At 41.1% G+C, this 113219-nt stretch overlaps 5 protein-coding genes across 15 annotated transcripts; 2 read left to right on the top strand and 3 right to left on the bottom strand.

Annotated features, from left to right (window-relative positions):
• Window positions 1-3383: 3383 nt before the first annotated feature.
• lyst (lysosomal trafficking regulator) lies at window positions 3384-54417 on the bottom strand. 10 transcript variants are annotated; one of them, XM_058651226.1, is made up of 55 exons: window positions 54347-54417; window positions 52938-53199; window positions 43403-43494; window positions 40497-40695; window positions 37636-37726; window positions 34626-36738; window positions 31641-32577; window positions 31348-31533; window positions 28681-28837; window positions 26931-27142; window positions 26748-26814; window positions 26306-26415; window positions 25296-25665; window positions 25048-25204; window positions 24780-24953; window positions 24536-24696; window positions 23543-23733; window positions 22748-22993; window positions 22101-22274; window positions 21211-21360; window positions 20713-20850; window positions 20441-20639; window positions 20227-20355; window positions 18528-19152; window positions 17966-18146; window positions 17104-17273; window positions 16585-16815; window positions 16246-16412; window positions 15383-15535; window positions 15081-15242; window positions 14538-14729; window positions 14240-14451; window positions 13930-14139; window positions 13367-13543; window positions 13147-13223; window positions 12829-13017; window positions 12170-12315; window positions 11991-12087; window positions 11683-11744; window positions 11439-11494; window positions 11185-11337; window positions 9621-9865; window positions 9065-9131; window positions 8815-8971; window positions 8156-8296; window positions 7837-8054; window positions 7513-7743; window positions 7210-7399; window positions 6989-7125; window positions 5682-5780; window positions 4805-4944; window positions 4597-4694; window positions 4333-4489; window positions 3868-3939; window positions 3384-3760 (listed from the first exon to the last, which is right to left on the bottom strand). In XM_058651226.1, exons 2-55 carry the CDS (start codon window positions 53025-53027, stop codon window positions 3622-3624), a joined length of 11694 nt encoding a protein of 3897 aa, XP_058507209.1. In that variant the 5' UTR covers window positions 53028-53199; window positions 54347-54417; the 3' UTR covers window positions 3384-3621. The 10 variants fall into 10 exon arrangements, with proteins under 10 accessions (XP_058507209.1, XP_058507208.1, XP_058507211.1 ...); XM_058651225.1 differs by lacking the exon at window positions 54347-54417 and adding an exon at window positions 53288-53418; XM_058651228.1 differs by lacking the exon at window positions 54347-54417 and adding an exon at window positions 53288-53418 and having other exon boundaries at window positions 25048-25201.
• A 1338-nt stretch (window positions 54418-55755) lies between these two features.
• nid1a (nidogen 1a) lies at window positions 55756-71577 on the bottom strand. Its single transcript, XM_058652074.1, has 20 exons — window positions 71272-71577; window positions 69235-69525; window positions 68926-69152; window positions 67764-68068; window positions 67513-67653; window positions 66780-67031; window positions 66284-66484; window positions 65921-66154; window positions 65610-65747; window positions 64605-64733; window positions 64352-64495; window positions 62323-62442; window positions 61202-61429; window positions 60927-61099; window positions 59607-59733; window positions 59306-59477; window positions 58426-58583; window positions 58218-58341; window positions 57450-57562; window positions 55756-56366 (listed from the first exon to the last, which is right to left on the bottom strand). The coding sequence occupies exons 1-20, from the start codon at window positions 71473-71475 to the stop codon at window positions 56236-56238; spliced, it is 3612 nt and encodes a 1203-aa protein (XP_058508057.1). The 5' UTR covers window positions 71476-71577; the 3' UTR covers window positions 55756-56235.
• Window positions 71578-76892: 5315 nt separating this feature from the next.
• On the top strand, window positions 76893-82595 carry gpr137ba (G protein-coupled receptor 137Ba). The gene is made up of 7 exons (XM_058651240.1): window positions 76893-77722; window positions 79944-79993; window positions 80094-80316; window positions 80716-80862; window positions 80992-81120; window positions 81332-81453; window positions 81801-82595. The coding sequence occupies exons 1-7, from the start codon at window positions 77336-77338 to the stop codon at window positions 81913-81915; spliced, it is 1173 nt and encodes a 390-aa protein (XP_058507223.1). The 5' UTR covers window positions 76893-77335; the 3' UTR covers window positions 81916-82595.
• A 497-nt stretch (window positions 82596-83092) lies between these two features.
• Window positions 83093-101327, bottom strand: egln1a (egl-9 family hypoxia-inducible factor 1a). Of its 2 annotated transcripts, XM_058651241.1 has the most exons (5): window positions 100304-101322; window positions 89410-89529; window positions 84516-84652; window positions 83735-83802; window positions 83093-83645 (listed from the first exon to the last, which is right to left on the bottom strand). In XM_058651241.1, the coding sequence occupies exons 1-5, from the start codon at window positions 101006-101008 to the stop codon at window positions 83590-83592; spliced, it is 1086 nt and encodes a 361-aa protein (XP_058507224.1). In that variant the 5' UTR covers window positions 101009-101322; the 3' UTR covers window positions 83093-83589. The 2 variants fall into 2 exon arrangements, with proteins under 2 accessions (XP_058507224.1, XP_058507225.1); XM_058651242.1 differs by lacking the exon at window positions 89410-89529 and having other exon boundaries at window positions 100304-101327.
• A 3256-nt stretch (window positions 101328-104583) lies between these two features.
• Window positions 104584-110446, top strand: tsnax (translin-associated factor X). Its single transcript, XM_058651243.1, has 6 exons — window positions 104584-104898; window positions 105520-105603; window positions 105696-105810; window positions 106228-106358; window positions 108641-108750; window positions 109818-110446. The coding sequence occupies exons 1-6, from the start codon at window positions 104883-104885 to the stop codon at window positions 110187-110189; spliced, it is 828 nt and encodes a 275-aa protein (XP_058507226.1). The 5' UTR covers window positions 104584-104882; the 3' UTR covers window positions 110190-110446.
• Window positions 110447-113219: the final 2773 nt, after the last annotated feature.

Here is a 113219-nt window from a genome sequence, read left to right as displayed (position 1 = left end):
CGCCCCTTATCCCACAACATCTCCTGGTGGTGGGGCAATGTTATTCGCTCCCCAAGGCTGATCATTACTTCTCAACCAGAAACTCGCCTTCTCCACCTCCTCTGATATCACCTTAGTGGCCTTATTGAGTTCTTTTAGGAGACGTAATGTTTAGCCCCCAACAAAGCCTCAAGCTCCCACCTTCAGACCATCTGTCTTCCCTGCCCACTGCCACCAAGTCTGCATACTTCACCTTCTTCCTTTCATGGGCAGCCTCCATCCCGTCTTCCCCTGGCACTGTTGGCTGCATTAGAAAGGCAGATCTTCCAGCTGGAGTCCACAGCACCGTGTCAGGCCGTAACGTGGTGCTGCAGATCTCCCTTGGGACAAGAAATTGTCTTCCCAGATCCGCCTCCATATGCTATTCCGCCTCTGCAGTCTGTTAGATGCTGGTCTCCTGTAGGTGTTTGGAAGAGCATCCCCCCTTTCTATACGAGAAAGGATGACGTAGGAAGGCTGCAGTAGAAACTTGGTGGGACAAGTTGGCTGGTTCAGTCCCAGGATGGGCCAAAGGACTGGGGTGCCCCTTAGCAAGGCACCCAATTCCCCGTGCTCCCCGGGTGCAGATAAGTGCCTGGTTTGTGTGTGTTCCTTTTAAATAATACACAATGATGGGATTGTGATTAATTTTTTTGAAACCTAGAACTTGGAAATGTCTGATTTTACGCATTCAAAATCTTATAAATAGTAGGTGTTAGAGAAGTGGCCTTAAACATGATATATTACGCACAGATGTATAGTTTGACATCTTCAAACACAACGGATAAGAAACAGACACGAGACGAGATGCAGTAATGTTTCTTCAAATATTTATATATATATTTATATATTTATAATATACTCATCACTTGTTTGTCCATACATACACACAAACACACACACACACACATATGTACAAAAAAATATGACCTTTCAGAAGTTACCAAACTGCAAATCTTGCCCAAAGAGGCCAATGAAATGACACAATTCAAGCAACCTAAGACGATGATCTTAAATTATGCATAGCCTAAGGTAACAAAAATATTTCCTTCTTCAGAAAGCACAAAGACATCGCTCATTAATCACGCTTTCCTCTCCGATTTTTTGCCATTTTCTCAAAACAAAACATAAACAAACAACAAAACAAGAACACAGTTTCACCCATGGATGTTAAAGGGAGAGAGAGAGAGAAAAGGTTGTGGTGCTTATAGACAAACACTGAAGGTTTCATGGAGGAAATGTATGTACACATGCAGGCGTGAAACTCGGTAAACAATCTCAGTAACTTCATGTCTCGTTACAGGCCTGACTGAGCCGAAGAGAAAGAGAAAAACAAAACAAACAGCAACACCAAAGGAATGACATCATTACATAAGAAATATTCCCTTTCTTGAAAACAAGTCAAAGACAAAGTGTAAAATGTAAGAAATCATTTCCTAACTGAAGGCTCACTGCAGTCACCATGAAGGTTGAACATTATTTCACAGCTGCTGGAACAAACTCCTGGTTTCTAACATCGATGACCTATTGCATGTTCGTGACAGATATTGCTTTTCTCGGTTAGATTTATTGGTGGATTTAAACCAAAGCACAGTTCATATTAAGACCACAGATCATTGGCTCTGACTGAATTACACGTTTTTTTTTTGTTGTTTTTTAAAAAAAGTGCTTCTGCTACCTTTCGACTCTTTAAAGACTGACAAGCGAAAGTGCAGTGAGTTGAGTGGGAATGTAAAGAATGGTCACATGGATTGGGTTAAGGAGGAGGACGTTTGGTCAACACTGATCAGTGTAGTGTCTATAAATCAGCTGTAAACCTCTTCAGCATATGAGACATCAATGCTCGGACCTCAGCTGGCAGAAAATGATGCAACGTTTATTTTAAAGTATCGTTTTTGTTTTGAAGGTGAGATATTTACGCAGAGTCAGTGTAGACTGTGTTCAGTGTCTGTTTGGAGAGGGCGACAAGAGAACTAGAACATGATCTGTGCATTGTTTGGATGTGAAACAGCAGAAAAAACTGTACAGTGTAAGTGTTTAACGGAGCAGCGCACATATGATGTTACATCATTTCTGAATGAGGGTAAGAAAACCGTTTACTATGTTTTGAATCATTCTTAAAGCTGTGTTATGACGCAGCAGAGCAGCTGTTTGGGTTATACTTCCAAAGACGGCGTCAGACAGCGTTGCAAACCCCGGAAAGTGTTCTAAATGTAGCTAACAGTTGCTTATTTTCTCAGTTGGGTTTTGGGACATTTTCTCTGCCGTCCCCCCCATTAACTTTAAAACAAAGCGTGAAAGCAGTTCCAGTTCTAATGTCTCCTATTAACAGGCCTCCCGCTAAATACAACACATTAACTCTGCATACGTACCTCATGCATCGCCACTTAAACTGAATAAAACTAAACTGTCCCCTAAAAGCTGCACAGGTATGAAGCTTCAGTGAGGATGAGGAGGTTTACAGGATCATCTTCTCTGCATCTTTTCTAGCTTTAGGCAGTCGATGCTGTTTGTTAACTGCTCTCTGGAATTATCGCGGCGAGCTTGATGATGGAGTGAAAGGTTTAGTGCATTTGAGCAGCAGAGAGTAAAACACAAGGGAAGGGAAGATTTTTCTAATAAATAAATCATATCTGGATGTAAAGGGAGAGTTCAGCAAAGACAGGCATTAATAAAAAGGAGTGCCATGACAGTAGAGGTCACAGGGTCAAGGTCAGCATCATCCTAGCATGCAGGAGTAGGACAGAACAACCAAGGCGAGGTACACTTCATTCCCAGGTTCTCCCATTATCTTCCGCTGAGTGCAGATACACAGTCATGCAGGGACGCGACACAAGAACTCAGACGTGAGTAGAGCAGACAGCCCATCACAGCAGCGTCTCACTCCCACAGAGCAGGTCGTCTCCTGGTGACAGACGCGAGGACGGGCTCCCACCTTCCTTCCCTCCCTTCCTACCAACTACTGCAGCGTCAGCAGGACACTCTTACCGAGCTCTGGCACCAATTTGTCAGACGACGCGCTGCGGGAGAGCCGAGCGACGGTGAAATGGGAGACGGGGGCGGACGCAAACACAAACACTTTCGATCTGACTTCAGCCATACCATAGCAGCTTACCAGGACAGAGCAAAAAAAATATACATTGCACAGGCAACAGAAACTCAAGAGTAGGAAACAAACTAACAGAAAAACAAAACACAAAAGACCAAACATACTCGCACAAATGCATTTTGTGTAAAGTGTCTGTTGCAGCCTCAACCAATTATCCATCCTTTCCACCACAATATGTTTATAAATATATACACACATATGTATATGTATATGTATATATATATATATATATATATATATATATATATATATATATATATATATATATATATATATATTTATAAACATATAATACTATTTTATATCATCATTTCTGGATGCTGGGAGTAGTAATCGCTTAGCTGGGGATGGCTTTAGTTAAAAGTCAAGGAGGGTTGAGGGAGGTTGAGGCCATGCTGACAAGTCCTCTCCTGGGGAAGAGGAGGAAGAAAGCGGGGAGGAAGAGGGAGCTCCCCCCGCTGAGAGGTGGACAGTCGTAAATGTCAGACGCACGGTCAACCTGCAGCGTAGCTGCTAAGGAAGGAGTAGAACATGGGCAGCTTCATGCGCTGCTGGTCCCGTCTACACCACGCCATCACCGTACCCTCACTGTTGGCCGTGTAGAGGTGGTGACCGTCACACGAGTACGTCAGGCTGAGGCACACAGTGAGGGAGAAAGTGCAATCATCAGGATTCCCCCACAGGATATATAAATGTTAACGGTGGTGTAATTTAGCATGGCTGTGGCTCTGTTACTGTACCTGATGATAGGTTTGCTTGACTTGGAAAAGGTGATCTCTCTCACTGGTTTCAAATCCCAGGTGCTCCACAACCTGGAAAAAAAGAATATGTATTATGTGCCGTGTCCTTCATCTGAACACTGGCTCTGGCACTGAGCAGAACTATCAGTATATACAGTACATATTCTTGGCCCTGAAGGGACAAGAAGTGTTAATAATAAAATAACAAAATTCAATTCACTTCTACTTGTGTTCTCTGTCATATTCCAACCTGTTTACAACTGGCTCACTTTAATAGAACAAAGTTGCGTGAGCACTCACTAGGAAAGTCTTTTATGGTAAATTTGAAGATGCAGTGAGCAAGTCACAGTGCAGCAGCTTCATTAAACCATTTCATGACTTCAAATAGTGCATTGAAATGAAATCAGTGGTCCCCAAATAGGTGTATTTGTATCTTTGACTTTACAGAGTAAAATTTCTGCTTACCTAACAACACCATTCTCCAGCCCACCGGCGATGACGTTGACAGACACGCCCTCCGGCTGGTTGGAGAAAGCCACAGAGCAGATGATCTCTCTGCAGTGGACGTGACCGATCAGATCGCCGTTCACCGTCCACAGGCGCAGGTCGCTGCCTCCGCCCACTGAATACAAAGAAACATGTGTCATGATAGTGGTGATGATGATGGTCTGGGGATGTAATACACTAATGTAACACTGTGGTCTACAGAACAGGGCGTTCTTCTCCTACCTGAGTCACAAACTGTTGCAATGTCACCTGAGGTCTCACTTGCAGACACAGCAGTCACCGGGCTTTTGTGTCCTGTGAGGCTTTGAACATAACACAGCCTGGAAAAAAAACACAACACAGAACAGCTCACACAGACGCACAGAGAGTGTATGCAGAGATAAAAAAAGGTCATGATGATTTCCTCTTGTTTTCGTACACACACACTGACCTGTTGAGGTCCCAGAGGATACAGGTGCCGTCTTGGCTGACACTGATGAGGATGCTGTATGGTTTGCAGACAAACAGACTGGTGACTTCCCCCGTGTGTCCATACAGGTGAACCTGAGATTCTACCTCCATCTCTGAAGGCTATGAACAGACATGGATCAAATCAAAAACATCCAATAAATTAGAGCCCATAGAGACAGAAAGAACGCAGACGTCCTGCTTAGAGCTGGTAACATCAGTCCTGGGGAATTCTATCACAACTGGACAGTGTTACGTGTGAAAGTAACTCTCGACAACTCTTGACCTAATTTATTTATTTATGTAAAAGAAACACTTGTCATCAAACCACCTCCAAATCTGTTTCTTTTTGTTGTTTTGTTTTTTTAATCAGATCTGAGGATGCAAAACACATTGGATGCATTCAAAATGCATTGAATGATGTTCATACCAGGTCTGAACAGGGTCATCCACACCTGAATACTCACATGTGACTCATTGTTAGCATGGATGTGCCATCTTAATTTTCGCCATTTCCTAAAAAAAACTCCATTAATCAATGTCCTATAGGAGTTTCTCTCAATTGCCATTGAAACGCCCTTCAGCACCAGAGAAATAGGAAATGTAGCTGTTGATGGCGACCAATGAAAGTCTAAAGCCTCTCTGATGGCTGAACTCCCAGACCCCTAATCCCACTTGTGGACTCGGTGGAAATGTGTTTCAAGGGCGACTGTGATGTGACTAATGAAGCTGAGCGTTTGAGCACAGTGAAGCTGCCTAAAGAGGGGGAGAGGAGAGTGGGGGTGACGGGAGGTGGGCGGCGGATTGGGCGTTGATGTGGAGGAGATAGGTTAGAGGGAGAGGTTGCCATGGAAACCCACCGTGGTGCTGGTGAAGCGGTTGCTGTAGGCGGTAATGACTCCACACTTGCTACCTGTAAATAGCTGGCAGCTATCGGGCACCCAGGCACAACTGGTCACCTAGAGGAGAAAAAGGGAGAGAGAGATTTTTGGACACAGTGGAAAAGAGAGAGAAACCTGGAAGCTTATTGGATAAATGGGAGGGAAAGAAACACAATTCTTAGAAGCAATGCAATTATCTCTTGAAGGATTTTTAACTGATGCAGAAAAATCAATCATCAAAATGTAAAGAAAATATCTGCCATCTGTATCTACTTGCCTCTGCTCCTTTGTGCTGATGCCATGGAAAAGTCACAGAGTTAAAGATGCAATATGTAACATATAAACATGAAACAACAAAATAGTGTACTTACATTAACCAAAACATTTTTGAACGTTCTTTAAATGCATAGAAATCCATATTTGTATTCAAGGTAACAGACCATTTCTTTTTGGTCGCCTTTCAGTGAAGTCAACTGTTTGTGCGTCTCAAAAGAATACAAAAACAATTCCCATGATCCCCTGTGCTTTCTGACAACAAACTAGGTCTTTTGTTATTGTTTTCATTGAGACATCCCTCACAGCTAACAAAAGTTACACACTGCGCCTTTAAAAACAGGTTTATCAGAGTGGTAGATATAGTTTAAATCTCATTTGAACAGTGCAGCTCTGAAGTCACAGGTAGGCCTCGTTCAGCCAGTCATGCCATTGTTTTGAATATTTTTCAATAAATGCATGAAAAACAATGGTAAAAATACTGTTTCAGCTGGAAGAGGCACAGAGAAGCTGATGACTGCACTGCTGTTCTCCCTCTTCCTGCTCCGTTTCACATAATGCAGTTCTGAATCACATGTAAATATCAATCAATATTGTAGTTCTTCATATTTTTCCAGATGTGTGAATCTTAAGTAGACAAAAATACATGTATGAGACGTGTGGGGACACCCCTCTAGTGCCAGACTGAATCTGTATGAGTTGCTGTTAGAGGGTCACGGTTTAGTCTTTTCCTGGTTTCACGAATGTGTTGTTATTAATAAAAGACAAGATGCAAGTAAATAACCTAATAATTTAATTATGGATCATTTATACACTATGATTTCAAAGGAAAACCTGTTATTTCTATAATCATATTGTAGCCATGTGAATTGTAATCTAATTGAATGATAGGTTACCAAGAGATTACCACCCCTAATTGATTAATCCTGTGTGTAGATTTGTTTAAAACTAGTAACAAGTATTACAGTTACTTCTTCTCTGACAGGGGCCCTGGGTTTTTCTGAGCTTCTTACCTGGTGTAGTTGTGAGCACTGAATAAAGTTGATAGGTGGTTCGCTCTGTTTGCTCTTCAGCCTCAGTATGTTGTCTGCATAACCCCAGCTCAAGATGGCTGACCACTGGATGTCTGTGCTGTGCATGCTCCGCACACCTACCACAGAAGGAGATGCAGAATAAATGGAGTCAGCAAGCCATTGTGGAAAAACTTCCTGTTGCTGAGTGGCGCACTCCCTACCTTGCTCCTTGCTGTAAATCATCATGAGGCAGAACTTGCGGGACAAGCCGCAGATGGCTCGCGTGGGAAGAGCCAACAGGGATCCGAACCTCTCCCCGTGTGGCTGGCTGAAGCACACCACTGGGTCTGGAGCAGAGGGCGAGCCCACATACTCACCCCACTTCAGACCTTTGATCCATGGTAGCGGGCTCTGTGGGTGAAGGAAGTGGAAATTGCCAGGTGAGCAGCAAATCATCAGACAGTTTCATTCTTCCTCACTGAACAGTGGTGTGCTAGAAACACCACAACTACATAGTGGATTACCGGGCAAACAATTTCTTTGGTCTGTTCTCTGGTTTCTCTAAAGGCCAGCTGGACCAGGAGTCCCATGGCTGCTGGCAGCTCTCCATCAATTGTGAGCTTTGGCCCGGCCCTGCTGATGTGAGAGGCATTGAAGAGCTGCCTGGGCGTCTGTCCGTATGTTTTGATCATTGTCTCCAGGGCCCGTCGCTGTACTGGGTCTTCTACAGACGAAACATCCATGCCAAAATAAGTCTGTGAAAAGCAAAACAAAACTGATGTCAGCAACAACAACTGCAGTATTTTCTCATTAGCGCTAAGCAAATGTGGTGATGCACAGATTCTTACAGCAGGGTGGAAGACGTTGATGGCTTGGACAGCAGCTTTGCCTTTCTGCTTGAGCCCAAACACCAGGTCGATCCACTGACACAGAGTCTGGGAGACCTGTTCAGACTCTAGGGCTTGTCTGTGGATCAGGATGAACAGACGTGGGTCGTTGCGAGCCCAGGGTGGCAAATTCACATGATTCACCCTCTCACCGTTCTGACGAACCCCAAAATCAAAACCTGTTCAGGCACAAAAATATACATTTCATCAGCAGTGAGCAAAAAGAATGAGGGAGCTAAAGGTAGATATGAATGTTGAGGGTATAAATAAAAAATATTACCCTCTCTGTTAACCAAGAATTCTGGCAGGTAGAAAAACTCTGGGATGAGCTCTTTCACATCAGTCATGGACTCATAGGAGGACAGTCGCCACGTCGTGTTCATGGAGTGAAACGTCCGGTCCGGGATATCAAAGCTCTGATCTGATTGAGGCCAAAGACAATCTTATTACAAATTCAACTCACTGATTGAAAAGATCCCCTTTCATGACCAGAGAGAGCACGCTTGGTGAATTCATTTACAATCACACAAAAAAGGTGCTTTAGAGGATCACAGAGGAGGAGTACAGAGAGGATTGAATGGACAAAAATAATTAACATGTATAGAGAAGAGAAGGGGAACACCTGATCAGAGAAAAGTACAGAGGCGTAATAACCTTTAATGCTAACGCATGTGACGCAACACAGGAAACGGCTTGCTTTCAGAATCTTAGCACTAAAAACATGAGCATCAAATGAGATGAAGCAGTCAGGGTAAAGTAGACTGTTGGGACTCGGGGATAAAAGCTATTTGGAGCTGTATGATAATTATCTGCTGTTAAAGAGCCACACATTTCCAGTCAATTAACAGTGCATTTGCTTGTTGAAAGTAAAAAACTATGCAGTTGGACTATCCAGGCGTTTCTCACTTAACTTTCAGGAAACAATAATGTGTGACTCACCCTGGTAGGCAAGGAACATCTTGGTGAAAGGAGGCATCCGGACCAGGAAGTGCAGCACAGTGCCACTGTTGGAGTAGTGTGAGCCGTAATGGTAAGGCTGGACAGGCGGCATGGGATCATCCTCACGAATGCCTTTCTTGTATTCCTCCTCCAAGTACTGCAAATCAAGCACATGTGTAAGGGTGTCTTTTCTTACTGCATCATGGAAAAAACTAAAAGTAACACATGCTACGGTACGACAGGGCCTCACCCTGTAATTGTCCACATATCGATCCTCTTTTTCTTTTGACTGGACTGCAATGGGTTTACTCAAATTCCTGCATGACAAAGTAGAAGGAAAGCATTAACAAACCATGGATTTATACAGTATATCCACTAAAACGTGGCATGCTTAATTGTCCGTTTTCCTCTAAATGAGAACATAAGACCAGAATTTCACGATTGAGACCATTAACTAACCCTAACCCTCAACCAGAAAACCGGAAGACTATGTCCACTTTTTATATCCAGACTATGCTTTGAACGTGGCCTGGTTGTTGGTGTCAGACAGGCTGGTCTCACTATATCAGAAACTGCCGACGACTGGAATTTTCACTCACAACTATATCTAGGGTTTATAGAATTGTCGGCAGGGAAAAAATATGAATTGAGCGGCAGTTCTCTGGGCAAAAATGGTAACAAAACATGCCACTTTAAAAGGAGTCCTGTGTCCCAAATAAAGTTGCCACTGAGTGTACATTACAATGCTCAAGACTAAAACATAGAACTCCTTTCAAAACACAAAGAGAGATTTAACTCTGCAGCACCTGTAGATGTTTGGATCCTGCAGGTCGAGCGTCTCACTGATGTAATCTCGCAGGATAAAGGGGAACACAGGATACTGCATGAGGTCGTTGAAGGAGCGCCCTGCGTGCTTGTTGAGATGAGTGAGGTACTCAAAGTTGGTGATCTGACTAGAGCCCCACAACTGTGTGAGTGCCGTGATGTTGCCGTGCTCCAGCAGGTTGGGCAGATCAGAGGTCAGGATGTTGTGGTAGACGTCGTCACGGAACTAAAGCGAGAACACAGATAATTGAGATTATTTCTAGCTCTAGTGTTAGGAAGGGTCTGAAACTTAGTAAAAGTATACACTCCCAAAAATAATAAAAAATGATGACATTTCTTTAAGTGTACCCAGTTTAATGCACCACTAAAAAATTTAGCTCAGTGCATAGAAGAAGCAACTGATGGTTTAATTTATCAAAACCCAAAAGACAATACATAATAAATGCACAAGATGCCCAACATGATCATAGGGCTGGGTGATATACAGTGACAGGAAGAGAAGGAGGAAAAAAAGAGTTGTTATGAGCGATATTGGAGCTAGAGATCTTTTTGTCACGCTCTGGTCAAAATACTTTGGTGTCATCCTGACAGAGGAGACTCTGCTCTCCTCTTCTCTGAAAAAATGCAAATGTAAGCACAGCTTTACATTTATGATATAAATGGCAGTGTGCAATGCAATACCATGTTTGTAAATATATTGGAATAATATATACCATCCAATTCTGGCTTTCCATCATATGGAGGACAAAGCAGTAGAAAATGGATGGTATACTATCTAACCCTACATGGTGATATTAAATAGATTTAATGGAATACACTTGCTGAATTGTATACAATTAAAAAAAATCACGAGAGGACCAGCAATGTTTGTAATGTTTAACCACAACACATCATCTTAAATTAAAATATCTTATTGTTTGTTGATCTTTGTAAATCCGCAGATTATCTGAGGACACTGGACTGAGGACTTTTCTGCTTAGGAAAACTCTGGTTTGCACAAAAGCAAGTCTCCCAAGCACACAATAGATTTCTTTTCATATTTAAATAAAAAGCGGTGTAAGATAATGATAGTTATCACCTCACAGAGAACAGTGGTTTTGCATCCGATATGATCATGATTGAATCCTGGCACAGAATACCACAGAGCTTGAGAAGCACCAGGGACAGAATAATAAAGAGGCGACAGTAAACCCTCAAAACAAAAGTTATTTTCAAGCTGCATTTTGTCAATTCATACATCTTTTTATTTGAGCATCAGTCGTCTCCTTCTCATTTTTATCACAGTCCATTATGTGAGGCAACATTTTAATATTCAAATGAAACACAGATTTAATTTTGCTCCACTGATCTCCTGGGTAGTCTAGTATTTATGATAAGCCCCGTCAGTTCTTTGTTATAATAAAATGAAATAATTTAAGTAACACTAGAGGATCTGCTGTATGCCTGTCACGACCGATGTTAGCATTCATTTCAGCATTTCATTCTTGCATGAGCAACCTTCCACTGACAACGTGGTGTCCTTCATTTTTATTCTATGTGACTAACCTTGGTATTGTCAAAGGCTAACAGCAGGGTCCTGCCATTGGTGAGGAATATCTCCACAGCATTGTCTCTTAGCTGCCACCAGCGCTTGTGTACCTCCTTGATCTCCTCATAGGTCCAGGAGAAAGAAGGGGCCTCAGTCTCCCCATGAAGGCTCTGTCCAAACACAGGAGCATACGTTAGGTTGAGTTCAGATAACGTAGCAACACCTCTTTTGGTGAAGAAACAAAAGCATGAACAACAGAGTCTGGCATTACCTGGTTGTCATGAGCATCAGCAGCATTGTCTTCTACAAAGTACATCCCAGACTTTCCTGTGAAGAACACAACAAACAAAAGCATCCACCACTGAATTAACACACACTTGTATGTAATGCCAGAGGAATATCCCTCATGCCTCAAAGAGAAAGAGAGAACACATTACTCTTTGTGCATTTTTGACTGCCTGAGTCATTAAGTGTATTATGCATGGAGCAGCTGTGAATGACAGTCAGTGACTTACCCAGAAGTAGCTCTCCCACTGTCTCTCTGGAGGGCGCGACACTAATGCACCGCCTAGTGAACCTAAGGACAAAAAGACATTCTTCAAACAAGAATAATACAACATAGTACTACATAGACTACATACATTCAGTAGTCAGACATTAACACACAAACTAGAAACACGAGACACTTTATACGTAACTCTGACACAGTTGTGGCAAAGTTGTCTTCTTTAGATCCCTCTTCAGATCACACTAAATTCCTGAGATGGACATAATGTTTACTCAGGTTACAGACATGCGGATAGAGTGAGGAACAAAGTTATACCTGATGGCTTCACTGGTGGCTTTGTCTTTGACAGTGGAGGAAAAGGAGGAGTGAGTATTATCCTCAAACAGGAAGGACAGTGGTGGCGTCATGGTGTCTAAACAAAGAAATGAAGGTCAGATTTAGAAAAACAAATACACCGCCACGATACAGAAATTCACCAGAAAGGGGACCTTCACCTTCAGACTTGCGCCTGTCTTTGAGCAGGTATTTGTTGGGGATGGTGAGGTAGCATCTCTGTAATCGCCGGCGCTCCCGGTTTGGCCCTTCAGTGGGGTCCAGCTGCCAGGATGTTGGGTACGATGTCTGGTCGTACCAAACCGCACTGAAACAGACATCATTGCTATCTGTAAAGCTTTGTCTATTAATATGAATGTAGAGTAGAAACTGACAGCATGGCCATACATTTATCACATCTTTAATGTTTTAGGGCATTGGAGAGGTCTATATTCAACAATTTCGCATGAGTTTGTAAGTAAGTGAGTAGTAAAAGGTGAGCACCAAAAATTAAGATACAAAAGACAGATACAGTATTAATAATTTACAATGATTATGATACCATTTAATTTTCATATATATATATATATATATATATATATATATATATATATATATTTATATATATTGCCTTAAAATTAAATAAGGTTGCACCATGCAGTATGGGATGAGCTGCAGTTAAAGCTTTTTAACTTTTTAACTTTTCAACAGTCAACCTGCTTAGAATGGCATCTTCTCAAATGTTTCATGAGAACATTTTCATTTCTCATTTTCTCTATTTCATAGCCACACATGAGAATTAAATAAATGTTCATAGTCAGAAAGGAATTTCAAAGCTCACCGGTCATGCGTCAGTTGTTGCACCAGCTCCTGCCAGTGCCGGCTGGCGCTGAGGTCAGTCTTATAGAGTCCTCTGATGTGCTGGATGACTTTCTTTCTCTCCATGCCTTGCCGCAGAGAAACATTCTGAGTGATATCAGCTGCTATCTTAGAAATGTCCTTGGACTTTCCATCAAGCCTTTGGACAAGACTGCAGAGAAATAAGAAAGTATAGAGTGAACAGAAGAAGAAAAAGGATGCAATGCTCTGACCTATTTTTGTACTAAATGTACTTCGTACTAAATATAAATTCAACATTAATGTAAAAGCCCAGACTTACTTCCTTTGAGTGTTGGTTATTTTCTTTTCCCATGCCACTTTGCTTGTTTTCTCTTCGGCTTCATACTTGTTTTTTTCCTGTGTCCATAAAGATACAAGTAAACATGCATGCATTTTTTCTGGCCAAAAAACATTCACATGTCCACCTGCATAAAAATGGGTATTTTCTCATTTTATTAAAAAAAGCATAGAGGCTGTTTTGCACTCTTTGCAGGACTCACTTCTTTTATGGCCCTGAGCAACTCTTGTTTGTGTGGGGCATTGGGTGGGATGCAGCGATGGCCACAAAGCTTCAGCGAGGTCATGAATACACCCACAGCATTCTGCTCATCTTTGGTGAGGCTGTCCTTGTGATCGTGCAGCATCTCATACAGGTACAGCGACAACTTTGGCCCATGCTGAGTGAAAGGGAGACAGAGAATAAAGGAAAGGACACATTTTTAAAAATAATTTGTGACTGAGGCAAGTCACACAGTGATGGCAGGAAACAAAACCTTGTCTTGCTGACCTTCAGTAAAGCCTGAAGCTGCGGAGTGAAAGAAAAACAAAATAACAATCCAAAGGGCAGATGAAGAGCAAGAAAACAGCCAGTTATTTTCAAATCAATAGCTAACAACACTGGGAAAACAAATGCACTAAACTAACTTAAATCTTTCCCAAACAAAACATACACATATGTGAATCTGCACTTGGTCCGTAGGTTTAGTGCTTGGCTGTGAACAACAGCTAGGTTGATGTTTAAGGTCAGAAATGGATTCCAATTATACATTTCTTTCACACTCACCTCTAGACCTGGACTGAGGCTCTCCTTGAGGATGTCTAAATGTCTGGGATCAAACACAAAATCCAGCGCCTCCTTCCTGTCAGACAGGGGAAGTGCAGGGCTGAATGTGTGCACCAGGAGGCGACCAATTTGAACCCGAAAAGTGTCCCGACAAGACCACAGGATTCTTCGCCACTGCTGATGTGGAGCTCCTCCCCGACCTGTGCTGCCCTGTAAAAACATGACCATCAAGGTACATAGACATGTGGTCTCAGAATATGGCAATCAAATCTGGACAGCTGAAAATGCATTTCAGTGACTTGTGTCCTACCAGGCTAATTTTGATTCCATCCATCATGAGTCTGAGGATGTCTTTCTGAAAGCTCTTCTTGCTGGCAGGTGGTAGGGTAAAGGGAGTGGGAGAGTGTGGGACAGAGGCAGAGCCACTCTCATCATGCGCTTGATCACCTGGATCTGGTGTAAAAAGCTGTTGGTCTGGAGAGTCGGGAATATTTAGCAGGTCAAATAAGTCCTGACTCACATCTGAAATGAGAGAGGTTCAGGTTCAGTTTATTCTCAAGTAAAATGAAGGAGAAAATAGGGAAAATTAGATGAAAGACGTTTTTCACCATGGTAAATGAGTCTGTTGACAGCAAGAACAACAAGTCTCTGCAACCGTTGGACGAACTCAGTCTCGCTGGCACGAATGGGGTTTTCCTGGCTCATCCTCCTCTGCATCATGTGGTTGAGCTCATCGCTGGCTACAGAGCGCATCCGCATCAACAGAGAGTCAGTTTGGGCCAAAGAAAACCGCCGACGACCTAAAAGCAGCAGCATTGGTGTGAGCAAAAACTGGGTGGCGTCCCTGACTGCATGCCATTTGTGAGTAAATAAAATTTTCCCTTTTAAGTTCAGAGTAAAGTTATGCTCATGTCTCATGAATCACTCAACAGAAGAAAGATTAAAAGATGGAAAAAATCTGTGCTGAAATGCTTAACATTGATTTAGTTAAGCATTCAAACATGCACACACAAAGGCTCCAGTAGCACACAAAGGTACTGGGCTAATTAACCCCAAAATTGATTAGGGGTGAGAGCGTGAGTGCACTGCAAACGTCAGAGAAGAGACATGCTCCATGAGAGAGAGGATGTCCTCCACTGAGTCCCAGCTACCTGCGTCACAGTGGAGCATGTAGGATGACGTTCCTGAGGGGGAGGGGAGGGGGGAGTCCTGGGACAGGAAGCTGAAGGGAGGGGACAGGGGGATCTGGCCATAGGAGCAGTAGTGCTGTCTGGGGATGCGGGGGATAATGGAGTCTTTCATGGCAATGGAACCTTTAGATCAGGATGAGGATCAATAAACACAGAGGTGAGAGAGGAGCAGTGAAGTGTTTAAATACACATGGTGGTCATTTGTACCTCAACACTGAGATGGATGGATGAGAAAAACTGCAAAGCAAGTCTCTGGCACTCACCTGCAATGCTCTTGCGCTTCTGATACATGGCGTGATGTGGAGAGCTTGATGCATTAACAGAGCTGCTCAGCCTTTGAGGTTCTTGATTGGCTGTGGTCTTTATAAATTCTATGGCTGACTGAAGGACACGGAACTGCAATGCTACTGCCATCTCTGGGGAAAGAAAAAAAGACAATGAACTTTGTCATGTAACAAGTTATTTTGATGCTCCTCAAGTGTTAGGCTTCATGGATAGGTTTGCTGAAATGTTCTACATGTTCTACAATGATACTGTATATATATATATTTTTTTTTTTCTGGTTTCATAATACAACTACTAACTGCTAAATATTTTTGCTTTAATTGGCCATTTTCTTTATTTTCTTGTCTTGATATGGACATTAAAGGAGACCATATACAGCAATATGGGGTGGAGTGGCTCAAGATGGAATCCCCAGTAGGGACACTTTCCAGTATCCCTCCCAAGGACTACAGAAAGGGTGGGTTCTCTGAACTGCCATTCGGCACATAGGCACAACAGACAGGGCCTGTTCCTCAGTGTAAAGGCGCAGGGAAATAATTCTCGTGTTCACCAAGGTAAACTAAAACACACAGGCAGAAAGCTGGGGATCTATGAGTAAGCGCACACCTCCCCTCCGCCTCTCACCTGGTGCAACTCCAGAGAGATAGTTCTTCAATAATATTTTAAGAATGAATTACTTATATTCATGAACTTCCACTCTGTAGCTGTAGTTAATGAAGTGACAGACTGGTTATGTTCACCAGAGCTCGACAGCATCACAGTATCCAGAAATGCAGAGCAAAGAGAATGACAACAGTGATGTATTCTGCACATGTATTACATTTCTGAAATCCAGCCTCACCCTGTGTGCGACGCATCTTGCTGGTCTGCATGAAACCCAACAAGGTAATGAGGTCTTCGATGATGCGAAAGTACTGGGACCCTGATGAGCTGCAGGAGTGGATGGTCACGGCTACTAACAGCTGCTGGATGTCACACACCAATAGCTTGTAGTCATTTAGAGGGATACTGCAGAGGAAAGACAGAACAGTAAAATACAAAGCATAGGAAGTGTCTACCAGAATAAATGACTGGGATGAAACAGTGAGAGGATTATGATGATGACTCAAGGAGTCAAGACAAAATTCATGAACCAGTGGAGGAGGATAGAATGAATCATCCTCTGTTCTGGCAGCCATACCTGTTCTCCATGCCATTGAGGGTAGAGAGAGTGTTAAAGAGCACGTAGAGCAGCCCATGGTCTAGCAGGATGTCTGCCAGCTTAGGGCAAGCATTGAGAAGCTGCAACAGCATACACAATATGTTGTGCACCAAGGAGTTCTCATAAAGGGAGTTCTCAATAAGACCCAGGACTGGGATGATACAGCGTTTTCTGAATGGTGAGATATTTTCCATTTCCTCCAGGTCAAGACTGGAAGACATTAAGAGATAAAAAGAAAACATAAAAAAGATTGAAAAAAAATGAATGGCAAACATACACTAATACTTGAGCAGTGCATATATATATATATTGGAATAGTACGAGATATACCAATATTGCATAAGACATTATGGCTTAAAGTTGCAGTGCAAAACACGTTGATTTTTTACTGTTGCTGATGATTTCACAGTGCCTCTGTTTGGTCTTTGTAAACAGAAACAATGTGACATAATTTTTATATTGCAGTTTGAAAAACAAGTGTATTGCTTCTTGACTCACTCTTCCTCTAGGCCCACCGGCCGCCCAAATAGCATCTCCAGGAAGCATTCAAGCAGCCCCTGGCTGCCCTGATGGATATATAGCTGGTTGGCCAGAAGTGAGAAGCCATGGTTCTTCAGGAATTTCTCCTTCTGCTCCTTGAGAGCACGGCTAAAATAGGCATCCAACAGCTGGATGGAGGTGGGAGTGAGAACAGCACAGTATTAATGGGCAGCAAAGCTCAAATTTCAAATATACTCTCTTCATCCTATTTTTGTGGTTCACACTCATCCTTGATGTGATCATTAAAAGTTTTGTTTCTTACGATTAAGGTACATTTGAAAAAATATTCAACAAAGACAATTACACCAAATACGTGCTCAAAAACGTGCTAATACCAAGAGTTAAATTAGGTTAATGCAAAAACTGCCATGTCTGTACCACAAGAACTGGTCATTTTAGCATAACGATGGGAAATACAGAGGGTAGAAAAAGCAATCCTGGCTTATTAAGAGTCATTAAACTCTGCCTTCTAGCACTAGCACTTCTAGCTGCATTATAATAAATGTTACCATAAGCAAATGTTATTAATGTTTTACCTAAAGTTGCAACTGAAGTCTGCTTCTTGTTTTTTATTCTGTCTCTGCTTTTCAGAGAGCTTATTGTAACATCCAACTACACATGGAAAACTAGCCTAATTGGCATATTTACAGAAATGCATGATAGTTTCACTTGCTGTCTTCCCTTTGAATAACAAATGTGTGAATATGACTTTTGGGAATGATAATAGGCAAAAACACTGCACACTGGTGAGACCAAATTGAAATGAGTGCAAAAACACAGCTGCCGGAACAATCTGCTTTCAGACAGAATCTGGACCAACCTTCATGACTCCTTGCTGGATAAGAGGTGACGAGTGGTTGACAAGGACAATGAGAGCTTCTGGCTGAATGAGTTTGTCCATCACCTCCTCAAGCATGAGATCAGGCAACAGCAGCAAGACGCCTCTCAGAAGATCATAGAGGCCACAGCAGATCAGCACCAGGCAGTCCTCAGTACTGGACCTAAGCAACACTCACTTTAGATCTGTATCACTGTGTCTCTCAATTTAACATGTTTTAAAACTGTAAAGTACTGAATGTCAAAATAATTTTAAGTTCTACAGAATTTTAAATGATGTATAAATTCAGTGCACAAAATATAAAGCACCTACTATCAATTTACATTAAATACATTTTGTCCTAGACAGTCTGCTCGACTACTTAAAACATATCAACAAATTAAGCAGATCTGTTGAATGAAATGAAAACCCCTAAACAGCACTTCTTAAACAAAGAAAACAAGACCATAGTTTCACTTAGTAGGTCATGTAATTTCACAGTTTGTGAGGATTTTCAGTGTTCAGTTAAAACATTCCGCACATCTCGCTCTCATGGTAAACATACCTGTCACTGGACTCGGTTTTGCTGTGGGCCCTCTCATAGCCAGGAGAGTATGTGTAGCTTTCCCAGTCTTCAGGCATGGAGCCTCTCTCAGCTGCACTGGGCCAGCGGCCGACTGCCAACGAGCCATTTGGCGCTGGGAAAGCCAGGCCCAGGCTAGCAAGGTTACTATGGCTTCTTTGGAAAGACTGGATGCCTTTCAAACTGTCAGGGCGTCGTGGTGCCTCATCACTGGCCCAATCAAATCTGTCGTCAGACTCTGCCACACCCACACTCCCCTCCGCCAGACTATCCAGCTCCGCTGCTTCATCTCGCTCCTCCTCTACACTAATGGAGGGCGGACGTTGGGCTCCTCCCTCACCGATGTCATTAGAGTCACAGATGGTCTTGGCTGACTCACAGCTACTTAGGAGCTGCTCATCACCTCCACCTTTCTTGAGTGTTTCTGTGCTGCCCCGAGCCTGCTGAGTCGCAAGCGAGACCCTGTCACCTTCACTTGCCTCATTTAATTTACCGTGTCCAAGTCGAGGAGTCAGCAGTGGGGACGAGTATGGCGATGGTGCCACACTGGGTGGCCGTAACGACTGATCATCACCTCCATGTTCAGGGGAAGGAGCAGGGACATGGCCTGAAAAACACCAATAGGAACCAGCATAAACTATTAGACTATATCTGATAGACAGGGGGGGATAGGGAGAGAGGGAGAGAGAGAGACAGACCGACAGAGAGAGAGAGAGAGAGAAAGAGTGAGAGAGAGAGAGAGAGAGAGAGAGAGGGATAGATTTTCACCTGACAGTAATAACCTACATAGGGTTTTCCTGTATTTGTAGCCACCACTTTCTCCACGAACAGATAGAGTAGGGTTGGTCAATATGATCAGACAATAAGTAACTGCCTCTTTAAAATTAGTCAGACTTAAAGAAAATCTGTTTATAGTGTTATAATATTAAACTATTAAGAGGGAAAAAAATTAAGAACTTGTAAATGAAGGGTTAGGATATACTTAGGTAGATGAATCTGGGAGAAACATGGTTAGTAAGATAATGTTTATAGGATGTATAAAAATAATTAAGGATAAGGACAAATACCTGTATCACTAGACAAAATCTAATGTTTTTCTTTTTGCCCTAGCAGCTCCATTTGCAATGTCAGACAAACACATAAGATAACAAAGACATAAATACAATACAACTAGACACATTTACCACACAACACAATTAACTACACTGAACAATCACAGTGAAGAGAAAAATCCTTTTACCTCTTGAGCTTTTTTTAAGTTTTTCATTTGGGTAACCCTGCTAACCCTGTTTCAATCTGATCCTATTAAAATGTAGGACCCTCTATCTACTGCACGTGAAGAAGAGGTAGGGTTCAGTTTGAACATCAGGTAGACTAAATCTTAAAAGCTGGGGAAAGACAGAAGGAACCTTCATAAACACACACCTAATGACTTAATGCTCTTGCATCAGGTTTTTCCCCAGAACTAATGGTGTTAACATGAAAATAAGTGATGATGCAGCACTGAACATGTTAAACTATTTTTAGAAGGGTATTCCATGCACTCGTAAAAGCACGGCTGATCCATCCACTTAAAACATCATTCTAAGCAATACACTGGAGCTCGTCATCTAATTATCTTCGCTGTTTTGGATGCAGCCAGAGCTTTAAGGGCAGCATATTGTGGCTGAAGTAGCTGTACCTTCGTGGGGAGTATCAGTGAAGACGGTCGGGGAGAGTGACATCACAGAACTGCTGGCAGACTTTCCTCCACTGTTGGAGTGTCTCAGGGACATAATGGACTGCACCTTCTCCTGGTACAGCTTCCCATCTGACAAACATCAAAGGAACTCAGTGCATTAAATTAATGGCACTTCCATACAGAGATGCTGCTTTCAGCTGCACCACAACCTTACCTATGTGTAGTGAGAAGTAGAAGCTAGATGGAGTGTGGCAGACGTAGGTGTTGGTGGGTGGGTGAACAGCCAGCAGGAAGTTGTAGATCAGTTTGAGCAGGTCAATGTCTGGAGGTGAACCAAGCACCTCCTGGATGATTCTGACAAAAGACAAACAGACTTCCTGCGGGATGGCAGTCAGATGTTCATCCCGATGCTCCTTAAGAGAAACACAATGCTGTCAGTAATAGTTTAGAAAATAGAAAAGGTATTGTGATATTGAGTTGACCTACCTGTAACACCTGGCAGGTGAGTAGGAAGCGGTGCACTATTTCAGCATTGAGAAACTGACGAATGTTAAAAACCTGATGAGGGTGGTGTACCCTGATGAGGATCTCTAAGGCAGCAAGCAGTGTTTCCCACACTCCACACTGAGAGAAATGACCCAAATGGTGAATGAAAGAGAGAAAAACATGGTGGGGTTGAGCACACTAACACATCTCATGGTAACCTGTCCTGCTCAAAAAGCAACGTTGATGACTCATTATTTTAGCTTCTGTGATATATTAAACTTTGTGTGTTGTAAAAATAACATTTATAGTTCAAACTTATTTATTGATGACCTAGCCAGAGTGCATATTAAGCAGTGATCAGCATTCCCTCCTCACACCTGTGGGTTTGGTAAGTGATATTTTTAAGTCAGATGAGTGTGGGACTGAGAATGCCTCCTTATACATATAAATTATTCTATTTCTTTTTACTATGGTGCATAACTGCACTTTCAAGTTTACCTCAGCCTTAGCCCATATCTTCCAGTCCAACAGGATGTCTGAGAGAAGCCTGATGTCCTGCACCACAGCGATGGACTTGGTGTCCAAACGATACTGCCCATCCTCCCCCAGGATGAGTATGGGTCCACTGCAGCACCCATCCAACAGAGTCTACGGAGACAAAGTAAGGTCACCACATCAGAAATATAGCCCCTTCTACAGTCTATAGAATGTCCAGTGTGCTGTTCACATTCAGACACAGAGCATACTGATAGTCACCGTCTCTGTAGAAACAACTCCAGCAACGTGTACAACTAATGAATTCTTTGCAATATTTGTGAGAATGCCTATCAGTGTGTCAAAACCAATGTTATATACTCCGTGGTGGCCATGTTTATAATGAATTGCATTGAAGTCCATAATTTGGGACCAGATTCACTGCAGCAGTCATCAATATTGCAGTCTGAAGTCTAAGGTATGACAGAAACTTGCAGTCTTGGGAACAGCTGGTTGCTTGCCTGACAAGAGAATTAAGTTATGGTACAATAAAAGCTTCACTTTACTGAAATTTAAATGGTAGAAATAAAAAGCAGTGTTCGATAGTACACTGATCGGGCTATACACTTCACCATGTGAAAGGCAATCAGAGGTTCTGTGTGACTCCGCAAGAGCTCAGTGTTTCATCAAGTTAGACAGAACCTATTTCAGTACACAGCCATCACACAGATCAATTACGGACAAAGCCAGAGGGTCAAGTAACAACAGGGTCACCAATACCGGTAAAGAAAGGCACCAGAGTGAGACCGGCTCAGATTCATGGTGAAAACAAGTGCAGGTGAATATGTTTTACCGCACTGATCAGCAGAGTTTCTTGGAACAGAACACAGCACATAGTTCAAGGTGTGACTAACTTTCAGCATATGATATCCCACGATGCATTTGGACTTGATGAGGACTTGGTGGATCATAGAGTAGCCATGATAACAATCCATTTCATGAATGCGGTGTTGGTTAATCTTGGACAGAGACAGTAACACCTGCAGGGCCAGAGCCTGGGTCTTCTCACAGTCACTCAGTTCCACCGTCTGGATGGCAGGGAGCCAGAGATGAGAGATGAAAAAACAAACAGAACTGAGACAAACAAAAAAAAACGCTGCTAAAATCAATTCACACTGTTGCTGCTATAATAACTATGTAATCATAAAAGTACAAAAGGGCATACCATCAACCTTTGTCTTGAAAAGCAATATTTAACCATGGTCTCAACTAACAAATGCAACAGCAAGGTACAAATCAACATAATTATTTAGATCACACTTTTAGGAGATGAAAAGTGTAGCTTATAACACAGTTGTAACACAAAAAGTGCAAATTTATTCAAAACACTGGTGAGAACTTGAGCGTAGTGTTCTGTAAGTGACTTACCAGTATAATTGAGTTTGTACGCAAGATCTTAAATGTATTGTGTTTCAATACATTTCACAAATGCTAACAGACAGACAACTGGGAGTGCTGACCTCTAACTGTACAGCTTCATCAAGGATATGGATCATCCCACCTGTGCAAATAGGAAGACAAAATTCCCTGTTCCTCCAATCTTGTGGAGGACACTCTGGAGGCCTTGGGTTTCAGTGGGAAGCAGAGTCCTGAGAGCGTTGGGCTCCAGGGAAACACTCTGCACCTCTTTGGAGCTGAAGGGACGCTGGGTAACCACCGTCTTGGTTTGGCCTTTCAGCCTGATCACAGGCTCATAGATGGTGTAGACTTTGGGGCTGCCGGGGGCATACACGACTGCCAAGCTCTCCTGTGCAAAAACACAATTAATTGTCATCTTGTGACTTTATATTGTAATTTATATTCTGTATATATAATTGCTTTTTATTTAAACAAAGCCTTAAATAAGCCATACTAGCCCTGAGCATGGATGTATACACAGGCTATACGTGGTTAGAATGTTAGAAAGTATATAAGGATGTAGAGGGGAAATCATTCATTATTCTCACTTCCTTCTTTCTTGTTTCTGTAATTAGCACAGCTATTATCAACAAATCCATTAGCATTTAATGGGAGTAAAACTATTTTCAGTCTCACTGAAATAGCTGCAGCTAAAATGTAACAGCTTTTTCATTGGGAAAATATTACACCCTGCCATGCAGTGTCATTAATGAGAACTAACTGGGAGAGAATATTACACTGTGAAATCACATGATAAATAAGCCATAGGAATGCTTTGCTATGCTTATAGAGCACTTCAGTCTCAAAGAAAAGAAAACAGGGTTTAACAGTAGTGTCACTCTGCATTTTAACAGGAATTGGCTCCGTGTTTGTGTTTTGTGTTGTGTTTGTGACATACCACCAAAGCTGCCGTGTCCACATCCTTGCTCTTCATCAGAATTTCTCGTACATGGTCACACTTAAGCCCTTCCTGAGTGACAAACTTGGAGAATGTCCCACGTGGCTGGCCATATTTGCAGGGCATGATGGAGGTGAGATCAGGCCCATGGGTGTACAGGTAGAAGGCCTCTTCAGACCCTATTCGAGACCCTAAAATACACACCAACAGCATGAGCTTAGAATAAAAAACATTAAATGAACGTAAACATATAATTAAGGTTTGGTGCAGACATCTGGGGAGTTCTGAGCTTTGTTAGGGAATATCTTGGTATTTTATTTATTTTGTTAGGAATCCAGAAGAGTAAACTAAAATTTGATTGGTTCTTCCCTGGCCCTTGTTCAATCTTTTCAACAAATTTGGTGCAAAACACTTTAATATTTTCTGCATATTCCTGTTGACAAATAAACAAACACATATACATGGATGAAAACATCCCTTCCTGCTACAGTGATGCTAAGCGAGACCCCTCAGGCACCAGGGTGCACATTTTGATGTTTTATTTCTTATTTTCATGAATCTCGCAATCTTTTACAAAAAGAAACTGGTACCTATGATGAATTCCAATGAAAGCGCAGATGCTACAGCTTATATAAGGACATCAGCTGGCTTTCACAGGTCGAGGTCGCCTAGAGATGCAAACCATTCACAGCCAATTAGAGGCAACAAGAGAAGTATTCAGAAAGGCCCTAGAGAGAATGCCGAGAATTTACTGTGTGTCACACTAGTTCAGTCTTTTACAGACACTGGAGAGGGCACACTTTTGAAATATGATTGCACTGAAACATTTAGGTGTATTCTGTGTAAAAGGGAAAAGGTAGATGTCTCAGCTGTGAGCAGTACAGAGGAAATATATGATACCTGATGTTTTACAACAAATGTAAAAAATGTGTAAAGTGTTCATTGACAAATAATTACAGCCATAAATAAGGCAGATATTAAAAGGAGACCTACCATTGAAGAGAAGCACAGTGCCCATGTTCCAGCGAGCACCCTGCTTCAATATCTCTTCACAGGATGGCATGCAGTGGCCCAACATGCAGAAGGTTTTGTTGCTGTCAGAAGATAAACTCGACTTTCTAGGTAGGGTGTAGTCCAAAGAAACCTCACAGTTCCTAATTAAAGTAATAAGATGAAGTTAGTGTACACTATTTTACAAGTGCCAGTGTCTTACTGTTACATTACACCTGTTCCTCACCTGACACCACACACCCAAACAACCACACGGCCATGGATGTTCTTCTTGCCCTCTGGTTGCTGGGTATAAGTGAGGCCGAGGTGCTGCCACTGGCCCCGCCCAAGCAGTCCCTCACTAGAGTCTGCCTGAGCTAGCAGTCCTGCTTTTATCTCATCATTTGGGTCAATACAAATTCTGAGGGAACAACAGATCACAATATGTCAAGGTTAATGAGGTTAACTCATTGTTCACTTTCTACTTTGAGGCAACTGGCTACGGTGGAGCTCACCTGAATGTGAGAGAACCTGTTGAGAAGTCTGCCCACACTTGAAGCATCAGTGCCTTGGAGCCCATGGACAGAATGTGCGTGAGTCCTTCTTCTACCAAATTTGTCCCAGCCTGAGAGCAGCCATGGTGCAACTCGGCTGCAGGTAGGTTACTCTCTTCTTGAAAGTAATGAAAGGAACATCTCAAATCCAGCTTCAGTTTATGGTCATTAGGCATAAAAACAGTTTCAGTGAAGTGACTACTTCTTACCCTTGTCTCTGTCCCTGTCCATCTCCTCCTGCTCTGCTACCCTAAGCCACATAGAGGCGCTGAAACCACTAGCCATGTGGGGCCAGCAGTTCTGTCCTACTAAGGGCAAGTGCAGAGGAGCAGTGTGCCAGGGAGAGGAACGGAGGTGGCTTGCTCGGTACTCAGTATCTCCTTCTCTGCGCCCAGCAGAAAGCTTGCCTTTCCAGAGTAAACCAACACTTTTCCCTCCAGCAGCACCATTCTGTCTGAAGCCAGGGGACAGCGCAACTGGTGTTAAAGCCCCAAGGATTATTGGAAAGGTTAGGAAGTGGAGAGGTTCCATATTCATGTTGGCTTCAACAACTTGCAGGATACCGTTCAGTAAAATCTCCTGGTAAATAAAGTACAATAAAGTACAAGGTCAGTGAAAACAATGTGTCAGGATTGTATAATTAACTAGAAAAAACACTTGACAGTTGTGTGTTAATGCAGCATACAGTATATACATTTTGTAATAATCTAAATCCTTTTTCTTTTGACTTTTAAAAGTAGTGTAGCATTACAAGATGATAAAGACTACTAAAACAAGCTGCTTCTAAACCAGAAAACCTGCACAACAGTACAGAAAAGAAGTGACTGCCATCACAGATGTCTCATTTTCATAGACAGAAAACATACAGGTCACATGCCATTACATTCACATGGTTAAAAATAAACTTCTCCTTTTCCTTCTGGAAACATGTTTACTAGAGATTTGATTTGTTGATTAAAGTGTTGGATCTGTTCCCCACATACTGGTGTTAATTGTACATACAAATACAAACAATACAAAGTGGGCTCAGGAGAGCACTGTGTGACTTTGAGTTTTAACAAGAATTGAGAAGTAAGTGTGACAGGAAGGTTTGTCTAACAAATAAGTTCTTGTTTCTGATAAGCATCAGAGCGCAAGATACTGTGAACTTATCCGTGTCAACACCCTGAAAGTAAGCTAACAGTGCATTGCTGAGTGACTGATAGGGTTTGCTATTTACAGTAGGTGGGGTCTTCTCCAGGAAGAGGCGAATCAATAGAGCCAGTTCTTCCGCTGTGATTCGCTGGCTCACCATGGCAACCAACAGCTCCACTAGCACAGTCTGGCAATCTGAGTGAAGACCAATGAATGACATGCTATATCAACAGTATAACACTTGGGAATGCGCCAAAGCAGGACTGACAAAAGCATAAAACATCAGCACTGCCTGCTATCAGTGGAAAACAAAAAAATTTACATTAGATTAATGTTTTTATTGATATACTGTTGTTATAGACATACTGTATTTTGTGTTTTATCTACATAAGCCTGCAAATGTCTGAAATAGTACAACTAATGAACAAAGAAAAATGAGGAGAGCTTCAGGATACTGTTCATGTGTGACATCTAGGGAAAACAGTGAGAACACATAAGCCAAAAATAAGCTAGGAGAAATTACAAACCTGTAAAGGAGGGGTCCGTTTGGCTGAGGATGTTGTGAAAACCAGAGAGAATGGTTTTGACTCCTCCCTGTGCAACCATAACAGGGGGTTAGTCATATTCCTCATATAATATTTGAGGAGAGAAGTAAAACTAATTTCAATAGGGTAAGGACTGAGATGAGGAGAAAAAGTGGAATGTCCAACCTGGTCATAAAGCAAGGCAGCATTACGGTGGTTGGCCTTTACTGCATCCAGCAAACTATGAAACACGTGACTCAGAACATCCAGGTCTGGGGAGCCGCTGGCGAGAAGCTGTAGCTCCATCGTGCAGATCTCGGGGAATAACAGCATGCCATGCTGGGGCCCATCTGCCACTGCCACAAACTCACGCAGCAGGCCTGACTCCAGCTTTACTCCTAAAAGAACAATTAAAGACACCAGGACAAGATCAGAGACACAGCAAAAGACGCACACATAAACATGCTTCACATCACATTCACACATGCTAACACGTCAACACCCACGACTGTGAGGCATCAGCATCTTCATGACACACATGCATTCCCTGCTTCAGCTCCATCCTCCTATCATGGAGGCAGCTCATAAAAATGAGTTAGCCTCAATCCTGTGCTCAGCCTCAGAGCAGCATGGAAGTCCCCTCATAATTTACAGGGGAGCAGCCTCTCATGCGTCTTCTGGGACCTCCTTCTATTACTGAAGCTTGCTCTCCCTCACTCCGCACAAGTACACAGTTGGCATCCATCTACAACATACATATGCCCATATAAAAAAAACTGCTTTATCTTATAACTGCATAGCTCATACCCCATCTGTCGTCCCAGCCTCCCTTAGTGCCATTTGAGGGAAATTTAGATGATTGCATTTGGTCTGAGGTTTCATAGTATTTCACTCAATTAACCTCATTTAATATGCTGTATCAATGAATACAATGAGGCTAGTAAAGTGTTAACAGTTAAAGAGACTAAGAAACACACATCTGACAAAAACAACAGAGGTATTTTATGTCATGCACAGGATTATAAGAAGGTAGTAATTAAAAATCTTAATTTTGGCTGATAAAGAAAGAATAATTAAGAAGAGGTGTAATCATTTGTTTCTGCATTGGTTAGTTGAATATTTTATTTGTCTAGCATATTGTAAGTGTTGTAAGATTCACTTCAAGTCACTTGAAGTCACAAGATCCAGAACATGAGACCACAGTGTAGTTGCCCACAGTTGTAAAACAAAAAACAATGACTCTATTCTGAGGGGATGAAAAAGTAAAAGGGTGTAATCAGGCCACGTTCTTAAACTGTAACTGATGCAAAATGCAGAGGCAGAGCTGACATAAGACGCTGTTGTGGGGGGTGGGGATGGAGGGGAGGAGGCTGACATGTTTCTGCCATGTCATATTTACACAATAAAAGAATAGCCACAATATGGTCCATAGCCCACTAAAGGAGGATGTGGTTTATGACACAACACTAACAGTCCTTGCATACACTGTCTTACACTCTAAATTGCTGCAAAATGCTATTTGGTATAAATAAAGGTATAAAATCCTATACGATAAAAATTCCAATGAAAAAAATCTACTAAATCGACTAGTTCATGGGGGGGAGGGGCAAAGCTTCCCATGGCTAAATAAAACATGGCCTCTCAATCCATCAGTTGCTGGTCTGTTGACATTCATCAACAACAAAAACAAATGATGATGAAGAGTGTCTGAGGTCAAAGTAAATTTCAGACTTAACCCTGAGCAGAACAAGAGGAAAAATAAATGTAAAGCCGAAAGTTATAAGGCGTGAGGAAAACAATGTTAAACCTGTCGGAGCCAATGCTATTTGCAGTAAGGAGGTGTGTATTCTAGCAGAGAAGTAGTAGAAGTAGTAGTTGTTGTAAGAGTATGTATGTATGTATGCTGGTGTGTGCATGTGTGTGTGTGTGGACTTACCTTCTTCCTGCTTGGCCATGTCCTCGGGGTTGCTTTCGCTGTCAGCGTCGTAGCCCTCCTCCTCCCCAGGGGGCTTGACGGCACAGCTCTGCACCTCATCCACCTCCTCTGACAGATCGTCTGCTGGAGCCGCCCCCTCTGCCAATACCTGGAGCTTCTGACAGAAGGAGAGGGAGTGTGTACGCGAGAGAGAGAGAGAGACAGAGAGAGAGAGAGAGAGAGAGAGAAAGAGGGAGGGAGTGTGTTAGAAAGCGCAAGAGCAGGGTGTGTGTTTGTGTGTGTAAAATCTGAAATTTCAGTCCAGTTTAGTTGAAACTAACTCAAGATCATAAGTTGTCAAGTGGTTGGTGAGACAGTAATGATTTAACAAGCTCTAATAAAATGATTTCAGGCTATGTACACGGGAAGATTTTGGTCATATGATAAATATCAGCTGACTTATGCAACCCTCAAACAGCCTAGTTCCTTGAGGTGAAGAGTCAGCCATCATTTGTGCATGTAGACACACACACACACAAAAAAAACAGACACACTCTATGTTCACTGTAGATGCATTTCAGCCATTCTGTGAGACACTGGATCACATGGGTTAGACATTACTAAGTTTATCAAATCACAAGTATGACCACTTATGATGGGATCACACTTCTCTACTCTATATGTAAATACCAATTTTTTTTATCCAAAATTCAGATATCTGTTTTAACTGCACTTTTTCTAACCTTAAAAATCCATTTGAGTTCCAAATATACAGTCTAGAAGTGCATCAGATAATCTGAAGTAATTACTATTGTTCAGCAGAGGGTGCTCTGACCACAGCTTGGCCTTAGATCCATTTAAGGCCATTTTGGCCTTAGTCAACATGTATGCTCAATGCATCTTAGTAGTGTTCACAGCAGTACAAATATTAATACCAGGTTAATTAGTAGTTTCGATATTCAATTGCAAGTGAAGTGGACATTTCAAATAAAAGTCAGTGGAGGCTCACCATGAACCTTCATATCACATACTTGCAATGGTTGGGTGATCATTAAACTGCTGGACTCAGTGAGAAAGAACTAAGCTCTGAGGTAAATCTATTATATAAAAGCTAAATCCTCCTGTGTTGGAACAGGCTTAGTCAGACAGGCATTTTAAGACTTGTGGAAAACACATATATGGCTGTGAGATAGAGGGCACCCTCTACCAGGTTCCCTCCTATATTCCTTTCACTTATGAGAACAAACTAAAGCCGTTACATGTCTGGTATGAACCATATTATGGTCTTCAAAATCTTCAATTTATATAGCCTGTGAGTTTGTTTCTCATCAGTTTTGTCACTGTTTATAGAGACTTTGACAAATACACTTAGATTAAAATGATTTAATTAATGATCTCTTTGGATGCAAAGTTTCCATCGGCTGTTTTGTTGATCAGTTAGACAAAAGCTACTTAGCAAGATAGTCTGCGAGACCATACAAACACTATGTCAAGAAGCAGTTGGCAACAAGTGCAGGAAAGGTGATACTCTGTTAAAGGCATACAGCTGGTCTCATAGTCAAGACAGGGATCAAGTGGTGGATTTAAGATGCACCTAAAAAGGGTGGAAACTCAGATGTGTCATAACCTCTATTTGGGCCGGTTGATTCAAGGAAGACTGGACTTAGTAGCTTTGGAGCACCAGCATTGAGAGGATCAGAGGGAGACAGAGACTAGGCAACCAAAGAGCCTGGACCAGACAGGAGCAGACCACTGACCATAAAAATCACCTTGATCTCTGAAGAGTAGAAGTGATTTGCTTTAAATTCCTTATTCAGTAAGTGGATGACACTACCATTATTTTTTCTGTTAGGGCTCAGCCAAAACATCTGAAGCTCAGTGGTAGAGCGACTCTTCTTTCAACTGGAAGGTTGTGGATTTGATTCCCGGCTACACTTGTCTACATGTCGATGTGTCCTTGGGCATGACACTTAACCCCATATTTCTCCTGACGGCTGTGCCATCAGCATGTGAATGGATATGGGATGTGTGACAGAAAATGTGCTTCACATAGATGTGCTGTATGAATGTGTGAGTAACTGAGTGTGGATGTGTGAATGCAAAACTGTTGTGTAAAGCAGCTTTAAGTGGTCATCAAGACTAGAACAGTGCTATATAAATACAGACCATTTACCAGTTAGCATTGTCTGAAGAAATAATTCCTGTAGCACATACAGAACTGTAGCCTGAAGGCCTTATGCAATGGGCATGCAAACTATTGGAAGTAAGATGCAGCCATTTTATGGGTCAGTCTCTCCACCAAGCAGATCAACAAAGTAACCAAGAACATCATGAAGGCATCTAGAAAAAAGGACATCTCCACAGCTTTGGATAAATAGCGGTGCACCGTCTAATACAAGCAACGTTATGTTGCCCAACCAAGCCAGGTTGTGTTGTATGGGTGAGGTTGTATGACAATCAAAGAACGGAACACATGTTGACCTCTAGTTCTTTGCTGACAAAATAAATGCCTACAAAAGGTGTAAATATTTGCCTAAATTTATCAAGTCCTCTATTATGCTAGTCAAGTCGCAAAGAAATTTACTATGTGATAAACAGAAATGGAACCTTTTTTCATGACCCAAACTAGCTTCTATATATACAGAGCTTAAATAACTTCAGAAACTAAAAGGTGCATGTAACACTCACATGTTTTCCCAAGGCAGGACTCACCCTGTCTGGCTTCTCCTCAGGAGGATCAGAACAGGACGACACCTCAGCCATAGCAACTCTCAGGAGAGAGTCAAACAGAGGTACAGCAAGGTCAGAGTTCACCACACCTGAGCGAGAGAGCTGGTCTCTCACTTCCAGCAGGGTTTCCTGTACTGACTGGAGCTAAAGAATTAACAAAACATAATAGATTAACTGAGGCCAGGGTAAAGGCTTTTTTGTGACTGATGTGGGAAGGGTATAGCTGATTAGTTTTGTTTTGTGTGACATACCTGATAAGACAGTTCAGGCTCTATCTTCTGCAGGGCTGAGTTAGCACTGTGTAGACAAATAGCCAGTAGAGCCTCAAGCAATCGAATACTTTGAAGTTGCCACTCCTCCTCCAGCTTCTTTGCAGGATCTTTGTTCTTAGCCTCAGCAGGAGCATGGCCAAGGGTGTCTGGTGTCTCCTCCCGACACAGAGAAGTGGCTGGCACTGTGGACTCAGGGCTGCCTTTGCTCTTACTATCCCTCTTCTTCTTTGCTTTTCCATCCTTGGTCTTACAGGCAAGTTTCTGAATAACCATGACCATGAGGCGCAAACAGACATCAAGCCCACCAAGCCTGAAAAACTGCCGCTGAAACAAGGGGCTGGCCAGGTAGATCCACCGACACACTGACCAGACATCTGCAGCACGTTGTACCTGCTCTTTGGAGGGCAGAGCTACACTATCTGGGGACAGGTAAGGCAGCCGCCCACCAAGAGGTTCACTAGCTGTACTATCATAACCTGAGGTGTCTTCAGAGTCATTAGCCGAGTCCCGGTCAGAATCTGCCTCTTTGCTGACACAGAGGAAGGCCACACAGAGAAAGAGGTTGATTACATGGAGATGCGTCTCAGCTCGGCCACGCCCTGGTCCTCGGCCATGCCCACTCCGGCTTTTGTGATGTGGATATGCCACTTTTAGGCCTTCATAGAACTTGCTGAGGCTCTGCGGGCCCTCTCCAGCCACTCTGGACCCTAATTCTTCAGCAAGACCCAAGACTGCCTCTGTTTCGTCTCCATCGGCACACTCCAGCTCCTGAAGCACTCCATAAGTCTGTTGGTGTCCAATCCCTATGATCAGAGTCTCAAAAACCTTTAGAGCCAAAGAGCGCGTCTGGTCCAGGTAGACCAGCTCAGTCACCTGATTGAGCCCATTACAACTGATGAAGAGGTCTCGTATCACCCTGTAACATAATAAAAACATTATAAAATCAGTAAGAATATGCCAACCAATGACACCATTTTATACTTCAAAGTAAAGATAAGGAAGAATACATGTCATGTATTCTTCCTCGTCTTCCTGATTAAAGAAGAACTATGCAGGGATTTTACCACAATTTAACAGTTTCAGAGTCATTAATTGTGATGTTTAATTGGCTTGTTGTGGGGAGATTAGAGCTGTCTCCACTCCCCCCTACCGCCTGCTAGTGGAAAGCCAGCCTTGCAAGCTCAGGGCTGCCAACCTGAAGTCCTCAGAATCGGAAGGTCTCACTAAGTCTCTGGTCTCATGAGAAACACAAAATGTTTCATGGCACTACACACACAAACCCTAGCCAGAGAAAAAGGAGAAAGGCGGCTTGCAAGAAAGACTTGCAAAGTTCTGCTTTAACTTCAAGGACAAACAGTATCTCTAAATAAATGACTCATTTTTTTTTTACAAATATGGTCAACATTTCACACAATCTTGCCATAGTTTACGCTATATTCAGTCATTTGCATTTGCTTTGTTATATATTGAGATTGTTGTCTTGACAGTTTTACTGGGCCTTTTTAAAAACAAATTCTGTCACATTCTGTAAAAGTAATCAAAATCTTAATCTTTTGTTGAGTTTGAAGGAAGGTTGAAGGAAGTGACTTAAAATATACTCATACTGCATAATAAGGATCAAAAAAGATGCCTATTTGAGGAAGTAAGCTGAAATCTTTCTAACCCTTTCTCTATACTTCCTCTGCTTTTTCAGAACATTTGCTCTTTTAATTAGTGTGCAAGTCCATCAGGATGATTTTTCATTAGTCTGTATATTTAGTGCTACAGAGTTCTGTGCAAGCAGTGCAAGATAATGGAAAGGCAAGAGAGACGTCAGATGTACAGCATTCAGAACAGAATATTAATTTTCTTTTATGTTGTCTTGCAACAACAAAATTTCAAGCTGCATACACCATATAAAATGCCATGTAGACTTAGTGGACCTACTGAATTTGGGTAAAAGTGGTATCATAAAATTCCCCATTTTTACATGGCAGCCTCAGACATGCGTAAAACAGCTAAAACATCTTTCAGCCGATGTAAATGTCCCTTTCTCAAGTTTATCTTTACAAAGCAAGCAGATATTCCTTTCAACACATCAACAAAGAATACATAAGGGTTCATAAGACTATATGTATTAATATATATATATGTAACTAGACCAGCAGATGGAGCTGTATGGTCTTGCTTGAATAGATTAGTAGAATACTGATCACATGTACAACTGTGAAATTAAGCTTCATTCTATATTTGATTTTGTCATGAAGTAAATATTGCAATTTGATTTGCCACTGCTTCAGTATGTCCTGAATTATTATGAATCATGAGGTACTTTGTTCATAAATCCTAAACAACTTTTACAGCAACATAAGGACCAACTAAAGATTCCAAAATATGTCCTTTTCATAGGTTCAGGTGAAAAATACCACAGCTAAATATGAAATTTGCAGTGAGCAGAAAAGCATACTCTGAATCTAATTAAGTAAACCTTTCAGCTGAGCTGCTAAAAGAACACCTCAAAGCATCCTCACTGGTCCTGTTTAAGGTCCATACTACCAATTCCAGGAAAGGAGCTACAGGACGAGCTTAACAGGCTGAATTAATTTGTGTGATCTATACAGAATAACACTGCAAACAACTTGTTCTTCCAGGCTACTGTACCTGTACCATTGTTACATTAACAGTCAACAATCCTCTATCTCTTACTCTGTCCACAAAGGTGTAATAAATTATTAATTAGCATCAATTTGCACTGACCTGGAAAGACAGATCTGATGACAAGCAAAGTTCAAGTGGTTCAGGTTTCTTACTCTGAACAGATAAACTATATTTGTATATTTTAAGTATAAGAAATACCCTCTATTCTTAAAACTACATCATGCATGCTCCAGCTTCTTTACTTCTTCTGTATCCCAGAATGAATAAAACTGCTAAAAAAACACAGATCAAAGAAAGGGACTGAAAAACAAACTGAAAACAGCTCACCTTGATTTGAGGAGGGCAGGTAATGTTTGCAAGTATGTGAGAAGTACTTCCACAGGCAGGCACTTTGTATGATAGCTGCAGACCTGAGTACAAACAGTGGAAACCCCCAGCTGTTGGGCATGGTGGGCTAGCTCTACTCCTCTTTGGAGAACAGGGTTGAAGATATGCGTGTAGAGCTGCCACTGCACTATAGCATTGCCCCGCAGGGTCAGGTAGCACACATGGCCAGCTATCTGTTGGCTCAGCTGCCAATCCTCACCAAACACAAGCTCTTGATAGGCCTCAAGAGCATCCCACTTCCACAGCATGTCCTCTGCCCCACCTCCGCTTGGCAGAATACCCTGGGAGCGGTAGCGCAGACTGGGAGGAACGGCTGAAGGTTCCCCATGCTGCAGTGTTTCTTCCAGGCCTGGCAACTGGCTGCTGTCTAGAGTGCAGATATTACAAGAGGCCAGTTTGGCTTTCTCTGAGGGCTGGCCTCCACCAAGCTGGTCTAGGATAAGTCTACTCAAGACACTGAGAACATGAGACTGGTAACTACGCAGACCAGGGGCTTGGAAAGCATGTAACAGGGGTCCTACAACTGAGCGAGGCTCCATACAGCAGCAGATTCCAACAGCCTGTACCCCAGCAAGTACCTGCAGTATAGCTGGTCCACTTGAGGATAGACGCTGCAAGAGCCGCAAGCACTGGTGAGAACAGGCAGCCAGGCAGCAGCAGCGCTCAGGGTAACGCACCACATCACCATCCGTCCCGTCCTTGCTGTCTCCGTCCTCTTCAAAGGGGTTGCGTCTAGCTGCCTGTTTGAAAGCAGAGACAGGCAACCCTGACAGATCTCTATGGTGATGCAAGAAGTGTGAGTATTCACAACGGCGATGACGCCGTCTGGCACATACGGACTGATGCAGCTGCTCTGATTTTGCTTTCTTGACAGCACTGATGATTTTGAAGACCCCTGCAATGAGACCTCGTAGTCTTTCTGAAGCCTCACCTCCTACTTCAGAATCCCTTGCCCTGCCAAGTCCCTCTAGCCGCAGCACTGTGGCCTCAAACAGCTCTAGGCCACGATGCTGGACAAATTCGTGGATGAGCTCCAGTGCTTGACTAAAGAAAAAGGGGTTGGGTGTGGAAGCCTGCAAGCAACCAAGCAGAACCTGTAGTACTCCCTCTAGAAGCTCTGGCAGCAGTAGTGCCCTGTGACGATAGCGTGAGAATGAAAAGTCATCCTGGACCTCCTGCAGGGTTTTCTTTGGCCGAGGTGCAAAGGGGTTTGTTTGTCTGTCCAAGCAGCTCCGAATTTTGAGTGTGGCTCGCAGCAGGTCTGTCAGACTGCGTCTCAGACTGTCTGGAAGGGTTTCACTCTGACTTATATCTACTGACATGAGGTGTAGGATGGTGCGTAGTAGCATCCTCTGGACCAGGGCAATGGGTTCTTCGGTCCAGCCTCCAGCAAGCTCCTCTGCCCCAGTTCCACCTCCACCACCTCCACCTCCACCTGGACAACAACAATCTCCAAACTCAGTTAGGATCTCAGTGAGTGTCGGAACAACACTGACCGCAAGGCCAGGGTTGTGGTTGATGTTCATGTCAAACTTACACACCTTCTCCAGTAGGGAAAGCAACACATGGCAGAGATCAAAGGGAGAGTTTTCCATGCGGTTAAATATTGATATTGCAGCTGGATCAGTCAGGGTTTCAGTGTCTGCTGTCTGGGACCCAGGGGCTCGGGGATGTGGGTATGGTGCACTCATGATTTCTGCTGTGGTGCTGGCGTTAGATGTGAACTGTGAGTACTCAGACCGATGATGCTGATAGCTTAACCTGATGGTGGAACCATGTGATCTTCGACTCCTTGCACCACTTGGTGCTGGGAGTGCTTTGTCTTCAGAGTTTGCTTCCGAATCCGAGGTAGAAACCTGGGACTTGCGTGCATCCTTGACAGAATACCTCTGTGCTGCTCTGTGTGACCTCCGTGACTTCCAGGTTCCACTGCTGACACAGGACCTCTTCCCAGAATTATGTTCATCTGGTGCAGCCTTCTGTCCTGCCTTGAGCGGGACAGCCTTCACCTCCCGGGTAAGGAATACCTCCAGTAGGGATGGCAGGATGAAATCTGTCCACACACAAACATTTGTCAGTTGTTTTCTAGACATAAAGACAGTACCAAAACGTAATTCAAGATCCTATTAGGTTTGGAGAGGGGTTAGGACTTCCAAAAGTCCGAAGCTCAGTTGCATGTCAATAGCAATGGCGTTCCTAGTTTATCTTCGGAGAGTAAATATTAATTAAAGTAAAAATGTCTAGGGTACATGTTAAAGAGGATCAGCAGTCCTGTACTAAATATCCGTGTCATCCTGAGGTCACAAGCATCTGCACTTTCATCTGCATTTCTTCTTCTCTTGTGTGACCATTTATGTTTCTACCACTAAGAATAATAAACCTGGATAATGAAATGATTAATAGTTTCATAGTTTGCAGTGTTAAGCAAATACCAAATAATACATGAACATCATTTGAAGAGCACATCCCAGGCAGCTTTTACAGCCAAAAGCAATTTGTTCTCACTTTCCACTGCTTTTACAAAGGACCAAATGCACAAGTAATTTAGTCTCTTCCACAGAGAAATGAACATGATATTTTGCATACTCATGTGACAACAGATGTAGATATACATTTTCTTGATGTGAAAAATAAATAAACATAAATAAATAACAGTTGGTGAGGGTGCCAGCATAGAAGTCAAGGAGGTAACAGCCTATTCTGCTTACCGTTTTTAGTGATTAGTCATATCAGGGGATCTTGGCATGTTTGCTGATATCCAATAGCATACTTCAATATCGGCCAACACTGTATAATATAATCTTAGAGAATGTAGTGCAAAATTCTATACTTAAAAGTATGTAAATTAAAATCATTAGTTTCAGACTATGAATAAGAAGCAGTCACATATCATTGCAACAGTGTGCAATATGACGAGCAAGTAAGCGAGTAAGTATTTGTGGGTACGCACCAGGGGCTTTTTCCTCCTGCACAGGGATCTTCCACACCAGTGGCAGTAGAGACAGCAGCAAAGTGAGCAGTTCCTCTCGACAGGTCAGCTCCTGAAAGGGTAGAAACACCACAGTGATGTTACCTAGAGAGTCTTCATCACCACTCTCTTTGCTCACACTCTCATGTCACATTAAGACACGCCCACCTAGACCCGCTCTTGTCCTTATTCAAAATTGATTGAAGATTATTCTTTTGGGGTTTTACCACTTCCTCTAAAGATTGCATCTTTTTGTTTAGGCCTTATTTTTTTATTTATGTGGATTTTAATAAATAGTAAAGTTAGCATTCAGTGCAAAGTGTGTAACAGAACAATGTAGCACCTAAATGACAACCTTACTTCCGAGACCCAGGGGATCTATTCAAGACATTTCTCACAGCAGAGAGAGAACCAATTTCTTCATGTGTTAATTAAAAACAACCAACCTGCTCCTTCATGTGTGAATTAAATAGTCATTAGCTTGCTGGTTATGGTTTAATTACTTCCACAAAATAATCATTTAGCTGTCCAAAGTCTTATTACTGGTTCATTTCTGTCTGTTTTTAGCTACAGCTAAAAATTCTGCAGCAAAGTTTTTGCCATTTGAACTATTCAGCTGTTTGTATATAAGGATGTCAATAGCTTGACACTTACTACTTGGTCAGTAATAAATTGTATTTTAAACATGCCTGTAGGAATACTATTGTGTGTAACTCTAAGTAAAATCTAGGTCACAAGACAAGATTCTGAACCCAATAATCCACTTGCCAATAGGTTTTTTGAAGGACAATTTGCCAGAACTCACAAAACCTGTTGATTGGCAGTCACTTATGATTAAATATGTAAAGACCAGGCTCACAGAGACCTGCCAGCATCTCCAAAATGCATCACAGATCTAATTTCTAGCAGGTTGGAAATGTGATCTGAGTCTGCAACAACTCATGCCACCCCAACCAACCAGGATGGGGTAAAGGCAGAACATTAACACAACAGCATTTCATCAAAGAGAGAAATAATTCTTGTTGAGCCAAAAAGTGCCTTTGTAACTTCTCCTGTGTGTTTTAGTGATGAGACATTTTAGTCAGCAGCTCCTCCTGGTGAAAGATTGTGTAATGTGTCTCCCAGTGGCCACTCACTCATATATTGTGAACAGAGTTGTTAATGATTTACCATTAGCCAATTAAGAATTTAAACAAAGAAGAATAAGTGTTTTTGTATAACTTGTAATTATACAAACATGTTTAAAGAAAATGCAAAAAGTTTGCAACCCTAACTGTGAACCCGCAGCGACTGCAAAGCCTCCAGATCACATGACAACACATCTTCTAGTGTGGGATACACCGTGATCCTTCAACTCTAAAAGTTATCCCGTGTCAAGAGTATTGCTATAATTTTTCACTGTAAAGAAATGTTTCATGGAAAAGGTTTAGAACTACAGTAGTAGATAGAGACTGAGCGGCACATGATGTGATAATGTGATGTGAAGATTCTAACACAAAATACTTTTTTTTACTATATTGTACATACAAAACTTTTATATAGCACAAATAATTAATTTATAAAATGTCTGATTTCCCCTGTCACAATAGACGACTCCATTCAGGTCACATCTGACGCACAAGGCTGCAGCATGTGATAGCACACTTACACATTAATGCATTCTGATGAAGGGGAAAATAAAACAAGCATGTGTGAAGCCGGCTAACAATACAAGGCCACTGAGACACGCAGAGTCACATTCATATTATGTTGCATTCCATAATGCTACTGCAAGTACTACTAACATTTTAAGACACAGGTGGTCAAAAAACGACTGCACTAACGATCATAGCTTTCTCTTTGAAGTCACAAAATGGTCATTACATTATTCCTGAGGAAATTATGGCCGATGGATTTCTTGTCCACATGCTGTGATATTATCATTATTTTTTATTATCAATCCATCTCAACTGGCTTGACACACTTTAGCTCTCAATGGTTTAGCCTGTTTACCAATAACTTTGCAGCTTGAAGCCATTACACAGTTTTTATGTAGTCAGAACTATGACTCATCAGCAACAACGTATCTATTGCATGGAAGTGATGAGGAGCAATGCCAAACCCCAACACTGAGAAGTCATGATGCTTTCAACTTTGTGCTTGTTTCACAATGAATGTGTTAAATTGCTCTACTTTTCATGTCAATCGCGAAAGAACTATGATTCACTCTGGATACAGGAATGTGTTACTTTACCTGGAAACACACAAGGATCAGTTCCTTGAGTAAAGCAAATGTACACTACTTTGAAAAAAGCACTACTAATAAATCTTTGCATTGACAGTGAAATTGATTTGTTTATCAGCAACAACACCCTGCATGCAGCAGCATCAGCACAATATTTTGCAGTCAGGTAATAAAAACTGTAGAGCTTATTTCCTCTTGCAAGAAGAGACACCCTGCAAAATGAAGCAACAACAGCCTCAGAAGTGGATAGGGAGGCCAAGGACATAAACAACACTACCTGCAATTTCCACAGCAGGTTACACATGCTTGCTGTGCTGTTACTTAACAGTTGCATTTAAAAGGTTAGTTATGCGAGTTTGATTAATTATGCAAGTAAAATCAGTGTCCCATAGTTCAGTGTGGATATTACTCGGTTCAGGTTTTTTGGTTCTCAGTTTAGCTACCTCTTCCAGAGTAACAGGGACATGCATAAAGTTGCCATTTCTACTGTAAATATTAATTTGTGAGACTTGTTTTTGCTAAAATGTTAAAGAAATTCTGGAACCAAAATTTAAATGCACATATTGTGTGATGTGGTTCTAACAGACAGGATGGATAAATGCTATAAACTTTTCCTTACCTGGTCAATGATCGAGTCCAACGTGCTGAGCAGCAGGAAGCCCCGTCCCCTGACCAGGTACTCCCCCAATGCCACCATGTGACTCTCCTCCTCATCTTCCTCTCGAGCCTCTGCTCGCTGAGCCACTGCACTGCATAGTTGATGTACATCAGTCAGGAACTCCCTTGCCAGTGTGTTACTGGCCCCACTCATGTCTGAGCTACAAAAGACAACATAAAGCATCACAATCAAATCGTTCACACCATAGTACACACTCAAAATAAGCAAAAAAAACACACAATTTCTGGATAGCAGTATGATGGGGTGGAGTGGGTCAGTATTTAAGACCTGTACCCTGTGTGTGAAAGACATCATGGTCGCAATGGTCGCAAGTTCGACTCCACCCCTGGCTGATTGTACTCAATTCCACTGTAAGTCGCTTTGGATAAAAGCGTCTGCTAAATGACATGTTATGTAATGTTAAATTCTATACTATAGACAGATTTTGATTAGCATCTGTATGTACCTAACACAAACCATGACCCGCTCTGTGAGCAGCAGCTCCACTGACTGTGCCAGGCTGTGATGGAAGTGAGCTGCATATGGAAAGTGGCAGCCTGAGACATGTTTCAATCAGATGTTTTGTTTAGAATCAAGATTACTGGGTCATGGGTAACAAAAACACACCTCACACGCCCACCATGTGCATTTGATCTGTTCCCACCTGGAGACACTGACCAGGATATGATGCAAACATGATAATTGTTCCAACACAATGAAAACAAAACCACACTGATATTTACTGTTAAGTTATTGTAATTTAGCCCTGTTTTTATTTATTATGTGAATTTGCTCTGTGTTTAGTTATATTTAAAGTATTAATAAAGGCTATCTTAGTATTTACATTGCCATAGAAAAAAAAAAAGAAGCTATTTTAGGAGGAAGAATTACTGAGATAACTTCAGAGTCTCACATAAAACATAAATGTATTAAGACTTCAGAAGTACCAGATACAACTATACCACATAGCTTGTAGCTTATGTTGACACTACAATTGTCCAGTATCAAGTATCACTAAAATACAAATAATATTTATCATAAAACTTGTACATAAATTATTGTTTGGAGACAATCACACTTAGGTTCGTCATAGATGACACACAATGTGGCAAAGCAGTGTTTTAATCAATACGTTAGGATCAGTTCAAAGGAAATGCCTGCATGCATACCACCATAACCGAGTGAGTACTACAACATAAGTACAGTTAGATGAAAGAAAGACAGGGGCCTTAACCATTTCCGGTCACTCCCTCAAAAAGCCTACGCTCATTATGCTGTAGGGCTAAACAATTAGGTTGTTCCAACAGTCTCCATTTCAACAAGCAAAACTAGTGCATGTCAGATACAGTATATGTTGCTGAAAGGTTAACAAAGACTTGTGCCATGAATGAAGAGTATACACAGAGTGCCTTCATGCTAGCCTGCTCACGTCTTCCAGACGTTCCTCTCAACAACAATCATACTTTGCACCTACATCATACAAGAAACACAAACAAACACACCCTGAACAGGAAAATTCTGACAACACAGCAAACAAAAAAACTTGACAACATAAATTTAAGACACACTCTAGGACTGAGCCATTGGAAACTCCATGAGACAGTAACCAAATAAGAGTGTTCACTTTTAGTTTAGATGTTTTGGCTCAAACCATCTAAAATACAACGATAATATAAGAAGACAAGAAGCATGGAGATAACAAAATCTACACTAATACTCTGACCGCAAAGGACCAAACAAAAGGACCAGGATTATTATCGTCTTACCAAATGTTGCTGGGCCAAAAAGTTCCCTTCCAGTCATCTTGTTTTTGCTCTAAGTCTGACTGTAGCCCTGCTGGCTGTATCTCCATACCTCCTCACACCACTGCTCACTGAATTTTCTGTTCTGCAGCACAAATTCCATTAAATTGGAATTAAAATGGAAGCCTTCCAGATTCGCAGCAGATCAGCGTATCACATGAAAGCATGTGATGTCACATGGCAAGAGGACTGGCCTTGGGAATACTGACAAGCCCCCAGGCCCCTGCAAGACCTCCATGATCAACCATCCTTCACAATAACTGGCTTTGTGTTCCCAACTACAACAACTGTTTAAGGATTGTTTTCAATAAGGTCGACTAGCAACAACTTGTATGCTCTTAACATATGTATGGGCTGTAAAACCAACTCATCGCCATTATATTCTGATATCTAATTTAGACCACAAGGATTTCCAAAAAATATTTGGCTTAAAGTATGTAAAATGATTTCCACTCTTTTTAAAACTTTTTTTTTAAAGATATTTTAACAACATTAGGACTTTAATCATAATCCTGCTGCACGAATGTCTGCTCTATAGATATATGATGGAACTATATGCACTTCCATCCTCCCAGCTGTGTTACCATAACCACAAGACAGTGTACAGTTGGACAGTGATTAAAGACTTGTAAACATGTTTTCCCTGATATCTTCCTGTTGCAAAATCAGGGAATCTCATTTCTGCAGAAATCACACTCTATTTGTGTTTGTGTCTGAGGTCAATTAATGTGACAGATAACATTTAAATGTGGTCTGGCTTAGTGTACGGTTTATAAAAGTGTCAGTGGTTAGAATTGTATCATGGAGGTAAAATGGATATGCAGTTGTCGAGGTTACTGACAAATAGTCAGCACTAATTGCGCCTGTGTCGCTCTGTAAACCACTCACTCCCTCCACCAGAGACCATAGAGAAAATCAATCTCTGTGGTCATCCTCTTTTTTCTCCTGCCCGAAAGCTCCATCTTCAACATCCTTTGTCACTTAATCACTATTCCTCCTGTGCACATTAGAGACAATAATAGTGTAATACAACTCTGGCTGGTGACAGATCTAAATAAGACCTACCAGAATTTCAGTGCATCTTTGGTGCTGTGGCTGGGATGATGCTGCACATAGTGGAAGAGGCACAGGAAATTCTCCAGACTCTGAAGACTGACCTGATAAGAGACAGAGATATACTGATTAGACACAAGGAGCAACACGATTCAAACACAGGCTTTTAGTTGCAGTAACAGAAAGACAAAATTGATACACAGAACAAGCATTATCATTATCAAAACAACGTACATCATTGTTATGCGTATATACAGTTATTTTGAAAGTGATGGAATGGATTTGAAAGAATGCAGTCCAGAGAAGTAACAACTAATTTTCTTTTTCTTTTAAATTAAATTGTTATCTTTGAGCAAAGAGTCCCCAAAGTCATATTCAAAGACTTAAAAAGTCCTGGAGAACAGCACAGCATTTCAGGTTTTTAAAATCATAACCAGAAATAAACTGAGAGTGCAAACTGTCTGAGGAAACACAGAGCACGTAGAAATTAAATCAGCTTTGTCACAGCACTGCAGTTAGTGCCTCTCTCAGGACTTAAACAGCAAGACAAGCCATACGACTGCTTTTAACTACATTAGTGCTTCCAGGGTGTTAATACCGTCACGGCAGACATGGGATCTTCTAGGCCAACGTCTGGCCGTCGTTTACAACTCACACGAGCTGGCTTTATGCCTCTGCTAATCTGACACCACTGACTGGGTTTATTCAGGCAACACCGATCCCTGGCTGAATGTCACAGCACTGAGTGTCTAGGGTCACAAAGCCAAAGGATAGACATCACACAGTGCCAGTCACATTACGCACTGACGTCTGACTTGCAATTATACTGTCAGGATGGGGAAAACAATGACATGTAAAGCCGCATGTTAAAATTGTATTGGGAATTAATACAAATTAAAAAAACAAACTAATATTTTCATTTGAAACCACAAAGAAATTACTGTGTTTTACACCGTGTGTATTATGTACTTAAAAAAAACCTGTATACAAAGTATAGGATAAACATTTCAACATTAAAACATGAATGGATTTTGGAAAACAGCAAGTCAACAATTATGTTATGTTTTAATGCTCAATGGCATCTTTCCACAAGTGGAACGATCACTGTTGTTATCTGGCATGAACTGACTTTTGTCACATTTTAACAATACATGCTTCAGGTCGTCTGTAAAATAAAAATGTACAAAATACTGCATATATTCCGATGGGAAGATAAAAAAAATAATTGTCTCTCTGCGTAAGCTGTCAGATAAACAAGTTGAGCAGTTAGCAGCTTGACTTGGCTACACTCAGAAATTTTCTTTTAATATGAATTTACTTCAGTCAGTATTTTCCCAGGTTTTAATTACCTGCTCTGCATGTTTTCAAGATGAGAAGACCTCTGTGAATAATTATGCTATTAATAAATCTAACAACCTCCTGAATGATAAACACTGATGGAATCTTAACTAGTAGACGCTGACTTCTTTGTTGGCAATAGCAGTAAAAAAAAAAACACCTTGATCACATACTACATCACAAAGTCACCAAACACTTTTTGATTTATTTTCTGAGAGACACCAAGTGGCAATAAAATAAAGGATCCCTGTGGAGGTTTGGCTCATCAAACATAAAAACACTGATAATATGATTTCATGCTGTCCTTCTGGTTAACAACCAGTGGCTGTAGTAACCAAACAAGGATGTGAACAATGCAGGATTCAAAATATCCATCACATCCGTTTTTCTCATGTTTTATGAGTCAAGTCAAGTCAACTTTATTTCTAGAGCACTTAAAAACAACCAGGGTTGACCAAAGTGCATTACAGAGTTAAAGGCAGAGCAACTAGGTATAAAACATCAAATCAATAAAAACATAAAAGTAAAACAGTAAATTAGTAACATAATAAAAGTAAAAAAAACTACATAGAAGTGTCCAAGTTGACTATTCTTATCCTGAAGTGAAGGCCAAGGAGAAGAGGTTGGTCTTTAAAATTGATTTAAAATGTTCAATGTTGGGGGCGGATTTAATTTCCATGTTCAAGTTCAGAGAGGTAAGATGGTGCCAAACCATTAAGAGCTTTAAACACCAACAATAACATTTTAAAATCAATCCTAAAATGCCAGTGGAGGGAGCGCAACACAGGTATGACGTGGTCTCTTTTCTTTTTCTCTGTCAAAAATGAGGAAGGAACCATAGATCATATGAAGCACACAATAATTAGTTTGCACCCTTTGGTTTCCTACAAAGACAAAAATGAGGATAGAGTCCACTTCACACCACACAAATAATTTAGATGCATGGACACATGTTCGTCTATTCACACTATCTGTTGAATCCCAGACCATAGAGAAAAGTGATTGATCTATTTCACATTACCTTAAGGAGTAAATATAGTATCAATTACGGTTATAGTGTGTTTAGTCTAGTGTACATGCTCTACAATAGCAATGAGTGCCTATGCATATGTGTGAAAGTGATTTTCACACTGTATGTGTCAAGTACACTGTAGATATTCAGGTACCTAATGTTTTGTCACACTTGGCATTTTGCTACCAACAAGACCAGGACGTTTCTGTCACAGCAAAAGCGAGCTTGCGGTGAGTCAACTTCCTTGCTTAACTGTCAAAGCAAGTTTCTTTCTATTACACAACATTAAAAGAGATACAAAATAATAAAATAGTGATTAAAATGCAACTTTAAAAAATGCAAAGACTTATGCTAAGCACCCTGAAATCTAAAGTTCCAGGTGATGCCCATGCAGACTGGACCACACTCACCAAAGTCAACGAGAGGCAGAGAGGATGACACTTCAACACTGGAGGTAACAACCCACCCAAGCAGAGAAGGGATGGGTGGGTGGGGGTCACTGCATATCAGGGGGCTGGACAACATCACACACAGGAGACGGGAAAGGGAAGAAAAAGAAATGAATGGCTGATGAGAGGACAGGAGAGGACAGGAGTAAAACAATGAAAGCTGACAATAACATAAAAGGTGAAATAAATAAATGCAGCTAAGAGCAAAGATAAACAGAGGGAGCGACTGGCAGAAAATCAAAGCTTCAGGGTTGCCAAAACAGTGATTAGATTAATTAATAAGCCCTGGGGCTGCGCTGGAGGTGTGCACTCACTCACTCACTTAAAATCAATCCACCCAAATTATTATCTACAATTTGGGTTTGTCCTTGTGTTATCAGCATACCTGTTATGGGCACATCATTTTTCGTGCAGGAAAGGGAAACTGAGTGATGTGTGATAACACTAATTTGATAGCAACTGAGGTGTTTTTTCCTCAGAGGGTCTAATCTAATATTACAATGCACTCAGCGCAAAGCAGACCGGTGATTTGAGAGCGACACTGCTAATACCAATTAATTCAGGAAAACTCATTTGAAAAAAACAACACTATGACTTGTCCTCTGCAGCATTAAACCCTACCATATAGTGGTAATTTGAGATGTTGACACATTGAGTATTTTTTGAGGCTTGTTGCTCATATGCCGAGATGTTTATCCATCCTTTTGCATTTTAATTACAACTTGAAATTTATTGGAAGAATAAGTTATTGACCAATGGGGATTGGCTAGGACAGAAAGATATGCAAAAACAAAACAGTAGTAGTAGTAGTAGAAGAAAGTAGTAGCAATAGTATTCGGATACATTTTCCGAGGTCATGGTCATTTTTGCAATTCATTTACTCTTTCAGATGGCAGGTTAGGACTGCACATAATATATAAAGGTATACAAAAAAGGAGCTATTGCTGTTGCAAAGGCTGAGGGAAAAAAAAAAAAAGCTTGACTATATTGCAAGTGAACATGTCGCTCAGTTTGTCTGCACAATGCATGAGAATTACAGTCGGACTCGGTGACATGCAATAACATAGTTATATTTGAGAAAAATCTGTATCTGTATCATTATCTGTATCATTAGCTTTATCTCCCAGCCAGAGCTGTGACCTGTCTTAATCCAACATGGCCATCATGCGAGGCTTAGTCATGGGAGTCTGGTGACTGAGTCACCCATGCTGGTACAGACGTTCCTCTCAAGCTCTGTTTGGATAATTGAGTCGACTACAACTTGGAAGAAGCAGTGATAGCGATGTGATCCTGTCCTCGTGAGAGAGGACACAGGGCATTGGTTACGCAATGTTTTTTCCTGTTTGAGATCCCCACTGATCTAATTTGACATTTGGGTTATGAGGATCATGAGGAGCCCCTAACGTTCTGCATTTGCTCACAGCCGTCGAGTCAGAGAGCAAAGCCGCTTCACACAACACCACAAACAACTTTCTTCCCTATTAACACACACAACCAAAATGTCAGGAGGCTAAAATGAAAAGGCATGTGTGTGATTGTGTCAGATTCATACTGTCACAAGCAGTGACCTTTATTCAGGCGTAGCCGCTGTGCAGGAAATGAAAATGTGTTGATCTCTGCTTTGTTGTTTTTATTACAGGGAGATAGCATAGACGCTGGTGTTGGTCAAAATTACACTCCAGAATGCCTGCTCTGGCCTCGCTCCTCCCCCCGTGGCCTTAGACTGACTTTTTGAAGGCAGATATCTGACTTAATAAAGTGCCACTGGGTGGAAAAAGCTGAGGCAGAGCAATGGTTGACTAGAGAGAGAGATGAATAATTCATCCATTCAGCCAAGCGTTTAGAACGGCCCAGGAGAGCAGAGCCAGTAAGAGTAAGTTTGAAAACAAGAGTAGAACAATAAATGCAGATGTGAAACTTGTCCTGTGGTCAACCAGCTATAAGCACAGACAGCCATGTAACTCAAGAGGAATTGGTAAACAATGCCAAAAAAGTCCCACCAAAAACCAACATTACTAACAACCTGTGGTCAGATTAGTTTGATGTTCACGAGACAATTGTAACTCTGGTTTCCACAGCCCAAAGCATGCAGATTTCACACATTGGTAGACATCAACTGGTTTGAGTAAGCAGTTTTTGAAAGCTTTTAGCTTTACCTCAAACCTCCGGCTTCACACGAGGTTAGGTAACACAAACCCTGAAAACATGACAGCTGAGAAATAGCCATCAACTCCACAAAAAGGCACTAAGAGGGTCCTGATTCCTTACAGTGAAGAACGATAATGCACTGTAATGCATGCCCATTATTTCTTTAGTGTGAACCAATCCTGCCTCTAGCTTTTACATAATAACACTAATCTAACCCTAACCCCAGGTCTAAAAGTTTGAGATACATTTACTCATATCATAGCAGACCACACGAGTGACTGTAGTTTTAATAAAGTGTAGGTGGATGATTTCTCTCTTTTACTTTTGCTGTACTATAACAGAGGGCAATTAAAGCACCAATTACTTTTTCCCATTTTACAGTTGCAAAGATGTAGATTATGATCCGTGCACATTATACAGTAGATAATTGCTTGAGAGTGCTTGAAAAGTTTAACAAATGAAATTACAGCTGAACGCAAGAAAAGACTGCACAAGATATTGTCTCTGATGATGTATAATGTATTCAAGGAGGTAATGTGCATAGTGCAGCTTTTACCAAAATATCAGAACCGCATTGTAGGAAACTAAATGCAAAGGCCTAAATTAGAGTTAGAATTGGTCTGAAATTCGAATTACCTGATTTTAAAGTGATATAAGGTGAAGGAGCCACTGAAGACCTACTATCTTGATATCTTGAGCTCTTGGAGACAGAAAGACAAAAAAAGTGAAGTCCTCTAAACTCCTCACTTTGGTGTTTGAAACATCCTGTTAGCTCACAATGAAACTGAAACAGTCCAGAGGAAACTATTGTGATTGGCTCCTCACCAGGGTACCACACTCTGCTCATCGAGAGACAGCAGTTTTGAAAAAGTTTCTTTCTTTGACCCCAAAAAATGTATGTCTTCATGGCATTTCTGCTTTCTCAGAAAAGTGTAATTTAAGGTTGACAAAAAACAGAAAACAGGAAGACTAAGGTCAAACATGAGGCCAAGATTAGTCTCTAACAAATAAGCAACTATGGATGAACAACAGATGAAATGGAAGCTCTTACCATATAATGCAAAAATTAAATGAGGTACTTTGTTATGTTTTGATTGAGAGACTCCTCATACTGACTGTGCATTTAACTTTAATTTTACTGTTATATATAATATTAAAGTGCAAATTCATCCTGTTTTTGTTGTGATTTACATTATTGCTTTGTTTGGTTTGATATGGTTTGGAATGGTCAGCCCCGTGTCAGGCTTGCATTTCGACTAAGTACAGTACCTTTACTTGTTAAGCGGGGTGTGGGCTGTATACGATGGCTGTGTCACTGAGTTACATAGCGTGACGTTGTATCGGTGCAATAACAACAAATTATGACATTGAACACAACACAATTTGTGGCTGTGTGTCTCAACAAGACATCAAGCTTTGAATAAGAATAGAAAGCTATTATAAGCTAAAGCTAAAACATTTCTAATACAGTATTTTGCACCAAAGCGAACAATGTCACTCGATGGAATCACGGCCTATGTGTTCTCTGTGCTTTGAATTGAATTCCTTCTTGATGGATGACGCAGCTACACAGAGAGCAAGCAAAATTTCCCCAAAACAACAAAAAAAGTCAATCATATTGTATCGTACCATATCATATAATCACTTTGTTGAACTGTTTGCTGTGCTCAATGACTTTAAGATGTAGATTAGTGTAAATATACATGATTTGTACATTCTCTGTCTGGTGTATATCATTACAGTTTATATACACAGTGATAAGACTGACAGAGTAAGGAGAAATGCAGACAGTGGAGCAGTATCATTGACATTGTGTGTCCCCATCAGATTCAATCAGGAGGGAGAGCAAACTGAAGAGCACAGATGTGCTCACTTAACCCTCTATCTGCATCTTCTCACACACACACACACACACACACACACACACACTCACGACAAGTGGAGAAGCAAACACAGCCGTCCCAAGGCACTGTCACAACAAAAAGTGACATAAAAAAGTTACCATTAATAGAAAGGCAGAGTCACCTTGCTGCAGCCCAAGCATCGATATCACCATGACAACTGAGAAGCCAGCAGCATTTCGACAGCCAACATCCTTACGTGCACCACCATGATTAACAAAGCAATGAATGAACCACCACAGACATGACAACTACAGAGGAAGGAAACATTATTTCCAAGACAAGAACCCTCCTGGCTTTCTAAATTTAAGAATTACACAGGCCTGTCTTTAAAGGATAACTCACATGGGATAAATTATTTTGTATGTGTGTTTGTATGTGTACTTGTATTTGTTACCTCTTTAGGATCTTTTCTGGAATAAACACTGACCTTGTCAGGACCAGTTGTCCTTATGGAGACAGAACCTGGTCCTAATAACACAAAATCTAATTTCTGAGGCTCTGGTTAAGTTTAGGGCTGTTAACTGTGTTTGGGTTAAGGTTAAGCATTAACTAGTTATGGTGAAGGTTATGGATAGGGATAACACTTAGTTTAGGCTGTATTCTAAAAGCACCCATGTGAGTGTGTGTGTGTGTTTTAGTTACACTGAACAGTATACAAACAAAATGTACTTCAGGAGCCTAATAACCCACATTTGCCCTCATCAATATGTAAATGTATGCAGCACGGCACACTGAAAGCTAATGCACCATGATTACAAGTCTCTATTGTACTAGTTGCACGTATAAATGAAAATAAATCTGTTACATCTGCAGGTTTATTTGTAGTTACTGCACACAGTTCATGTTATTGCTGAAGACATTAACTGGTTATGGCTAACACATTGTTTAGGCTGTCCAAAAGACTGGAAGTCAATAATAAGAGTCCTTCAAAGGATAGCGCCACAAAACTGTGTGTGTGTATCGCTCTTAAGCCTGGGGTGTGATCTTAATCCATGTCTCGTGATCTGGCTGCATTCTCTGAAGGCAGGATGGGAGTGAAATGTAATGCAGTGGCCTGACAGAGATTTTGAAAACCACTGTCACTTACTCCTGTGATATACTGACACAACACAAAACTGAACAAAATGAACAATCTGTGGTTAACGCCTGCCTCCACCTAAAGTGACTCACCTCCGATGCTACTGCTGCTCAGCTGTGAGTTAGATTTCTGGCTAAAAACATTACGCCAAGGATCTTCAGGATGCTGAGGACGATTCCTTTCATGTTCTATCCAACATAGCACTTTTTCTTTCATTTATTTTTACTTCTTAGGTCAAACACAATCACAGAACAACCTCTTCTACTGAATGACTCACCACCCTGTGGTTACCCCACTCATACAATTACACATAATTCTACATATGCAATACAAAATAAGTGAACAAAACACAATATTCAACTGTCTTACAGATTTGTTTTACACAAATACCATCTGGACTCTGTTTTAGTCAAACTGAACCAAAACATGTTAACATTGGTGTGTTGTTCCAACTGTATAAACTGTAAATTGCTCTACCAACAGGCTCCAAAAGTATGTGGGTCAGCAAAGACAGAAAACTAATGAATGCAGCTTCAATGACAAGGAGCAGACTAAAGGATTGAATTTAAACAATGCTTGCTATTGTTGGATGACGTGACCTTTTATTCAGCATAGAATCGAGCAAATCTGATAACAACACCAAAACATCACAACAGTTTTGACTCAATGAGGACTAAATATTTGAACTGAAATTCTTAAAAGTCAGGCAAAGACAAAAACAATTGTATCATAGTGCGCAAAATGAACTGACCGAGTATTTTATCGACTTAACTACTCAGAATTATTATCTGCTCCACACTGCTCAAAATCACTGGATTAGATACTAAAAATTAAGATCTGATGAAAAAAAAAATGTATATTATATAACTGTTTTACTGAGCACATGCTGTAAAGAGAGACATGCAAACTCATATGACCAGTTTGTAAGTGAGATGTGCTCAAATCTGTCACACTGCTGATTCATATTACAGGCTATTTATTTCTTCTTCTATGGAAGCACAGTGTTTAGTTGTTATCTGTATTTATTTTGTGTTTTTTTTAATGACTCATTAATGGCTAAGTAACAAATGCATCATCATAACATTAGGTGGATTTCCATCAGCATGTCTTTATGCAAAATATCTTTAAATAACGGTTTTTGCAATGTAAACAGAGTCAAATGAATTATGGGTTGATGTTTACAAATAACAACTGAAATGTCACTTTAGTTTCTGCATTGCACAAAAAACATTGGATAAGAGGTGAAGTAGAAGAGAGTGCTTGTTTTGTTGCACTATGCTGTCTCACCATTAGCTAATTCGTACACATTGGTCCTTTAACATCAGTGGATGGAAACCAACATAGATGCACAATTTATTTTTTCGGAATTGTTGAAAATGTCTTGATACATTTAACAAGTTTTAATGGAAACCAGGTGCGTGTTATTATCATCTTAACTTGTTTAAAGATGCAAGGCTGTATCTGGTATACACAGGGCTGTAATAAAAGGTGCAGACAAGAAGTCTAACACATCTCCAGGACCACCACCTTTTAGTCCTGGAAATGAAAAAAGGAAGGAAAGCCAGAGAAAAAGCCCCGAGTTTCGTGAGTGCCCATCCCATCCATCAAGTTTGCTTACCTGCAGATCCGCTCCCTGCAGCCTACAGTCCATATACTTTTCCCACGCATATGACAGATCAGTCTGTTGTACACTGGCCATTGCGTTCATGCCTCCAAGTGCCACAGCAGTCAGGCCGGGGGCAGGAGTGACTCAATCCTGCCAGAGGTTTCCGTCCTGGTCCTGCAGGTGACTGGAAGTGACCTGGACAGAAGCAGCAACTGTTCTCCTGAATCTTTCATAGCAGCCTCATGATTCACTGCGCAGCTCTGCCACTGTTTCTCTGGAGGAAAACACAGTGTCAATGGTTAGCAAAACAGAGTCAGCTGACATAAACACTCAAGCATTTATCCGCACACACAGATACTGACAGCTGGATGTGACGCATTTGAACCTGAATTAAACACGGACTTCGGCCGGACGATATCGGCACAATTTAGCATTACTGCAATAAAACGAACTCAAACAACACACTCGGCTAGCTGGCTAGCTATGTAGCTGACATAAAGTGCGTCAATGCATCAGGTACGCAAAATCATCTCATTTCCGGTACACGACTTTGGTTTTCAGAGTAAGACTAACTCATATGTACCTAAACAAAATTTACAACGGTAGATTCTTGTCTCACTAAACCCAGCCGCATATTTTAAATCAGCTTGTTTCTGAATTTAACAACGTAAGCTTGCGATTTTTCTTACATGGCCATACATTTAAGGAATTTTAACTACGTAATCATATTTTTTATTTTATTTAAAATTCATTTAATTAAATACTTTATATAAAATGCGTTTGATACAAGTATTCAACCCTACTTTAATAACAAACATCATTGTATATTCTTCATTAACTAACTAAAAAAAAAATATTTATATAAAAAAAATAAAAAAATAAAAATATTAAATTGACAACTATAGTCAACATTAGGAAGACTGGAGTGTGATGCGTTTAAGAATAATGCTACATAAATACCACAATATAACAGTGTAGTCAAAAATGTTTACTCATCTTTTGGTACTTAAGTGTATTAAGGAACCTTTTATTTTGAAAGTTCCAATCGATCGTCGGGTTCATTATTTAAGCTACCTTGACCACGACGGCTATAACCAAGAAAGCTCGATATATTACAACAAAATGTTTGCATACATGTCACATTAGCCTCAAATTCGCTATAACTCTCAATTAAAACCTGTTTCAATTAACAAACCTGACATTACAGTGTTCCGGCTCTTTCGTAGCTGTAAATTGACTGTAGTTACTGGGTATGGCAGCTGTCAAGACAGTGCAACAGATACAAACGACACGTCGTAAACGCTGTCTACCAAAATAAGCTGTTGGTCCGGCAGCACAAACGTCTTCTTTTAACTCATAATATCAAGTTTCTCGCGGGAAAAAAATTAATTAATTAAAAAATAAATATATTTCATACACACCTTCGTTTCCCATAAATTAAACGCAGCAAACGTTAGCCTCCTTCCAGCAGAGGGCTTTAGGTGTGTTTTAGCCCTCAGCCTCGACTGCAAGGCAGCAACAGTACCGCCCCTTTCTTTGCCTGCTGCTCCACAGAAGCTCAGCCGAAAAAATACGTATTTACATATGTATAGTGTACACATCTATGCCACTGTTAAACCATTATCACATTTAATGTTGACTTACAAGCAAAAAAAACAAGTTATATAACTTTGAGTAGTTCAAAAGAATTGAGTTGATAATCGATAATAGAAAAGATTGATATCACGATTTTGTTGTATCACGATAAATAGCATGCACAATAAGTTGACTGGTAAATTTCCATCATTGAGACAATCATATTGGGGAAAATGTGTTAATATTTAATGTGAGTGACTTCACCAACATATAGTCCTATAGATTTATTCTTTAGCCACAAGGGGGAGCCTGTATCGCTCCAGTCACTCCAGGACCTGATGACTTTACTGATTCTGTTTAATTAATACTCTTGTTTTGCACAAAAGAATGTTCACACAAATGATGTAACCTTGGAAACATGTTGTTTTTTCAACATTATGAAATTTCCTAACATTTTTTAATTACAATCATGCTTATTTCTGCATATTTTCTGATATTCTACAGATAACAGCCAAATGAAGGTAATTGGACAGAAATGATCAATTACTGCAATAATATCATTAATCAGTAATCTCAATTATTTTGCTCAGTATAACCAAGCTATGGACTTTTCATATCACCCCTAAATACTGCTTTGGTGAGTGTTTTTTTCTCTCAAGTGTTGGCATTTTATTCAAATACAAAATAGATTCTTAAAAAATAAATGCATGTTAATTTCTCTAAATCTCTTGTGTTTCTCTGTTCTTAAACTGCTGCGACATGTGAATGTCCCCAGTGTGGGATCAATAAAGTCTAATCTAATCTTTACACATTCAAACATCAACACATACAGTATCATTTGTTTCTAAGCAAATTGTATTGTATTGTATATTAATGCAGGTCAGTATGTTACAGCTTCATGTGGTTTTGTCTGGTGATTGTGTGTCCTGACCTCCATTTGTTTACATCTTTCCACAAGACCATAATGTGAACTAGTTTGGCAAATTGTTGATTGTTAAAGCCATTGCCAACAGTAACTTGTTGTTTGTTTGTTTTTTTTTACTTTGCAACACTAGATTTGAGTGTTTGACACTTCTTCATTGTTTTTCTTTAGTTTTTTTTATTAATAATGTGTCATTAAAGGTCACACAAATTTTGTTATTCTACATTTTAACTTTTAACCAGCTGGTACACTGACAGCTCCTGACATGCATATGTAATACCCTCGAGTAAACACAAGGTGTCTCTACCATTGTACCAAATCCACAGACAGACATGTTAGAAAAATGTTTATTCTTCTGTTTCTCAGCATGTGAACTCATCCCACCAACTTGCACAGACATTTCAGTCTTACTCCACACAAATACTTCCATGAGACAACTTCTGGGATAATCCAAACATGCCACAGTGTAACACAGCTGACATGAGATGACGTCACGCGCTGCTGTGATGAATTTCACATTAAATTATTTATCCCTTGAGCTTTATTCTCAGTTCATGTGCACTCAGGAAATAAGTCATAACATAAAAAGTGTTTATATTTACAATTTTGAAAGGCCAATGTGTTTTATTAAGGCAATGGGAAATGTAAAAAAAAAAAAAAATGTAAATAAGCATAACACTGAGAAATAAAAGGCACAGCAAGTTTACCTCGCTTTACAGTGGCTTTTTTCAGCAGCTATAGTTTAGTAATGCTGACTGGCTCCTAATTTTGTGGTCAAACATCCAAACAGTGTCATCGTTCAGCTGCCTCACGTCAGTACCCGCCGTCTCTCTCCACACAGCTCACACCCACTGCGTTACTGGGACACTTGCAGGAGCGGCCGCCTGGTGTTGCTAAACAGAGGTGAGTGCAGCCGCCATTGTTCGCAGCACAGTAGTTTTGTCCTGGTGGAGGAAGTAAATACACAAGCTCGTTAAAAGCAGGGAAAATAAATCACGAGGTGCAGCAAGAAGCAGCAGGAAAAAAGCTCCTTCACTATTTGTTTAACAGATACAGGCATATTGAAAAGAAACATCTGGTAAAAACTCCAGATGTTGGAGACCCCTCTCCACATTCCCTGGCTTCATACACGCAGCCTTATCAAGAGGGGAGGATGAGGCCTGGTGCTGCAGAGTAACATCAGTCTTCCTTTCACCAAATAATAAATACTAGCTGCAGAATTCCTCCTGGTACTTTCAGGTGGAGGAGCGAGGCTGCCATTTTTCAGCTTTGCACGCTGCTCTCAAAATGCTTCAAGGAGGGCACAGAGGTCACGGAACTGGGCCGTTAGTTCACAAGCAGTGAAGAGAATGAATTATAAGCCAGATTCAAAGGTAGCCCCCAAGTGGACACGGGTCAAGCCTTTTCTAAGAATGGCTCTTTAGTGGTTCTGCACATCAGTGTCAGATGTAATACTTCAAAAGCTTGTAAAGGTCTTAAAAGTCCTGTGTGTATTGACAGAAATTGACAATACGAGCCACAAGTGTGTTTGTATAAGCGATTAATTGCACATAAAGCGTCTCCTGCACTCACACATACAGTATACGTCACTTTAACACTGAACAGTGAACAGGCCTGCTTGGTGCTGGAGGGAGCTATGGGAGATTAGCTGGGACTGTTGGTAAAGGGGAAGTCTCGGAAGTTCAACATCTGTCAACTGCTGACGCACTCAAAGTGAAAGCAACACTTGACACGGCTCCATTTTGAAGTAATGAGAGGCATTTGAGTTGCCGTCTCCCCATGAACGTGTGAGTCCACTGTTAAATAAGCCTTTTATATGTCCTTTAGGCAAGGGTCTTGCTTTGCGAAGGGTTGCACATTCTTTTTGCATCTTGAAGTATGAGCTTACTTTGCAAATGGAGTAAAACAACATCATTTCTTGTATGCAAAAGCTGCCATAGTTCTGCAGCATCAATATTAGATATTACTTAAACTTTAGACAAAGGTGAATGTGTGGTCCTGCTACAGCCGCATAACTGGTTTAATACCTGAAGGACACTGGGCATAGGCTGTGGTGATCCCATACAACTTGGTCCGCTTCTGCGGCTGGAACTCATCTGACTCCTTGGCAGCATAGCGATCGACTGCAACCACGGCGTTCCTGTTGTAAACACAGTCAGCACAAGTGTTAGGAAGTCCAGGACTATCCCAGCTTGAGAAATGTCTGCATCCTGCCTCCCCGTGCTTTGTATAAAGCATGTCAAGAATGAGTAAGGGGTAGGCCAACTGGCATAGTTTGCTGTAAACTGTCGAGGTGTGGGACCTCCCCCACCACCACCTCTCAACCTTCTCCAGTCAGCCTACAGCCCTGGTGAGATCACAGAGAGGCCCTGGGCAGGTCACTCAAAGACGCTGAGGCTGAGAAATTGCAAGCAGCTGCCACTTTTTAAGATGCCTCCTCACCCCACCTACACACACACACACACACACACACACACAGTTGCCCCAACCCCCACTTTTTTGCAGTGGCTAACATACACATACAGACTCAGGGAAGAGTCAGCGTCTGGGAGAACATCAAGGGCTCTTGCTTGAAGTGAGGGGAGCTTTTTGACCTCTGACCCACCCCCCTCCTTCAACCATCTTGACAGATCTGGATTCTTATATTGCAACAGAGCGTTAACGCCTTGATGATTTTTAAACATCAAATTCCACTGTGCATCCAGGCTGTAGCGAGTAACATCTTTACAGCTACATGTTTATGTAATAACCTCTTTAGTAGCACAGTATGTTTATGACAACGGAATAAATCAGACCTCCTCCAGTCAGTGTAGTAGATGTTCTTGCCAAAAGCAGTCATTCCAAAGGGATACTGAAGTCCCTCCATTATCTTCCTGCGGTCACCGCGATCTGGATGCATGCACTCCATTTTATGTGTGCCTACGGGCAAGAGATCAGACTTAATACTAATCACGAGGCAGACATCATTTCACAGATGAGTCATCTGTCTGAAGTCTACAGCACCTGCATCTGCCCAACAAAGCAGAGAGCTCTGAGAGTCATAAGTTAGTCCGTTTGGCAGACCGAGGTCATCCTTCACCAGAACTCTTCTGTTGGAGCCATCCATGTATGAGGTCTCAATCTTGGGGGCGTCGCGGTTCCAGTCGGACCAGTATAGATTACTGTCATGAGGACAAATGTGGAATCAGTTCACAAACAACAAGTTTAAATTTAGATTTAACATATAGATTTAAATGTATCTTTCAGTCACAGAAATTTAAATCACTGGTATATTATGAATGTAATGGTATACATTCTGTATAAGCCACAGCCAGTAACTCGTTAGCCTCAGATAACATACAGATTGGGAATGGGAAAGAAAGGAGTGTGGATATGTCAAAAGTTTCTGAGATCCCCTTATTGTTGCCTCAAATCCTCACTTGTTAACATATTCCAGCTTTCTGAGAAATTATCTGCTTTGGGCTCAACTAATGTGCCTTATTCTTCTGTATAAACTAAAAAAGAAAATCAAGATCTCATGACTCTATGCACGATCACTACTTGGATTTCAGTGATGCAGAGATGTTTCTGCAGAGGTTACTATAAGTATTTAGGGATGAATTATAGAATTTAGCAGAGACTGTGCATTGAGGCATGCATCAGTTCTCTGGTGAAATTTAAAGGTGTTTTTCATCGCTAGGCCACTTTGCATCGCTCGTGGCAACAGTTAAGGAGCTGGCTTATACAGTATTTTAGTTGACGTTGTAAATGATGCATTCTGGGCAAAAGCATTTAATTAGAATGTGGAACCATTCCCATTTTTGAATATATGATTTAAATTTCCTTCAAACAGCAAATCTTAACTTGAATCCAGTCAATAACAAATTGGAAAAGTTTTACTGACCCATTGGGAGGGTCGGTAATAATAGAACGAGGGTTGACGAGGTCAGAGTTGATTAAGACGCGACGCTGAGACCCATCCAAGGAGGCAACCTCGATGTGATCCCTCACCGAATCTGTCCAGAACATAGTTCGGCCCAAGTAATCGATGGCGATACCCTCGGGGCTGTCCAAATCTGTTAAGAGGATAAAATGTCTCCATCAGTTTATTTCTTTTGTCTTTATCTAACATTCTCCTGCGTCATAAACGGCTGAAAAAGACAGAATGCCAGTGGAGTGACAGAAGAGTGAGGAGTGAGGCTAACCTGATCTAATGACATTAACAGGATCTCCACCCTGGATGTTGGCCTTGCTGATTGAAGGTGATGTGATTTCCGTCCAGTAGACCATTTTTTCCACACAGTCGTAGGCCACGCCAATGATTACCTTCCCCTGCAGAAGGGTCAACAACCAATCTTTGAAGTGCACTTCGTTCAAACAACAGTGTTTAGGGATAAAAAAACACGAGACATTAACGTCGAGACATAAATCTAAACAAACAGAGCCGCATACTCAGCATGAGCGCGGCGGCCAGACTTTGGGCCAGCTGGTTTGGAAATCAGCGTAACAAGAAATACAGCTTGTGATTCCAAAGATGTCTGACTGATGTTAGCAATTAGTGTGAATGTCACCATGTGCCTCCAATAAAGTGCAAGCCTCAGACGCTCGGAGCTAATTGTTGGAATTGCAGAGTTAGAATGCAAACATTAGATCCAGCGTAGAACCGGGCTGTTGAGTATAAGATAAAATGTCCTCAGTGTGGTCAGGAGAGCTGAGCTCTTAGAGGCAGTTGTCCGTCAGTGAATAAATCATTGTTTTTTATATCATAGTCATGTCATAACACACATTTTAACTGCAGACCTTTTCATAAACAGAAAGGCAGTAACTCTCTGAGATAATGTTTATATTAACAAACTGTAGTAGTCAACATTTTTTGGCCTTATTGAGCAATAATTGCACAATAAACTCTCCACATAATGTAAATGAAGTGATCTGAGAGAGAGAGATTTCTGTTTCTCCTTGAGGCTGTTTTTACGTACTTGGGGAAGTCAGTCTGGCCAGTGAGAAGAAAGACTTACACCAATCAAAGTGTGTTTCAGAGAGAGAGAGAGAGAGAGAGGGGACTCATATTAGCTGTTATATTAAAGGAATACTTCACCGATTTGCATTTAGCTTTGTATTAAAAATTGTGCTTCCCAACCTCAGTTTCCCCTGAGTCGAGACATATCTTCATTCTTCATTCAGGTTGGGAAGCACAATTTTTCAAAAATACTAACCCTAAATGCAAATCAGTGAAGTATTACTTTAAGCAGCTGCATATACAGGAAAGGCCACTTTTCAAGCATTAGAAATAACTGCCAACCCTGCAAAGCAACCTCAAAAAAAATATATAATTGGAAGAGTTTGTCAGAGATGAGCTCCTGTTGCATATGAAGTGTGTTCCTGTCCATGTTCATTTTGTGGGAGGGGCTCAGAAGATGAAAAAAAGATGTTTTTCAAAGTCCAAACCACAGACAAAAATGAATCCCTCAAACTGCTTATCGAGTTCTCTTATTAAAGACAAAAATAAATGGCAAAAAACTTACAGGGAGATGAAGGACGGTTTTGGCATCGTCACTTTTCATATCGTAACTGTCCAGCGGGACGTGCTCTATCCTGCCGCTCTGTGCAAACAAGAGGTGAGTTCCTGAAGGCAGGGGGTGGACATCGGGTCGAGGGGTGGGTCCGATAGGTGGTGTCACACCACCGTGGTCGATACCTTATTGTGACAAAAAAAACAAAACAAGAAGAAATATCCAGTTAAGGTTTTTCAGATTTTTGTGTCCTGTTGTTCTTAAGTATAATGTGACGATGTACTCACACAGTGGCGTGCTGCCAGGTCCGGAACGCGTCCCAGGGATTTCCTGTCCATTTCGGTCCACACACCAGCAATGTCCCGTGCTGTCATGGCACTGCATCGGTTCAAAGGCACCGTTCTCGTCACATGTAGGGACATACTGTCCGACTGGAGGACGAGGACCACGTGGACCATACTCTGTGGCGCCCAAGAGATTTTCTCTTTGGGTCTCGCATTTTGTTTTTGTCCTGCCTGAGAAGAGAAATTAAAAACAGAATATACCATTAAGACCACAGAAACCTATTCATTCAGCTCATTTATATTTCATTTTGTCCTCAGCAAAACAAAAAACAAAAACTCCCACATCCCTTATACCTTAAGGTATGACAAATTCTTTCAGCTATCCAGCAGAAAATGAAAAACAGGTTCCAACTGGCTCTCTGACAGGGAACTCATTTCCAAGTGAAATAAACAATGCAGTGAGCGGTGCCGCGAATGAAAATGATCCCTTTGCCGTTTTTCTAATATAGTGAGTACAAATACATTCGAAAAGAACACACTCAGTGGCCATTACACCTGTTCAACTACTTCTTAGCACAAGTATCTGATCAGCCAATACTTTTGGACATGAAGACGTGGTCAAGGTGACCTGCTGAAGTTCAAACTGAACATCAGAATGGAGAACTTGGAGCATGGTGCCACATGGGCTGCTCTGACAATCTACTGGGATTTTCACATGCAACCATACAGGGTCCAAGGCTGATGCGTGAGGTCGGAGGTCAGAGGAGAATGTTCCAGACTGGTTTCTTTAAATAATAGAAAAGCAACCCAAATAAGCACTTGCTACAACCAAGGTATGCAGAAGACCATCTCTGAACACACAACATGTCGAAGCATGAAGCACATGGGCTACAGCAGCAGAAAACCACACCAGGTGCCATTTTATTAGGCGTCCTGTTTACCTAATATCTTGGCCGGTGAGCGCATGTCACCATATCATGTTGTTAAATACATTAATATTACCTGAGTGAGCTCCGATGACACATAACCAAAATAAACTTCCAACACCACAGAGTGAATATTGCATAACTGAATATAAAACAATGCAGGTGTAGAGTGTCGGGTTTGCTTGGCACCAGACTTACCTGGAGAGCAGGACAAGCCGTCACCGTAGTAACCTGGCCTGCACTGGCAGGTAAATGATCCCTCGGTGTTGTAACATACAGCATCCCGATGGCACCTGCCTTGTTGGCACTCATCTATGTCTTCAGAGGGGAGAAAAGAGGGTACGTGAGGGTAAGAGGACTCATTAGTGACTTATAATATATTTTCCAAGCGTCCAATCTATTGTTTTCTTTTATGTCGGCTGTGTACAGTGTGATCTGGGCCTCAGAGAGCAGAACATTTGGCAAAGACGAGGAAAGAATGGAATCTTATGGCGCAAACCTCCCCGACCTCCACATAAGAACCGTCCATCTGCTTTTCATGTTTAACTGCTCAAACAGCACACACGTGTTATGTAACCCGTCTCACCTCCCCCGCACCGAGCAGATGTTTTAATAATTACAGCGTCCACATGTTTACTTGTGTTGGAGCACGACACAGGTAATTTGTCCTTTTTACACACTTGACTAGAATGTTACAAACAAACGTGCGACTTTGGATCAAATCGAACCACCTAGGCAGCTACTAGTTTCAGCAGATTCTTGTTTTTGCTCACATGATAATAAACCCCTTGTGTAACAAAGGATGCTCTGACACCGAAGATTCAAGAGAAATGTAAATAACATTTTTGTTGCCTGAAGCTACAAAACTCCAATCGTTGGCAGAATGATGTCCTTGTCGGCTTATGTTTCCCCCAAAACAACAAAAAAATATTTCTGTCTAACAACTTTCAAATCTCACATTATGGAGCCTGGAGTGTATGACATGAATAGCAACACGTATTTAATTAATGCTGTTAACATATAACAAATTACGGAAGCACATTGCATTCATTTGGGGGGGAAAAAAACTCTGGTTTTTCTGAGTAATTAATTTTTAGTTTTTTTCTGTTTTTTTGAGTTATTTTTTTCTGTTTATTGTGCTAATTCCCCCCCCTTAGTTTTTCTGGGTAATTTTTAGATAAAAAACCTCCAGCCTGCAAGTGACTCCCACATTATCAGCAGTCTCCTGATCGTCTCTTGAGTCACCACGTAGCCAGCCTGAATGCATTTCATATGCATCACCTTGTACACATGGAGCATGCCATATCTGTCCAACTGATCCTGGAGAAACATTGCTTTGTCTAACAGATCTGACAGAATGAGCTTTCCTTCTGAACAACCGCAAAGTCCTCAAGTGCCTGCGTAAAGTCGACAAACTGATGGTAATACCATCGATGTGACTTAAGGACAGGACTATCTCCCAGTGTCTTGAACCCAGATCAAAGTAAAACTTGATTAAACTAAACAAGCCGTCCATGTTGTTATAAATCGAACTCTCAATAAAGGAATGATTGCGTCTTTTGTTTCAAATGCTCTCTAAACTCAGAAGAAAAATATTCAGTAAATCAGAAAAAAATGACTCTGAAAAACCAACCATGAAAAAAATGACTGAGACAAAAACTGACCGAAAAATAAATTACTAATTATATATAATTAATTTTTTTTCAAGTGAATGCAATGCGCTTCTGTAACAAATGACTCCCTTTAATCTGTTTGAAAAACATTACATTTGACTCTGTTAATTCTGAAATTGAATCATAACATCAACTAAATAATAATTCTATTACTCAAGATTCAGTCTTACATCTCACAATCATTCCCTTTACTTAATATTCATTCAGATTCAGTTCCTTCTTTAACACTACTCTCATTCCTTGTGCATCAGTCAGGCCAAGCTGCTGCTTGATGAATTGCACATCATGTCATTTAAGACAAGAATGTATTAAATGAGCTATATTTAGATTAAACTGTACAAAAGTACAACATGAGATTATCACAGTGAAGAAGTGAAAACTAAAATAGTTTTAAATATCTCTGAACAACCACATGAATTGTCCTTTAAATCTAATATCATGACAAAAACAGACACACTAAGGCCTCAGAAATGTGTATAATACACTTCAAGTGATTTAATAAGTTGCAATAACTGCTAACAATGTTGTATGTATTTAAAGTGTCCGTGCGGTACCTTGACAGACTCGTCCGTCTCCTATGAAGCCCGGCAGACACGAGCAAATGAAGGACGAGCCTCCTGTGTAGCTGCACTGAGCTCGCTCGGGACTGTCACAGGTGTGGGTGCCTTCTTCACAGGCATCGACGGGTCGGTTCACCTCTGAAGAGAAGAGTGGGGAAAGTGGGAAAGTTGTGTAGTGGGAAAGTTGTGTAAACTGTCTTAATGCATTTGATTTAGCTGTACTTGGCTGCACACAAACACCACTTACCAACGCAGGTCTGTCCATCCCGAGCAAACTGATATCCATCTTCACATTCGCAGCGGAAGGTCCCGGGCTGGTTGTTGCAGATAGCATGGAAGCCACAGGTCTGAGGGGCCTCTCTGCACTCATCGACGTCTGATAAAGGACACAAGAGTCAACTCTCATATTCTATAAACTGCCACATATGGCCGACATTTGAGTTCGGGACTCTGGAGTCACATCAGTGTCCTTCGTTATCACATGTTTAGACATCAGACAACAGAGGTTAATTAGAATTCTTAATTACAAAGGTTTGAAGATAGCGTCTGTCTGAAAGACTTCCTTCCTCTAGTTCTAGTGCATGTGACAAGGAGCTTCCTGTGTGGCCTCAAATGCAAAAGATCGCTGGTCCTATAGAATGTTGTCTGGGAATGAAGGCCAGGCTGGATATGTTAACCTTGTCTGGGAAAATGGGGCACTTTGTTTTCCATGTGGGAGTCCCTCCGCTAATTGGTAAGATTGCACAGTTCCCCAGGAAGGAAGGCTTTACAAAGTCTGAGTTAATTAAACAAGGGCTCTAAGCAGAGGTTGAAACATTCTGATTTATGTGAAAGGAGAAAATAGCTGAATGTAGAAAAACACAACTGTAATATATCTGTAATATATCTGCTTCTGGTCACTCTCTTCTATCTCTACCTCATCTTCCTCTTGTCCTTTCTCTCCCCCCTTTCTGTCAACCCACTTCTCCTCTGTCCCCCATTTTTCCTTTCACCCCAACCGGTCGAGGCAGGTCTTTGATTCTGGTCCTGTCAGAGTTTTTTTTTCTCTCCACTGATGCCTAGTGCTTGTGAATTGCTGGGTTTCTCTGCTCTCCATAATGTAAAATTGAATTGAAGTGAACTGAATTGAATCATGTTCCTATTCAGAGGAAAATAGACAATAATGTGTTCGCACCAGTGGGAATGACAGCTGGCATCGTCCAATAGACGCCTGGTTGCAGGTCAATTCGCAAATCTCCTGTATCATTCTTACCATAACATGAGCGGCCATCACCATTGAAGCCAGTAGCACACTCGCAGGTGAACTGGTTTCCCTCTCCAGGTCGGCAAGCGGCGTTGGTGTCACAGCCGTGTCTTCCTGTGAAACATGGGTTCTCCTCTGGCTGCCCTCCTGAGAAGTGAACATGTATGAAGATGTGTTGTTACTATCCCGCGGACTGATTTAGTAACAGCCCTAACTTCCCTGATTCAAACCATCATCAGGATGTTGTTTTAGGTTGCATTTCAGGAAGGAAGTGAGCTCAGACCAACACAGGAAGACAAGAATAATCTCCATGACCTCACCATTGACATCCCCGATTTTGTTGCTCATGGCGAACCGGATGAGCTCATTATTATGGTCATACATGACAAAGATCTGGTCCACGCTGAGCATCTGGGTGGGCTTCATGTTTCCTAAAGATCCGTCATGCTGGCAGCTCTGGAAGCTGATGGTCTGACGCCACTGATACGTCCTGGTGTCAGCGGTACCATCGGGCAAGGTCACAATGTAGTTCCGGGTGGAGGAGGAGGTGATCACTGCAAGGTAAAAAAACAAGCAAATGGTGATTTCTCAGTTCATAGAGGGTTTTGTTATGATTTCAAAAGCTGAAAGGAAACCTTAGACATTTACGTTAAAACAGATTCTTTGTTCATGCTGTAGCTTACAGTTGTTGCTGTACTGGTAGATCTCAGAGTAAGGCTCGACCTGCACGGTGGATCCTTGAGGCACCTCGGGGACCCGGCCTTCCAGGCTGGTGCTCACGACCAGGTGGTCATGCTCGTCGATACCTTTGAACTCCTGTCTGATGGTCAGCTTCTCATTCCCTGGCAGAAAGGTCACCTCAGCCTGCCGTGTGAACTCCCCCCCTTCAGAGGATGAAGAAGAGGTTAACTTTAAGACCCTGGCCCTGGATGAACTTTGGCTTACCGCCATCTGTCTGAGCTGAGGTAATGTGAGGGGAATTCAGCTGGAAAGAGCGAGTAAAACTGCAGCTGTATGGCAAAGTGAGCTGGACAAAAATGCAGCCTGTTCAGTGTTGACTCACCATCTACATTTATATCTGTGCTGTCTGTGCTAGTAGCAACGCTGACGTTTTTTAAACTGCATGAAAAGCTAGTGACTGTTAGATTAGTAGGTGCTGCTAAAAACATTTCCCCTCACCAACATGACTGAAGCCATTCTTGAAGCCAGGCTGCTCCAGAGCAAACGCCCACCCGATCGCACCGCCGATGGATGACAGCGGCTGCAGCGAGGGCCCGACGTTCTGCGGGATGTCACTGATGGCGACGTACGATCGGCCATCATTTGCAACAACATATGAGTGGAGATCGTTGCTGCTGAACTCCACTGATGAAGGAGAGCTGCCCACATACACTCTTCCATGCAGTTTACCATTCATCCTCTGTGGCTTTCCTGCAAGAAATTAACCCAGACCATCAAAGTTAATCACAGAGAAGAACAACCACTGTGCACAGGGCTTTACTCGGAGGCTTTTGTAACCATCTGCTCAAATTAAATTCAGACATCTGAGTTGTGAGGAGACTTGTGGAACCGGCTGAGTAACAGATGCTTTCCGAAACACATCCATGTTTGCCAATTACTAAGAATTCATGAAAATAAACAGATTCTGGACGTAAAAGTCTCATTTGTTATACGGCACGTATTACTCATAACATTTACAAAACAAAGCTGTTTTGGGATGTCAGATATTGATGTCAATTGTTTTTCTTCTTTAAATTAGTGACCACTGAAATTAGTGCTGGAATTGCTGGAGTGACTGAGTCCTTTACGGTTACTATAAAAGTGTTCCATTCATAGCTCAGATTTGAAACACCTAAACTTAAAGAAAATAACAATTTTAAACTCCAGAGTAAAAGGTGATCTTTAAGTGTACCCTCTGCCACACACTGTATCCCGTTCCCGTAGAAGCCAGGCTTGCAGGCGCAGCAGTATCCGCTGGAGAAGTCGTTGCAGTCAGCAAACTGGGAACACTTGTTTCTGTTGTTTGCACATGTCCCGAAGTTGTACGAGAACACTGAAAACATGGAAAAGAAAGACGGCAGATTAAATAACTATAATCTTTTTTTTTTATTATTCTGTTCATTAAACAGAATTAAAAAGAGCAATTTTATAGCGTGAACTCACCATCTACATTTATATCTGTGTCTTCCACCACCACCACTTCCGGGTTGCCTGGTTGAAGTGGCTGGTACTGAACGGGATGGACTACAATCTGCCCTCCTTCTGGTTCATAAGGTGGATACTCTTCCACCTGACCATTAGTATGCACAAGCCTCCTTTCTTCAATAGCATCGGTGGGATCGACATAGACTTCAGGAGGTGTGGCCTCAGTGGGCAGGTCAGTGACCTCACCGGGAGCCACGTTGGTAAAAAAGGGAGAGGTACCGATCTCGTACACCCACACACCACGCAGGCCAGAGTTGGTTTCCCTATAAGAACGAGGGTTAAAAAGTGTTATGCATAAAATGTCCAAGATGTGCCATCCAAGACTAAGGAAACATGTTCATTTGAGATACTGCCCTCACTGAAAACAAATGGTAACATTTGGGTTTTCTTCTGGTTCCCACAGTCCAAAAATATGCAGATTTGGGGATAAGGATAATTGAAGACTCTAAATTGACTGTAGGTGTGAGTGTGAGAGTGGATGGTTATTTTGTCTCCATGAGTCCCTGTGATGGACTGATGACCTGTCCCTGTATTTTACCCCCATATCAGCTGGGATTGTCACCAGCGTCAGTCGTGACCCTCATGTCGAGGATGGGAGATGGATGGATGTTTAAAGTATGTTGAATTATTGCTTTCCACTCTCTATTATTTTACTGAAAATAATTCAGGATTTCTTTATTTCTAAAACCCCAAAAAGCAACCAAAACACAGAGTGAGGATGCAGTCAGTGCCCAGTCACAGTACAAGAGCACAAGCGTGTCAACTAATGTTATGAGCCGGTCGAGCTCCGCTGGGGAAGTTCAGGAGCCTGAGCATCAGCCCTCGTTAGTGGGATTGTGGGTAAAATAGTTTTAGAAAAATGACAGAAATAATGTGACATTCTAAAAAAATGCTGCTGATGTTTTATTGCCTGTAGAGTGCTGACACTACGTCAAACATGCTGTTAAACGGAGTAATGATGATCACGATTCTAATCAGTTTGTTTAACATTAAGGGTGTGCTGCTGGTTACTCTAACGTCGTTCATTCCCTCCTTTTAAAGACGCTTCTTTCAGCAGAGTCTTACATGCTGTTCTTTAAAGTCAAGTAACAGGTGTTGTTGTGCTGACTGGGCGACTTACTCTGCTAATGTCCTGACAGATGCCTCGTCATCCCTAGTGGTGCGGTAGTATGGTCCCTGAGTGTTAAACAGAAAAACTTTCACGACGCCTTTACTAAAGCCAGCGTGCATGGTCACACTGCCATCTTGTGCAGGTGAGGTGGAAGACTGGATCCCATCCCTTGGATATAGGACTATTGCATACGAGGCCCTCTCCAGAGATGCAATAACCAGCTGGAAGGTGTTTCTCTGTGTTGAACAAAAAATAAATAAATAAGAGTAAATTGCCAGTTTCTCCAAAAATCACCTCAATAACAATGAGGATGCTCACCTTCTTGTCTTGGGTTTGAGGTTCGTGCGTGGCAACATCAACCCAGGTGATGACCACAGCATGGGTGGGGTCAACTTCATCGTCATCGGGGAAGCCTCTGTTGATTTGCTCCGCTGCCCGATGCAGAACTTCAGGGCTGGAGTCCTGGCGGAAGAAAACCTTCCCCGCACCATCACTTGTGTCCAGGTCTCCTTGCAGAGCTGCAATCATGCCAAACTTTGAGGGCATTTTGCCAAGATATGTCGACTCGCTCGTCGGCTCTGCTGTGGCAACAAATCCATTGGTGTTGATCTGAAATGAAAAACTCAAGTTGGTGATGGTGCAGCGAGAAGTGGAAGCCTGTAACAGTGGATGTTATGGCACGACTGACCAGTCTGACCCACTTTTGGTTTTATTTTAGACTCATTAGCGTAACAATCTAATGAACAAACAAGACACCGTTTAACACACATTTCACACACTCAAAGGTCTAATGCAATAATGCGAGGCTCGTAAAAGAAAAGAAAAAAGCTGGGTTCATGTCAAAAACACACACTCTGCACATGGGGCTCCTCCACTTCCTGAGCAGAGGAAAACAAGAGCACTATTCCTGGCTGGTATTCCACTGTTTCCTGTCCCTGCCCCTGACGAACAGCCCTGGAGAACCCAAAGATTATGCACTAATCGTCATTACAGAGACTTCCTGCCAAAATGGAAGATAGGGCTGGGAAAAGGATCAGTGATTCTGATCGCACTGACACAAAGATCATTACTGTTAGTACATACCTCAACGTACCACATACTCTCAGACAATAAAACCCCCTAATGACGAAGAGAAGAGGGTTTGTTTTTTTTAGGTTTGGTGTGAAAAGCATTACTGTTCCCCTGCAGGGCAGGAAGAGTTCAGAGGAGACTCTCACATGAGTAATAACAAAAATCTTTTTGCTATCTTGTCCGCAGCAGGGGGAAAAAAATCTGTGTTGCTTTTGTAAAAATAACTTTGAGATACTAAGCAGTGACGAAACCCTCTTGACCAATTCTTACAACGTAAAGTATCTCAACCTAAGGCTCATGTGTTAATTACTACAACTTCTTGCCTCTGCACATCTCCTAAAGGCGATCAAGTCCCTGTGTCACAGCTCCATGAATGACAAAAACAAATCCCTGTTCATCAAACACAAGACTGTTAGACCACTGGAAAAGAAAATGTTTGACATACTGAAACAATTACTAGAAAGACAACTCAATCTATATAGGTGGTCATTTTGTTTTTGGTTCGTCGACCATTTTCTTTTTTCAGTGAACCTTCAGAATATTAAATAAAAACAAAACTTTGAAGAAAGCCAGTGTCCTGCCTTTGATGTGCATAATAATTACTCTTATTATCCACATGCGGCACAATTGAAAGAGAGATGCAGCACTTGGAAAAGAAGAATCACTAGGATAAAGGGCTGTTTGTTTGTCCAGCACAATGGTGCAGCTTTCAGCTAAATCTTCCTATTGCCCATTTCCCCCTGCTCCAAGTGGAAACTGCAAGCAACAAATAATACTAATAAAAATAAAGGGTTAGGGTTATGTAGTCTGCAAATGAAGTTCATTTGCATTCTGCATTTCAGTTTGATACTGTACCATAAAGTGGTTTAACTTATATGTTTCTAATGAGCATCTCTCATCCACCACACTGCTGTAATGTGACATAAATGTTGTGGGATGGATTACAAAATAAGACTCTTCCAATACTTTGGTCCCTAGTCTCAACAGTAGAACGATAACCTGGGGGGAAAGTTGTAAGAATGCGTGGACACGATAAAGCGAGATAGAGCCCTCCTCTGTGATAAGTGAGTCAATATGTTGTGAGTGCTACAGTCTGCCCCCAGATATGTGCAGCGATTTCCAGGCATTGTTAAATGTTGCAAGCGCTGACCTCTTCTTTCGCGTACAGGCTTTCTGGGGAATGCGCAATTGCGCAAGATCTATGGACTATCCGCAGTGACCAGTCAATCCCACGCGTTTGTCTTAAAATACAAAGAAAGTGCGCCAAGTAGTGGGTCAACTTACAAAGATGCTGTCGAAAGTGCCATCATAAAACAACACTGGCTTGTCCAGTCCAAGTCGGTGCGTCTGGTCATTCCCCGGCTCCAGTGACTGGTCTCTTGCGCTCGGTCCGTAGGGGAAAAGCTCTCCCCTCGTTATGCTCTGCACCGAGGCCACAAATCCCAGAAAACTCACACAGGCGAGCCATCCTCGCTCCTGCCAGCCCATTGTTCTTGTTTCAGCGTCAGTCGAGCGGTCCTGTGGCTCGTCCCAGACAGGTTAGAGGAGAGTGACGCACAGGATCCACACAGGAAAGTCCAGGCAGAGTTTTGGAAGACGTGGGGCGGAGTTGAGTTGAGGGGGCGCAGAGAGTTGCTTTCATAAACCATCAGCGCTTGGGGGGAGAGAAATTAGAGGTCGCCTACACTTTTCTCCGTATGCTTGTCCTAAAACAAATTCCTGGCTCGATATGGATGAGACTGTGGGCTCAGTTTGGCACCAGATTGTGCGCTTTTTGCAAAGACTGTATGATAAGAGATGAGGAGCAACAGTGAGGACACTCAGGGGCACATCCTGCCAGTAGTCCTCATGGAAACACAAAACCTGGTCCCCATGAGGCAGAACTGGTTAAGCTTAGGGCTAAGATTTGAATTATGGTTAGGGTTAGGCTTTCATTAGTCATGGTCAGTCTTGTATAAAGTATCTTGAAGTGATACTTGAGTAAATATCTCACCAGAAAATGACTTTGGCAGAAGATGAAGTCACTTTTTTATAATATTACTTAAGTAAAAGTCTTCAAGTGTATGACATTTGCTCTACTTAAGCATCAAAAGTCATTTTCCGATATAAAATGTTAAACGTTTTAGATATAAAAGTATTAAAAATGTGAGGATTGAGTCATAGTGGATCATTGGAAGGGCGAGTTGTGTCCTTGAGCAAGACACTTAACCCCATGTTGACGTTGGGGTTAAGTAACGATGAAAACAGTGAAGCAGCTCATCAAGACTATTCGTTGGTACAATGAATAACAAAGATATTTAGAGGAAATGTAGTGGAGTGAAAGTAAAAGTTGCAAAAAAATATAAATAACAAAGAAAGTACAGATGTGTGAAATCTGTACACAACTTAAGTACTGTAACAAAGTATTTGTACTTGGTTAAGGTTGGAGACAGCACTGTGCAGTGTCTCCTGTCTCTGTGTGTGTGAGGTCTGAGGCACTTCAGAGGGACAACACCACTGCCCTGGCAGGTTTGGAAACAGGCCAAGGTCCCATCAGAGCATAGACATCACAGCATGGACCAGTTACCAGCAACAGAGCCTCACGGCGGGTTTGATTAAAACATTATGTAAAAGGACAGCATCACGGAGCACTGTACCGTACACTAATCACTTGAGGCATGTCGCCGTGGCTATCAGAGTCCACTCCAGCTGGAATAATGAGGGACATGCTGAGGGTAACACGCTATCACCGGGAGCTGCTCCACGGTCAGTCAGACGTCCAAACTCTTTGGGTCAGTTATCAACTGTCGGCCACATGATTGTTCTAGTCTTGAGTGTAATGGTACTAAGAGTCCATACTGTCCTCTTGACCAACAGTTTGAGCCATAAGATTTTATTTTGAAATGAAAACAAGACTCAACATTATAGAGAGAAGAACAAGCAGGTGATATATGAAGTACACTTTGAAAAGCCAGTAACAGACCAACCCAATACAACATTAAAAGTTGATGAGATAGACAAACAAATTGTTTGTGACACCAATTTCACACACCAACGGTCAAACATCCGGTCAAATCTTAGGTTGGATTTTGTGATAAAGGCTCCTACAGTGAGTAGATACTGAGGGATTTTAATGGATCACACAGACCATAGATTTGGAACCACTTAAGAGGAGCTGTGATCCAAAGACCTCTTGCACCACCCTCAGGCCAAAAACCACCTCTTCTTTTTTTAATCCAAGACATAACAACCAGATTGCTCTGGAATTTACACATTGATGCATCCAAGGGGAGAAATTCTTGTGATTGTAGCCGCTCTAATAACAAGACCCTAAAGACTCCGGGTTTTAACTCCAATAGTAGTGTGATGTAATAGGAATTTCAGCCTCCACTAAAGCAAATAACACAAATATAAAAACGCAGCTGCAATAAACACACAAAAAGTGAATTCTGTGGATTTTTTTATACAGTGTCTCGGGAAGGGCTGAAACAATTACTCAATTAATTGATTATTAATCGATTACTTCATTGATCGTCAACTATTTTGATAAGCGATCGGTTTGAGGGTTTTTTCCATTATCAAAACAAGATGATTTTCAGTTTCTTAAATGTGAATTTGTTCTGGTTTCTTTGCTCCACGTGACAAAGAAGTCATTCAAAGTGAATCGTTTTGGTTTGTGGACAAAACAAGACAATTTAAGAACATCATCATTTCCAGGTTTGAGAAGCATTTTCTGACATTTTATGGACCATCACCAACAAAATCCCTCAAGGTTTACTAAAGTTGGAAAAATGGAAGTTCTTATCCAACTGAACTGACATCATGGAATTGGAATCAATGACGGAAGATGAGCAACAACAGAGCAAAAACCATGTTGAGTTTCAGCATGACAAACAACATTTCTTAACGCGTAGGATTGTCTGACGAGAATGGATTTTTGCTGAAGCTGCAGATGGTATTATCAGAAACACAGGCTGCTGCTGCTGCTGCTGCTGCTGCTGCTGCTGGAGAAAGTTTTCTTGGCACATTTTCAGCTCCTTCATAACAAACGTGGTTTGAATGCTTCTCACTCTGAGGATACGCGCCCCTTTATAGCCACATTAAACAGTTTCCAAAATCTACAGCCAGGATAACAAATGTTTCCTAACTGGTGTAGTGAGTTCAGTGCACTGTAGTGACCTCCACTCACCAGATGTGAATCCAATGTAAAACTTTTTTATTTTTTAGCAGATTGACAGCATGAATGTGCAGCTGACGAAGCTGCAGCACAGATGATGAAAAACTCCAAAGGAAAGTTTCCATAGTTCTGTGGCATCTATACCATGAACAAGTGAAAGCAGGTTCCAGTGTAAATGGAGGCTGTGTACAGTTATTACAATGGTGTTCCTAATTAAGTGCACATTAGTGTACTCTCAACCTCCCTTCCTACTTCCTACAGTGTCTCGATGTTGATACGGTGCCACCCTGTGGTTATTTTGTGAACTTTGCATTGTGGTTTCTGAACATGTTTTCAGAGTTAAATACAAGTTGTTATACAGTTTGTACAATTGTACTGTAGATGCACAGTATATTTTTATTTTATTAAAATAACAAAATATGTCCTAAATGTTTGTCTATTGGGACAGAAAACATTATGTGTGAGACTAAAGTGAGTGAATCCAGTCACATGACTGTTAATATTTATACATACATATAATGGAGATGTTATATTTACCGTGGGGCCACAGATGCATTGTGCACTGTGATGCACTGTGACTGTCTGTCTGTGTGTTTTTGTTCTCGAAAATCTAACTGAACTGCTACGTATTTCATCACCACACTGTTGTTGTTCGTGTTCATTTGAATTTTAATGTAAAAGGGCCAGGAAAAGTGAAGGAAAAAAGCTAAAAAAGGACTTTATTAGGTGTCCTGTGTAACTCGTAAATGAGTTTCAATGAGTATTTTCCTTCCTCGTGTCTCCATGCTGAAAATAAATTTTTTGAATGGCATCTTTTGCTGGGTTTTTATGACACCTTTTTGAATCTTGTACCTGGCAAATACTCAAAACTAACACTAATAAAAACTAAACTAAAAGTAAGCATTTACCAAAATAAAAGTAATAAAAAACTAAACTAAATAAAAAGGCAAAACTAAATAAAACCTTGCTCTTTACACGTCTACATGGCTAAATGCTGCCGTGTGATTGGCTGATATTTGTGTTAACACACATACCTAATAGAGTGGCCAGTGAGTGTATTTGGTGTGATGATTATGTGCTGGTGTTCATTTTTATTGTGCTTAAAAAGATCTTTAGAAAGTGGCGTGTGTTATGCAGGAGGGAAGTTCTGTGGCTGACAGCTTCCTGTTTGGTGCTTGGACGGCTGCAGCGTCTCGGTGTGAGGAGAGATAAATGAATCCCACTGGTCAAAGGTGAACTACAGTGACCTCCATTCTTGGCCTTCCTCATGTTCACATGCCCCAATGCTGTGAAACAAACCTCACTGAGGTTAGTGGATGGTTCTGTTTTTTTTGTAAACCAATCCTGAAGAACTCTTTCTTTGAATTCAAGGGGAACTCCTGTGATTTTGCACTCCCAGATCAGATCAGTTTACAGAGATGTTTTCTGTAGCAACACACAATCCTTTCGGCTTAGTCGTGAGAATTCAATTTCTGATTGAAAAGCCAGCATTAAAAAAACATAAGACAGGGGTTGAAAGCTGAAAGACAGACGTTGGGCAGAGAAGGACTAATGATGTCATCAGTCAGATAAAAATCATAAGTACAGTTTTTGAAGCTTGACTTTTAGTGAGAAAAGCACAGGTGACTCTGTTCAGTTCATGTGTGACAAATTTATGCAGCTTAATGGAACTCAGCCACCATTAATGTGATAATCTAGACCTGTGTTTTTCCTACACTACAGTGACCACAGAGGTCATTCTCTGGTACAACAGCCTGACTGTGCTATGATCTTTTCAAATGTGTCACTTGCTAAAAAGTAAAGTAATCCTGCACATTAGGGTCACAGGGTCACGTTAGCCCAATCCCAGCTGACATAGGACGAAAATTACTGTGGATTATCAAAAGTGTCTCGGTGTCCAATTAATCTGCGCATGTTTTTGGACAGTGGGAGGAAACTGGAGTATCCACAGAGAACATGTAACTCATGCTATCCCCTGGGTGTTTTTGCTCCAAGGCCATGGTTCTCAAACTGTGGTAATGATACGCAAGCTTTCTCTGGTGGTACTTGGAGAAAAATCCGAAATAATACTGCCTTAACTTTAGATAACAAGGTTTTTGTGATCGAGTGGAGTGGAGTTGAGGATTTTTAAATAATAATTAGAGTCACCTTATCTCCGGCTTCGGCTAATTTCACTACACCAGGGTCTGAAGTGTATGTGAGGAGGAAGAGATTGACCAGAGGACAAATGACCTTATTGGGAATAAATCTGCCTTAAGTGAAAATTCTGTAGAATGACTTTCCTCGGCCTAATGGTGCTACTTTGAGAGCTCAATATTTTCTTAAGTGGTAATTGATATAAAAAGTCTGAGAACCACTGCTCTGAGGCAAGAGTGCTATAGCCACGACTGCACCGTGTGGAGTATTCAAAAGTAAGTCAGGCAGGTGAGTCTGTGCGTCGTTGTCAGATCGAACCTATCCGTCCATCTTCTACCCCTTTATCCTCCACATGGGGGTCGCTGGTGCCAATCCCAGCTGACATAGGGCAAAAGGCGGGGGACTCCCTGGACAGGTCACCCAGTCCATCACAGGGACACAAGGACACAACCATCCACTCTCGCACCTAAGAGTGTCCAATTTGCTTAATCCCCAAATCTGCATGATTTTGGACTGTATGAGGAAACCTGAAAGTCTGGAGAAACCCCCACAGATCAAATGAATAATGTGTCACGTAGAACAAAAATAAATAAATGAATATCATCATTACCATCTAACAGCTCTGAGCTGCTCTCTCGGGATCACCAGCATTGGTGGGAAGCCCCATGACAGGGTTAAAGGTACAGTTCTGTGCGTCAGCTGATGCGTAGTGAGTGTTGGAGGGGGCGGGAGGAGCTCAGCTCCCGGCTGCAGACTTCACCAACCCTCCTGCCGCCTTCTGCCTCCTCCTGCCCCGCTGCTGCTGCTGCTGCCGCCGCCTCTGACAGACAGAGTTCAGGCTTCATTCTCCACCGTCTGCAGGAAGTCCGCCTCGTTCCACTACTCTACTCCCTCCTCCTGACGACTTTTTCCGGCGCTTTTTTGCACATCACGCCTCCCGTGAGAGACGTCCGCGGTGAGTGTGTGTGTGTGTGTGTGTGTGTGAAGCTCCCCTGAAGCTCCGCGAGTCTCTCGGCCCCCCTCCTCCTGCTCCCTTTGGCCGGGACAGAGCAGGTCATGGAGGCCCTGGTGCTGGAGGAGAAGAAGGACTCGTCCCCCACGGACAGGTTCCTGCCTCTGCCCACCCTGAGCCCGGCCGTGCCTCCATACGTCACCCTGGGCCTGACGGTGGTTTACACCGTCTTCTACTCCCTCCTCTTCATCTTCATCTACGTCCAGCTGTGGCTCATCTTGCGGTACCGACACAAGCGCCTGAGCTACCAGACCGTGTTCCTGTTCCTGTGCCTGCTGTGGTCGGCGCTGCGCACCGTGCTCTTCTCCTTCTACTTCAACAACTTTGTCACGGCCAACACTCTGCGGCCTTTCCCCTTCTGGCTGCTCTACTGCTTCCCTGTCTGCCTCCAGTTCTTCACTCTCAGCCTCATGAACCTTTACTTTGCTCAGGTGAGTTCACGCACCTGTCACTCAGTTGTCGTCACGTGCTCAAGTATCCCTTTAAGGCACTTAAAGGGATACATATGGAGGATGGATGATGGATGATGATGATGATGATGGAGTGTGAAAGAAATTGGAAAATACTCACATTTAAGAAGCTGAAAAATCTTAAAAAAAAATTATTATAATTATTATTATCAAAATAGTTGACAACGAATTTAAAAATCGATTAATAATCGATGAATGTGTGCATGGATATCACAAAACTATGCGATTAAATGAATAGATACTTACATACTTGGTGTTATTGAGTTCAACGTTAACATAGACCCTGACCGTGAGTAACATATGTAAAACACTGAATGTGAAAAATGAAATGCATTATTACCATAACAACAACAACAACAACAACATGGTTTTATTTAAAGGTGCTATATGTAAGAACAGGCGTGTCATCAGAGGAAACATGAAATACTGGCTTCACTGATAACAATGATGTCACCTGTGTACTCACACACACACACACACACACACACACTTGTTTGTTGTTGTATCTAGGGGAGGACACATCGTAGACATAATGCATTCCCCTGGCAACCAAAAATGTATACAAAAAAAATCATTTATCCACAAAGTGACCAACAAACATTTAATCCACCACTGCAGCAAAGAGCAGTTTTTACTGTCTTGTCATTTACACACTTGTCTCTTATTCCCTTTTCTTGTTTTATAACCACCTCTTACTCCATACTGTTTTTATTACTTTCTGTATGTCTCCTATTAAGATTTAATGTTTTCATGCTGGTGAGCCAAAGGCAAATTTCCACCTTGGTGGACAATAAAGTTCTTTCTATTCTATTCTATTCTATTCTATCCCCCTATACTCACCTTAACCCTAACCAGAACCAATTCTACCCCTAACCCTAACTCTAAAACCATGTCTTAAACTCTGAAAAAGCCCTAAAACTGTGACAAAATGTCTCCACAAAGACAGCTTTTTGCATTTTTTTGGACTTCACAAAGATATAAAAGCAAGTACACACACACACATACACTCACATTCCTGGCCTGCAAACTGTGTTCATGTTTTGTTTAGTTCCGCTTCACCTCCCGTCCAATAACTCGTAGCACTTCAACACACCTGGTGCCAGCAGAGCGAGGAGAGTGCCGTTAGCTGCTAAGTGTTTTCATTTACTGGACAACACTGAACCTAAGAAGCAGAACCTGCAGTGGAGAGCGCCCACGTTGACGAGGAAGACGACACGACTGATACCAAGCAGTGTAGAGTCGAGCCGAACATACTACAAGTATAATCACATTAAAAAAATAGGAATAATTCCAAATCTTTAATATGTAATATAGGTAAGAGCTGCTTTATAGAGGCCAACATTTGGCCAAAAATCAAACATAAAAAACCAAGATTAATTTCCTTCATGTTCAATTGCACATATCACATATCACAAACTTGTCCATGGGTTGCTCGCAGTGCGTCGGGCATAATTTGATTGTTATGTTTCTGGTGAGTTGTTATCAGTTTTAACATTTAATCGGTAGACAGGATATTCACGACTGATATCTTACTAGTCAGATATCTGCAATTCAGTTTTTACTGGTCAGAATGATGTCTCTTGTGGATTAGAGATGTCTACAATGACAAACCCCTTACACATGAATGACAAAAGTGACATCATTCTCCCTATCCTATGTCTGTATTTATTATTTTTGCCATGCATTTTTTTGTGGAACCTATTACTACATATCTACATTATTCTTTTAACGTTCATACTACTTTGTAAAGCTGAGGCAACTCTGAGCACAAAGAGTTCCATTGCTGGTAATGGTGTTGCATTGTTTTGGAGCACGTGAAAATAAATCAAATATTGACTCTTATGCAGAAGTGTGACATGGTGTCGTGCAGTGAATCTGTCCTTCACCTGCTCCTTATATCAGACTGTAACGTCTGTGGCTGCGACTGCACCTGAAGCTTGTTTTTAGCTGAATCCTCTGGTGCTGATTGAAGTCACAGTTAACCGAGAGTAACATGTCTGTGTGTGTGTGTGCGCGTGCTAAGCCACTCTTGGGTCATGTTCAAAACTCAGCTGTTTTCTGCAAGGTTCCTGTTTCAAAGCATTGTTTTACTTTCCCAGAAGAACAGAAAAACAGAAGTGAAATTGAGCTTCCAGTAAAGTGTAAAGTCATTTGCATGGTGCACTTTTTTTTATGTTCACAGGTTGTTTTCAAGGCAAAGTCAAAATATGCACCAGAGCTTTTAAGATACAGGTAAGACCTGTGACTTTTTTCTTTTGCTTGTGATTAGGATTTATTAGATTACATTTTCTATTAAGTGATATTCTTTCTTTCTTTCTTTGCTGACCCACAGGCTGCCATTGTATCTGCTCTTCCTCTTCATCAGCCTCGTGTTTTTAGTTGTGAACTTAGTGTGCGCCCTGCTGGCGAGGATGTCCACCACAGAAACGCACACCATTGTGCTCGTGAGGGTTGCAATCAATGACACACTTTTTGTCCTGTGTGCCGTCTCCCTCTCAGTGTGTCTGTACAAAATCGCTAAGATGTCTCTGGCCAACATTTACCTGGAATCCAAGGTGAGGAACAATACAAAACGAGAGAAACAAGACATAAAAGCAAACAAATGATCTATTAACACACAGGGAACGAGAAATCAGGAGTTGTTTAAAAACAGCAAGGGTGACTTTGAGTGACTTTGACAGCCGTTTTGTCACCGACATCGAGATGTATTACACGTTGCATGAAGCACCCTCGTGTGAAGATACACCTCTCCCTGTGATTTGTGTCTCGTACGCAGTGAGTGTTCCCTAGCAACCGTGTCGTGCTCGCGCCAAACAGGATGGTACTGTGCTGTGATGAAAGCCTTTAAGGACCGTTCAGTGTTCTCCCCATTATGTCACGTTGTTTTTTTGCACACATCAGTTAAATGTTAAATGAATCTTTGTCTCACAAATAAAATGACTGTAATTGTACAGGGGACATCGGTGTGCCAGGTGACGGTGATCTGTGCCATCGTCATCCTCCTCTATTCATCCAGAGCCTGCTACAACCTGGTGGTCCTGGGACTCTCTAACAAGAGCATAAACTCCTTTGACTATGACTGGTACAACGTTTCAGACCAGGTGAACCAGCAAAGACATCATCATACACACATCTACCTGTCCTGGGATTGTTCCCATTAAAGGAATGATGTGTCTTCCATATCAGGGTACAACTACACCCTAACGTGGTAATGTCTTTTTTCTTTTCAGGCAGATTTACAGTCGACTCTGGGCGACACTGGCTACGTCGTCTTCGGAGTGATCTTGTTCGTGTGGGAACTGCTCCCCACGTCTCTCGTGGTTTTCTTCTTCCGAGTGAGACATCCTAACCTCCACGGGGTGAGACGCCTTGATCTCAGTTTCAAGTGAAATACGGGACAGTTTTGTCTTTTAGAAAACGTTACGGGATTAGTCATACATGCTGTGTCACTTTGTTTGAAGGGGTTGTGAGGCAAATAGGTTGGGAACAGTACGCTGTTGCCTCCGCTTTGAATATAACAGACGTTTGTCTGAAATATAAAATCATTTGATATTGTTTTTGTTCCTGCAGAGTGGCTCTGGGCTTCCCGGTCACGTCTTCTCCTCTCGGGCTTATTTCTTTGATAACCCGCGGCGTTACGACAGCGACGATGACCTGGCGTGGAGCGTCATGCCTCAGAACATCCAAGCCAGGTGAATTCAACACCATCACTCTGTATGAGTTGGGGTAACGGACAGAGAAGTCCTTGTTTTTGTTTTTTTTTGTGTTTTATGATCATTAGCATCAATAATAGTAATGTTTCATCTCCTATTTTATTTGCCTCTTCTTTTTCGTCAGATAGCAGAGTTTAATTCAGTATTGACAAGAGCAGATTTGTGCATAACGTAGCGACTCATTTACTGCCATTTCTATTCTATACCACCGAATATACATTAATACACACATCAGTCTTAACTAATAGGTTGGAAGAGAAAATCCCTCCGGCTGGGAGCCATCACTGGTGTTATTGATGCTTGTTTATCTTGTATTTATTGCTCAGTCTGGCTGCTGACAACTATGAATGGGGGAGCCAAAGCAGCGGCATCAGTGCATACATCGGAGGGGATGACGCTCACCACCTCCCTCTTCCTCCGGAGGAGCTCAACCACTACTGATCAGGGTTCAGTGACTCCCACTAACCTTTGACCTTTGTATATTTTTGCACAGTCCTTCTTACTGACCGAAGCACACGGTGCTGAACTTTGCCCTCGACTTCATTCGTTCACGTCGATATGCTGTCTAGAGAAATTAGACGTTTTTCTTTGCCATTATATGAAGGTCCACTGAATGAAAAGGCAAGGATTTTGCACACTTTGTAGCACGTATTGTTTTGACCGCTCTTAAACCTTTTACTGTATAGTTTATACTGAATATTGTATTATATTTCCTGACCACTGCAATAGTGTACGTACTGTTATGCCGATGAACATGTTACTTTTTCATACAGACCGTTTAAATAGAATCATTGTAAATCATATTAAAAATATATTTAAATGCTTAAATGAAGAGTGAACTTTCTTTGAAAAGCTAGACTAGAACTATTACTACTCTTATCGACTACAGCTGGAGCTGCGGTTCGATCGCCATCCCTATGACATGTGTCATAACAAAAAGATAATCAGGATTGACATACATCTCATGTTTCCCCCATTTTATTGAGTTCTTTTCATTCCAAAAAGCACTAAATACAGCATGTACCAAAGTTTACCAAGTGGTTTTTCATTTATAAATACGGAGCATTCTCAGTGTGTATGTATGAGACTTTAAATACATTTAGAATTGCAGTTGCTTTAGAATTAGGATACGTTTTATGTGGACACCCCCCCAATTAGTGACCTCATTTAACCCATCCTTATTAAATCAGTAATGAACCTGGCAGAGGAGCAGTTGGCAGCACTTATCTGCACCTGGGGAGCAATGGGGGTGGGGTACCTTGCTCAGGGGCCCAATACCATTCAACCAAAAATGTTTTCCCTGAATGTAAACTATTACCAATAAACTATGTTTCTTGCATTTACCCATAAAGCATCCCTGCAGACAGCACATGTACTGTAGGGCTCCTGCAGAGGGCAGCATGGAGCAATGTAAGACACAAAACAGGAGGCAGCTGAAAACATCAACTCCATCACCCACAGGTCAGACAGATCCATGTAGGATTATGGGTTTGTTTTTCAAAGATTAATGTGTGATTTTGAGAAAGAGAAGGACCAATAAAACCCCAAGTGAATCCACCTGAATCCAACTGTGCTGCAAATGAATGAACTTGGAGACAAAAAAACGATGTTCTGTCAATAAAGGGGGTGTTTTTTTATTCGGATGATTCCGCATATAAATGCCGACTCCAGCCTATTTTGCCATACAGTATCTTAGAGCAGCTGATTCCATGTGATGAGCATAACATGTTAAACATATGCAGAACACTGTACCTTTACGGAATTGACTGCAAAAGACGAAGAGTTTCTCTGAGCTTAATTCTGGCTTGAAGTGATGCTCTGAAAATGTCAGCTATAAAAGCAAAGCTTTCTCCAGCAAAGAAGTGCAAGGCCAAAAGATCCCTTTCAGTACGATGGCGTGACATTTGGGGTCAACCGACATTACTGAAAAGGAACCGATATCGCCGTGTGTCCGTTTCGTCTCCACGAGTAAAGACCTTCCATCCATTCAAGCAAAAGTCAGCCATTTTGTAAAACACACACGCGCGCGCACGCACACACACACACACACACACACAGGCCACTTCCTTAGGACAGAGCACTTATTGGCTGTTGGTGGGGAGAACGGTGTTCCCACTAGCTGGGATCTGACGGTTTGTTGAGCTCAACCTTAACACCCTTTTCACCTGCACCTGAAAACAAAGGAAGCACAGACATGGAAGAGATGACGGAGATGAGACCACAGGAAGCGGGATGATTTGGCTGTTTGATCAAATCCTACCTGTTAAGTACTTTTCTTTCGCTCGGGCTCGCTCGTCCGCATCAAAATACCACACTGTGATGGCATACCTGCAGAGACACGAGTGGAGAGGTGAGTCGCTGCCAAACAGAGGGGGTCACCTGAACACGGACAGACGTGGACGCTGACCAACTTTGAGCTGCGGACGTCACGTGACTCAGTTTCAATGTGTGAATGGGACCGGCGCTGGATTTAATTCAATTTATCAGAGTTCACTTAATCCATGGAGATCGACCGGTATATCCCAAAACGTGACAGGCTGAACATATCTTATCCTTACAATGTCCCCCCAGGCATGCGTTTGACGAGTTCAGAAACAGCCGGCACATTATTACGGACCTGCAGTATCTTCAACTTCCTGATTAACTTCCCTTCATCTTACTCCAGAGTCACTGAAAGTTTACAAGAGCCTGGAGGGAAACTAATGGGCGGCATCTGGCTTTGTGACAAACACTCAACTGGCTAAAGACAGCGTTGTTGCCACTGGACAGGTAAACGTTGCGTTTGCATAACAATAGTTAGTAACGGGTAGTGTAATGCAAATAGTTTCCGTGTCAGTTAGACAGAGTCCATTATTTATAGAGAATTAACCACAAAATTGTGTATTGTGTTTGTTCCCACGTTTCATAGCAGTGATTCACCTCTGGATCTGTGGGGATCCGGTAAAATGTTCTCCCGTTAGCCCGGCGTCTCTGACTGTTTTGGCATCCCGAGGCACAATCTACCGTGGTTGTGGGACATCAACGTCCGCAGCTCTACTGACCTGGTGAAGAAGGCGGGCTGAACCTCGTGAGGATTACGTCTGTCTGACCAGAACAGCAGCAAACGATCAAATTTGGGCTCTATGTCAGCAAACTGGGCCTTTCCTTCTGGGAATATTCGGAGAAGGCCACCATGTTCCTGGAAGAGCAGAACAAGAACCCCGTTAAGTGAACAAATCAGGACAAAGGCTTTACCAGGAACATAAGGACAGACTGGACGAAGCAGACACCAAATGAAGCCTCTGCAGTGATAGGGTTTCTGTATTTGGTTGCTATCCTGTTCATGAACATTAAATATCCAAGGGAAGGATATTACGTGACCTGAACGCTGCATTTATTCCACATCACAAGCCGAATACATGAGGCCAGGTCAATTATCAACATAGGCTGACAAGGTTAAAGGGAAGGGGCTGTCAAACTCCAATGGCCAGGAGCAAAGCTAAGGATAGGAAGCAGCAGTGGGGGGGGCGGCTTTCCTGTGGAGGGATAGGAAGAATAATCCACAGGAAAACTGCTCAAGCAGGATAAAGGACCTGGAGAGTGAAAAAGCAGATTGCTGCAAACATAGCACTTTAACTTTCACACAGCTGATATGATAGGCCCCTCTCTTCACACGCAAACCAGCAGAGCAAAAGGTTCACACCCTTTGTTGGAGAAGTAATGCGATTCCCATTTATACTAATTTGAACGAGGGGGAATACCGGTGGTGTGACAAAAATAAATAAAGTACAATGGGTCAAAGAAGACACGGAAAAGGCTTATTTCCCCCTCCAACACATATGCAGCTCCAGGATAACGGCACGCATGCTGTATAGTCAAGTCGGTCAATTCAAAGATTCTGTTGGCTGCCGTCACAACCACATAGGGACAAATGTCATCACACACACACAGACAGACTGACTGACTAGTGCCTGCTACTTTGACATGAGAATATTTTTATTATCGACTTTTACAAACACAAAAAAAGAAGGTCCATATATTTTGTGAACACCATAAAATTTTCAAGACTTAAAAAGAGCAGTTTAATGTGTCCAATTTTACATCTGTGCAATTATTTTTGGACAATATGTGCAATTCATATAGTGTAATTTTATAAAAAGGTGCAATTTTTACATTTGTATTCTTCTCATTTATTATTTGAGCATAGGTCAATGTCATTGTACCTTTGTATAATGACTAAAGTTCATTCTATTCTATTCCATTTATGGGCTAAAACTTGGATTTAGGGCTAGGGTTAGAATTTGGTTTAGGTTAAGGGTTCATTTGTGATGGTTCAGGGGCTAGGAAATGCATTAGGTCAGTGAGTGCCCTGTGGTTTGTGAACAAAACAAGACGTTTGAGAACATCTTCATTTCAAGGTTTGAGAGACACGGATCCACATTTTCTGATATCGTATGAACCAAAATATTACTTGATTATGAAAGTAACCGTTGGTTGCAGCCCTACATCAGTATAAACTACATGAAGTCTCTCAATGTTACTTCTTTCTATAAGAATGCCATAGAAGAACATAAAGGTGGAGTACAGGGTGTTCTAAATAAGGCTACCTTCACCATTGACAGAATGCTAGAAAATAAGCATATTAGCCTGTGCATGATTTCTCCATCATCTGATAAATCACCATTCAATATAGTAGTGGCCAAGACATTTAATCTCATTACTTGTTCATGAATGTCCCGTGAGCTCAGTGCACACCCTCATGTACAACACTGATGGATGGTTTTTGTTGTTACCATATTTGTTCATGGTAAATTAAATTGTAAAAATACATTTTCTTACCCTTTCAGTAAATTTTTCAGGAAGTTGTGTTCACTTCCTATATGTTTTCACGTACAGAAGAAGAAGGGAGCTCAGAAAAAGCTGACAATGTGTTCTTGGAGTCCGTCCGTCACATTTCTCCCTTCATTCAGATCGACACTGATTTCATTCACGACCTCTCTGGACAGGAACCTGTGCTTACGATGGGACACTCTAATCTCTGTACCAGTGTAAATGTTTATTATACGCAGCCATGTTCGTTGTGAAGCAGGGTTTACACTGCTGTTGGCTTTCACTGAGAGTTAATTTAGCGTTGCAACTCACTGGTGAATTGATACGGCAATGCTCGTGGTAATGAGGACACTTCTTAATCTCATGACTCAATGAATTAAACAAAAGACTGGGGTCATATATCTCTCAGTATAGTTGCAACCTGTCCTTGCAAGTTGGGCGACACCTTCACACCTCTAAACATGAACCACATAAGCAGTTTAGTTAAATTGATAGATCACACATCTCGCTACAGGATTAAGATGAATGCAATGTACTCATTTTATTTCAGCAGTTATGGAGTCACTCTCTCTTCAAGGATATGCTGAATAGCGTTTTGTTTTGTTTTGTGCTTGTTAAAAGAAAGTATAGATTTTCTAGTTGCTGAATCATTTCCTTCCACAGATTTTTGCTGGCCTGAATATTTTTCCTCACATTGTCACAAGATACTTTCATTTTTGTCAGATGGGTGCATTCAAGAGTACAAGTACATGATTTCACAGATCTAATTAAGAGACTTGAGTGTATCGGAAATACTTTTACCTACATTTGTTGTACATGGATACATAGTAGGGCGGGAATCACATGGTACCACACTATATACAATAATATCATGATACAACAATTCTGGGATAATCAAAATATTGCAAGACAATCATATATCATGATTTTGGACTGTGGGAGGAAGAACCTTGTTCCGACAGGGTCACCAACCCAGGTCCTAATACACTTAATACTTAAGAGTTCATATGTTGAACTATATGCACCTACTGTATAATCTGGAAGAAAACATTTCTGATTTACAAATACGTATACAGTTCATCGACACCTACACGGTGTTGCACTTCCATAATAACTTTATATCGGAGTAAAGCAGCTGAAGCAACATGATGAATTTGGGGACAAATAGTTGAAACAATTAACATCCCAAAGCCATTTCATTCTCCCAGGAAAGTGGGGTATCTCGGCAACCACACTCTAAAAAGGGACGCCTCATCAAAAGCCTGATGTATAACCAATCAGTGACCAGACTGTAATTATTCACGTGACCATTTGTCATGCCATGATGTCAATTGATGCTGAAATGACACTGAATATAAACATAAAACACAACAAATGCCGAATAATTGCCCAGCCATTCTCTGGACAGCTAATGCACACTCAGCAGTCACTTCATTAGTAGACTGTTGAACTGCTTGTTCACACAAAGCAGCCAATTACGTGGCAGCAAATTAATGCATCTAGGTACAAAGACATTTTTAAGACACAGTGCTGAAGTTCAAACCAAGCATGAGATTGGGGGAGAAATCTGACAAAAATGACTTTTAACATGGCATGGTTGTTGATGGCAGACAGGCTGGTGTGTGCATTTCAGAAACTAATGATCTATTGAGATTTTCATGCACAGCCATCTCTGATGTCTAGAGAGAATGGTCTGAAGAAGAGAAAATATGTGGTGAGCAGCAGTAATTTAATCACTCATTACAACTAATAAATGCAAATGCACAACACATCAAACCTTGAAGCTGATGAGCTACAGCTGTAGAGGACAACACCATGTGCCACACCTGCCACTTTATTAGGAGCCCTCTGTACATAATACAGTGGCTAATGAGTGTGACGCTACAACAGTGTCAATGGTCAGATTAAAACCAATTGAACAGCATAGGCTGGTTATAAATAGACTTATGGTTTGCCAACAACACTTCATGTTTTCATAGCAACACAAAAATAGTCGCTTGTGCCTGATTTGCTGGTACAAAAATAAACTTGGTGAACATGATGATTACATAAAACAAAAGTATCTGTCCTGAAGAAACCTCTAAACTGCATCAACAAAGGAGCAGCAGTCAGTTAGGCTGAATCAAACAAGTAACAGACATGAAGTACATTATTTAGTCATTTCATTCAGTTGCTATACAGTCATAATACTTTAAAATTAATTGTAATGCATGTCCAATACCTTGACGATAGCCCATAGTCGCCCACTGTTCAGTAGTGTACATTACCACAAGGCAGACTAGAGTATTGCATGGCCTGCATTCAGCCACAAATAAGCAAAAACAAAAAGAGTCCTTTAATAAAGATATGACGAGTCAAATCTTGAAGACAACCAGCTTCCAAGACAAGGTTTACCACCACCCCTACCACCTTAGGTGTGGTTTTCTCTTCCAAAGAGCATTACTGATGTCCTGCATCATGTTATCGGTCTATTATCCCCCATTTCCACTGATCCTAGGTTTAAGTGAGCTTTTTACCAATGGGAATGTGTTCATTCCTGGGTCAGATTACTCTGCAATACACACAGGTTTTGATTAACTTCAAAAACAAAAAAACACGTTATAGATACTTATAGCTGCAATCAGGGAAGCTATTAAAATCCTGAACTCAAACAATCAAGTTTAGCATTGCAATGACACTAGGTACCAATCCTGTTTTTCAGTATTTTATTTATCGGTATGTGTACTGTATTTCTGAGCACGTCTTACATTTGATGTTTCTTGTAATTTGTGTAATTATCAGGACAAAAATATAAAATTTGTTGTCTTGTACAATGGCAATAATCTACTAATGCAATAACTCATCAAGACTGAGTAACAAATTATAATAATAGTTGCTTCCTGATCATATCATTTAAGTCCAATTTTATGGTATCATATGGAAGACTGGACATAGAGTATAACCTCTACTTCTGACTTTGCATGGGGACAAACCTTACTAAAAAGACCAGATGCATGGCAAATTATTTTCTTCTGATGTTATAAATGACCAGTGATCAATTTAAAAATCAGATGATTTGCTGGTGTGGAATAAAAAAAAAGCCAATTAAAAAAACTGAACACCACCTTTCACCAATCAGTCATTTACCTTAGCATTCCAGTCTTTATTAAGGTAATATATGCATGTGACACAGCGTCCGTCGCCATTAGGGTTGTCCACATGGCGCACGTATCCTGTCCCATTTCCAGGATAACAAGCCACCATTGCCTGAAGACAGGAAGATAGAAAAGCATGATTAGTAAAAACAGATATGTGGACGAAAGCACAAGCATACACTCCCTAAAATATATGCAATCCAATGTCTAGGGCTCATATGTGTCACTCAACACTGAACGTAAAAGATGACACAGTCAGTGTTGCAATAACGTGAGATGAGAAGTGGATACTGCAGACATCATGTTGTCACCTGCAACAAGGTTGACAAAAACAGTGGCTGCTTTTAGCCCCACTGCCTCATACACTTCAAGCTAGTAAGAAATTCAACCAGAGATATCGTACTGCACGTCAACTTCCCTTTGCCTTTTCCTGCTCTATTAAGACTTGCATGATCTGCTTGGGTGTTGGCAGTGAACCCCTATGAGCTCTTGTAAACTTCTTGGCGTAAACAGCACACAAACGTGCTCATGCAACACAGAAAGTCCCTTGGGAAAAACACACACACACACACAAGTGGTGACTCGCACACTGCTGAGAAGATTTAGAAAGAAACACTTGTTTTTTTCTGCAGAGATAAGACTTAAGGGGGGGGGGGGAATCTACCTCAGTCCTTTATTACCTATATTTTTTTAATCAGTCTGCATAACAAATATCAAACTATAAGCACTGAGAATTACAAGTAACACGTCTGCATCAACAAACAGCCGTGTGTGTTGTCTGACTTGAAAGAGGGGCTCGGCTGAGTGGCGAAATGTGTGCAAACATAGGGCCGATTGAGCCCTCATGCACCATGTCTAAGCAGTGATATGACAAAAGGCAAGTTCCCCTGCATTCTTTCATGCACTTGGATCAACAAACACCATAGCAACATTATTTTAAAAAAGCACAAAGCAGTTTATACACTTCATAGCTTGGTCATGTGCCACAATAATTCACACCCATGTGTCAAGTGTGTCCTGTGAAAAGTAATCCTTTGTGGAGAGAAATGATATTCCTATTACACATATTTAGATTTCAAGGACATGACCAGAATCACAGCTGTTTGTGTCAAGCTACATTGTGCTTACATCTTTTGAGTGATGCCAGCTACCTCTGGAACGCACGATATGAGGGCTTTCAAAACCGACAAAAAAAAAATAAAAAATCTACAACATAAAGATGAGGGGTGTGGGAATCCTTGCCCCAGTTAAATTAACAAACAGGAATAAAAAAAAAAAAGGGAAGCTGGAAATGAAGGCGGGTGAGGAGCCTTCAAGTTAACAAAGGACTTCCTGATAGTAAGGTGCAATAAAGTCAGCTTTTGTGCGAGTGTGTAAAAGAGGAGAGGGAGAGGGGGAAAATAGGGAGGTAGAGAGACAGAGAAAGCAGAAGGGTGAGGCTACAGCAGACGAGATGACTGAACTGCTGTTAACTTTGACTCCTGGCCCCTCTCCAGAGCGAGCAGTATTTTAATGGTTGTGCTACGTGCAGAGCGTGAGGGAGGCTGGCCGATCCTCGGCTATGTCACCCCTCCCACCAGTGACTGCTCGTCTCATGCTGCAAAGCAGAAGATGAGTAAACAGTCTCTGCTAGGGAGTGTGTGTGTGTTCAGATGTGTTGAGGTGAGGATGTGCATTGCAGGTCGATCTAAGTGCGAGAGCCTTGGCATCGACAAAAAAGCTAGACACAGCAGTTTTGCCCCTGACTGAGTTCAACTGGACAGCTGTAGAAACTCTATAAAGAGGCCATCTACTAAAGGTCAGTTATGCACCTGTGAACGTTACAGTATTAACAGGCGTACAGAATGTGCCATTTGATCAGCCATCACCAAAGCTTCACAGACAGTATTCATGGTTACATTTATTGTGAGAAATAAAATAATGAACATAAAATTTATAAAATAAATGAAGTATACGTGTTCGTATAAGTTGTTTAAATTTGCCTTGAAATTTGATTTTTATTTGTACTTGTTAGATTTAATCATTCAAAATATTGTATTATTTATTATTATTTGAAAATACACTCCCTGATTTGTTCTTTGCGCCGTGGTTGCGTTTGTGGGTGGGCCTTAGGAAGCTGTTGGCTGATTGGCTACTGAATTTTGGAGCAACAGCTCAATGGACCGGAAGTAGTCACAGGCTTGGAGTCGCTGTCTGTCTTGAACTCGGTCCCCGTCGACAACCGACAAAATAATTGTACGCATTTGTTTTTAAATCTGACAAATGTTAAATACTTACAATTATTTTGTTGAAACGTCGACTGGGAAAACTTGGGGAACGAGTTCCAGACGGAGCGCGACTCCAAGCCTGTGACGACCTCCGGTCCATTGAGCGGTCACTCCAAAACTCAGTAGCCAATCAGCAGGCAGCTTTCTAAAGCCCGCCCGCAAACAAAAAACCACAGCGCAAAGAACAAATCAGGGAGCGCAAAAAACAATAAAATACAATATTTTTTGAATGATTAAATCGATATTTTATTTGCTTCTTAAAGTGTTGTTTTCTTTTAGTGAAGTTTTGTTTGAAAATATTGACACAAATCTAATTCCATAGTAGGGCTGCCATCGTGCATCATGTTCCAACCAGCCTGAACAGACAAACCAGCCTGTGTGTGTGTGTTTCGCATTTTAAAGCAGAAGCTAACTTAGCAAATCAAAAGTGTGCAAATGACAACCTTTACATACTGTAACTTGTTTGCCTTACACATGATCTGATCATGAGAATTCAGCAAGCTCAAGCTCAGCAGAAGAGACACAACAAGGGATGCAACCAACGATTATTTTCACAACTGATGTCATAAATGTCCATCGATGTTTCCCAAATATCAAAATGAAGTTCTCAAATGTTTTGTCCAGTTATTTCTTGTTATATAATGCAAAGAAACAAAACCTATTTACATTTAAGAAGCTTAAAACAGAGAGCTTGTTTTAATACTAAATTAAACAAACGCTCAAACTGATTAACAGATTATAAATATGGTGATTCATTTTGTAATCGATTTATCGTTGCAGTCCAAGACACAACTTTTTATTAAATCCATGGAAAAAAATCATGCGGCAATAATGGAGATGGCACCAAAGTACAACATATACACAAAGTGAAATCTGACAACTTCACACATTTTAAATGTAGCATTTTATAGATGTATTCCTGGCAGAACTAAATGAAATAGAGTATAACCAGGTCTAAACCTGAGCTTACTTCTTAGCCAATTTGTTTTCTGCATTCCTAGGTGGCCCTCATTAGAGGGATGACCTCAGTCACTGTGTTGTCTGTTAACATTCCAAAGACGCACTGTGAGGCTGATGGGCATTTACAGACTGAAAGTGAACGAGGAAGAAGAACGTCATTAAAAGTAGGTTGGAAAGGCCTTCAGAAAGGTCATCCAAAAGGTATCCAAATACAGATTAGCTGAGAATGAAAATAACTGGCATTAAACACAACAAACAGTCTGCAGCAACTAACAAGCCCTTAAGTAAACTAAATTCACAGAGAAAGTCACGTGTAATCTCTAATTTACAGTTGGTTTCACTGTACTTTCAATGTCTTATGTAACCTGGCGGCTCAGGTGGAATCATAACACACATTTATCCACTTTCTCAGCATTAAGGTTGGTTGTGACACTGAAACTTTAAAGATCTATTTCAGTGTTGTTGATGCAAGTGCTGAACTTGTATTTTGCAAAACTCAAAACTACCGCTGCACCTTCCCCTGCCTTGTCTGCCTTTCTGTCCTTGATTCACTTATGCAGTAGTGGTAATCTTCTGATGAAGAGGGACAGTCGTCTTGGTAAGCTAATGGTTGGCTGGTAAAATTAATGTCAACAGTGAGCTACTTACTTATAGCTGTAAACGTTAATATTAACGATTATGATTTCATTAGCCTTAGCACACATATGTTATGTGTTTGCTGTAACGTTATAACAGCGATGTCATGTTTGAATAAGAAATGTGATAACGCTAATGTTTCATAATATACATATATTTATAGTGCATAGTTTTTGGTTCCATTTTACAATGCACTAAAAAAACAAAGAAAATGTTAAAGGCCAGAGTTGTGCCTTCATAATATTTTATTTACAGTATATCACAAAAGTGAGTACACCCCTCACATTTTTATACATTTTTAATTATATCTTTTCAAGGCTGTGCTGTTAAGGCAGTGCTGGAAAATAATGGTGGCCACACAAAAATTGACACTTTGGGCCACATTTGGACACTTTCACTTAGGGGTGTACTCACTTTTGTTGCATTATTGGCTGTGTGTTGAGTTATTTTGAATGGACGGCAAATTTTCACTGTTATACAAGCTATACACTGACTACTTAACATTGTAGCAAAGTGTCATTTCTTCAGTGTTGTCCCATGAAAAGATACAATTAAAAATGTATAAAAATGTGAGGGGTGTACTCACTTTTGTGATATACTGTATCACCTTAAAAAATGTCAGAAATGCTGCTACAAGCTGCACAGTTCAGATAGTTGAATGAACTATCATCTTAATTGTCTTTATTTTTAGTTAGCATATACCTTAAACCCTTCAGGCTGGAAGCTAATGATGGTTATATAAGTGCAGCTGTATGCTGGTGCGATTAGCTGCAATTTGTGTATGATCCGATAAGTCATAAATAATCGGTGAATAGTCGATTATCGAAATAATCGCTTGTGGCAGCCCTAATTATTATACCGATTCTGAAGAAAAACATATTGCGATCTATACTGTTATTGAATTATTGCTTCACCCTACTTGGAAGGAAACACTCACTGATCATTGTTGATGATGCTAGTATCAATTCACACACTTTTGTGAGCCATAAAGTGGGGTGGTGCAAAAAGGAAAAGCAGAAGAGATTCTTATCCAAACACCAGCACAAACAATTGGGACAGGGACCTTGACGACAATTTACATTATGGATACACAAGCACTGATAGAAATTGTGTGAAAACATCAGCCTTGTAGATTTCAGAACACTCTGATGTGTCTTCCGTTGACAGATGAAAGATAAACACACAGTCCAAACTCTGAACACCTTAAGGTTTCATCTGGAACAAACTCCAGATTGATTCACACATCAGGCCTGCTGCTGGTTCTGCGAAATGACGTCATAAACTGGGATGCAATAACCCGACAAAATCAGCACACATCAGTTCATGATGAAAACTGGCCTGGAGTCAGCATGAAGGGTATGTCACTCATTGATGACAAGAGCGGAGAGCAGTGCCATTGGTGCTAAGTCTGTTTAGCACAGCAAGTTGTTGTGTGACTGTTAAGTCTGACTGAATGGCTCCATTGGTGCCAGTGTGAGAGCCAAGTGAGCACATTCTGTACTTGGATCGGTCACTGATACTTTTCCCTTGCCAGTGGTAGCAGAGTGACCACAGCACAAAATATGACGAGATGACTTAAATCAGTGTTCAAAAGAACTGGGGTTTTTTTTTGTTTGTTTTTTTAAAAAGAGTAAAAGCTCAGAGGATTATAGCCTCCTTCTTGCACTGTACTCCAGCCTCTATACAGAATGAGAACAGGTCACAAAACTATTGATTATTAATCTGTAAGTTATGTACTTGATTATTCAGTTAAATGTTTGAGGAAAAAAAGGCTTCCTAAAAAAAAGAAAAAAAAGAGGTTGAGGTTTTCTAAACCTCAAAATTATGACATCTTCAGATGGGATTCAGTTTTTCTGCTTTAGTTGGTAAAGGGGAGCAAAGAAAACCAGAGAACTATCACATTTCAGAAGCTTAAGGTTTGAGAGAAAAAAAACTAAAAAAATAGTTAAATAAATAATAATTACTTAATTGATTAATTGTTGATATAAATAAATGTTCTCTTTCAAATGCAATTGCATTTATATTAAAAAAAAAAAATCCCAACAAATCTATCAACAGATTTTTTATCCGTGCGGTAAATTGGATGTCATGCTCCTTTCATCAAAATGAATCTGATGGTGTTCAAACAGCTGCAGCCTTGTAAATAGAGATCAACTCAAACTTGGATTTGCTTTAAACCCTGTTAATGCTTCATAAAAACACCCATTCACAATATATAAAACACAGTATTTCCTTTCTTATCCAGTCAGATAATAAATATTAGTAACGAGAAGCACTATCATAGCCGTGTGAGGTGAGGCCTTGTCGCTGCAAATGTAAATGGTCTGTATATATTTTCATACAACCCTCATCTTGATGACCATTCACACGCTCATTCATACACTTAATCTACACATATGCAGCAGGATTTTATAATCACTGCACTCTTCCCTCATATCTATTTCACATGCTGTCAGCACATCTGGTGAGTCTTGCCCAAAAGACAATTCAGCATGCACACTAGAGGAGCTAGGGTTTGAGCTGCTGACTGTAAGTTTAGAAGACAACCTGCTCAACCTACTGATTCACAGCAATGGGAGCAATCAGCGTTCATCTTTATGATTCTCCGTGGTGTGGCGTGTTGCAGGCAAATGCTTCATGATCCTCCATGTGTGTTTGTGTTGCCTTCATGCTAATCTCCTGCCTCCATCTGTGTTGTGTGAAAAAACGAACGTTAAGCGTCCAAACCCCAACAAACACTGCCATAATGACTGATTTGCAACACAAAGGAATAAACAAGAAAAATGCCAAACAATAGATGTTTCATCGTCAGACTGTATATCATCAGGCCCTAAATACAGCATGTCATGTTCAACTTCCTGGCGTCATTAATCTCTTTTCGGGTTTATCAATCATACAACATTTGCTCATACTTCGTGTACTGTTTTGCTGTATGGTGGTAAAACAATAGGCAGGAAAAAGGTGGCATGCAATAGTAAAGTGCATGCTGGTACTGCAGGCAGAAAGAACGAGCAGCTCATGCAACATATAGCATAATGCAGAGTCGGCACCAAGACACGCTCACGTGACTTCCTCTCGCCTAACAACTCTATAGAGCTTTAAAATGTAGGTCAACGGTCACCTTCCCCATGACAGCACACACATTCAGTCGCTCTGTGAGATTACACCAACGACAACAAAGTTAATCAACATTCAACACTAGAAAAACTCAGTATCGACCACAGCATTTGCAGTTTGAAGGACTGGTGAGATGACCTCTGACATGATTTATTAATTTTTAGTTCTAAATCGCTATAAGTTAAAACTGCTTTTTGGCATCTGTCAGCAGTTTTCAATGAAAAGGATAGACTTGCTTCGGCCATGGGACAACAGGATTTTATGACAACGGTAGGACAACCATAACTGGTGTTTGGACTGGAGATAGTTTTTTTTTTTTAAACTTTTCCCTCAACGTTGAGTGACCCTCTTGTGCAAAATGAAATTGCAGTACCGTACCCAAACATGCATCCCTCTGCTGCATTTGAGGATGTAACGCAGTTATTGCTGTTAGCAACTCTTCTGTGGACAATAATCTCAATTAATCCATTAATTGTTGGGCCATAAAATGCACTGAAAAGTGACAACCACAAATTTTGTGAAGCACAAGGTGACATCTTTAAAAAAATCTTGGTGGTTATGCCACTACATAAATCCTGTTTCAGCTCTAGATGCGTTTCATGAGTGGTAGGCATATACTATGTGTTTCTTTCCCACAACTTTAATTGAATTAAGTATGAGATTATCTGGCCAAATTACACCACAAAAATTTACATCTTAATATTTACTATAGGTGGGCTTTATGATTACATCAATGGCTAATTTTCCTCACCACAGTAATGCAGGTGACATCTAAACACATGTAGTGTTATGACATTAGCTTGAGTTTAACTTAAAGAGTCAAGTCTGTAAAGGACCATACCATATTACATCCAAATATAGTACTACACAGAGGTATCATGTTTCGTGTACAACATAAACTGTCTAAATGCAAGCTGTGCACACAAACCGTTGCAATGCAACCATGGCTAATTCAGCCAACATGTTAACATGCTGGACATACCAACACTCAGAGGGAAACAGTGAGTCGGTGACAATCCTGGTGCAAACTTTTTTATATTCCCTGATAATTCTGTAATGGCATCGGACAGCATTCAACATGTTGGAGCTACAGAGAAATGTCCTGCTGTCCGCAACTTCTAAACAGTGTTATCACACGAAAGCGGTGGAAATGAACAATGACATTAAAAAAACTTATTAGACTGTATCGTCTTCCCGCTTTCCTAATGTAATTATGATTTATACCTTGAGCCAACGATACTGCCGTGTTTGCCAAGACAACCAGGACGATGGGTGAGGAAATCAAGTTCTCAACAGCTTTTGACTGAGTGGCCAGCAGCGATGATCAACAGCACAACCTGAAATTATGCACAAAATGTTCATGTCTCTAAAGACAAATAGATAACGGAGGACAAAAACCTGGAGTAATCTGAAAGACAACAATACACAGCAACCATAGCTCTGTGTCAGTTTAGAAAACCAAGTACATGAAGCAAGACTCCAAATGATCGTACATTTATATTCTACAAAAACTGATCTCTACACTATTCAGGAATAACAGATTTATTGCAGGGCTATTATATTAAAGTGCAATTAGTCGTTATACTGGCTCACATTTGACAAGGTCTACTGAAAAGGGAACTGAGCCTAATTTCTATTCACTGAGACAGTGACAATCTAGTTCAGAGCATGTCCCTCTCCCCATGAGAGGAATAAGAGTGGACAGGCTGACAGTAAATCTACTCCTGGATCACTCTCAGGTCATAAGGTCATATTGACTAGATCTAGATAAAAGAGGAGAGGGGCATCACATGTGACCAGACAGCTGCAGCAGCAGGGTAGACATAAGTTGCTTTTTTTTTTTTAAAAGCCAGATAAGAGTTACAGACAACTTTGGAAAATTACCAACAAGGTAACAAGTTAAGGACATATCTTTAGGCTGCATTTACACAGCAGGTTTTGATGCCCAATTTGTGGCCTATATCCAAATTTCCAAAGACGACCTGCTTACATTGTCTTTCGAAAGTGACCCATACCTGAAATCTGCATTTACACTGTTTAACACTTGGGGAGATAACCCACTTCTGCCTAAAACAGAGGTGGAATTGGCATTATTTTTTAAATCCTTATCCAAAGGCTTAAAAAGGCATGAATCCTAAGCATGAGTGGAATGGCTTGAGCCCTCCTCCTTCATTGCACCAAATAGAGTCACATCATCGTGTATAGTGTCCACATGTGTTTAAGTTATTTGCCATTGAGAACGTAATATCAGCTCTGTTCAAGCCGAGCTGGGGATATCCATATGCACATGAGTATTTTCCTGTTTACACCTTCATGGTTCATATCTGACTTGCATGCAGTGTAAACGCGGCATTATTGTCTGGAAAGAATCAGCAACACAACACAAGTTGAAAAACAGTGTCTTAGAGAAAACACCTCACAGAAACTAGCCACTAATTCCTCTTACACAGTGGCAACCTTGGAGGTATTCAGGTCTCAACAAAAAGGAATGTTTTGTCTTACCACCGGTGTCTGTAATAATGCCTTTTTTCTTCCACTTCCCTACTGTAGGTCACAGTCAAGAGGCTGCCGTGAGCTTTGATATATTGAACTTGCAGAGGTTGGCTGCCATGGTTAAAAGTCAAGTGTTAAAATAAGCTTTCGTTTTTAAATGACTTCACAGCATCTATTTGTCTCAGTATTATTAGAAAAAGTGTTGGCACATTTTTTTCATTAAAGAACAAAACAAAAAAAAAACTGAAAATGTGTTCAGCCCTGATGTAATCACCCTGAAAACGTTATGTGTTAAGGAAATAATCCACTCTTCTGACTCTGGGCATTAGCCATGCTTTAACCTGGAGTTAGAGTGGACTTACTCGCCTCTTACATGTTAAGTCAGTAAAACATGCACAAGAAAAAAAACCCACAACAGATGTTGAATGTAATGCTCTCTTTATGATGGCAGAGCTGGGAGGGACCAGTACTTTAAATTTTAGAAACGCACTATTGAATAAACTGAAGGAATGCTGGAGGGCCCAATCTTTCACAACTTTAAAAGGAAAGTGAAAATACTTTTTACCAAGTTAAGATTAAATGGCCTTTCTTTCTAGTTGTTTCAGCATTTTTTTGTTGGGGGAGAAATAATTTAAATGAAACATGTAAAGTGAGAACCAATGTCAACTACAGATGAGTTTCACTAGCTAATGAATTGAAATTGTGTGCATCTCTGTTGAGTTTCACAAAAACTTTAAAATGGAAAATAAACTTGAGGTATTATGTGGAGTAATGTTTGCACTAGTTCTCTTTTTTGCTTTTTCATATTGCTGATTTTCTGTGACATCATCTAAAGGCAAAAACACACTTTTGGGCTTCAGCATGTTCCTTTTTTAGTTAGAGATTGTACTATATGCTATGTGTATATTTGTGTGAAATGGATCAGTGAAAATAGGTATGATTGCTTGTCATTTGCATATTTGTTCTTTACAACTTATGGCAAAAAAAAAAAATATATCCAAATCACCATACATTTGTCCTACATAGACCTGGATCATTACATATTTTTTTATTTTAACAGGTATTGATTAGGGCTGCAACTTCATTTCTTTTCATAATCAGTGAATCTATTATTTGGTCGATTGGTGGAAAATGTTGTTTATTCAAATGTTTTGTGCAAAGTTTAAAGAGCTTCAGTTAAGTGTCAAAGAGGAGGAAAAAAACAGAATATGATCAGATTTAAGAAGCTGAAATCAGTTTACTTCCTAATGAAAAAAAAAAAACCACTCAATTAAATTGATTAGTCGATTATCAAAATAGTAATCGATCAGTCGGTCAGACAGGTGTCATTGAGGAGAACAGTAGGACTGTGGAGGGAAACCAAGCACCAACTTTTCACCCATGAAAATTAGAACATGTTTAGACCATACTCACTTTCGTCCTTCCATTTATCGTGTAGTTTCCCAGTTTACCGTTGCAGTGTCTGATTAGGTCGTCCATGCGACCCATGAGGAAGCGGATCTTCTCACAGCCGGCTTCCCGGCCCTCGATCCACGTGATTTTGTCCCCACGGATGTCTTTGGTGGAGTCGCTTTTTTGACTGACCAGCTGTCCGTCTGTGAACCTGCCCGTTTTGTGCAAAGCCTTAACATTTTCCAAAATGCCAATTCCAATTTCTGCTCCTAAAAAGTTGTCCACCACACAGATGCCATGCTTGTTCATGCACGGGACTATGTACTCCGTGGCAAGTTTCTGAGGGGATGCGCTGCTCTGTCCATTAGGTGTGGCGGAGTTGTTAGAGCCGGCATCTACCACTCCGTCGAAGGCTCCCGGCACGTCTGTTCTCCTGGTTTCCGGAGAACATACACAGTCCGATGCACCGGCTCCCTCCGTTGCCTTGTCGTCCTCCTCCTTTGGCGGTGGAGCCTGCACGGGTCTCTCACTGGGAGGCTGAGCCTTGTCCGCCTCCTTACAAATGAGCTTGTGCTCCCTCCAGTGTTGTTTCTGGTGCTCCTTGCTGCAGTAGAAGGAGCTCCGGCACCTGCCACACTTGAGGAGATTCTCCATTTTCCCACAAAGTTCACAGTATTGTCGGTCTCGCTCCAAGTCACTCTGTTGCTGTTGCTTCTGTTCCTCCATGTTTGCAGTCACGGTGAGTGCACTGCGCCTTTAAATCCGATCCTACACGCGCCCTGTTAACCGTCAACTTTGGAAACGAGCCCACAGCTTCTGCCACGCCACACCGAGCCAAACGGAAAAGTTACAGTCGAAACGCCGCCATTTTATCACAGAGAGTCCCTCTTCACATGTTGTGTGAAAGATATACTGTATAAGTGAGAACCCGGGACCATACATTACAGACGCGTTTCGGTTGAATTCTTGCTGATTTGCGGTTGGCGTAGAGAACGGCATGGCGCCGCTCAGCGTGTACTTAGCCTATCTGAGGTCCCACCCGCTCTGACGTCACACCAGTAGCACCGCCCCTCAAGCTGCTGCATTCACGGAACATGAGACAAATGATGTTGATAAATGGCTCCAAGCCATGCTCCAAGCACGTGGAGGTCTGACATGTCTTTGCCTGTGGACAATCAATAAAATCGTTGTATGTCATGCTGACTGGATCCGTCTGCCCTAGTCACAGACCTACAGTGACTTTTTACCACTAATTTAAGGCCGAGGGTAGAAACTATTGCATATTTACTAAAGTTTCATTGTATTTGATTAAGGCAATTCCATTTTATGACTTTCCACGATTATAAATTCTGATTTATTGCTTAAGACTGATTTGTTTAGTAAAACATAAGTTGAATAATATCCTATTTAAAGCCCCACTGTGCTAGGACAGGTTTTAACTGTCCTAACTGAATTATACTAGCCCTGACAATATTTGTATAGGTCTATCCCTGCTTTACTATAGTAATCATGTGTTTTTTTGAAGCCTTAGACCAAGTCTTTTATACATACTTTAGGTATGGGCTTTCCTTTACAGAGGTCGACAGACGTCATGTTGCTACAGCAGCCCAAAACCAGCCGCACCACCAAAGCATTAGTTTTGCATTTTCAAATAGAAGCTTTCAATGCAAACAAAGAAGAATGGCATTCTTTCTGTGATGTGAAGGTCATCTTAGCTCCCTGACATGCTTGGGAAAAGGAGGGGTGAGCAGAGCCGTCATCCTTCTGCTGCAATCTGCAGTCCCACCATTGGATGTCACTAATTCTCACACACTGGAACTTTAAAATATATAATCCAGTATAAACGCACTCCATTGTTTGGCTTTACCTTTTTGCTGTTGTAGGTTGATGATATCGTTAAGCATGTGTGTATCGGCAAATGGGAACGGGGATAGTATTCGCTTATGTTGCATGGTCACATATAGTGGACCTGATGTACGACTACGTACTGAATGAACACAATTATATAGTGGGGGGGATCAGGAATTAGTCTCTATAGAGTTCAGACTGATAATGTAAACGTAGTTGACAACCCAGATTAAGCTAGAATGTCGGAGCTTGAAGCGAGCACCTGAAGGCATCACCGCTAAATCAACGTCGAAGTCAGTGTTTTGACCTCATTCCAGGCTCGCATATGTGAAATTCCTTCCACACAACAAAAGAATATTTTCTATAAACATGTTGTTGCTGTTTTTTTGCATGCATTTGTATATTGTGGATGGATTTGTACTGTTTTAATGAGAGTGTAGTTGCAGTTGAGAGATACTTATTTTGATGCAGAGATTGTAAACGTGTTTTATTTTTATTTATTCATTTAATAAATAAGACATATTAAATATATGCATCGCTGGGGTCTATTATTGATCACATTACTATGTGAGATCGTTCTCTGGATGTAAGGGAGGGAGCTGGGCGCTGTACGGTGCTCCAGTAGGCACCAGTCGAGTGGCACGTACGCATTTATCAGGAGTCCCTGGAGGAGGGGTTACTGGAGAGAGGAGAGTAATCTGATCAAGAAAGGTTAGAAAGAAGATGAAACATACTTTAATAGCAACATCACATGACAAAGATGTCTGGTCACTCAACATGTATTTTCACTGGCAAAGGAAAGTGGTAGGGTACGTGTCACATTATCGACTGAAGAAGTTACAAGAATCTCGGTGTTTGAGCATGTGTATGCATATTTATGTGGGGATCAAAGTGTAAGCCCAAGTGCATTTTCCCCCGCTATATAATAAGATACAACAAGATACAAAACCATTGTGTATTTGAGGAAATATTTTCGTGCAGGAATTTAAACCTGGTTTTAATAATCTGATGATCATGTGGCAGAAGCACTTTAGTTGCATGGGACGTGAGTAAAAAGGAATGGTGCAGAATAAATCAGATACTGATATATGAACGATATATATATATATATATATATATATATTTAAGAGGCTATTTATTTAATGTAGGCCTATAAGGTTTATTTTACATTTGATTGAATATTGAACATTGTTGAATATTGCAGTGACTATATAACTTTCGAGAACCCAAATACTTAAAGATAAGGTGTTATTACCTTTCAGCTTTGTGTCTGATGCTAACATTTTCTGTTACTCTAAACAAAAATGTCTCTTACAACACAATTTATATAATAAATAAATGAAAACCTTGAAACAACTTCAACTTAAATCAAAAATATTTGTAAACATCCATTCATCTTCTACCGCTTTATCCTCCACATGAGGGTTGCAGGGGTCGCTGTGCCATTCCCAGCTGACTGAAAAGGTGGGATCACACCCTGGACAGATCGCCAGTCCATCACAGGTCCAAAACATCCACTCTCACACTCAATTTAGAGTGTCCAATTTACCTGATCCCCATATTGCATGTTTTTGGACTGTGGGAGGAAACCGGAGAATCTAGAGAAAACACATACACACGGGGAGAATATGCATACTCTGTACCCTTGATGAGCTGCTTTACACCCCCGTTTTGCCATTCATCCATTCACTCACTTCAACATGGGGTTAAGTGTCTTGCTCAAGGACACATATAGACTAGCAGGGCCAGAAATTGAACCCACAACATTCCAGTTGAAAGACAACTCACCCTACCACTGAGCTAACATGGCTCAACCCTTACCTCTGACTTTTTTTGAATACTTTTACCTTTAACACCACAAGTACATTTTATATCAGAACATATAAGTACAGTAAATGTCATATACTTTTATATTGTAAAAAGTGACTTCAACTTTTACCAAAGTCATTTTCTGGTAAGATACTTGTACTTTAATAGCAACAAACTGTACAAGTATCCCTTTTAGGTACTTTATACCAGTACAAAATGAAGTTCATTGCACATAGCATTGGATTGCACTGCTCGCTTGAATCCTTGGGCCTCAGGATGATTCATCGAGAGAACAAGCTGTTGTTAAAAAAGCCTCGCCCTTGAATCAGCCGCAGAGTTTAGTGTGGGAGTATTTAGTGAGAAACACTAGTGTGGGTGTTCTGTCATCTCTGCATATTGGACATGTTCTATCACAGCATCTATGGAGGCACCACTAGAGAAAGACTGCATATAAGTCCTGTTTTTATAAATTTGTACAAAACGTCATACTAAAAATTACTTCATTGTTATATAACATCATTGTATTGTTTTCATTTTAAATACATTTTAAATACATTTTAATATTTTAGAAATATTTTTTTCCCCATGATCCCAATAATTTCCCCTGCAACTACATCTCCCGGCATGCACCGCATTAACTTCCTGCTACGTGTGTAAACAGCGCCGCGTTGAAGGATACCTGGCTATCATTAAATACACGTTTCTTGTCGCACTGAAATAGGTTTTACACTTCGACAGCGTGTTTGTTATTATTTCCACGAGGTGGTGATTTTTCATTTAAAGCGGAGCTGCTGTGTTTTCTGAGCTAAATCATCTCTGACTGAAGTGAAGTTCTCTTTCTCTGGCTGTGGTTAGCAGCAGCACACAGACTTAGACACAACACTAAGCAAGTTTCATATAATTACACCTACTAAAAGGATAAATCACAGTACTGACAGACATCATGAATAAACGACAAGGTAAGTCCAGCTTTTAGCCTCAGCTTCACATTTTATACATGTTTTAATGTAGGTGTTGTCATCAGCGTTGGGGTAACTCACTAGCTTAGCTTCATAGTAGTTGCTGACATTGTTCTAACATCACCTGTAGTCCATCTGTTTTCTTAGGTTGATGTTATATAAGCAACACGTAAAAACACACACAGTAAACCCTACACCAAGCACAACCACAGAAATACAAAAAACGCACAATGTAAAACTCAAATGTATGCATTTGTTAGGAGTGAAGGTTGTGTTATTATCCTATCATGTTTTAACAGTGCTGTCTGACCAACAGTCCACTATCAGAAAAACTAAACAAAACAGATCTTTCCACAGATGTTCAATAGGATTTATATCAAGGGCTCACAAAGGCCACTTTTGTCTACATGTGTATGCTGAAAGAATGTCATGCGCTAAGACATCCAGATATGGAAAAACATTTTAAAATATGCCCACTGAAAGAAGTTAGGGGACATAAGTAAACTGTGTCAACTGCAATTGTATCAGCATCATCCATCCATCCTCACACGTCTTGTTCTTTTGTCCATAATACGTCAGCTTATTAAATGTAAACTGCGCCTGACCTTTTCTCCTTGTCAGGTGAAGGATGTCCACGGAAAAATGCTGATGCAGCACAGGATGAGAGTGCCAACACATGCTCACCTGTCATGGCTGCTTTCAAAGGTAAACAGATCCACAGCCTACACGAATGCTGTATTTTATTAGCATCATCGTGCGTCATCGTGTTCCAACTAAACTTTGGTTCTGTTTTTAAGTTTTCCAGCAGGAGCTTGACGTCAAACATGATAAATACGAGCGCCTTGTTAAGCTCTCACGAGACATCACCATTGAAAGCAAGAGGACCATTTTCCTCTTGCATAGAGTGACCAGGTATGTGCCACTGAAGAAAGACAAGTATGCTGATGCTGTTTAATTTGGATTTATTCTCTTGATTCTCAATTTCTTTTAATGAGAAAATGCTGCTTTTATGTTATTACTCAATAATTAAATGTATTTGTTTTTTCTAGAAACAGAAAGTGGCTAAAGGAAAGCTATTTTAATAATGAATGCTATGAAGAAAATGTTGAGCCAGCAAACTGTCACCTAAATATATGTTAATATTAAATCTTTGTGCTTTGTTTCCCAGTTTCTTGAGAGACTGTGTTGGTATAAACTGACTGATGTAAAAGAAATGGAAATACATGATGTAATTTCTGTTTTTTTAGAGAGAGGATTTTAAAGTAATGTGTAACTTGTAGCCCACGCGTTTCTGACTTAACCGTGCTTGTGTTTTTCCTGGATTTGAAGTGTCCCAGATACAACAGAGATTCTGAAAGAAGCGGATACGAAACTAGACGGAGTCAGGCAGAAAATTGGTCAAATTGCTGAAGAGCTCAGGGGAGAGGACATCCATCAGTTTCACAGAGCTTATACTCCAGGTGAGAGTTCATACAACTGTTACAAAAACTGTTCATTGAAAAAAGCAAACACCACAATAAAAGAGCCACATTATGGTAATGATAAAACATAGATGGTATCATATTTTCCTTGGAATTACACGGCCTTACCCGTGTGTTGTTAGTCATTCATATGTGTTGTTCAAAGTCCTTTTATCACACCTCTTGTTTTCTGGCTGAGCTGTACTGAATAATATTCTCACTTTTTCTATACTATCCATACTATCTATAGCTGAATTTTATAATATTTTGAGCGATGTAAAAGTGAAATGAGCGATAAAAATAATCAAATGAATTACAAATTAAATGTTAGGATGAATTCTCTTTGCTGTGCTGCTCAACCTTGGTCTCCATTTTCATGCTTGAGTTGTATTGCTAAGTCACTGATAGTGTGAGAGCGTGACCTTGATGGAAGCCTGGTTATGAAAGATGACACACCCGCTGATAAAGTTGTTTGCATCAAAATCAGTTTTTGGTAGCGTAGCCAAAATGTCTGCAGAGTTTGGAGAAAAACATGACTGGGGACAAGGGTTAGCTGTTATCTAGCAGCTGGGGAAGTCATTTTTAGATTGTGGTCACTCAAATATCACTGCTGCATCCTTCGCGACGTGACCAGTGGGGCTTCCCACCAATTAGACCTTAATTTGTTTTCCATTTTTATCGTCTTTATTAGATTGAGACTGGGCTTGTTGCACAATCTTGGCTGGACAAGGAGTCTCCAAGCATGTGTAATGGGTTTGCTTTTTTTTATATAAGCACCATGAAAGATATTGTTGGCTAAATTTGAACGTAATTTAGGGCAGTGCAGCGCTTTGATAAGCTTTTTAGATTTAGCCAACTTAAGCGGGAAAAGGAAATGCAAACGCAAGTGTACTGGTGGGGCTTTTCACAGGATTCACCTGCCACTCAGTTAGCCATTCTGTGGTCACCGTTAAGCTCAGTTAATCTTGTGGTCATCTAAAGTTTCATTAAGACACTCCAGTATATTCAGCCTTCTCAACATCTGAGTGTTTGCTTTCTCATTTTGCGTACCCACAAAATCCAACATTCAACTTTTCCGTCCACTGTGCCAGTAAACCCTTTCATATTCTCCAGCTGAGTCATGATTTCGACATTATCAGCAGTAACTCTTTTTTTCCTTGGTCTCAGCGACCAAACGTGACTGCTGCTTTTGAGTAAATAACATAAATAGCTACTGGCACTAAACTCAGGAAATAAACTCTGCCTAGTGCAACCTTTTCATTTCATATTCTCTCCACTTCAGATTGTGTCACATTCTCTCTCAGCCAATGTCACAGCTGTAGAGTCCCTGGCATTGTTAAGATATTTGTGGCCGTTTTATTTAGATGTTAGCTGTAAAGGTCATGGTTAAAAAAGAAAATCAGCTGGAATGAGACAATGAAATATGCCACCTATTCGTTTTACTACTTGAATGAAATGTAAACACATCTAAGCACGTGATTTACAGTCCCACAAATCTTTCACATGAAATAACTGAAAAATGTTTTTCCTCCTTTGAAAATTCACAATTGAATCATAAGGCAGAGAGACCAAAATATTAGATTAATATTGAATTAATGAATGAATATCTTTTATTTTGGTTACATTCTTAGAAAAAGTAAACATAAAGCTTTTTTTAAACACAAATATGCCAGTATGTTTTGTGCAGATATAATGCAGATAATAGAGGATAGGTGTGGTTAGATGGTTTGATAGAAGACGTGGTATCACTGGCTTTGGCTTATGTAAATACTGGTGTGATTGGTCAAAAACTGTGATAGCAGCTGTGAAAACTGTTCATCATGAAGTGGAGATGAAGCAGATTCTCTCTCTCGCTCTCTACTGTGGTCAGCTCCAAGGAGGTGGGAGTCTCTTTGAAGTTCAATTGCCGCTCCAAAATTAAACTTCAGACACAAAGTCTTCCGTCCTGTGATTATTTGACTGTTGTTGAGACAGGGCCAGAAAACAAATGCAGGGTCATCGCAGCCTTCCACCAAAAAGTGTCCACTGTTGTTCATTCAAAAGACTTTGACAGGAAACAGGTTTTATGAATGATTATCTGCATCTGTGATCTTAACTGTGCAGATGCATGCAGTGTTTGTTTACACACACGCCATTGGTATGCTATTGTCATTTTTGGCGTACTGCCTTTACTAGTTTTTAGTAAACAAAACATGCAAATACATGTGAGAAACGAGAGTGCCCACCATCCAGTGCAAGTTCAATAATCAGTGTGGTCACCTGTTCTAATGTCACCTCATCAGGAATCCAGGAGTATGTGGAGGCCGTCTCTTTCCTGCACTACATCCGTCAGCGCAGCCTCATCAGCCTGGAGGAGATCAATGCCAGACTGGTGTTCATGAGATCAGAGAAGGTTGGTTCCTAAATAAACTCAAAGGTGGCTTTGTAGTTGAGCTGCATGCACTTTATTTTGCATAGTCGGTCTCGTCGTGTTTGGTGCTTTTAGTTTCATTGCCCAAAGGGCAAATTTCACTGTGGAGTGAAACATTTCAGGCAATTACAAATGTTTGCTTCTTTTGCTTGAGTTTGATTGATACCACTGATCGTGTCTGAAAGCTAAATATGGATCTACAGCACTTAATATTTTAGCATGAGTATGAAGCCTGGCTTTGTCCATTGTTAATACCTTCATGTTGATGATTCGTTTAGTGACATGAGGTTGTTGTTGATCTTCTCACTAATAAAGTATATTATTTATTTCCAGCGCACTTCTTCAACAATATGCTTTCATTGTTTGTCAATTTGACTCATAATTTTCTTTCAAATTAGTGTTTACAGCACATACAGACAGGTGCCTCTAAATATTATGTTTCATGATGTCATTTCATGCACTTTCCCTGTTATTTTTTTAACGTTGGTACATTTTGAGGCTGTCAAAAATGCACAAGCCTCAATATTTGATCTGGAAAACATCATGCTTGAGGAGAATTGGGTGTCAGTGCTTCTTCTGCGAAGCTGAGTTTGCATAATATAAACAAAGTTACATTTCATTTAGTGTCAATGATCCAGTGTGCGAGAATGACATCTAACGGTGAGACTGCAGCGTCAGGGAAATTTGGTTGTCACATACCAGAAAGGATGCAAATGCTTTGACAATTCTTTCCACTCCCTACTTCCCTTCTCTCTCTGCTGCTTCCTATTCTCTTCTTCAGTGGTGCAACGGGTTAATGTGGGTGAAGACGTATTTCTTTAATTGTGGCACAAGATAGCAGCTTCCATATACATGTAAAAGGCTTATTTTAAGGTTGTGAAAACCAAACAAGTAATAATGCACTTAAACACACAAACATACTTATGATTCAGTTTCTGCCAATCAACCCTCCTGAACACTGGAGCTTTAAAACAAAATACCCAAATGCATGTCTTTTTGTAGTCATGAATTTTGTTCAAATATTGTTTCTCATCACGTTGTCGTCCCAGGATGCAGCTGAATCAGCTGGAGCTCAGGTCCTGACCTTCCAGGTGACGCCCTCAGACTATCTTCTCGGTGTGGCTGACCTGACGGGAGAGCTGATGCGCATGTGCATCAGCAGCGTGGGCAATGGCGACATCGACACGCCCTTTCAGCTGAGCCAGTTCCTGCGGCAGATCCATGACGGTTTCGCCTACATTGGGAACACGGGCCCGTATGAGGTTTCCAAGAAGCTGCACACGCTGCGACAGAGCCTGGGTAAGGTGGAGGACGCTTGCTACGCGCTGCGCGTCCGGGGCTCCGAGATCCCCAAACACATGTTGGCCGACGTGTTCTCCAGCAGGACCGCGCTCATTGATACTGAGGAAGGAGTGGTCTAGTCCTCCATGGTTTGCACGGCGATGTTTATGTTTTGTATGATTTTCATTGTCTCGTATTTTGCTTTGCTCCAGTTTTACAGTTTGTATGTATTTTAATGGGATTTGTCAGATGGTTGTGTGACATTCCTGTTCATTTTCAATTTTGTTCATACAATAAAACAGTGTTACATTACACAAAGGATTTTTCCTCTTTCATGGATATCCGATGACTTCAGTTGTTTTGCATGAATAAAGGGTTTGTGCCAAATATGCCATGATCTCCAGTCTCTAAGCTGCTTTGATAAATGTCTGTTTATTTTTCTTTGTGTCCTCTCACTGCCCTGCTCTTTCTGTTACACAGATAATCTAAGGTACAGCTATTGGCTGCCTGCACTCATTGCATTTCTGTGTGGAGGAGGAACTTGTGACCTTTGTACCTCGTACGTGCTTATTCTCTGGCAGACCCACTGCCACATACACGTTCATGTTCTACCACCCTGAAACTGTCCTCCCATCGCTACAGTGACGCAAATTGAAAGTATGTTTTGGATCATGCTGAGGAATATTCTTGGAAGAGAATTTATATCCCACTGTTTCCTCCTCCACACCTGGTGGAGTCAGTTTTTGTCATCCAAATTAAGGATGATGATTGCCATGAGAAATGGCCAAAGAGTAATATCCGCATAACCTTCAGTATAATCAGAAACAGACGCTCTTAATTTATGTTTGTGTAAAGATGATTTTTATTGGCTGAAATGACCTCAGACAAAGAGCTACTTAATGAGCCTGAGGATTCAAAGGTTTTCAGTGTCTATTCTGCACAGCAGTGTAAAGTTTGTGATTCTGCATTTCCACCATTGACTGTCAGCAAGGACATTGTTAATTAGCTGCCGCCACCTGGTGGTAAATACAGCGTCACTCGTCTTCTAGGAGAGATGTTATACTGCTTTAAACAACTGGAAGACAGTATTTTGTATGATCTGATTTAAATTAAACCAGTATAGTATACTGGTTTATAGTAAATAATAATAATCACACATTTCATTAGAACCTCTATCATTTTAATTTGTAATTTAATTTATTAATTGTATGTGGTCAGTTATGTTTGTCTGCGTGGGAGAATAACAGATGATTCCATATGAGCATAACTTAAACTAAAATACATTTCTGGTGGACTGAATATCTAACACACTGTACAATGAACCCTCCTGAATGGTCAAATAATACTTAAATCTGTGTAAAGTCTGACACCTTGTGGCGAAAGCAGGGTATGAACTATAGTAGAGGAGATGTGAGATATGGTGGAGCATGAACACCAGTGAAACTATTGTCCTACCACAGTCCTATTGTGCATAAACCAATATCAAATAATACAGCAGTTTTTCACAACAGATATTCAAACATCAATCTGTTTTACCTTCCATGCAAAGCAATGCAACTCAAAGTGCTTCACAGGATTAAAAACAAAACATCACCTATCCCTACCAACATAATGTTCATCTAAAATTCAAATATACTCCAAATGCAGCTGAAGAAACAGAAATAAGGAAGTGATGAAAAGCTATCATTGATCTCTGCAAGCAGCTTCACTGGAGACTGAAATACTGTAAACAGAGTTGTTCTAATAATAAGGTGTTATCACGACTCTGTGTTACAGTTTGAAACGTGGCAAAACTGAATGGTAGAGCGCTGTATGGCTGTTGTTGTGGAATGTTGTGCAACAAAAGGTAAAAACGGCTTTCAAGTGAGAAATGAATGAAGAAGTTCTGACTGAAATGATCACAGCAGTTGTGATTTCTTTATCTGAAAACCAAACATGCAGCTCCCCAGTCAGCATGTCCACATATGGGTTATATCTGGCCTGACAACATGGGTCCCAAGTGGATTTGTATGTGGTTTTCCTTGGTGGCTCCACCTGTGTGTGCCCGCTTCAAGCCCATGTCCACTTAGCACCCTTAAGTCGGTACTAAGTGGGCATGAAGTTGAAGTGGGCAGATTATGCAGGTCCCATATGGGAAGCCCCATGCGGGCAAACAAGGGTGGGGCCACCATTGAAACCATGGACAAACCCGCTCGGGACCCATATTGTCAGTCTGAATATAACCCTAAAGCCTCTGACTGTCCTGGAAACCACCATTGTTCAGCATGAGGAAAACATGCTACGGCCCTGGCAGGCAGTTGGTGGATTTGTTTGCCAAAGTACATGAAGAGTTTCTCATCTTTAACAAAGGGCAGGTGATCTCAGTCTGTGGTGTGTGTGCGAGGCAAAGGATCTCATCCCCTCTACCGTGCAGCTCTTTTATCCTCTGTAGTTGAGCCTGAGAGTGAGTGAGTGAGCGAGTGAGTGAGTGAGTGAGTGAGTGGGACTGCACTCTGTTCTGCTGCCTGAACTGAGCTTTTCATCACAGAGGCTTGTCCGTCAGTCTGCAGCCCGGCCAAGCTGAATGAATGGAGCATTTGGAAGGAGGATGAAAAGACTCTGCCCTCTGTGGGGTCTTTCCTCTCATGCATTTACTCACGACATAAACAAAGGGACACTCTTGTATTTACATAATGCTGAGTTGCACGGCGTCCAACATGAAACACTGCTGAGGAACATTTCCAAATGTAAAGTATATCAGATTGTTTATGCATTTAGTTTTTTCATTTCTGAACAAACAAAACATTGAGCCACAGAATCAGCATAAACACCGATGACAAACATAATGTGCCAGAAAGTTGCCAGAAAGGAACATGACAGGGTTCAGCGTCTAAAATTCAGTCAGAAGTTTGACAACTGGAGAAATGGGCTTCATATCTTCATAAACTGTCCTTCTGTTGGGTGAATCAGACAAACACTTACTATCATGGAGTATACTAGCACAGACAGTGGGTTCATATGTAAAGCCACAACTAAAACGATTCTGCTTCCAGATTTAGGAAAGATAATCAATGATTTAATCCAGTAGAAGACAGCAATTAAACATTACGGACACCAACTGTCATAAAACATCACCAACTATCTCACCAAATACATACATACATATATATATATATATATATATATATATA

The sequence above is a fragment of the Solea solea genome, chromosome 15 (assembly GCF_958295425.1).
Source record: "Solea solea chromosome 15, fSolSol10.1, whole genome shotgun sequence".
NCBI lineage: Eukaryota > Metazoa > Chordata > Actinopteri > Pleuronectiformes > Soleidae > Solea > Solea solea.
The sequence above is the reverse complement of the archived record's forward strand: the minus strand, read 5'-3'. Positions and strand labels throughout refer to the sequence as shown.

Bases quoted from the DNA above. Each gene is read 5' to 3' on its own strand.
- egln1a (XM_058651241.1), bottom strand. From the start codon at position 101,008: ATGGAGGAACAGAAGCAACAGCAACAGAGTGACTTGGAGCGAGACCGA. The intron at 83,803-84,515 runs GTCAGTAGAGCT...GTGTCTCTGCAG, and splicing joins CAGCCCGCCTTCTTCACCAG to GTATGCCATCACAGTGTGGT. The intron at 83,646-83,734 runs GTAGGATTTGAT...CTTTGTTTTCAG, and splicing joins GAAAGAAAAGTACTTAACAG to GTGCAGGTGAAAAGGGTGTT.
- nid1a (XM_058652074.1), bottom strand. From the start codon at position 71,475: ATGGGCTGGCAGGAGCGAGGATGGCTCGCCTGTGTGAGTTTTCTGGGA. The intron at 61,100-61,201 runs GTGAGTACATCG...TGTCACAATAAG, and splicing joins ACCTGGCAGCACGCCACTGT to GTATCGACCACGGTGGTGTG. The intron at 56,367-57,449 runs GTATTAAACCAG...TTCCTCCACCAG, and splicing joins CTATGCCCAGTGTCCTTCAG to GACAAAACTACTGTGCTGCG.
- lyst (XM_058651226.1), bottom strand. From the start codon at position 53,027: ATGAACGCAATGGCCAGTGTACAACAGACTGATCTGTCATATGCGTGG. The intron at 13,018-13,146 runs GTAAGTCTGGGC...ATTTCTCTGCAG, and splicing joins ATAACCAACACTCAAAGGAA to TCTTGTCCAAAGGCTTGATG. The intron at 8,055-8,155 runs GTAATATTTTTT...GTGCCTGAACAG, and splicing joins ATTCTTGGTTAACAGAGAGG to GTTTTGATTTTGGGGTTCGT.
- tsnax (XM_058651243.1), top strand. The intron at 105,811-106,227 runs GTATGTGCCACT...CTGGATTTGAAG, and splicing joins CTCTTGCATAGAGTGACCAG to TGTCCCAGATACAACAGAGA. The intron at 106,359-108,640 runs GTGAGAGTTCAT...TCACCTCATCAG, and splicing joins TCACAGAGCTTATACTCCAG to GAATCCAGGAGTATGTGGAG.
- gpr137ba (XM_058651240.1), top strand. From the start codon at position 77,336: ATGGAGGCCCTGGTGCTGGAGGAGAAGAAGGACTCGTCCCCCACGGAC. The intron at 77,723-79,943 runs GTGAGTTCACGC...TTATGTTCACAG, and splicing joins TGAACCTTTACTTTGCTCAG to GTTGTTTTCAAGGCAAAGTC. The intron at 81,454-81,800 runs GTGAATTCAACA...TTTATTGCTCAG, and splicing joins CCTCAGAACATCCAAGCCAG to TCTGGCTGCTGACAACTATG.